Source organism: Mercenaria mercenaria, chromosome 6, assembly GCF_021730395.1.
Source record: "Mercenaria mercenaria strain notata chromosome 6, MADL_Memer_1, whole genome shotgun sequence".
Classification (NCBI taxonomy): domain Eukaryota; kingdom Metazoa; phylum Mollusca; class Bivalvia; order Venerida; family Veneridae; genus Mercenaria; species Mercenaria mercenaria.
In genome coordinates, this window is record NC_069366.1 from 65,961,719 (window position 1) to 66,080,695 (window position 118,977).

General features: G+C 36.0%; 6 protein-coding genes across 9 annotated transcripts; 2 read left to right on the forward strand and 4 right to left on the reverse strand.

Annotated features, from left to right (window-relative positions):
* Positions 1-312: 312 nt before the first annotated feature.
* LOC123548548 (uncharacterized) lies at positions 313-26,117 on the reverse strand. Its single transcript, XM_053546865.1, has 11 exons — positions 25,959-26,117; positions 23,222-23,303; positions 22,732-22,845; positions 22,119-22,165; positions 16,171-16,342; positions 8,224-8,278; positions 7,149-7,281; positions 6,016-6,125; positions 4,149-4,299; positions 1,983-2,050; positions 313-782 (listed from the first exon to the last, which is right to left on the reverse strand). The coding sequence occupies exons 1-11, from the start codon at positions 26,032-26,034 to the stop codon at positions 654-656; spliced, it is 1,137 nt and encodes a 378-aa protein (XP_053402840.1). The 5' UTR covers positions 26,035-26,117; the 3' UTR covers positions 313-653.
* A 155-nt stretch (positions 26,118-26,272) lies between these two features.
* Positions 26,273-62,467, forward strand: LOC123548549 (AN1-type zinc finger protein 1-like). The gene is made up of 8 exons (XM_045335896.2): positions 26,273-26,353; positions 32,207-32,249; positions 44,531-44,570; positions 47,258-47,385; positions 51,851-51,945; positions 52,925-53,118; positions 58,505-58,585; positions 61,512-62,467. The coding sequence occupies exons 1-8, from the start codon at positions 26,296-26,298 to the stop codon at positions 61,677-61,679; spliced, it is 807 nt and encodes a 268-aa protein (XP_045191831.1). The 5' UTR covers positions 26,273-26,295; the 3' UTR covers positions 61,680-62,467.
* Positions 62,468-67,146: 4,679 nt separating this feature from the next.
* Positions 67,147-69,180, reverse strand: LOC123550389 (solute carrier family 49 member 4 homolog). The gene has a single exon (XM_045338819.2). It carries the CDS (start codon positions 69,086-69,088, stop codon positions 67,670-67,672), a length of 1,419 nt encoding a protein of 472 aa, XP_045194754.2. The 5' UTR covers positions 69,089-69,180; the 3' UTR covers positions 67,147-67,669.
* Positions 69,181-75,420: 6,240 nt separating this feature from the next.
* LOC123550388 (solute carrier family 49 member 4 homolog) lies at positions 75,421-76,839 on the reverse strand. The gene has a single exon (XM_045338818.2). The coding sequence runs from the start codon at positions 76,837-76,839 to the stop codon at positions 75,421-75,423; it is 1,419 nt and encodes a 472-aa protein (XP_045194753.2).
* Positions 76,840-78,344: 1,505 nt separating this feature from the next.
* Positions 78,345-88,794, forward strand: LOC123548546 (transmembrane protein 180-like). 3 transcript variants are annotated; one of them, XM_045335888.2, is made up of 5 exons: positions 78,345-78,430; positions 79,203-80,260; positions 82,175-82,329; positions 83,783-83,866; positions 87,829-88,794. In XM_045335888.2, the coding sequence occupies exons 2-5, from the start codon at positions 79,304-79,306 to the stop codon at positions 88,136-88,138; spliced, it is 1,506 nt and encodes a 501-aa protein (XP_045191823.2). In that variant the 5' UTR covers positions 78,345-78,430; positions 79,203-79,303; the 3' UTR covers positions 88,139-88,794. The 3 variants fall into 3 exon arrangements, with proteins under 3 accessions (XP_045191823.2, XP_045191822.2, XP_045191826.2); XM_045335887.2 differs by lacking the exon at positions 78,345-78,430 and adding an exon at positions 78,920-79,032; XM_045335891.2 differs by lacking the exons at positions 78,345-78,430; positions 87,829-88,794 and adding an exon at positions 86,363-87,007 and having other exon boundaries at positions 79,055-80,260.
* A 14,808-nt stretch (positions 88,795-103,602) lies between these two features.
* On the reverse strand, positions 103,603-111,265 carry LOC123548545 (transmembrane protein 180-like). 2 transcript variants are annotated; one of them, XM_045335884.2, is made up of 5 exons: positions 111,064-111,265; positions 108,455-109,425; positions 107,274-107,428; positions 106,023-106,106; positions 103,603-105,267 (listed from the first exon to the last, which is right to left on the reverse strand). In XM_045335884.2, the coding sequence occupies exons 2-5, from the start codon at positions 109,340-109,342 to the stop codon at positions 104,964-104,966; spliced, it is 1,431 nt and encodes a 476-aa protein (XP_045191819.2). In that variant the 5' UTR covers positions 109,343-109,425; positions 111,064-111,265; the 3' UTR covers positions 103,603-104,963. The 2 variants fall into 2 exon arrangements, with proteins under 2 accessions (XP_045191819.2, XP_045191820.2); XM_045335885.2 differs by lacking the exon at positions 111,064-111,265 and adding an exon at positions 110,317-110,458.
* Positions 111,266-118,977: the final 7,712 nt, after the last annotated feature.

Genomic DNA, 118,977 nt, shown 5'->3' on the forward strand with positions numbered 1-118,977 from the left:
CATAAACATCAAATCCTCAACTCAAATTGACTAACAATTATTGAAGATAAATGTTGATGTTTTTGATCAATCAAAAGTTAATAATCACTGGTTGTCCTAACTTAATTTTCAAAAATATATGCAGGGTAGCAGACATGAATAAATACAATATCAACACCATGTGACTAACTATTGTTAAAAAAATGACTGCCGAAGGATTTACAGACACATGTATATCCCTCCTTTTTGACATGAAATAAAAAGTAGTGTAAAATGTCCTTCATATATAAACAAATACATCATAAATAAACAAGGCATGCATCACACAGTATATAATGATCACATTCTTCAACATTTTAATGTAAACATAATATCCAAATGATACAAAAATTAAAAAAGCAGATCTTGATAAAAGTAAAACCAGTGTAGTTCAAATGTATGGTTATATAAAAACAATTCAATATGTTTGTTTCCAGTATGCTACTAAGACTAATGGGAGTGCTAACACTGTCTTACATGTTTGTCATATCAAGAAATATGATAATTAATTCCTTGTCAAAGAACATGGTATTTTTCACTTGTACTGATACTGTTTGATTTAAACAGACATCCTTTATGTAATTCCCACGTAAGTATATATATATATATATAAGGTTTAATGATTATGCTTCACTTTATTTGGACCACTTCCCGTACCCTGGTCTGATTCCTCTAGAGTTTATAACGTCCAGTAGGACACCGTGTTTGAATTCATTCCATTCCCTCTTCAGTTCCTGTTGCATGTACTCCTCCTGAATATCTTCCTGTAAACAGAACAATTCTAGCTAGTATTCATTATTCTAAAATGACATCAGGAATTCTAACTGATCAATCAGACACCTGCCATTTCCTGCTTAGGGGTAATAAAGCACTTTTACAACGTCAGAACATAGTGGCTCATAAGTAAGTATCAAGACAATATCAAAATAATATCATGGTAATATTTCAATTACTTTGTCACTGCAATATTTGTATGTAATATGTACAATCTATATGCCATTGTAGCCTTTATTGTATTAAGCAAGTTGTAACTTTTGTCAATTTTGCTTCCTCGCATATATTTCAACAAGGGAGACATCCAAGACACAAGTTCAACCTATACTACCTTGATGATTTCAACAACTTCCTGAATTATGTGACCTCAACAAAGGCAAGATTTGAATAAGAATATAAACAAGAGCTTTTCATAAAATGCATATGCCTCCTAATGACAGCCTGTTGGAGATAACTTAGTATTTAATTTTGGTATGCCGTGACCTTGACCTTTGACCATCAGAGGTCTACTACTGATTACAGGAAATCATCCTATAAAACAGACAGTAGGCAACAGCAGGTCAAAGTATTCTTCAATTGTTGAATGTACATGTATACTGTTTTCATTCTTGAGGTCACTATGACCTTAACTATAAATCTACTGACCCCATTGAAAGCATTACGAATCATCAACTGACTGCAAAAAAATCATACTATTATCTTTGATGATTGTAGGTAAAATCATTCTTTAGTTATTAAGAAGAAACCATTTTCAGTCTTTGAGGTCACTGTGATCTTGACATTTGGCCCCAAAAATAATAGAGTTCATCTACTGATAATAGGCAATAGTTCTATGAAGCCTTACAAATGTAGACCAAAGCATTCTTTAGTTATGGAGCAGAAACTGTTTTCAGTCTATAGGTCGCTGTGACCTTGACTTTTGACCTACTGACGCCAAAATAGTAGGGTCATCAAATGACCACAGGAAAGCATCTTATGAAGTTTGGTGATTGTAAGCAGTCTAGTTGTTGATCAGAAACTGTTTCCAGTATCACTGAGACTTTGACATTATTTTGCCCTATGCACTGTGAGCGCAAGCATTCTCTAATTTTTTATCCTAAATCAAATAGTCATCGACAACCAACCGACAGACAGACTTGACAATTAGTAAAACAATAAACCCAACTTCTTCCAAAAGGCATAATAAATACCTTAGTAAGGTCACCAAATGTCCTGTTATTTGACTGCTTGAACAGCTGTATTGTAACTTCATCTAAATCTGTGGAGTATAAATAGAAGTTACATGTATGTTTAGTTTAATATGTTGTGTTATTAATGGTTAACTAATATAACAAGAGGGTCATGATGACCCTGAATCGCTCACCTGAGTAATATGAGCCACATGTTTCAAATGGAAAACTGAAGTTAAAATATGAGAAAGTAGGTCACATTCATGGCCACTGAAAGACAGTTTTAAGATTGGTGTGCAAAACTGTCCATGTCATCCAAATTTCAAGGCTGCATCTTAAAAAACAAGAAAGTAGGTCAGTAGGTCAAGGTCATAGTCAAGTGATCCCTAATCACTTGGTTCATCAGATAATTATAATTAAACAGTCTAGGAAATATATAATATAATATATATAATTTTTGAAGTGTTATTTTCCTATATAACTCATAATCATAACAAGTGACCCCAGGGCGGGGACCTCTTTTCACCCCAGGGGCATAATTTGAACTTGTAAGAGATTCACCAGGCAATGTTACATACCAAATATCAAATGCCTAGGCCTTGAACTTTCAGAAAGAAGATCTTTAATTTTTTTCTATATAAGTCTATGTTTAACTTGGTACCCCCAGGGCAGGGCCTCTTTTCACCCTAGGGACATAATTTGAACAACTCTGGTACAGAAACACTAGGAAAGGCAACATACTTAATCAAAAGCCTAGGCCTTGCAGTTTCAGGCATACAAAAAGATTTTTAAAGTTTTTTTCCCTATAGAACTTTAAGTCTATATGTAAAACATGAGACCCCCCGGGGCAGGGCCTCTTTTCACCCCAGAGGTATAATTTGAACAATTTTGGTAGCGGAGTACAAGGCAATGCTACATACAAAATATCAAAGGCCTAGGTCATGTGGTTTTAGACAAGAAGATTTTTAAAGTTTTTTACTATATAAGTCTATGTAAAACTTGTGACCCCCAGGGCGGGGCCTCTTTTCACCCCAGGGGCATAATCTGAACACTTTTGGTAGAGGATCACAAGGCAATGCTACATACAAAATATCAAAGGCCTAGGTCATGTGGTTTTAGACAAGAAGATTTTTAATGTTTTTTTACTATATAATCTATGTAAAAATTGTGACCCCCGGGACAGGGCCTCTTTTCACCCTAGGGGCATAATTTGAACAATTCTGGTAGAGGACCACAAGGCAATGCTACATACAAAATATCAAAGGCCTAGGTCATGTGGTTTTATACAAGAAGATTTTTAAAGTTTTTTTTACTATATACGTCTATGTAAAACTTGTGACCCTCGGGGCTGGACCTCTTTTCACCCCAGGGGCATAATCTGAACAATCCTGATAGAGAACCATAAGATGATGTCACATGCCAAATATCAAGGCTCTATGCCTTGCGGTTTTGGACAAGATGTTTAAAATTTTTCCTTTCAGTTGCCATGGCAACCAGAGTTCTGCATGGAATTAAATTCTTTGAACACTTTTGAAAGGGGACCACCCAAGGATCATTCTTGTGAAGTTTGGTGTAATTCTGCCCAGTGGTTTTCAAGACGAAGATTTTTTTAGAAAATGATGACGGATGGACGATGGATATTGAGCGGTCACAAAAGCTCACCATGAGCCTTTGGCTCAGGTGAGCTAAAAACTGGTTAAACAAATACAAAGAAACATCCTAACATAATTAGACCTTTGTTTGTAGTAAATTTCATATAAGGTAAAAAACCTTCTTACTTTGACATGGACTTGGGGTAGTTGACCTGTAAATACAACTGGTAAATTAAATACTGTATTCTCTCTCTGAGGTTCTGGCATTTTCCAATTTTTCTAGAAAGTTATGTGGGTCTTTAACTACTTTTTGTCTAAAGAAAACCAAACTGTAAGAATATGTTATCACATGGAAACTGTGGAGACTACTTATTGGTCTATTTCCTTAATCAAGAAATTAACTGAACCTCACCAAGTCTGGGTTATGGAGTTTGACAACATGCTTAATAAATTTTGATATTTAAGAAGATTTTCATAATTTTCTTTTCCTTACATTCTTTATAAAAACAAATATAAGGGCCAATATTTGGTATGGTTTACCTGATGTGTAACTCTTTGTTATTTAGAAAATAAGCCCTAGAGAATTTGTTTTTACCTTTTATTTTTTCTGGTCGTATTACACCCAGAGTCATTTCTGTTGCCGTGACAACAGAACATGTGATCTGCTCATTTAGAAGAACACTTAACTCGGCAAAGGATTCCGATGGTCCGAGCCTACCCATGACTACCTGCTTGGTTCTCTTCTCCTGAAAAGGTGAAAACATTCATCATAATATACTAGGTCAAATCTGTCTCTAGTTTTTACTTACCCTGATGCTCTTTGACTTGAGTTACCTCCCTTGATATTCCTTCGATAGAATTATGTTAGGTACTATCTCTACATAATGATCTACATTCAACTTTAAACTATAAAATAAACTCAGTGTTCTACTTTGTTTTAAGTTGCCATGGGAACAAAATGGCTGCCACATTTGTAATTTTTACATTTTCGACCCAATTTGATAAACTTTTTAACTGATTTTGGAAGTCAAAATGGATAGAATAATAATAGAACAACATTGTATTTCCCTCAAAAGACCTTACAGTACTGGAGCTATCAATTTGTGAGCAAAAGTAAAATTAAAATGCTTTGATCCACAAATCACTTACTTCCAACTTACTTACTGATCTTCCATTTGATAATGCAAGCAAATATTCAAATTTAATGAATACATGTTCACCAATGATTGAATACTTCAAAGTCAGGTATTTTTGAGGGACTTGAAGTTTTTAAACTGTAACTGGTTCACATGGTACAATATTTGCTATATATGACCAACTTTGAAACATAGGTGACTATTTTTAAAACAAATGACATTTTCACCAAGACAATTAGAAACTAAAACACTCATGAAAATCACTGATTTTACAGTAAATCATCAGTAAATCTCCATACAAACCTTCTTCCCGCCTGGTACATACATGGCAACATTGATTTGTTTCATTACAATTGCCACTCCTGACTTCACTATAGCAACATAGGGAGCTTTGTATTCCTCACTGGCCAACACTGGAAATAAAGTAGTCTAACTAACTTCTTGCAAATAATTATGTTGAAATGCCTCTTGCCAGTGTTTGTCCATCTTTACCAGTTGATAAGACACTCAATACAGCAAACATGTATGCAAAGTCCGCCAAATTCCAAGTTCCCCTCCCTTTTTTCAGTACAAAAAAGTGCCAGTGAGGAAATACTTTATCCCATGAAAATGCAAATATATGAAATCCATGAAAGCGCAAACATGTGACAGTCACGGAAGTGCAAATATGTGACATCTATGAAAGTGCAAGCATGTGACACCTGTGAAAGTGCAAACATGTGACACCCATGAAAGTGCAAACATATAAAACCCATGAGAGTGCAAACATGTGACACCTATGAGAGTGCAAACATGAGACACACATAAAAGTGCAAACATAATTATGACACCCATGAAAGTGCAAACATGTGAAACCTATGCAAGTGCAAACATGTCAATCATGTTTGAGTACAAATATGTAAAAATATGTATTTTTTTTGTTTTTTTGGGAGGGGGGGGGGGGGGGGTTGACACCGTTTTTCAACAGTATTTCAGTTGTGTAAAGGTGGGCTGCTAACTTACCAGTGTGCCTGGACTCCATACCAGTACAAACCTGTTCTCCAGAAGTAACTGCCAACTTCTCCACATGAATCAGAGAAGGAGGACAAATAATTTCATATACAATATCTTTTATCAAATCATCTCAGAGAACATTCCCCTCACCAGGGGATCAAACTCACAACCCCATAGTCTGTAGATGTGTGCTCTAACTACTGAGCTAAGCAGGGGTGTCAAACATATGAAACCCATGAAAGTGCCAACATGTGAAACCCATTAAGTCCCAACTTGCTTTACCTAGTCTGTCTTTCTACTACTGCAAAACCTACATAAAACAATGTGCATTACCCTTTTGCCATTAGACAGTGTGTGCATAACCTCCACCTGCCGCAGTATGTGACATTCTCCAGTCTTTATAAAACCTATAAATGGTGCCATATAACCCTCACTCACTATCACTGCAATACACACAAAATATCTCAGTAAATCATGGGTAATATCATACTTAAATGTAAGTACACTAAACCTAAAAGTTAAATACTGACTAAAAGTCTGAAACTTCGAATAAAGATTTTATAACGGTAATTCTAATTCGCCTTAACTTTGTTAAACGCAAACTTAAACTGATGAAATTTTACTGAGCTGTCTAACTTTAGAATGGTCAGTCACCCAAATTTTCATGTAGCATTTTCAAAGTTAAAATCTTAGTTTCAGACACTTCAAACAATGATGAATATTGGACACAACTGATAGAGCTCACAGCTAGGTAATACTGTTTCCAACAGTGAGTGTCTAGACTGGAGGCTAGAGAGGTATATAATGACATCTGCTGTTGACCCTGCTGGAAATAAGTAGTTCTGTCCAAACCATGTGGGGACTTTGTTCACTACAAACATTTGATTTGAAACCTTTACTTATTTTTAACAGGCTTTGATTAACCAGTGATGAGATTGCTCAATGATTGTAAAAGAAGATATCCATACACTTTCCCACAAAAATACAATATATCTTGCACAATCTAACAACTTTACTTAAAAAAAAAAAAAACGTTCCAAAAACAGGACAAATCTCAATAGGATATGGTTTGTATCAATGAAGGACATAAATTTTGCCAGGACTGATCTGACTTCTGTTAATTGGGGAATATTCGTAGTTGATTTATTTTTATTAATATTTGTGAATAATGCAACATAAAAATTCAAAATATTTGTGAACATAAATTTGTACCATGTCTTAAAACACCAACATTCATATTTCATGAATTCTTAACATCAGGAATCAGGCTGCTTAACATGTAACTGCAAATAAAGCCTACACAAAAGTTACCTAATATTCAATAATTGTTATATTGTTATTTTCTCACTATAAACTTAAATTCAACCAGCCAGATTGGAAATCCACTGCTAAAAGACTATGTTCAGCAACTGAAATTGGTCGAGTTCCAAAGAACCTTCCATAGACTATATTTACAATATATATACCTGTATTTGGAGGGTAGCTGATCCATTCTATAAGTTCCGCTACCTGTAGGAGTGGTTGCCGAGGCCACAATTTATACTGACCGCAGGACAATAACAGATTTACTTTCTCTGTGTGTTCCCTCTGCTTAATTTGCTATAATAATACAGGTAAACTATATTGAAATGTTATATTGTGGTTTCATATGTGCATACCTAAATAAATTGCTATATATAACAATAAGTATCTGCTAAAATTATCTGATAACTTTAACTGAATGGCTTTGTGCAGGTAATTCTACACATTTACAACATGTCAGTTTGCTTTCACAGGTTCAGCTGTATTTGCACAGCTACTTCTTGTTAATAACTTGCAGTGTTGTATATTATGACAACTCAATCAGTTGTTTACTGTTTTAAAATATAAATCCTACATATACATGTACTTGTTCATATTTGAAATCCCGTCCTCTCTACTGCTCTTTGAAAAATACCTTGTTTATATATACCTACATGTAGTTCATAATCATATACTGAAACAAGAGCTGTCGGAGGACAGCAACGCTCAATTATTAAACAGCCTTGTTAGCTGAATAAAAATAAAAGTTGAAACATTCAATACAAACTTTTAATATAACAAATATCTATAAACTGAATACATTTGTTGGGGATTTAAACCAATCACAAAATTAGATCCTATGAAACAAGTGAAATTCACATTCATTTGATGTTCAAAATTTGAAATTCAAGAATTCCCATATCCCCACAAAGTAACCATTTTGGCCAAAACCATGAAATTTCATGCCCACAAAATTAGATGATTTACAATTTTTGCAACTCAATTTACCTTTGTTTGATCTTCCAACCAGTAATTACATTTAAAGAGGGATTGTGGAAACCATGGCCATATTTTGCTTTAACATTGTGATTCGCACCCAGAAGCTCAGAGCTCGGAATCAGGCTCTTTCCACGTTTTTCAGTCAAAACTTTTTTTGTTGCAAGTTAGGTTGCTTTATATTTAAAATTTATGCATTTTGGGGGAATGTAATTTAATGAATGAATACGGAAAATATAATTACCTCTATAACCGGAAAATCACAGCAGGAATTTTGAAAATTTCACAGTTTTTGTCCTTTGTTACAACACTGTATACTCTGAAAAAGAAGAAATTCACAGTTATCAGCATTTGTCACTGAACACTATACTCTGAAAATAATGGAGAAATACACCAATATAAGCCTTTGTTACCACACAATATACCCTGAAAGCAGTTGAAAATCCTGTTGAGTGCAGAATCTGACGTTTTCCCCTTTTCCCAAGAAAAAAGGGCAGGGTTATAATCATTGAAGCTGTAATTAGCTTACAAACTTGTGAATGGGTTTTAAAGGGTATTTTCTGCATTTTTCGGTCAAACTTTTTTCTACATTTGATTAATTTACCCTGATTTTTCAAACTTCAAAAATACTTAGAAAATTCGGCAATTAAAAAAGGTAGGGTCATGTGCTCAATTTCTTGTTAGACTGATTTGAAAAAAAAAAGATCTCACACATTTTTTTCAAATTAATGGGAGTATATGGGAAAATCACAATTTTGACAACATTTTCGCAAATAGAATTTTTTCAACAATGTACATTTTAACGAAACTTCTCACATTTGTAAATAAACATGACCTACAAAAAAGGGTGAAATAAAATGAAAGGGTTGGTGTTTTTTTAAATTTTTTTATTTTTTCTATGATTAAAGAAATCTGCAATTTAAGCTAATTTCAAACAGTTTTTTGGAAATTTTTTTAACATTTCAATTTTTTTAAAACACTTTTTATCTTAAAAAAGACGGGAACGTTGCCTTGTAAAGAGACTCAGGTTGTCATTAGTTCATAAAAGGGAATTTCTTTCCCTTTATGCAAATCCGACTTTATTCTACATTTTCCCGGATAATGAATTACGCCATTCTTCCGGTAAAAAGTGCAGAATCCCTAACAGCAAATCTATAGAACATTTTTTTGAAGCTATGCTTTACAAACCACAAGTTACATGTAATTCTGAAGCTATGCTTGAACCTTATTAAGGTAGTTCTGCATGTCTGAAACAAATATTTTTCTAAAAGCAGAATTTTATGAAACCCATATCTTTTCAAAGTGTATTTGTATCTGAATTAAACTAACCAATAAAAAGTGGGGTTCTGGGGTTGATTTTTCACAGACCCATCTAAAAAGGCCAAAGGGTAAATTTTCATAATGGGCTTCAAGGGGGAAGAACACTTTTTTTGATGACATTTTCACTATTATATAAAAAGAAGTTCAAAATGGTTTTAATAAAACTTTTGTAGACTTTTATTAAAAGAAAAAGGGCCAAAAAAATGAATTTTTCATGATTTTAAATTTTTCACAATGTCAAATAAAAACAGAAATAAATCAATGCTACTTTATATCAAATACTCTCTGTTGTTAGAATTAACCTGAAGAAAGACAGACTAAGTGTTGACTGTTTAACACGTAATATAAAGGATATAATAGATTCCCAGAAACATTTATGCTTTATTCCAGTTTTTACAAAAAAAATTTTTACACTGTCATTTTCAGTTAATCAAGCTTGGCAAACTACCTAAAAGAAAATTTTTTGAAGCTATGCTTAGGCAATGCTTGAACCTTTTTGAAGTAGGCCTGATAAACCACAAATTAACTCTGAAGCTATGCTTTAACATTATCAAGAGCACATTTTGAAGCTATGCTCACGCCTTTTTTTCTTGTGATGTAACACCATTAATACACATACACTTTATACAATGTCTTCATGTCAGCTCAACACAAGCAAAACATAAGCATGTTTAAAGGTCTTACTTTGAGCTTGGTTCCCTGTCTTCTATTTTACGGAGAGTTCCAAAACACTGACCAGTAGTTAACTGAAATACATGAAAAACTCAAAGCTCCCTGTTGAATATGGCTCATTAACATTTCACTCCATATGAAAAATTCTACTACATTTAAAACTAAAACTTGGTTCACAAGGAAAAAATATTTGCCATATATGACTACTTTGCAAGACATATAGGGCTTACAATAATAATGCTTTAGCAAGTATTTATTTAGTGAACACAGAGAGAAAATAAAGCAAAAATAATGTCTTACAAAAATTTCTGATTTTACAGTAGGGAGAAGCAACAGATTAGTCTATAAGACAACTGTTGCAGTAATTATATATACAATTTACTATTATAAAATATAGACTTTAGTGTAAGTAAAGTTCCAAGACCTGCTTCAATGTTTTTTTTTTTATCACTGTGGAAATATTCAACTAATATCTAAATTTCAGAAATTTTAATTTGATCAAAGTCATTTTTTTATCAAAGACCTAAAATAAAGTTTAAAATTTTTTTCCCAAAAACCACAATAAAGGAGTATTATTGACTTTGGTTTAATGGGAACCACCCAAATGTCCAAACTGGCCCAAAAAAAGCTGGTTCAAATCTCTTTTACATCGAAATAAAAAAAAGTGTATGGAATAAAATTTTTTACATTGTCTGGATATTTTGGTGATACAGCGAAATCCGAGTGTTCTGACCCTATAAGCTGCCTCTTACGATCATGCAAGGCTAAGACAGTGGTTCCAGTTCTTTTCATACACAAACTGTTACAACACCACAAAAAGTAAAACTTTAAAAAAAGGAGAAACTAAAAAATGTTTTTTAAAAAAAGGCCATTCCCCCAATGAAAAGTCTATGGGCAAGAATAAAATGGGGGTCAGGAGCGAAAGTCAAAGAGACATGATGGTTGGCTGAAATGGGGGATCATCTACTTGGATGTCCAGTCCCCCGCTAAATTTCAAGACTCGGGCCTAGGGGTTCTCAAGTCCTGTTCAGGCTCCTGTGCCCTTGACCTTTGATCAAGTGCCTCAAATAAATAGGGGTTTTCTACTCTGCATGTCCAGCTTTCAACATTTGTAGGTCAAGGGGGGTTTTTAATTATTTAAAAAAAATGTTTTTACATGAAGGGGGGGGGGGCCACTGTGCCTTGACCTTTAACGGGACTGACCCCAAAAAAAATTTTGGGGTCATCTCTCTGATGTTAAATATCCATAAAGTTTCCATTCTGGGTCAAGTGGTTCTCAAGTTATTGATCGGAATGGTTTCAATGTTCAGGCCCCCTGTGCCCCTTGCCCTTTAACGGAGGACCCCAAAAACAATAGGGTCATTTACTCTGCATAAAACAATCATCCTATGAAGTTTCAACATTCGGGGTCGAGAGGTTTCGAGTTTTTGTTTGGAAATGGTTTTCCATTTTTCAGGTCTGGGGCCCTTGCCCTTTATAGAGTGACCCTAAAATATTGGGGTTCATCTATCTGCATGATCAATCACCTTGAAGTTTCATCTTCTGGGTAAGTGGTTCTCCAGTTACTGAGGGAAATGGTTTTAAAGCTGGGCCCCTGTACCTTGACCTTTACAGAGTGCCCCAAAAAAGCGTTGGGGTCATCTCTCTTTATGACCAAATCCCCTTTTAATTTCAACATTTGGGTCATGTGGTTCTCAAGTTCTGACGGAAAGGTTTTCAATGTTCGGGCCCCTGTGCCTTTGACCTTTAATGGAGTGCCCCCAAAAATCGATAGAGGTCATCTACTTTGCTGTAAAATATCCTATGAAGTTTCAACATTCTGGGTCAAGTGGTTCTTGTTATTGATCAGAAATGCTTTTCATTGTTCAGGCCCTGTGACCTTGACCTTTGCGGAGTGCCCCCTTTAATCAATAAAGGTCATTTTTTTATGACCAATCACCCTATAAATTTTTCAACATTCTGGTCGGTGGTTCTCTTTTATTGACTGGAAATGTTTTCAAGTTCAGGCCCCTGTGACCTTGACCTTTGAGGGAGGACCCCAAAATCAATAGGGTCTCTACTCTTCTTGACCAATATCTATGAAGTTTCAACATTCTGGGTAAAGGGGTTTCCCTTAGTTATTGTCGGAAATGGTTTTCAAGTTCGGCCACTGTGACCTTCCCCTTTGAGGGTGACCCCAAAATAAGGGTTCATCTACTCCCCATGACCAACATCCTATGAATTTTAACATTCTGGGTCAAGTGGTTCTCTGTTTTGATGGGAAAGGTTTTCATGTTCGGGGCCCCGTGACCTTGACCTTTGAGGGAGTGACCCCAAAACAATAGGGGCGTCTACTCCAGCAGCCCTACAACCCTATGAAGTTTGAAGGTTCTGGGTCAAATGGTTTCCGTTTTTGCTCGGAAATAAAGTGTGCGTACGGACGGACGGCGGCGGACAGGCAAAAAACAATATGTCTCCTGGGGGAGACATAAAAAAGTGTAACAAAATCTTTGAAGGAAAACTAAAGAAACCGGTACTAAAATTTCCTCGGGTTTCATTAAACTAGAGGTGTAGGGTCCTGGGGTGGCCCACATCTGTATTCAGGTGGGTGTGTTATGGGGGAAACTTTACCATGATACCTATTAACCCTGTATTGCCAAATATGAAAAAGGGGAAAGGGTAAATTTAAAATTTTAACATTAAATTGTGATGTTAAAATTCAATCCCTACTGGTATAATGGAAATTTTACAAGATATGAATTTAAACATGAAAAATTTTTCCCAAAAGTGCGAGGTGACAACATCCCAAGGAAAGTAAAAAACTATCAATATTTTTTCAAATTTTCATGTTTTGAATTTAAGGCAAAAAAATTGTGATATAAAAATGGTCTCAGTCATCAGTATAGTTTATCAAACAGCTGAATATGTTACGTTCAAAGCTATCAAATTCCTTTTGAAAAAAAACAACAACAAAAAACAGAATCTATGACAGACTGCCCAATAACACATTGGTAAAGAGTTTGACTCTTGATACAGCAGTTATTTGTCTGAACCCCTGACAGAATGAAATCTGACTTCTGCTTTTACAACCTGATAAAGATTTAAAGCAATTGTTCCAAAACCCCCTTAAAAGGGTGAAAAAACAATGGTCAACAAACCCCTACAAGAAGTAGCACTGGTCTACAAATCCTTACAGGTGGAGTGCTGGTTACACAACCCCTTACAGAATGGAGAAAGGGTTTAAACAAGTCCTTACAGATATGTGAGCACTGGTCTACACAACTCCTTACAGAGGTGTGAGCACTGGTCTACACAATCCCTTACATAGATGTGAGCACTGGTGTACACAGCCCCTTACAGACATGTGAGATGGATAAAAAAACCCCTTTCGAGAGTGACCCCTGGTCTAAAAAAAACCCCCTTACGGGTGTGGCCGGTCTACACAACATCTTACAAAAATGTGAGCGCTGGTCTACAAAATTATTACAGAGATACGAGCACTGGTCTACACATCTCCTTACAGAGATGTCAGCACTGGTGTACACAACTCCTTACAGAGAAGTGAGCACTGGTGTACACAACTCCTTACAGAGAAGTGAGCAGGGTCTACACAACCCTTACAGGTGTGGCCTGGTCTACACAAGTCCTTACAGATTTGAGCCGGGGTTACAAAACCCCTTTAACAGAGATGTGACACTGGTCTACACAACCCCTTACAGAGATGTGAGCACGGGTTTAAAACAAAGTCCTTACAGATATGTGAGCACTGGTCTACACAAATCCTTACAGAGATGTGAGCACTGGTCTACACAACTCAATACAGAGATGTGAGCACTCGTGTACACAACATCTTACAGAGATGTGAGCACTGGTCTACACAACTCCTTACAGATATGTGAGCACTGGTCTACACAACTCCTTACAGAAATGTGAGAACCGGTCTGCAAACTAATTACAGAGATGTGAGCTCTGGTCTAAACAACTCCTTACAGAGATATATTAACACTGGTCTACACAACTCCTTACAGAGATCGAGCACCAGTTACACAAGCTTTACAGTGATGTGAGCAGGGTCACACAACCCCTTCAAAAGGGGGAGAAAGGGCTTCAAACCCCATTAAAAAAGGTGGGACGGGTTTTCACAACCCCTTAAAAAAGGTGTGAGCACAGGTCTTAAAAAACCCTTACAAAAGGTGGGAGATGGTCTACACAACCCCTTAAAAAAGGTGGGAGCACTGGTCTTCACAACCCCTTACAAAAAGCGGGAGCACTGGTCTTCACAACCCCTAACAAAAGGTGGGAGCACTGGTCTACACAACCCCTTACAAAAGGTGGAAGCACTTGTCTTCACAACCCCTTACAAAAGGTGGGAGCACTGGTCTACACAACCCCTTACAAAAGGTGGGAGCATGGTCTTCACAACCCCTTACAAAAAAGTGGGGCAGGGTTTCACCCCCCCAACAAAAGGTGGGAGCAGGGTCTACCAAAACCCCTTTTACAAAAGGTGGAGCACTGTTTCACAACCCCTTAAAAAGGGGGGGACCCTGGTTAAAAACCCCTTAAAAAAGGTGGGAGCACGGTCTTCACAACCCCTTATAAAAGTTGAGAGCACTGGTCTACACAACCACTTACAAAAGGTGGGAGCACTGGTCTTCACAAACCCTTACAAAAAGTGGGAGCACTGGTCTTCACAACCCCTTACAAAAGGTGGGAGCACTGGTCTTCACAACCCCTTACAAAAGGCGGGAGCACTGGTCTTCACAACCCCTTACAAAAGGTGGGAGCACTGGTCTTCAAAACCCCTAAAAAAGGTGGGAGCTCTGGTCTACAAACCCCTTACAAAGGGGGAGACTGGTCTTAAAAAACCCCAAAAAAAAGGGGGAGTTTGGTTACACAACCCTTACAAAAGGTGGGAGCACTGGTCTTCAAAACCCCTTACAAAAAGCGGAAGCACCAGTCTTCAGAACCCCTTATAAAGGGTGGGAGCACTGGTCTTCACAACCCCTTACAAAAGGTGGGAGCACTGGTCTTCACAACCCCTTACAAAAGGTGGAAAGACCTGTCTACACAACCCCTTACAAGAGGTGGGAGCACTGGTCTTCAAAACCCCTTACAAAAGGTGGGAGCACTAGTTTTCACAACCCCTTACAAAAGGTGGGAGAACTGGTCTTCACAACCCTTTACAAATTTTTAAGGTGGGGGGCAATGGTCTTCACAACCCCTTACAAAAGGGTGGGAGAACTGCAGGTTTCACAACATGTTCCCCATGGAACCAGACAAAAACACATTTAAGGTTTCTTAAAACTGATTTTAAAAAAATTTAATTTTAAAATATAAGAAAATATTAGGAAAAAACAAAAAGAGCAGAGCCTACTTGAAAGTGGTCCTTCCATGTTTCATGAAATACAAAACATAATTTCCCTTTAGTATATGGTCGGGGATTTTTCTTTGAAGAATGGGGGAAAGTTCGTACATGTTGAAGTTTTATCATTGTCTGAGGCACTTTGTTGAAATGGCCCAAAAAAGAACAAAAAGAAACAGGAAAAAAAACAGCACAAAAAATGTTTTACTATCCAATTTTTTATATTTAGCAAACACCACTCAAATTTAAGGGCCAAAATCTTAACTTTTTATTTGAAAGAAGTTGCTTTAAATGGGAGGGATTTCTTTTTAAAAAATGGTTTTAGAATAAAAGGAATGAAAACTTTAAAATTTTTACCGAGAAAGTTGAGAAATAAAGGTCCATGATTTTATCAACCTTAAAGAGGTTTTCATTTGGCAAAGTTGGAGACAAACTATGCAATGTTTTTAGTGTTTTTTTTTTGTTTCGTTTTTTGGGGGTTTTTTTTTGCCCGCCTGCTTAGCTCAATAGGGAGAGCGTGGATCCAAGGATTGTGGGCTTATGAGTTCGATCCCTGGGCGAGGCGTATGTTCTCCATGACGATTTGATAAAAGACATTGTGTCTGAAATCATTTGTCCCCACTCTGATTTTTTGGGGAAAGTTGGCCTTACTTGAAGAAAGGTTTTTCGGATAGAATCCAGGAACACTGGGTTTGGTTAAATGCCCCTTTTACATAACTGAAAACTGTTGAAAACGGCATTAACAAAAAACAAAACAAAAAAAGCAAAAAAAAACAAATTTTCTTTAAAATGTAAATGTCCTTACAAACAGAACTGACATGCAAATGGTGAATAATCAACAAAGAGATAACTCTGACTATTCTTAATACCATACTTACAGCTTTCTAGCAAGTCTCCTTAAAGTTTTAAGGTTCTCTTGACGTATCAATGTTGGATCTTCTATTTTCCTCTGTTTATGAAGTAGTGGCATATAGTCTCGTATATTGTGAGTAATTTTATCTATTGGCCATTCTTTCTTTGGTTTCCTTTTGTCTGTCTCCATTGTTTTACCTGCAGTCATTTGATTTACTTCATTTTACAATTATTGATTTCATTTCATTACAAGTAACACAGGTAGGCCTACTTAACATTCAAAACCCCCTGCTAATTCTTACAAAGACAAGCAAAATACCTGAGGCCATAAACTGATGTAGATTGTATTTATGTCCTTAATTTTGTTTGATAAAATTTCCAAAAAAAATACAAAATTATCAACATATGAACTGAAAAATTTCTATCTTCAAGGTGATAAATATATCTGTTTTTAAACCTAATAATCTGAAATTAAAGATACATATGGGATCAAAATGAATGGGCATTTTGTCCATCTTGTCAAATTAAATATATAGGAAGATTTTGTGTGAAAAGGGGTGGTGATAATTTGTCTAGCTGTGATCCAACATTCATGACTAATAAAATGCATAGAACCAGAAGTATGTAACACAAGTATGCATCGCACGTATGTATCACAAGTATGTATCAAGTATATATGTATCACAAGTATGCATCGCACATATGTATCACAAGTATGTAACACAAGTATGTATCACAAGTATGTATCACAAGTATGTAACACAAGTATGTATCACAAGTATGTATCACAAGTATGTATCAAGTATGTGTCACAAGTATGCATCGCACATACGTATCACAAGTATGTATCACAAGTATGTAACACAAGTATGTATCACAAGTATGTATCACAAGTATGTAACACAAGTATGTATCACAAGTATGTATCACAAGTATGTATCAAGTATGTATCACAAGTATGCATTGCAAGTATGTATCACAAGTATGTATCACAAATATGTAACACAAGTATGTATCAAGTATGTAACACAAGTATGTATCAAGTATGTATCACAAGTATGCATCGCACATATGTATCACAAGTATGTATCACAAATATGTAACCCAAGTATTATCACAGTATGTAACAAAGTATGCATTGCACGTATTATCACAAGTATGATCAAAATAGTAACCAATATGTATCCAAGATGTAACACAATATCATTGCCCTATGTATCACAAGTATGATCCAAATATGTAACCCAAAATTTTATCACAAATATGTAAACAAGTATTATCAAGTGGTATCACAAGTATGTTCATTGTTTCAAAAGTAGCATTGCAGTTTTTATCACAAGTATGTAACAAGTATGTAAAATAGAAAAAAAAGGAATCTTCACAGGTCGCTCAACACGACAAAAATTTAAAATGTTGCAGGCCGGTTTAAATTTTAGCCCATTCATGGGGTAGGGGAAAAAAGCAAGCTACCGCCACGCCCTCTAGCCCCCCGGGTTGAGCGAATCAACATTTACACAGCTAAAAGTACAAAAAGCAATTTAGAGACATCCGCAGATGTATTCAAACGGCGATGAACATGGAACCTTCAATGAAGAGCAGCGGTGTAACACAAGTATGTATCAAGTGTGTATCACAAGTATGTAACACAAGTATGTATCAAGTATGTATCACAAGTATGTAACACAAGTATGTATCACAAATATGTATCACAAGTATGTATCAAGTATGTATCACAAGTATGCATCGCACATATGTATCACAAGTATGTATCACAAATATGTAACACAAGTATGTATCAAGTATGTAACACAAGTATGCATTGCACGTATGTATCACAAGTATGCATCGCACATATGTATCACAAGTATGTATCACAAGTACGTAACACAAGTATGTATCACAAATATGTTTCACAAGTATGTATCAAGTATTATCACAAGTATGCATCCAAGTATGTAACACAAGTATGTATCACAAATATGTATACAAGTTGTATCAATATGTAACAATTTTAATGCACAAATTATTTTACAATTTATGGGTTTACAATTTTTGTTTCAAATTTTTGGTGATCACAAGTATGTAACACAAAAAATGTATCAAAATTTTTACACAAGTATTTTAAACCACAAGCATGGTATAAAATTATGTATCACAAGTATTTTATTAAGGGTTGTACAAGTATGATCGAATGTATCTTAAATTAAAAGTATTATCACAAATATTGGGGAACAAAAGTATGTATCAAGTATTGTAACCCATAAGTTGCATTGCACGTTTTTTTTTTTTTTTTTTAAACAAAGATGATCGCACATTGTATCACAAAATATGTATCACAAACATGTATCACAAGTATGTATCAAAATTATGTAACACAAGTATCATTGCCCTATGTATACAAGTAAAGATCGCACATTGTACACAAAATGTATCCCCAAGTATGTAACAAAAATTGTATAAGTGTGAAACACAAGTTGTAAAAACAAGTAGTATCACACAAGTATTTTTCACAAGAGTAACACGTATTATACAAGTATGTAAAATTGAATGTCATATCACAAGTAGATATCAATGTGAAACATAAATAGAAAAAACACTAGTAATATCACAAGCTGAAATATCAAAGACATATTATGACTTACATATCACCATACGTATAGTACTCTATACTTTCTACCTCACAACTTCAATCTAAAAGGAAGGTTAAATTTTGAAAGATAAACTTATGTAAACAGAAGCTATTTACGATGTCAAAATTTATCAAAGACTTATCAAATGCAAAATGTTGTCAAAACCCAACAATATTCCATGAGATATTAACTTATGTTTTTTGAAAGGACAACAACTTCACTTTGCAATATTTGATATGTCTTCTATAAATTCTATGGGCACAAATACTTTTCATCTCATTGCCTGACGTGGATAACTGACATGGATAACTTTTATTTACACTGTCCTGTTCTGCGAGGAACATGGTGGAGATTATCCATTTAACAATGATTTTTGGTGCACCATTTACCTGTTTTAAATCCCAAATGGTGTTTTTGTCACTGACTGTCAAATCAAGGCAGTGCCCCATTGTCTTCCTGTATCATTTTCAATAGTCCCCATTTTTACTTTTTCTGTGTAATTTTGGTGTATGTTAATCTGTACTCAAATTTATACAACATTGGGGGTCACTTCTTGGAACATGATTTTTCCTTTATTTTTCCCTTTTTTTAGATTACCTGATGTTCCTTTACCCAAAAAAAAAAAAAGCCGCTGCGTACCTTGCTGTGTACATACAGCGTATTTTGATGCTACATGATGTGTATGAAATCAAGGTTTTAATAGTACGCAGGATATACACCGCCTACACCCCATAACGTTTTAGTACACTTTTGGGGGATGCAAATGACTTGCGCGTTACTTTCTGCGTACTGCTGTGGACACAAGTACAGATTACCCCCCCCCCCCCCCCCAGGTTTTGTATGCGGGAAAAATATAGAGCATGTACGGGCACATTTTCACTTTTTTCAATGCAAATGAGCCTGCGGTACACCCTGCGGCGTCATGCTGGGTACTCCTGCGGCGTACATGCGTGTACTCTTGCGGCGTACATGCTGTGTCTCCTGCGGCTACGTGTGACCCTGGCCGATTTTCCCGCGGGGGGTAAAAAGCTGTTCTCCTGCTGCATAATGCCCTTGTACTCTTGTGGGGAAAACTGCTTGTATGTAAATTCCTTACCCCACCAACTTTGTATGCAAAGGGTGATCATTTTTGGACGAAAAAAAAACAGAAAAAAAGATAAATGACATGCATCAATTTTAAAATATTTTCCCTTTTCCCAAAAATAAAAGGAGTTGTTTTTTATCAAATAAAATTGTATGCTTTTCTTCATTTACTTTTCAATGAAAAAAATAATTTTTTTTAGCATTATTTGGTAAACATTTTGAAAAAAAGGCGGGGAACTGATCAAGGGGAAACAACTTTAATGCAAATAAATATAATGTTATGATTTATTATAACGTGTGGGGCGTATATGTATTTTTTTGATTAAAATCCCTTGAGAACAATCTAGGACTGGGGAATTATATAAGCATTTATACACTTTTCGTCCGTAAAAATAGCGCACTAAAAAATTTGGATTGATTTTTTTTCTGGGGGGAGCGCAATTAGCCAAAAACGTTTTTTTAAAATATAAGAGCGGCAAATCCGAAGAAAATTTTTTTTAAACTGGTGAGGCCCCTTAATGAGTTAAAAATATCACATTAAAGCCTTTATAAAACATGATAGAATGGGTTTTGTTTAAAAATATTCAAAAAAACAGTGAGAGCTATTAAATTTTTTCATTAGGGGGCTGTTTTAGGCATTTTGGTACCGTAGATCCCCGTATAATGCGCACCCGGTATAATGCGCACCCCCATCTTAGTCCCCAAAATCCTGGGAAAAAAAAAAAAAAAAAAAAAAAAAAAAAAAAAAAAATTTTTTGGGCAATTTTTAGGTGGATGGAAAACGAAAGTAGAGTTTTAAATCGACACCCGGGAATAAAAATTTCCGCGGCGGAGTGCAGCATCGGGCTAAAGGTACTATCGATTTTTGTTTTCTCGAAAAAAAACCAGAAAAAAATTTTTATATTTGTTTTTTACCTTTTTTTTAATTCCCCTATTTGAATAAAAAAAAGCATTTTCAATATTTCGGAAAGGTTTTTCAAAATGACATGAGCTTCTCAATTTAAATGATAACAAAAGGTTTGGGGTGTTTTTTGTCAAGATATAAAGCCAGTAATTTCCGGGAATTAAACGTTCAAACCTGGCAATTTTGTTGTTCACAGTTTGATTCGGTTAAAGATAATTCTCGATCTTTAATTGTAACTAATTTTTTTGATTTTAAAAATTTCTTTTGTCAAAATACTTTTAAATTTTTTATGAAATTAATTTTTTTTTTAAGAAAAAAAAAACAATTTGCTTTTACGGAACGTAACGGCAAACTTAATTTTAGCGGAGCAGTAAAGCGGGGAGTAGTTTCCCCTTTTCCAAAAAGGCGAACATCGGGAAAAACTTGTTTTGAAATTGGAAAAATTTTCTATCCTGGTTTTTAGGCACCCCCGATTTGGGGGTGGGTCCCGGGGGTAAAAAAATCGGCATTATAATGGGTATCACGGTAATTATTTCATGTATTACAAAAGTAATGCAACGAAGTTCAAATAAGGTTTTTTTAAATTTTCCAAGTTAGAAGCTAGGATTAATTTAAAAAGAAAAAGAAAAATTTTTACACTGCATGCAGGGGCAGCTCAGAAATACTAAGAGAACTTCAAAATAAAATTGCAACAGTAAATGGCAAAATTTTTATTGCAAATACGGTAATCTGAACTATTCTATCTATTAAGATAAAAGTTACTCGGGGAAAACAAGTTTTGCTTCCAAAAAAAAAAAAAAAATCTATTCTTTCCCGCATGAAGTGTATTCAGACTTTTTCCTAAAAAAAATTTAAATATAAAACCAAAAGAAAAGAACAAGTCCCTCCCGCGTTATGGTTTTTTTCAGACTTTAACTTATAAAAAAAAAAATAAGTTAAAAGCCAAAAGAAAAATTTTACAAGTCTTTCCCGTGTATATGAAGTGTACTGCACAAATTTCAAAATATCTGCAGTGTACATGCAGTGTACTATTTTCTGGTACAAGTCCCTCCTGCGTACATGCAGTGTACTCCTTAAATTTTCAGAGTCTGTGCTGCGTACTTGAAGTGTACTAGTGACCTCCTGCGTACATGCTGTGTACTCGTCGAAATAGTATGCGGCATGTACGCGGCATGCGGTGTATGTAAAATGTACTCCTCTGGTGTACTACTGTGTTCGCGGCATATACACAGCAAATACGCAGCATGTACGCCACAGAGGCTTGCTTCTGTAAGGGTAAACACAACTTTTATTGGCAAGCACATGTAATTGACGAAATATAATTTAAAAAAAAATATCCTAAGCGTGAAATATTTACCTGTTGCATTGTGTGTTACACTGAGCATCGAAGATTTATGTTGTTCTCTGAAACAAAGAAAAAAAGTGTATGGCCAAAAATTAGAAGAAGGGTATAGGCATAAAGAAAAAGAAAAAAGATATAAGGCCAAAACAGAAATAAGTTGACACTTGTGCTAAGTGTGATCATATCTCGCAAAATGCTGTAGAGCCAAATTAATCATTACAGTTCAAGCTACTATATTGTACTGACCCTTTTCTTATATCGTCCAACAAGTACATTGTATAAAAGGCCAAATCAGAGAAAAATGGTGATGAAGACAAAAATAATCAGAAAACAGAAGTATAAAAAAATGAAAAAATATACCAGTATTATACTTACTTTTTGGTCACATCACATTCCTTGTGCTTAAGCCTCACCCCACTCTTGCTATTTATTCATTTTTGCTAAAAATTGTGTAATACTATGTTCATATTATTGAATTTTATATCTATCGGACATTATAAAGTTTCCTATTCAATATATAAAGAACTTGTACACAGTAACACAAACATCTATACACAAAAGTGCATGTATTTAGTTAAAATGTACAAATGTATCCCACAAGTAAAATGTTCACAGAAACGTTACAAACCTTTGTTCAGAGTGAATGGGAAATCCTAATTTCTTTGGTTTTTGTACAAATATATTTTTATAGTTTTGCATGAAAGCTTCATGTGCCTCCTCTGAAGTCTGTGTGACACCATTTCTGAAAATATATTCCATTACAGAGCATGAGTGGCAAAACTTTGTGGTTAAAATAGATGTATCACGGAGAAACAAATATTATAAAGAACTGTAACAAGAAGGCAAGTAATTTGTGAGTTAGCAACCGTTTCACTTTCCACAGTGTTTACAGCTAAGAACACATTCAGTACGTTGAAGATCTCTATCCTGGCAGCCCTGCAGGATTTACTCAAACTACTGAAAAAAAAAACCACTGGTGTGACAATATAAGAATAGAAGTTATCTGATTAAAAATATTGCAATCAATCATGATTTTTCCTTTCTGATGACAGTCTTTTTGGGTAATGTTTTGTTTTAAGATACTGTTTTAAGAGTATAGAAAAAAATGGTTTTCTTACTGAACATCCTTGAGACCATCTATGCGACAAAGTTCTCTCAACTTTTCATAATCAATGGCTGGGGGCTTTTCTATCTTTGGTACTGAAAATAAAATCATAAAAAACTACATAAGTCAATCTGTGGTTTCCTTTAAAGGAAGACAGAAGTAAACATCCTTGTTTTAATAAGTTAATATCAAATCATGATTAGAAACTGATCACATCTAAATTTAGGTTAATCATGTCCCTGCAAGAGAAAAGCACCATGTGTCATATCATGTGGTTGCATAATAAACTATTTAAGTTTGAATTAATTTAAATCCATTTTGTAATAACTGAGATACAGAAAAAAACCATCACAGCTAATCTAGGAGAGCCAAATGCAAATGGATTCTAAGCATAAAGGGGGAATAATTCATAAAACACTGGTCACCCAGAGTTATGGACTTGCTGTCATGTGATGTGGGTGATGATGTGGAACAACCACTTTAAGTTAGAATTAAATCTGTATGCTGGTAGTAACAACAGAGATATGGTTTTGACTAATGAATTATGATTTTGAGCTTAAATACTGAGCAACTGAATATCACTAATGTGGACAATGGAAGAGACAGAGGCATATAACAATCTCACTAAAGACATCATTTAGGTAGCATGTTTATGTATACATAATGTATATCCCCTCCTGTAAGAGGCCTGAGGAATTCTCCCCAATATGGATATGAAATGGTGACCCTTTGTGCATACTTTTACTATCTAAAACTTGTTCCATGCCAGTTACTATAATCAGTTGTATTACAATCAGATATCTAAAACTTAATAATAACTCATCACTGTAGATAGCTAATGAGTGTACTTAGTTTAACATACATATTCACTCTGGGGCATGTTAATTGTACAGTCTTGTGAGAGTTGGCTGTCTTGCCCCTCATTCACCATGGACAAATTAGTCATTCTCCATTGGATTCCTGCCCAGTATATATAAACTCCAACCCATGAAAGATATTTTGAAAGATTTGCCTCTGTTCATATGAAGTCGACTTACAGTGGAGGCAATTTTAATTTACCGATAAAGGTAACACCAGAGGGGTGGGGGAGGGAGGGAATTTCTATAAGGAACAGTCAGGGGTGTAACTGTTTTAAGTTACTAGTATGTAACCTATTTCAGTTACTTTTTCAAGCAAATTATAACCTGTATAAGTGACCTTTAAAGTCAAATTAGTAGCAAACTACGGTTAATCAAATTCTCTTTTAGTCTGACCATGACCTGATAAGCATAATGGGATAATAATGAGATATTAAGAGTTTTATAACTTTAAAGCTTTTGCGTAAAACTTTATCAGCCTTGCGTAAAAAAATTTACTGCATAGCTGGAAAGATAAAAGTCAAGGATTCAGGAAATAATTGCATTAGTCTCATTCAAAATGAGGAATTAGCACAGGAGGGCTTTGTAATATTTTATGATAACTGAAACAAGTTATCAAACTTTAACCAATAACTCAAATGGGTTATAAACTGCGATAACTTGAAACAGTTACACCCCTGACTGAGGAAGGAGGGGATGTATTTTATTTGATTAGTGATTAGTGGAAGCAGTTCTCAAGCCGAAGGGAGGGTGGGGGGCTGGTATTTTACAGAAGGTAGTGGCTAGGATTACGGTACCGTAATCCTAGCCTCCGATTCTAGGATTATGGAAGTTCTGTATTCCTAGACAACACTGTACGGATAGGCTAGGATTACTGATGTATTTAAGAGGCATCAAATATATGTTTTACGACATGCATGATGTTGATGAATGATGTACTTGTAAACTTACTTATTTCACTTAAAAAATGCAAAAACGAAATACAAAAACGTATACAGTGTTGATTTCGCCCTATTCTATATGCGCTGAAATCTGAAGTGACAGGCAAAATAAAATAAAATTTAAACTGTATAGAATATTTTTAAAATCCTCTTGAGCTATTATTAAGAATATTATTCTTTGTTTGTCTGCCATTTTTTTGTAAATATATATTTAGTTTGGTTTTCAAAGAAAACCGTATGTATACGGGTGTTGATTTTGCCTGTTTTTCGCGGAAAACTCAAGTGACATGCAAAATCAACTCATAAAAAATAATTAAAGTATAGAATATATTTTTTTAATCTAACCAAAGAGCTATAAAAATATTTTATAATACTTAGAACTTTGATCTAACTTTGACCCTCATATTTCTATAATATTTACGCACGTCCACATTAATATATCGTAGTACCCAAATAGGGCAGGCATGAGAAAATGCTATTTTAAGTGAAATAAGTAAGTTTACGACATCATTTATGATTGTCCTAACATACATTTGATGCCTCATAAATACTTCCGTAATCCTAGCCTATCCTCACAAGGTTGTCTAGTAGTCGAACTAGGTTGTCTAGGAATACAGAACTTCCGTAATCTTAGAATCTGAGGCTAGGATTACGGTACTATAATGGTAGCCACTGCCTTCATAGAAAATGGGAGGTGAGTGGATTTATTTGGAAGGTGGTATATTTGAGAATGGGGAGAGGATATTTAGTGGTAACTGGTGTGTGGAAGGGGGAGGGGTAACATGTCTTCGGGAATGGGGCTATTTTCTTAAAAAGAACTGTTTCAACAGGGGTGGGGGATATCTTCTGGAACAGAGATAGATCTATCATCTAGCTCATGTCTTAAAAATAAAACTTATTTTATCATTATTGTACAGATCTACGAGACAATTTTTTATACAGAAATAATTACATTTAAAGGATGTATTTCTAGCATCTGCGCTGTGAAACGGTCTCACTGGTAAGTCCCTTCTTTTGACAAGGGCCATGATTTCTGTTTATCAATTAGTGGAGCACTTGTTCATGCGCCATATTTGTTTACAGTGGTAACGACATCCATATCGAGTTTCGAATTTGAATTAGTCGAACGTTCTTGGATATTTTTAACAACTTTTCAAAATATATATTTAAGCTAAAAATATTTTCTAAATAAGTAGACTTTTGAAACTTGCATATCATTTGCAAATACTGGTATTCGCCTCAAAATGCTAGCAGATTTTTCGGAACAAGAAAAACAACAACAACAACAAATGGCTGAGCTTCCGGGCTTAGGAAAACACTGTAATTTTGAACAATGCAAGCAACTGGGTAATAAATTTAGCAATAAAGATGTTTTTTATATCTCCAATGAGAAATAAATTAAATATGTAAGGTATTTCTGGGAGAAAATGGAACTGATTATTTTTAATGCATGTACCTATTTGGATAGTAACGCTATTTCGGATACTGATTAAAAAGCTAAATCAGAAATAAGACTTTGATTATGTAACTTTCCAAATACAGTCTTCCAGAGTACTCAGAATCCATCTAAAACTCAATAGATATTTTACAGCAGATGACAAGAAATATCTAGGGAAAAATTACAAAATATTTGATTGAAAGTATCTGTATACTCCTTTCTCATGGTACCGCGGCTTCCATGATACCGGTGTAAACAGTTTTCTCGCGAGACTTTTATGTTAGCCCCACCTACCAGATGTTGACATAATTACTGGAGCAAAACGGAAGCCTCTCTTCCGTATCACACATTCTTTTGCGAAAATGCAAGGTTTACTGGAGAGTAGTCTAAATAATGAGACCTCGGGCAGACCGATTTTACATTTTGATATTTTACGTTGTCTACCTAGAGGTCTCAACCAGAAACAATCAAAACTGTGGTGGAAACTGTGGTCAATTGAAATTACGATTTATCTGTAGTCACGATTTTTCTTTAGCCCTAACTGCTTACCTGTTGTTTTAAATCATAAATAGTTAATAAAAAACATAAGAACAGGACATATTTATCAAGAATTTCTGTTGTAAAAAATTTAAACCTCTAACGTTTCAATCGTCTTCATGTAATGGCGGTCGGAGGCGTGACCAATGAAAACGCTTCGTTTACCGGTGATCGGCCATTTTCCAATATGTAGTACACTCGTGTTAAACCTTGGCTTTTTTTAACTCGGTTAGAAATCTCGGTAATATATACATCATTGAAAAGGAAAAATTACAGGCTTTCTATGTATGTATTTCTTTTTTTTATCCGTTGCACTATTATAACATAATTCCCGCCCAACGGATTCCATTGGGTGTTACTTACGCAAAGAAGAGGACAGTGCTACCACATTCTTTACCTTTTCTGGTTTGTACTCGGAGGCGGATATCGACAAGTCAAAATAATATAACGATATTCAACTCTCGAGTACAATTATTTGGACTAACTGGAGAGTTGTTTACCTTTTTAGACAAAACCATTTAAAACATGATTTTCTACCTTTGATCCCCACCCCCTATGTCAAATAATCCTCTATATTTTCTGTAAACAGTGTTTATTATCTTAAATTTTTACCGGAAATATTGTCTGGTAGATTGCTGATGACGTCACTAAACCGGAAGCCATGTTTCTATATTTAGGACATTTCTGAGAAATGAAAGTATGGCAAGCCATTAAGGCAAAGATAATGGAATTACATCAGTATGCAAAATAAAATGATACCCAATTAAGCTCCTGTACAACCTGTGCATTTGATATATGGGTCTGTCATTTAAAAAAGGTTTTAATGTATATTCTCACAAGATAACTTTGCTACTCTTTAATTATGGTAGCTGGTGAAATTCTTGCCAAAATTTTAGACCTAGATAGATATAAGTCTAAAAGAATAGATCTAGATATCACTTGTAAAAGGTTTATCTTTGGTAATATGCAGTCTAAGTGTAAGATTGTTCAGTGTTCTTTTTGTGTTGAAAAAAAACTTTTGAAATTTGTCTGAAATCATAGACTGTAAACTCACCTGAAGTATTGGGAAATATTAATATAATTGTATATTAGGCTTTCCATAGTTGACACTTTTTTATGATTACACCGGTATCATGGGAAACAACTTTGACTAGTCAGATTACAACATGGCATCATACTCAGCGGGAATTAATAAACAATAACCAGATAATGAAAGTTTTTAATTCATTATAAGAATGAGGAAGGATGTAGGAAGCAGCAAAGAAATAAACAATTGAGGTGAATTGTTTTCTTTAGTTTCGTTCGCTTTGTGCACATTAAGTACACCGGTATCATGAGAAACCAGGCTACATGTACACATATATTCAAGGCAGTGGCTACAATTACGATACCATAATCCTAGCCTCCGATTCTAGGATTACGAAAGTTCCATATTCCTAGATAACCCTATGCAGAGGTGTAAAATTCCACTAGCCCGCTCGCATTGGCGAGTTAAAATCTGAACAGGACGAGTGGACCTCGCTGTATACTCAAAGAGCTATAAAAATAAATAGATTGGCAACTTGAAAGGCCTATAGAGCAAATCTCGCCAGGAAAACGTGACAACTGAATGAGATCTTAATTGTTTACCGGAAGTAACGCGTTCTCCACACGCCAAAAATTTTGAATGCGAAAACAATTACTCATCGGTAAATTAATTAGCACCGTATGACCACGCTTCTTTTGATGGTAAGAAACGTGTACTTTGTGTCTAAAGACTATTTCACATTAAACTAATGTTGTTTTAGAAGGTAACATGTATTTTAAATGTAGTTTTAAAGGTACATATTGTAACGCTATGCTCGCCGATGTTTGTTTTTACTAAGATAACGCCGATTCACGCTCTGACACGAGATCACGTGAGATTACAGCCAGTTGCCATTCTGTGTATTTTATACTTCCTAGGTATACTCGACCGGTCAGACGAGAGGTTTATATGCCTAACTTTACCAAAATTCAGAAATTACATCTCCAAAAACGTCAACAAACTTTGAGATGGTTCAGTCACTATCTGGATTGACTGGAATTTACCCGCGAATCATAAAGATATCAAAACGTCATGCCGGTAATTTTCCATTCCACAAGAACGTGCTACCTGTCATAATATCTCATTTACATCGCCGTTACTTTTGTTTATGGACACATACACACAAAAAAAACGCACGTAGTGCATCCATTTTATAACATTTTCGCTTCAATTTTTCAACACCGCTTTGGGAAATAATACAATTTGAATTCTATAAAGTCAATTTTAATAAGATATCGACAGAAATTTAGGCAAAATTCTTTAAAAACGGTCAAATTTTCATATAATAATCATTTGTAAAATTTCAAAACAGCGCGATCTTAATTACTTTCGAAAAGTAAATAAATGATAAATACTCTGGGCATAAAATTCAGACTTTTGACCAGAAAGTACAAAAAACAGAATCAAAAAATCTTAAATGATGAAAAAGTGGAAGCAGTTACAATACATGGAGTAAAACGATTTTTGGCAAACAGATTTCTATTAGTGCGGCAGAATAGGTTACGTGACCTCGTGAACGTAAATAGAAATGCTGTTTAAAAATAAAGAATTATGATGTCGTTGCAGTTTTTAATAAGTTTTAAATGAATCTTTTATACGGGATACAGCACATTCGCTTATAATAACAAATTAAAGTAGAAACTTTTTTATTGATTTAAACTTTTCAGCAATTAAAGAACTGGGGCGGTACGATCAGACAAATGGCGCGAAAACCACAGTGCCACAGTCTTTACATTTTGGAACTTTTTTTAATCATCCACAGTAACATTGAAACAATTCCACACAGGGTGCTTAGGTTTTATGGTTATATGATAGAAATGACAATGTGATCTAAACTGATTTTCATGAGTAAAATGACCAGATTTAAGTTGTTCACACTTCTACCTTAATCTCATAATCTTGCTCAATAATTGCTCAATCATCATCTTAATAATGTTTATTCAATAGATTTTTGTGCCCCCCCCCCCCACCTCCATGAGTCTTAATGGTGTCAGAAGTGTTTGACGGACTCATGCGGTGAGCATGGAGTGTCATTCTGGAGAGCTGGTTAGCTCTGAAAAGTAAAGGGGGAGAAGTGTAGTGATAGTAGGTTTATAGGCCACTTCCAACAGCCTTGCTGTTGGGTTAACCCTTTAGCGACGTGGTTGAGTGTCCGCCTACAGATCTCGAGGTCCGGGGTGCGAGCCCCAGTTTGGACCTTGGTATTTTCTCTCCCAGGGTTTACTTTAATATAGATTTGCTCTTGTCCGTGCGTCCGTCCGAAGTTCGTGACACACCTAGCTCAAAAAGTATTTCATATAAATTGATGAAACCTTGCTTGAGTCTTTATCATGATATGAACTTGTGCACCTCCTATTTTTCGTCTGGCTCTGTCCCCTAATTTTAGAGTTATGGCCCCTGAAATAGTCAAAAATGCACATTTTCACCTTGTGACACGCCTAGCTCAAAAAGTATTTGATATAGATTCATGAAACCTTGCATGAGTCTTTATCATGATATAAACTTGCGCACCTTCTATTTTTCATCTGGGTCCGCCCCCTATTTCTAGAGTTATGGCCCCTGAAATAGTCAAAAATGCACATTTTCACCTTGTGACACTCCTAGCTCAAAAAGTATATGATATAAATTGATGAAACATTGCATGAGTTTTTATCATGATATGGACTTGTGCACCTCCTATTTTTCGTCTGGCTCTGTCCCCTAATTTTAGAGTTATGGCCCCTGAAATAGTAAAAATTGCACATTTTCACCTTGTGACACGCCTAGCTCAAAAAGTATTTGATATAGATTCATGAAACCTTGCATGAGTCTTAATCATGATATGAGCATGCGCACCTCCTATTTTTCATCTGGGTCCGCCCCCTATTTCTAGAGTTATGGCCCCTGAAATAGTCAAAAATGCACATTTTCACAATGTGACACACCTAGCTCAAAAAGTATTTGATATAAATTGATGAAACCTTGCATGAATCTTTATAATGATATGAACTTGCGCACCTCCTATTTTTCATCTGGGTCCGCCCCTTATTTCCAGAGTTATGGCCCCTGAAATAGTAAAAAAATGCACATTTTCACCTAATTATGTGCCTCACTCAAAAAGTATTTAATGTAAATTCATGAAACCCTGCTTGAGTCTTTATCGTAATGTGACCTTGCACACTTGGCATTCTTCTTGAGAATTTTAGCATTTATTACAGAGTTATGGCCCTTGAAATAGCCAAAATAGTGGATTTTTTGTTTGTGATGCTCATAGCTCAAAAAGTATATGGTATAGAATAATGAATCCATTTCATAAATTTTTTTTTTGAGGCTATACCCCATTAAGACTGCAAACATTTGAATTATTTCCCCTTATTTGTGACAAATGTACCAGTGGGGGGGCACACCCTGTGTCCTACAGACACATTCTAGTTATAGATATTATAGCACTAGGCATGCAGGTGTCACTGCAATCATTATATGGGTTGTTAGTCAACTAAAGTGTTAAAATATGTATTGAAGTTCGAAATGAAATATTATATTGCTCGGTATTGACCACTGTTGCCCAGTATAACCTGGGTTTTCCCAGTATTACCCACTGGGCTGGGCAATATGCTTAAAACCTGGGTTTTTGCCAACCCTGCATATAGGGCTTGCGGGTTTTGATTTCGCTATATGCGCAGAGATCTAATTGACAGGCAAAATCAAATCATAAAATTTAAAGTATAGAATATTTTTAAAAATCCTTTTTAGCTATCATTAAGAATATAATTCTATGTTTGTCTGCCAATTAAAAAAAACTAGTATGGTTTTGGAAAGAAAAACGTATGTGTACCGTGTTGATTTCGTTGAAACTGGAATGGCGGATCGATAACACTAAATAATACAGCAGGCAAGAAAAATCGCTACTTTAAGTGAAATAAGTAAGTTTACAACATCATTTATGCATGTCCTAACATATATTTAATGCCTCTTAAATACTTCCGTAATCCTAGCCTATCCTCATAGTACGGAACTTCTGTAATCCTAGAACCTGAGGCTAGGATTATGGTACCGTAAACGTAGCTGCTTCCTATATTCATATGATAATAATTAAGTACCGCAAAAGAAACCACAATATATTATTTCAAATAAGACTTGTTAAACCAAACAATTTAATTGCCTGTTTTGGTTATTTCAGATTTTTTACCTTTTGCTTGTGATGGATGTGGGAATACTTTCTGGTAAGATTGAATTTATGTGACAGTTGTTACTAAGGGTGTAATGATATATATCGAAATTCACTGTATCATGATACATTAGTCTGGCGATATGTGTATCATATTATAGGCCTTTTTCACAATACAGAAACGATACAGTGAAAAGCAGAATCATTGAATGAAAACTTTGTTATAGTAACTAAACAAATGTACCATTTATAACAGTTTCTTTAACTTGAAAGCAAAATTTCAAGTTCTTTCCAAGTGTAGGAACATTGATTTCTTTTTCATTTTGTCACATTAATACTTATGGTACTCGATGTGTATTGCGATACGTACTGTATGGTTGCATCTGTATCCCAATATGTATTGTATCGTGAAACTAGCATATCGTTACACCCCTAGTTGTTACTAAATTTCTCTAATACCACTGGTCCAGATGTTATTTTGATGGTCCTCTGCATCAACTTAGTATTTTAAAAATAAAGATGCCATTGCTATTGCCCAGCATCAGTACCGATGTCTAGGTTTATGAAATCCCATATTTTCTTTACTTCGAAACTTACTATACTTGCTTATAGTGACAACATTTGTTAGTGTGACAAGTTGTGTAACTCTACCTGGAATATTTCCAGAATTATGCCTCTTGTCAACTTTAAGTTTTATATAGTCCATTATCTTCTTCATTAATACATAAGATATTCAACTGAAACTTGCTGTACTTGCTCATACTGACAATATACATTTGTGTGACATCATGTGTAGCTCTACCTGCAATCATTCAGGAGTTGTGCCCCTTTTTAAGTTAGAAAATTTGGTTTAAGTTTTTCAAAGAGTTCAGTACTGTGTTTTCAACCATTGCAGGTACTATTTTAAAACCTCACTAATCTATCAGGTAATAACGCAAGATTATGGCATCTAGTCCCTACGATGGCATATTTCTGCCATGAGATAGCTAGGTAGCTATCTCGATAATTTTTAAACTTTCCAGAAAATGTATGCACTTTTTCTGAAAGCATTTTAGCAATAAATAATATTTTCTAAATAGTTTTATTTATTTCCTGAAAACATTTTAGGGTAAAATTTCGTGTTACTGCTTGGAACTGCCACGAGATGCTTGGTAACTATCAAGATAGTATTTTAAACTTTTCAGCAAAGTTGTGCATTTGTCTGAAAACATCATCGCAATTTTTTTTTTCTCGATATACTTTTTATTTTTAGGAAACTTTAGGCCATTGCAATAAACTTTTTAGAAAAGTTCAAAATATCAAGATAATTTCAGAAAGTATTGAGAAAGCTAATCTAGCTAATAAATGGCAGTTGTTGGAACTTGAAGTTACACAAAAGGTATCGAGAAAATAATGTAAATTATTGCAATAATATTTCCAGGAAACCTTCCCCTATTGAGATAATCTTTTCAGAAAACTTCGCTTTATGGTCAGGCACTGCTATTAATTTTTCCATAGGCTTACATTGTAAGAAATGACTCTGTAGGACCCGCTCAAAACTTTTGTTGACACATGAGGTGCCATTTACCCTGTCAGTTAGCCTTCCAGACACCAAAAAATAACATTTTTACATGGGCATGCCCGATCCATTTTTGAGTCGGCTAAACACTGAAAGCGTTTGACGAATCCTTACTATCGCTCGATTTCTCAGTCTCATTAAATGGCCTCACAACACAGCGAATAGATGTAGTTCCATTAGATTGTCTCTAATTTCAAAGAGTTCATTAATCGGATGAAGTTCAGTTATGTCAATCCCATTTGCTATGACCAATATACGATGTGATCTGTCAAATTTATGAAGTGTAATTGTGCAATACTCGAATAAAGCCATGTATTTTCTTCCGCATAACGATTCTGAGGGATTTGGTAATACATTTGCGCATATGATTATGGTGACTAATTTTATGCCCTTTTGTCACAAAATAGCAATTATGATATTTACAAATTCAAATAATAACTGCATATTAACTTATTAGCCAAAAAATCTATTTGTTACCCTGTCCGTTTCAAAAAATACTCTTTTAAATTAAATCATTGCGCAAATAACAAATTTATTGCGTTGTGCATTTCATGAATTGCGAAGGCTTACCAAGCTTGCGTAACATCCAGCGAAAGACAATATAGTTCCATAACATACTGCTAGTATTTTATTGAGTCGGGTACCTCTGAAAGCATTGGAATGTCTCTTATCAAAGAGTTTACCACATCGGTGAAATTAAATTATGACAGCTTCATTTTAATGGCCAGAATAAGATATGTGCAGTACGTTAATTCTTCCGCGGGACTTCGCGGATGAATCCTAGTTACATTCTGGGCACTTGTCGGCGAACACACGTGACCTGTTTATTACAACACTTCTACGACTTCGCGCTTGAAAATACAGACTTCGGTTCACCGAAAAAATACTACGAAGATCGGCCAGATCAAAATCGCGAGTTGCGAAAAATGCAAACGTCGTTTGTTCTAAATCGTATCCTTTCTGGAATTTTGACTAGTTCGGATAATTTGCTTACGATTCAGGTCACAAAAAAATGAAACCGCCACCCATTCTGCGTTTCATGATGACACATGGGTTGAATTTTGCAGTCAGTAAGCGGATAAATTATCGGGAAAAGAAGCTCCTACTGGTTTGTTTAATTACTACTGATTTTAAAAATGATTTTATTTCTTATTTTTGGAGAAATAAACAAATCGGCAAAACATTAAATTGTATTTTCTTGTAGTTTTTGAAATCGAAAGTAGATCGTCTATGTTAGACTGCTTTGAGGAAACGAAACAATTTTTTTTTTATGAAATGATTTAAATAAGAGGTAATATCACCGTAAACTTCAATGTCAGATACTGCCAATTGCTGCTAAACTGTCTTCGTGTCATCACAATTTGTAATGAAATTTTAACATTCAAGTAACAGACATGATAGATATTATTGTAACAGAAATGATTCTAGAATTTATTTTTATAACACATACATAGAATCTATATCAGACAGTGTTATATTCTAGTCCTGAGGCATGACCTGAAAGTAAAAATATGAACCGAAAGTCATTCATACTTTGGATATTGTAATACTAAAAAGAATCTAGGTTATATTTAGAAAGTGAAACATAAAATTTCCAGTTAGAAATCGCACCAAAGGCTGTATCAAAAGTCTACATTTCAAAATTTTCTTGTGGTGATACCCCAAACCCTACTTGCAGGAGGGGGTATCCTCCCACACCCTCTCCCCATATTGTTTGATACATTTGCCCTTTTACCACCTGCCACAATGCCCATTTCAAAATCTGACGGCAGTTCAAAGCGGGAAGCAACACCCCTCCCCACACCCACCCTGCTACCGACCACGTAAAAATGGCTCAAACATTTTTCAGCCCAGTCTGTCTACATGAATCAAAATGGATAACTGAAAGTGCATGGACTTGGGGACTACTGACATGGTTTTGAAGGGGTTAACAGGTCTGAAATAGAATAAATGATGGTTTTAACTAAAAAAGAACTGTATTTATTAATATCGGTTATCTTTTCCGAAATTGGTAGCTAGTCTGAGTAACTTCCCTTAGTTTCAAATGCGCAATTTTCCTGTCAGTGTAAACATTCATGACACTTTATATTGACACTCAGCAACATTTACATATCTTTAAACGCAAAAGTAAGTATACTTTAAATTCACATCACTTATAATATGATTGAACAATACCTAGCCTGCGACACGGTTATCGCCAGGCCAGTTATCTGTAAAATTATCTGAACAGTTCTTCCGTCCATCCATTACAAATTGTATGTGACAATCCGCGCTATAACTTATGAATTTCAATATATAAATTGTCATTTTCAAATTTTATCATGTGCGAATATATACCAGCCGATAATTGCCTGTTTTGGTAATGCCGGAGGCAAATGTTTACTGGAAAAATATAGGCAGTATATCAGTGTCAGCTGTAAAATTGTAGTTTGTACTTTCAACATTTTTATTTTTGCGAACCACTCTTCAATTTTAGAGAAAAATATTGGGTTTAAATACTTGTATAACGTCAATCAAAGTTTTACTAGGCATCAATTGAATGTCAGTTTCATCTCTTGTAACAAAATCTCTGTTCAGTTGGGAAAAAAAACAACTAAAAACAAACTGAAACTGGTAGACTATACTACCAGTACATCAATCTTTAGCCGACTCTCAGGCTCTTCAGGCCTTTGATTTTTAGCTCATCTGATTTTTTGAAAAAAAATGATGAGTTATTGTCATCACTTGAGCGGTTGTCGGCGTCGGCGTCGGCGTCGGCGTTGCCTGGTTAAGTTTTATGTTTAGGTCAGCTTTTCTCCTAAACTATCAAAGCTATTGCTTTGAAACTTGGAATACTTGTTCACCATCATAAGCTGACCCTGTATAGCAAGAAACATAACTCCATCTTGCTTTTTGCAAGATTTATGGCCCCTTTTGTACTTAGAAAATATCAGATTTCTTGGTTAAGTTTTATGTTTAGGTCAACTTTTCTCCTAAAATATCAAAGCTTTTGCTTTGAAACTTGGAATACTTGTTCACCATCATAAGCAGACCCTGTACATCAAGAAACATAACTCCATCTTGCTTTTTGCAAGAATTATTGCCCCTTTTGGACTTAGAAAATTAGTTTTCTTGGTTAAGTTTTATGTTTAGGTTAGCTTTTATCCTAAACTGTCAAAGCTATTCCTTTAAAACTTGCAACACTTGTTCACCATCATAAGCTGACCCTGTACAGCAAGAAACATAACTCCATCCTGCTTTTTGCAAGATTTATGGCCCCTTTTGGACTTAGAAAATATCAGATTTCTTGGTTAAGTTTTATGTTTAGGTCAACTTTTTCTCTTAAACTATCAAAGCTATTGCTTTAAAACTTGCAACTCTTGTTCACCATCATACGCTGACCCTGTACAGCAAGCAACATAACTCCATCCTGCTTTTTGCAATAATTATTGCCCCTTTTGGACTTAGAAAAATCATTTTCTTGGTTGAATATTATGTTTAAGTCAACTTTTCTCATGAACTATCAAAGCTATTGCTTTAAAACTTGCAACAGTTTTTCACCATCATAAGTGGACACTGTACATCAAGAAACATAACTCTATCCTGCTTTTTGCAAGAGTGATGGCCCTTTTTAGACTTAGAAAATCGTGGGTAGGACAATATTTCTATTATACAAAAAAAATCAGATGAGCGTCAGCACCCGCAAGGCGGTGCTCTTGTTCTATTTCCATTCAAAGACAACCACCCTCAACTGTGCATGGAATTTAGTGATGAATTCCAACAAGTACTTACTTCACTAAATTACTAATTTCAGAGTTAAATATGTAGCCAGGCAGCTATAAAATAGTTCAAAATGCACAGAAAACATTACATTTCAAGATTTTAAGGATATTTTCATGATTCAAGGCAACACATTTTTAACCAGTCAGCTGAAGTCTCATTGAATGCTACGGGTTTCAACCAGTCTGAAGCCGGCAAATAATATATCAAGATAATTTTTTGAAGTATCATGATAGATACCTACACGGGTATGAAACGTTGCCTGCGGCACAAAATGTGCCGCACTGAAATGAAGGCATTGCGCTTCCGACGGCGCACGCATTGCGCAGGATGTTTACAAAAATAACGAGCAAGGTGTGTAAAATTGAATGTTTTTGGTTATTGTCTTTTTACAGTAAAAACTTTTTAGAAATCGGGGAATGCAGCGGGATGTAGTTGTGTCTTGCCGACAAATCCATGCCCAGTTTGTGAAGAAATATGTAATATTGTTATTTTGCGCGTGTTTTTCATTGGATACAGTAATGTGAAAATTACAAAAGCAGTGAATATTCCGAGTCATTTCATATCCTGCTGTAAAAGGAATGATGTATTTCTGTAGTATACTATATAAAGACATGACCTCTAATCGACTGAGATAAAATACATGCCTAGGAAAAGGCATATCCCCTCGTTCTGCCGACTTTTCAGTCCAGTGCCACAGGCATCTCGATGGTGCCGAAGACATCGTGAGAGGCGCAGTCATCTTGAATATTACTCACACTAAAGTTGTGAGTAAATTAATTATTCTCTAATCTCAATTATCAGAACAAAAAACAGATTCAGTATAGGTGTAGACTATGTATTTTGACAGCAAATATCTTTACATTTTTCGCGGAGTAAATGCAACATTTCTATAGCGTGGATTTCCTCTTGTTGTACCCATCAGGCTTTGGCATGGAACGAAACTAACACATACATTTAATAATCGTACAAACGTGTTATTCAAAACTAAAATACTCAGCTTTCCGAAACTATTATTTAAAATTATGATTCTAAATGTATATTATTCATGTTTTTGAATCCAAATGAATAGTGTAATTAATTATTCTAAAGTCGGATCACAATAATTCTTATTTTATAAAGCGATAAAGCTATAACTCTAATATACCCATGGTCCATTAGATAGTTTAGTTCAGCTTCAAATAAGGGAGGGTGGGTGGGTCCTGATGTGTATTGCTGTCAAAATTTTAGCTACACCTATGTAACGCTTAAATACCCCCGAATTACCATGAAAACCCCGTTCTAAATTCCCGCCAAACAAGATCAATATATTACCGTACAGCCTGATAATTTCGAAACGAGAATAATTTCACCTATTGTAGTCAGTAGTACGTGTAATTTGGACCTTCTAACATGTATTGAAGTACAAAAATATCAATAACAATGTTGTTCCTCCAGTTATTATAGTAGTAAGACAAATCTTCTCAATCCGAACTTTGTAATATAAATAGCTATTTTAAGAAGTTTGCAGTATTTTTTCTTCCTGTGTTTGGGAATGGGGCCAGGGAAAATCACGTCATTTTGTATCAAGTTGTGATTACATACGAACGAAGAATATTTGAAACGATACTGTTCCCAAGTTTTGTGTAGAAAAGAACCAATGAAAAAATGTCCAAAATGGGGCTTAACTTGTTCTAATCATTTCTGAAATTCTACAAAAATATTAACGTATTTTACTCACACTTTGTCATTGAACTATGATTTAGGTCTGTGCACTGACTGTACACATAAAGTTTTCGTCTGATCATAAGGTGAAATGATTTTCTTTTTCCTTTTTATATACACTAAATGCATGTACATCCATCTGAAAATATAATATAAACAAGATATTTAACTATGGATAACTTCATTGCTTTTTTTCCACACAAAACTTGGGAACGGTATCGTTTTAAGGGAAGTTTCATGTTTTTACGTTTTTTGTGTCTTTTTTGCGTTCCTTTTCTTCGGAAAGCCCCAAAACAGTGATATTTCGCCATTTTTTTTCGGGGGTTTGGGGGAGGGCGAAATTCAGCTCATCGCTTATCAAAATAGTACGCCCAAACTGTAAAAGAAAAAAAAAAAGAAACAAAACTTGATGCTGAAACAAAAACATCAAAATTGGTTGAAAACTGACAAAAGTTATGACAGTTTTTGTGCTCAAATGCTGGTTTTTAATCCCCCGCCGTGGCGGAGGGATTATAGGAATGGTCTGCGTCCGTCCTTCCGTCCGTCTTTCCATCCGTCCTTCCGTCCGTCCTTCCGTCTGTCCTTCCGTCCGTAACAAAATCGTGTCCGGTCCATATCTCCTAAACCCCTTGAAGGATTTTCATGAAACTTGGGTCAAATGCTCACCTCATCAAGACGATGTGCAGAACCCATGAGTCAGCCTTGTCGGTTCAAGGTCAAGGTCACAACTCGAGGTCAAAGGTTTGAGCCTGCCATTTTGTGTCCGCTCTGTATCTCATAAACCCCTTGAAGGAATTTTATAAAACTTGGGTCAAATGATCACCTTATCAAGACGATGTGCAGAACCCATGGGTCAGCCTTGTCGGCTCAAGGTCAAGGTCACAACTCAAGGTCAAAGGTTTGAGCCTTCCATTTTGTGTCCGCTCTATATCTCCTAAACCCCTTGAAGGAATTTTATCAAACTTGGGTCAAATGATCACCTCATCAAGATGATGTGCAGAACCCATGAGTCAGTCATGCCGCCTCAAGGTCAAGGTCACAACTTTGGGTCAAATGTTTGAGCCTTCCATTTTGTGTCCGCTCTATATCTCCTAAACTCCTTGAAGGATTTTCATCAAACTTGGGTCAAACGATCACCTCATCAAGGCGATGTGCAGAACTTATGAGTCAGCCATGTCGGCTCAAGGTCAAGGTCACAACTGAAGGTCAAAGGTTTGAGCCTTCCATTTCGTGTCCGCTAAACCCCTTAAAGGAATTTTATAAAACTTGGGTAAAATGATTACCTCATCAAAACGATGTGCAGAAATTATGAGTCAACCATGCCAGCTCAAGGTCAAGGTCACAACTAAGGGTTGAAGGTTTGAGCCTTCCATTTTGTGTCCACTCTGTATCTCCTAAACCCCTTGAAGGATTTTCATCAAACTTGGGTCAAAGGATCAGCTCATCAAGAACTCATGAGTCAGCCATGTCAACTCAAGGTCAAGGTCACAACTGAAGGTCAAAGGTTTCAGCTCTGTATCTCCTTAACCCATTGAAGGATTTTCATGAAACTTGGGTCAAATGATCACCTCATCAAGACGTTGTGCAGAATTCATGAGTCAGCCATGTCAGTTCAAGGTCAAGGTCACAGCTAAAATCAAAGGTTTATCCTTTCACTATCCATAGCAGTGGCGGGGGATTTAGCTGTCCTTCAGACTGCCTTGTCATACCTTGCTTTGAACTTAGCATCAATAATTGTTACAAATGTGAATGTTTGGTAATTGAATATTGTTTTTCAGGAGAAAATAATCCTGATTCGATACAAAATGACGTGATTTTCTCAACTGGGAGGCACCTGGTCCCATCCCCCAAAAGAGCAAGAAAAATATTGCAATTTTCTTAAAATAGCTATTAATTTATATTACAAAGTTCGGATTGAGAAGATTTGTCTTACACAATAACTGGAAGAACAACAGTGTTATTGATATTTTTGTACTTAAATACATCTTAGAAGGTCGAAATTACACGTACTACCGACTAAAATAGTATTCAAGATGACTGCGCCTCTCACGATGTCTGCGGCACCATCAAGATGCCTGCGGCACTGGACTGAAAAGCCGGCAGAACGAGGGGATATGCCTTTTCCTTGACATGTATTTTATCTCAGTCGATCAGATGTCATGTCTTTATATAGTATACTACAGAAATACATCATTCCTTTTACAGCAGGATATGAAATGACTCGGAATATTCACTGCTTTTGTAATTTTCACGTTACTGTATCCAATGAAAAACACGCGCAAAATAACAATATTACATATTTCTTCACAAACTGGGCATGGATTTGTCGGCAAGACACAACTACATCCCGCTGAATTCTCCGATTTCTAAAAAGTTTTTACTGTAAAAAGACAATAAACAAAAACATTCAATTTTACACACCTTGCTCGTTATTTTTGTAAACATCCTGCGCAATGTGTGCGCCGTCGGAAGCGCAATGCCTTCATTTCAGTGCGGCACATTTTGTGCCGCAGGCAACGTTTCATACCCGTGAATTACTTAGTTTATCAACAGAATAATTACCGATGATCGTCAACTTTTTTTTTTCGTTTCAAGACGGGTAGGTGGAATATGATTATTGTGTCCATATTTTTAGGACACTTCAAAATATTTTTTTTTCAGGAAATAAGTCTTGAGAAAATGAAAATAACTGATGTTTAATACTTTCCTGACACTTTGGGAAACTACGGCAGGGGTTAGACTGTGTTTATTAGCTCATCTGATTTTTTGAAAAAAAATGATGAGTTATTGTCATCACTTGAGCGGTTGTCGGCGTCGGCGTCGGCGTCTGCGTCTGCGTCGGCGTTGCCTGGTTAAGTTTTATGTTTAGGTCAGCTTTTCTCCTAAACCATCAAAGCTATTGCTTTGAAACTTGGAATACTTGTTCACCATCATAAGCTGACCCTGTATAGCAAGAAACATAACTCCATCTTGCTTTTTGCAAGATTTATGGCCCCTTTTGTACTTAGAAAATATCAGATTTCTTGGTTAAGTTTTATGTTTAGGTCAACTTTTCTCCTAAACTATCAAAGCTATTGCTTTGAAACTTGGAATACTTGTTCACCATCATAAGCAGACCCTGTACATCAAGAACCATAACTCCATCTTGCTTTTTGCAAGAATTATTGCCCCTTTTGGACTTAGAAAATCAGTTTTCTTGGTTAAGTTTTATGTTTAGGTCAGCTTTTATCCTAAACTATCAAAGCTGTTGCTTTAAAACTTGCAACACTTGTTCACCATCATAAGCTGACCCTGTATAGCAAGAAACATAACTCCATCCTGCTTTTTGCAAGATTTATGGCCCCTTTTGGACTTAGAAAATATCAGATTTCTTGGTTAAGTTTTATGTTTAGGTCAACTTTTTCTCTTAAACTATCAAAGCTATTGCTTTGAAACTTGCAACACTTGTTCACCATCATAAGCTGACCCTGTATAGCAAGCAACATAACTCCATCCTGCTTTTTGCAATAATTATTGCCCCTTTTGGACTTAGAAAATCATTTTCTAGGTTGAGTATTATGTTTAAGTCGACTTTCCTCATAAACTATTAAAGCTATTGCTTTAAAACTTGCAATAGTTTTTCACTATCATAAGTGGACACTGTACATCAAGAAACATAATTCTATCCTGCTTTTTGCAAGAATGATGGCCCTTTTTAGACTTAGAAAATCGTGGGTAGGACAAAATTTCTATTACACAAAAAAAATCAGATGAGCGTCAGCACCCGCAAGGCGGTGCTCTTGTTTTTACTATCGATGCAGTTATTATGGAAAGCAACTTGGTGGTGGAGATGACAAATTAGTGAAAGAAAAATGAATGTCTGGTGTGAAAAGGAAATTTAAGAGTAACAAAAACAGATAATCAAAAAGGAAACGTAGTGTACGAGCTATGTGTTAAGTTTGAAATTTGCTTGTACATAATTCTCCTTTCATAAAAACGTGACAGTATTAAACATGTCAATTATTAGGGCGAGTGACTGTCCACTAAGGGCGAGTAGATTTTACTAGCTACTAGTCCTGCAGGGCGAGTGGTGTGAAAAAGAATTTTACGCCCCTGCAAAGTCAGTACAGTTATTGAATTGAAGTTTTTACACTTTTTGGACTTGGAAAATGCAGCTTTGCTTAGAAGTCATGTACCTCTTACATGAATTTGGACAGTAAACCTATTTTTAGATAGAAAATCAGTTTTACTAATTTTAAAAAATCCATCAAAATTGAATGATTTTTGTACGCCTGAAGGGAAGTATTATGTTCTATCCCCGGTGTCCATCCGTCCGTTAGCAATTTCGTGTTTGCTCTGTAACTCTTGAAACCCTTAAATGATTTCAAATAAACTTCACACAAATATTCACAACATCGGAATGACATGCAGAATGCATGTTCTAAATTGTTCTTGATGGCTCACTTAGGGGTCAAAGGTCATATGAGTGTGTTTCATGTCTGCTCTGTAATTCTTGACTCCCTTGAAGGATTTCAAAGAATCTTGACACAAATGTTCATCACATTTAAACGACATGCAGAGCGCATGTTCTGGATGGCTTGCTTCAAGGTCAAGGTCACACTTTGGGGGCGGGGGTCAATAATCATATGAGTGTGTTTTGTGTCCGTTACTCTTGAACTCCTTGAAGGATTGTAAAGAAACTTGGCACAAATGTTCACCAGATTGAGCCGACATGCAGAGTGCATATTCTGGATGTCTTGCTTCAAGGTCAAGGTCACACTCAGGGGTCAAAGGTCATCACACTGTAAATCTTGAACCCTTTTAAGGAGACACAAATGTTCACCACATTGCAACAATGTGCAGAGCACATGTTCTGAATGGCTAGCTACAAGGTCAAGGTTACACTTATGGGTCCAAGGTCATACTTTCGGGGGTATATTGCTCGGCATTGCGGTGCTCTTATTAATACAGTATCTAGTCATGTTGTATAGCAACAACAAGTCCTAAACTTTGTATACCGATGGGTTGGATTAGCGTATTTCACTTTCGGGGTCACCATCAGTTTTATAAGATACATTTGTACTTCAACACATAAATTGGTCTTCCATGGTTAAGGTCACTTCCTGGGTTTGATACCTCACTTGAGGTGTAGAATTCTTCATGTGAGGACGCCATCCAGCTGGCTTACTGAAGGTTGGTGGTTCCAACCAGGTGCCCATCCATGCCTAAACATCAGCTCTTTAAGCAGTATTTTAAAATTATTTGTCTGTTAAGTATTTGAAATGTTAGTTTACCTTATCTGGAAATTTCAAAAATATTTTTTTGCTTTTTTTCAGCTCGGATCATAGAACAAAAGATGCCCACTCCTGTTCACAGGTAAACACTGTGTTTAACACAGTTAATTATTTGCTCTAAAACTCATATAGTCATTCATTTTGTATGATAACTGAAAATTCAGTTTTTTCTACTACATAGGTAAGCTTGGGCTTGTTATAGGTCAGCTCAGTGGTACAATATTCTCTTTGAGTGCAAGAGTTTAGGGATTCAACCCCTGATGGTGTCCTGCCAGAAACTTGAAAAATGGTACTGGTAGCTCTCTTTCTTGGCACTCTGTATTAAAAGTGGTGTCATTCTACACAACTTAAAGGTCCATTACTAAGGGAAAGTGAGTTGGCAATTTTTTTCATAGCCAGTGCATAGACTTCTGCAAGACACTAAATAATGAAGATTGGCAGGTCAAAATTTACAGAAGGTCTTTGGAACTCAAAGAAATGTATGTGTATTATGTTGAAATTTAATGAATCGACAGAATGACCCCCCAGGTCTTTTTAACTTTCTTCATACTTCATAGAAAAATAATTGTACATATACTGCGATTTATTTCAAATTTCTACATACCAACTTTCATTTTCCAATAAAATGAAATAGTTTCTGTGCTTTTTAAAAGAAATTAAAATGTTCACTTTCCTTAGTATTGGACCTTTAAGAGATAGAACTAGATTTGTTTGGTAATTTTGAAAGATACAAGATATATTTTGATTTAATATATTTTTATACGCCGGAAGGGACGTATTATGTTATGGGCCCGGTGTCTGTTAGTCCATCCGTCCGTCCGTTAGCAATTTTGTGTCCGCTCTGTAACTCTTGAACCCCTTGAAGGATTTCGAAGAAACTTGACACAAATGTTCACCACACCGAGACGACATGCAGAGCGCATGTTTTGGATGTCTCATTTCAAGGTCAAGGTCACACTAAGGGCATGGTTCGCACAGGCCATGAGAAGTCCTTGAATTTGACGCCTACTCCTTGAAAACTACTTGAATTTTGCAACAGTCAGAAACTACTTGAAAACTACTGGAATTTAGGAAAAAACGTACAAAAGATGGCAAATAGTCAGTAAATTCATCGGGTGCGAAGGAAAACGTACAAACATTATAAACGGACCAAAATAAACTAAAAAACGACAGAAAAAAAACAGCCGTTACCGCCATAAGGGCCTGCCACGGAGTTGGGGATAGTACGGTACAGTACTGTACTTTACGGGTTTTATGCTCTTTCAAGTAATTTTCACACTATGTAATTTATCCGCGATGCGTTGAAGGTAAATCTTGTGTTACATTGTTTAATTTTGTCCTAAATTGGATTTAAATTGGTTATTTCATGTCTCAGCAACAGTGACATTGCGCCCATTTTAGTCCTTGAAAATGGAGGAAAACTACTTGAAAACTCCTTGAAAACTACTTGAATTTTTTTTAGGAAGGTCTGTATGAACCATGAAGGGGTCAAAGGTCATATGAGTGTGTTTTGTATCCGCTCTGTAACTCTTGAACTGCTTGAAGGATTTCAAAGAAACTTGGCACAAATGTTCACCACACTGAGACGACATGCAGAGCGCTTGTTTTGGATGACTAGCTTCAAGGTCAAGGTCACACTTAGGAGTGAAAGGTCATATATGACTTTGCTGTGTCCGCTCTGTAACTCTTGAACTGCTTGAAGGATTTCAAAGAAACTTGGCACAAATGTTCACCACACTGAGACGACATGCAGAGGGCATGTTTTGGATGACTCTCTTCAAGGTCAAGGTCACACTAAGGGGTCAAAGGTCATATATGACTTTGCTTTGTGTATATTGCTATGCATTGCAATGCTCTTGTTTTAATTTGGCAGATCCCGTTTTGTTCTCTTACAATAATTTTTTTTGAATTACTTCCCTTTTGTGTTACTATAAATAGCTTATTTTGAAACTTTTTTATTATTGGCAGTAGGGAAAAACCGAGACCACTTTTCTGTGGTACAACATGGATGGTACATCCAATTTTTAGATGTATTTTGACATAACTTTACCAGGTAAGAATTTTTTTGTGGACTTAGAAAAAATTTTTTTGGGAATTTCTTCTTTTTCTTGTTCCTGTCCTTTGGGCTTCAACAGTCAAGTTCTTTAAATTTTGCTCCCATCCTCTGATGTAACCCTTCAGGCGTATATTGCCCCACTTGGCAGCGCTCCTGTTGTACAGTGTATTTAAAAGTGTAACTTTCTTTCATTTTCTTTTCATCACTGTCAAAACGTTTTGCCCATGTAATGTTTTTAATTGGTTTAGTGTTTTTGTGCTAATTAATGTATTCTGTAAGTTTCAGATGGAACAAATTTGCAGATTTCAAAAATATGACCTCATGGTTGAAATTTACAATGAAAAAATGCCCAATAAAAATGTGTTTTTTAGTTCAAAAGATATTATAAAGGTTTTAGAACATTCATATCACCACCCGTGGAATTCTGTTGATTGTTAGTACAGTTGAACCTTCCTTAGCAGTCACCTGTATTAAGCAGCCAGTCAACTCCTAATCTGACTTTTTGTTTGAAATTGCAACTTGTCTCAAACAACCACTTGCCTTATGCAGCCAGACTGTGCCACTCTCTTAAGACAGGTTTGACAGTATTTTTTTATATTTAAAGAGAAACCAGGTAAATACATGTTCTTTGTAAATTGTTTGGAATAGGTAAATGAAACAAAACAGTCTCGCAAAAACATTCTATGAACTATTGTATTATTTTATGTTTGCAGCATCTGTTGTCATCCTCAGGTTGTGAATACACAGGGGCGAGGGGTTACACGTGTAGCTTATCAGACTGTGGTAACAGAGAACTTACTGAAATTATATGTGAAAAGTGTCAGCTGTCATTTTGTTTGAGGTGTGTTACAGCAGTAAGTCTATACTTCATTCATGCTTTTGCTTGATGATATTTGACTTCAAAAAAGAACTAATAATTAGAGATGCTGTAAAGGTAGTTCTGCTCTTTTTTTACACTGGAAGTGATTGTTTTACATCAGTTATCCAGATGACTCGATAAAAAACCTGTGTTCGCCATACAGATACGTCAAACATGTGATGAATAAACAACTCTTGCGTTAAATGATGATACTAGTAACAATACAATCATGTGAAAGGCTAAATATTATAACAAAAACTGTTAGCACTTCAAATACTCAGAAACAATGCCATAAAATCAGCCTCAAATCAGGGATTCTCTTTTAGTCATGGGCAAATATCTCAAAGCACATGAACCTTTGCATTTTTAGCTCATCTGATTTTTAAAAAAAAAATGAGTTATTGTCATCACTTGATCGGTGTCGGCGTCGGCGTTGCCTGGTTAAGTTTTATGTTTAGGTCAGCTTTTCTCCTAAACTATCAAAGGTATTGCTTTGAAACTTGCAACACTTGTTCACCATCAATAGCTGACCCTGTACAGCAAGAAACATAACTCTGTCCTGCTTTTTGCAAGAATTATGGCCCCTTTTGGACTTAGAAAATCAGATTTCTTGGTTAAGTTTTATGTTTAGGTCAACTTTTCTCCTAAAATATCAAAGCTATTGCTTTGAAACTTGCAACAGTTGTTCACCATCATAAGCTGACCCTGTACATTAAGAAACATAACTCCATCCTGCTTTTTGCAAGAATTATGGCCCTTTTTAGACTTAGAAAATCATGGGTAGGACAATTTTTCTATTATACAAAAAAATCAGATGAGCTTCAGCACCCGCAAGGCGGTGCTCTTGTATTTGACAATATGATAGATAATATGCATATAAAAACTGAGAATTTTGATTAAACTCTGTATTGTAGGAGTTTCTGTATGCAAAAATATCAAAGTGTGATTTTTCAATAGACTCAAATTGTGAAAACTGTGCTCGGTCAGATCCACATTTTTCAAATGAATTTCAGAAATCAAGAACATCATGATGCTTTGGATAAATCAGGGTCAAATCAAATTATATAGAGATTTTTTTATCCAAACATGCAGAACTACCATTAAGCTTAAAGATACATATAAGGATATAAGACATATAGAAGTTATAAACAGCTTTTTGAACCTACCAGATTTGTTTCTGTGGCTTGTTTAATGAACACTACCCACAAAAATATACTTTTTCTAGTATATAGTTTGGTCATTGTTAGTAGAAAGAAAAAGTCAGGTTAACGTTTTTTGGACTGTGCAGGACATGCCTTTAGAAGTAAAGAACAGCTAATTTCTACCGTTACACCTCATATTTTTAGTGCCTGACTTATGCAGAAAAGAGCTTTAAAATTTCTTTATGTTCTGCATGTTATTGTAAAATTACTAAGTTCTGTGGGTGTAATATTTGTAACATGACTGATTTTTAGCTTGACAGTTTGAAGGATAGGTAGAGCTATTGGACTCGCTCATTTGTCGGCATCTACATCCCTATCCCGCTTTCATTAATTTTTTGTATGTAAGCTGGTATCTCAGTAATCACATGTGGAAATAGATTGGTATTTTACTCCTTATCACTGTGATGAACTGACTAAACAATGCACAGGTTACATAACTCTGGTTTGGTTTTTAGCTCGACTATTCATAGAATAGTAGAGCTATTGGACTCACCCGTGCGTCCGCATCGGCGTCCGCGTCCCGATTTGGTTAAGCTTTTGTATGTGACTGGTATCTCAGTAACCACTTGTGGGAATGGATTGAAACTTCACAAACTTATTCACTGTGATGAACTGACTTATATTGCACAGGTTCCATAACTCTTTTTTGCTTTATTACAAAATTATGCCCCTTTTTCGACTCAGAAATATTTGGTTAAGGTTTTGTATGTAAGCTGGTATCTCAGTACACACTTATGGGAATGGATTGAAACTTCACACACTTGTTCACTGTCATGATCTGACATGCACTAAGCAGGTCCAATAACTCTTTTTTATTTAGTTTCAAAATTATTCCCCTTTTTCCACTTAGCAGTTTTTGGTTAAGTTTTTGTATGTAAGCTGGTATCTCAGTATCCACTAATGGGGATGAATTGAAACTTCACACACTTGTTCGCTGTCATGATCTCACATGCATTGTGCAGGTCTCATAACTCTACTTTGCATTTTTTCAAAGTTATGCCCCTTTTTCGACTTGGCAGTTTTTGGTTAAGTTTTTGTATGTAAGCTGTTATCTCAGTATGCACTAATGGGAAAGGATTGAAACGTCACACAGTTATTCACTGTCATGAACTGACATGCAGTGCAAAGGTTCAATAACTCTTCTTTGCATTTTTACATAATTATGCCCCTTTTTCAACTTAGTTTTTGGTTAAATTCTCATAATGAAACATGGTATCTCAGTACCCACTCATGGGAATGGATTGAAACTTCACACACTTGTCCACTGTCATAAGCTGATAAGCACTGTGAGGTTCCATAAGCCTGTTTTGCATTTTTAGCTCACCTGAGCATGAAGTGCTCAAAGGTGAGCTTTTGTGATCACCCTGTGTCCGTCGTCCGTCTGTCAACAATTTGACTGTTAACACTCTAGAGGTCACAATTTTGGACCAATCTTAATGAAACTTGGTCAGAATGTTACGCTCAGTAAAATCTTGGATGAGTTCAATATTGGGTCATCTGGGGTCAAAAACTAGGTCACCAGGTCAGATCAAAGGAAAAGCTTGTTAACACTCTGGAGGTCACAATTTTGGCCCAGTCTTAATGAAACTTGGTCAGAGTGTTGCCCTTGATAAAATCTTGGACGAGTTTGATATTGGGTCATCTGGGTTCAAAAACTAGGTCACCAGGTCAAATCAAAGGAAAAGCTTGTTAACACTCTAGAGGTCACAATTTTCACGCAATCTTAATGAAACTTGGTCAGAATGTTACCCTCAATAAAATCTGGGACAAGTTCGATATTGGGTCATCTGGGGTTAAAAACTAGGTCACCAGGTCAAATCAAAGGAAAGGCTTGTTAACACTCTAGAGGTCACAATTTTGGCCCAATCTTAATGAAACTTGGTCAGAATGTTACCCTCAATAAAATCTTGGACGAGTTCGATATTGGGTCATCTGGGATCAAAAACTAGGTCACCGGGTCAAATCAAAGGAAAAGCTTGTAAACACTGTAGAGGTCACATTTATGACTATATCTTCATGAAACCTGGTCAGAATGTTAATCTTGATGATCTTAAGGTCCAGTTTGAATCTGGGTCATGTAGGATCAAAAACTAGGTCACCAGGTCAAATCAAAGGAAAAACTAGTTAACGCTGTAGAGGCCACATTTATGACCATATCTTAATGAAACTTGGTCAGAATGTTAATCTTGATGATCTATAGGTCATGTTCAAATCTGGGTCAGGTGGGCTAAAAAACTAGGTCACTAGGTCAAAGCAAAGGAAAAGCTTGTTAACACTCTAGAGGCCACATTTTTGACTGATTGTATCTTCATGAAACTTGGTCAGAATGTTAATCTTGATGAATTTTAGGTCAAGTTCAAATCTGGGTCATGTGGGGTTGAAAACTAGGTCACCGGGTCAAATCAAAGGAAAAGCTTGTTAACACTCCAGAGGCCACATTTATGACTATATCTTCATGAAACTTAATCAGAATGTTAATCTTAATGATCTTTAGTTCAAGTTCGAATCTGGGTCATGTGGGGTCAAAAACTAGGTCACCAGGTCAAATCAAAGGAAAAACTAGTTAACACTTTAGAGGCCACATTTATGACCATATCTTAATGAAACTTGGTCAGAATGTTAATATTGATGATTGTTAGGTCAATAGGTCAGGTGAGCAATACAGGGCCTTCATGGCCCTCTTGTTACAAAATTATGCCCCTCTTTCGATTTTTGTATTCATTCAATTGACAGGCTGTTGAATAGTCGAGCGTTCCTGTCCTCCGACAGGTCTTGTTTTATAAAATTATGCCCCTTTTTCGACTTAGCAGTTTTGGTTAAATTTTTTTATGTAAGCTGGTATCTCAGTACCCACAAGTGGTAATAAATTGAAACTTCACAGACTCATTCACTGTGATCAATTCACGTACAATGTACAGGTACCAATTCTACTTGCATTTGTACAAAATTATGCCCTTTTTTCAACTTCTGTTTTCTTTCCGTGACAGTGCTGTTGAATTGTTGAGGGTAGCTGTCTTCTGACAGCTCTTGTGTTTAATACAGATGCCCAAGAACTCAGCAAATCAGTTTATTTACAAACAAAAGAATATGCTTGATGTCAAAAAACTTGTGCCTCGTTATAGTAAATTCTGATTGATAGACCAGATGAGCTGCAATGATTGATAAAATGTAGTGATTGATAGACCATATGCGTTATGGTGATTGATAGACTACATGAGCTGTGATGATTTTTTTTGTAATTTCAGTCACAGACATGCTCAAGACCACAGCTGTAGTAAACTGATGGAAGAGACAGCAAACACTGTGTCCAAAACTGCTGAACATGTACATCAAATCATTGGTAAGTTTTACCATTTATGGCATCTCTTATAAATGATGTAACCATAACGTGAAAGCAGGTTTTTCCAGATACCATATCAGTATCAAGAATTATTTTTGTGTTTTGTGTCCCCCAAAATTTGCAGTGGTGAGGGGGGCACTTAGAGTTGTCTGTCTGTCTGTCTGTCCGTCCATCTGAATTGGCTGAAATGATTATGACTGTTTATCTGTGCGATATTATGATTCCTATAGAATCATTATTTTGCTGTATAGGAAGTCATTTCAATTTTGATGGAAGGTCACAAACTTATATTATTACAAGCCCATGATTACTGAAGTACAAGTACTTTTGCAAATTGGAATGAAAAAAAAAAACCAGTATTAATACCATGTAGAAAGAAGTACCAATTATCATGCAAACATTTGCATAATAAACACAGTAATATTGATGTCACATTGACATTATTTGGTGCCATACAGGTGCAGAGAAAGAGTGCTACCATTTGATCTGCTATTCTATGGAAGATATATTTTAGAATTGAAAATATTTATTAGAATGGTTTTACACTTCATTCACTCATTCTGATTGAAATAGTCATGCAGAATAATTCCCTAGATGTCTGCACAGTCCTGAAGTCTTGTATGGGGATGTACAGCCTGTTTGAGTGTTTTAATATTATTTAAACACCGTCATGTTGATGTCACATGAACCTTCTTTTGGCACTGTACATGCATCAAGAAATTGTAGTTCCCTGTTTAATCTACATTTTTACATAAAAGACCTATTAGAATTGAAATGATACATAACAGAACCATGTTTTGAAAATTGTAAATACCCTGAATCAGTTATTTGCTGCATAGAATAATTCACTTGGGCAAGGCCCTCCTGAATTTATTCTGCATACGTATAACCTCTTCATGTTTAGATATATAAAAACAATGTTTTGCTCTTTATTATTTCTTAAGTGTTTTTAAATGTTCACATGGTTTTCAATTTCAAGCATCAAAACCAGCTGTAGTAAAGAAATCTCGTATGAGTGCCAAGTCCAGTAAAACAGCAGCTAAAGTGGCTTTGATGAAGATGAAGCTGCATGCAAAAGGTGACACAGGATGCCCTGAAACAGAGAGAGTGTATTTACGCATATATCCACCTTGTCAATGCAAGAAAGATCCCCAGCCTATGTTCTTCTCAAAGGTAAAAAAATCAATATTAGTTGGGTTTTTAGCTCACCTGAGCACTAAATGCTCTGGGTGAGCTATTATGATCACTCACCATCCGGCCACACTTACCTTTAAAAGCATCTCCTCTGAAACCATTTGGTGGAAGTTGATGAAACTTGGTCTGGATGTTCCTTAGGTGGTACCCTTCCAAAGTTGTTCAAAGAATTGAATTTCACACAGAACTCTGGTTGCCAAGGCAACCGAAAGGAAAACTTTAAAAATCTTCTTGTCCAAAAACTACAAGGCTTAGAACCTCAATATTTGGCAGGTGACATCATTTAATGATCCTCTATGAATATTGTTCAAATTATACCCCTGGGATGAAAAGAGGCACTGCCCTGGGGATCCCAAGTTTTACATAGACTTATATAGGAAAAAGCTTTAAAAATCTTCGTCTGAAACCATAAGACCTAGGCCTTTGGAATTTGGTATATACATGTAGCATTGCCTTGTGGTCCTGTACCAAGATTATTCAAATTATGCCCCTGAGTTGTAAAGAGGCCCCACCCAGGGGTTCCCAAGTTTTACATAGACATATAGGAAAAAAACTTCAAAAGTCGTCTTGTCTGAAACCACAAGACCTAGGCCTTTGATATTTGGTATGTAGCATTGCCTTGTGGTCCTCTTCCAAGATTGTTCAAATTATGCACCTGGGGTGAAAAGAGCCCTGCCCTTGGGGTTCCAAGTTTTACGTAGACTTATAAAGGAAAATGTTTTGAAAATCTTCTTGTCTGAAAGTTCAAAGCCTAGGCCTTTGATACTTGGTATGTAGCATTGCCTAGTGGATCTCTAACAGGAGTTCAAATTATGCCCCTGGGGTCACTTCTTATATGAGTTATATAGGAAGAAATACTTCAAAAATTATCAGATCATATTCATAATTAGCTTCTACCTGATGACCACAAGTAATTAGGGGTCAACTGACTGTGACCTTGACCAACTGACCTACTATCTTGTTTTTAGCTCACCTGAGCACAAAGTGCTCAGGGTGAGCTATTGTGATCGCTCACCGTCCAGCATCCGGCATCCATCCACACTTTCCTTTAAACAACATCTCCTCTATGCCAATTTTGATGAAACTTCACAGGGATGTTCCTTGGATGGTCTTTTTCAAAATTGTTAAAAGAATTGAATTCTGGTTGCCATGGCAACCCAAAAAGGAAAAACTTCCAAAATCTTCTCGTCTAAAACCACAGGTGATAGGGCTTTCATATTAGGTATGTAGCATCATCTTGTGGTCTTCTACCAATTTTGTTCAAATTATCTCCCTAGGGTCAAATATGGCCCCGCCCCAGGGGTCACATGGTTTATATAGACTTATATAGGGAAAAACTTTGAAAATCTTTTTATCCAAAACCACAGGGCCTAGGGCTTTTATACTTAGTATGTAGCTTCATCTAATGGTCCTCTACCAAGTTTATTCAAATTATCCCCCTAGGGTCAGATATGGCCCCACCCCGGGGGTCACATGGTTTATTAAATTGGGAAAACTTTTGAAAAACTTCTTGTCTAAAACCACAGGTCCTAGGGCTTTGATATTTGATATGAAGCATCATCTAGTGGTCATCTACCAAGAATGTTCAAATTATCCCCTTGGTGTCACATGGGGGGTCACATGGTTTATATAGACTTATATGGGGAAAAATTTAGAAAATCTTGTCCAAAACCACAGGGCCTATGGCTTTGATATTTGGTTTGTAGCATCATCTAGTGGTCATCTACCAAGAATGTTCAAATTATCCCCCTGGTGTCAAATATGGCTCTGCTCCGGGGGTCACATGGTTTATATAGACTTATATACTATTGAAAATTTTTGATAATCTTCTTGTCCAAAACCACAGGGCTTAAGGCTTTGATATTTGGTTTGTAGCATCATCTAGTGGTCATCTACCAAGAGTGTTCAAATTATCCCCCTGGGGTCAAATATGGCTCTGCTCCGGAGGTCACATGGTTTATATAGACTTATATACTATTAGGGAAAATTTTTGATAATCTTCTTGTCCAAAACCACAGGGCTTAAGGCTTTGATATTTGGTATGTAGCATTATCTAGTGGTCCTCTACCAAGATTGTTCAAATTATCCCCCTGGGGTCAAATATGGCCCTGCTCTGGGGAGCACATGGTTTAAATAGACTTGTTCAAGGGAAAACCTTTAAAAAAATTATTGTCTTAAACCATAAGGCCTAAAAGCTTAGATATATGTCAATATAGGCCACGTCCGGGTGGTCCCTTGTTTTACATAGACTTATATGTTTTTGAAGCAGTGGCAAAGAAATTTGGACCACAAGCATAATGTTTGATACAGATTTCAATATTCATTTTGAATTGTATTAATCATGACCTACTGACCTACTGTCTTGTTTTTTAAGATACAGCATAGAGATTTTGACCAATTTATAACTTTTGATACTGATTTCAATAGTAATCTTAAATATCCTTAACCCTGAACTACTGACCTACTTTCTTGTTTTTGAAGCTACAGCAAAGAAATTTGGACCACCAGTTTAATTTCTAAATAAATTTCAGTAGTTATCTTGAATAATCTTTACCATGGCCTACTCACCTAGTTTTTGTTAGTGAAGCTTAAGCAAAGAAATTTGTTTAATAAGCATGCAAGCAACTAGACTAAGGTGAGCGATATAGGGCAATTATAACCCACTTGTTCTTTTATGGCTCTGCCATTGAAAATGAGGGGGTATGGGGTGTACATAATGTTACCCCTGTCTGTGTATGCTTGCATTTAGATTTAGGAGAAACAATCCCCATAACTCTGATTATATATTTGATTGAGTTAAGCCCCTTTTAGTGGCAAAGCTCTCTAATTCAGTCAACCACTGAGAAAAGTCGAGCGTGCTGTCTTACAGACAGCTCTTGTTTGTGTAAGGACCATATCTTTTGTATGAATTAATAGATATTCATATTAGGCCAGAGAAAATAAATGTTTAGATTCTCATCCGAATTCTGAGAAAAAATGGGGCAGGTGGGCACTTTTTATTTTTTATTTTTTAATTTGGAAATATGGTAGTCTGGAGGTCAATTTGACGAATTATATTTAAAATATCACTGTATTGTGTGTTGCTGTGTCTTTGAAATCTTTCATATGTAAAACCCATTTTGAAATACATATATATATGAAAAAAATAATTTCATGTCATAAACTTTTATTGGTTGCGGGTTTATCCCGCTACCAAAGTTAATGTATTTCTGACAATCATATAGCATCTTTATTTGATTCCAAATTACATTCAAAGGATGTTCATGTGCTTCACAAAGTAGTCCCATTCATGAACAATGCGGATGAATTATCAATGATCAAGCAGTTCTTATTCAACCTCTATCCATTCACACTGACCATTTAGACTATACTAGATCTATCAAAGATAAAGACTTCCAGCTGTCAATTTAGATAAGTTCATGTAAGGTTAATCTTAGACATAAGGCACATTTGTATTTGATTCTTATACATGTATGTTTATAGATTGGCATTTAAACCGGAAAAAAAAATCTAGCAAAACCCGCAACCATCGGACATCTCAAGGCTTTGATTTTATTTATAATGTGATAGTAAATCATTGTGTCTGATGGTTGATTGTATCCTGTACAAATAAGTAAATATACAACAATGGCAAATCAATATTTATCTGTTCAGTGTATTTGCAAATGCAAAATATTTAGTTCTGTCAAAGTACAACGACGACCCGTAAAGAAAACATTCCTGCTGAGCATGTGCTAAAAGCTATATTGATGATGCTATTGGCTAAATTCGAGCTTAAAGTATAAAATACGAGGAATCTAGTAGTTTTACACCTGAAAAAATTCAGATGTTTCTTAATTAGATGCACTTGCACACATAAAATATTTTTGTCCTATTTTCAGATCTATGAAACAAATAGCCAGTTAGTTCAGTATAGGGGCCTACTTTGCACCTGAAAATGGCATGACTCAGACTTCCCCCAAAGGCAAATGTTCCTGTTAAACACAATTGAAATATTGAAATCCAGACCACAGATACTTATTTCTAATAAATAAAAATCAATAACAGTCAAATAAGGATAAGAAAATACATTGGCTTTACCTTTTTCTTAAAGTTTTTGAAAACGAAAGTAGGTTGCCAGAACGTCTGCTAGTCGTGTGAATTGCCGATATTTTAAGATCATTTCTCTTAATTTATTATAATAAGAGGTAATGTCATGGTAAATTTTAATATCATATACTGTCAAATGCTGTTAAATTGTCTTTGCATCACTACAATATGTCAGATTTTTTTCTTTAAACTCGTTTGTGCAAGTGTACCAGTATCCGGACATAAAATTTTGGATATGCGGATTTTGACTAATAAAAAAATTCGAGGAGGGGGGTTTCAGACAGGGGCGGGCGGGGATGAGAATCTAAAAATGAAAAATGTTCACCTCGAGATATATGAATATTGACCGAGGCGCCAGCCGAGGTCTATTTTCATATTTCGAGGGGTGAACATTTTTCATAATGCAATATCTATTTTATTATTCCGAAAACGTATAAGGGTCAAAGCATTTACTGGAAAATCAAAATAATAATGTATTTAACATTAAAAAGTAATTACTTACCAAATAATGAAGACAGAATTAAAGAGTCTTTACTTGTTAGCACTCATAATTTGTGGCAACTTTGCTGTGTAATTAGACTTTTTGATAGATTTAGTCGAGACATTTACATATCGCTAACCCCTATATTCATTGTGATATTTCAACATTGCGTCAATCAGTAACATTCGAAAAACGGTGAGAACTTTCTTTTTTCTAAATGAAACATATAAGTGTGACCATTCATTTTCCTAGTTAGATCATTTCCAAACTTACTGTGGTAGTTTCGATACAATATCTGATGAAAAATGTTTTCGAAATATTTTGCACGTAGCATAAAAAAGAAAATTTTGCCGTGTTCACACATGCAAGAGCACCAGAAAGGGTAATTTAATCCTAACGTACAATTATATAAGTGCCTCGTCTGAAAATTTATCGACTTAGTCTTTTAATCAATGCGAAAGTATCAATCCCTCAACGGGTGATATGAAAAAATAATATCACATGCGCAGAAAAACAAAATAACGCTGTTGCGCATGTGATATGAAATTATGGATCATATCACCTCGCAGAAATTGAAAGTAACGATTTTGCGCATGTGATATAAAATCACTGGGGAATATGATATATTATTCAAGTTAATCTAATGGGAAATTTGCATTGGACATTTATTTGAGGTATAATAATATAACATGTTCACTCATATATATAAAATAAAGCCCTTTCTCCTTGCTCATTTCTCAGGTTATAACTTTTATTTCATGAACATATTTCACATATTATATTTTTATATCATAGACATGGAGTGTAGGTAGAGCAGTTGACAGTGTTGCTGGAAGGCTTGGAATTCAGAATAACAACAATGTTCAGTCAGCAAAGGTAATGAATTTCAAGATAATATATCAACCTTTAGCCTGCTAGTGGCAAGTGATTATGCCTTTGCGACTAGTGCAGATCAAGATCAGCCAGCACATCCGTGCAGGCTGATCACGGTCTGCACTGTTAGCTATCCAGTCATTAAATTTTGAGTGAACATCCCTTTAAATGATAAATGGTTTTGCCCAAATTGAATGATTATATTATAGGTGTACAGTTTGAATGTTTTTCATTGAGAGAGTATTTACTTCTAGGTAGAGAACTTTATATAAACACAGTGTAAAATCAGTTAATTTTGTGGGCATAAAATTTGGAGGTTTTGGCCTACACATTTATTTATTTGGGCTATGAATGCATTGATTTCAACTTTGAAGTAAAATGAATGGAAATGTTCATTTGGATATTAAACCTTTAGTCTGCTGGCAGCAAGTGATTTTGCCTTTGCTACCAGTGCAGACCAAGATCAGCCTGCACAACTGTGCAGATTGATCATGGTCTGCACTGTTCGCTATTCAGTCATTAAATTTTCAGTGAACATATGCCTTTGAATAATAAGTGGTTTTGCCCAAATTGAATGATGGACCAGTCCATTATAGAAATTTAGCAGGGTAAAGGTTAATATTAAATGCCAGTGATTAAATGTTTAAGGATATTGATTCATAGTATTTGTTAATTGTTCCAGTAGAAAACTGATGTTGTCATTTCAAGGAATGTTTCAATGTTTTAACAAGGTCAGTTTTACGTGGAGCATGTGCAGCACAATGTTAATATAAATGTTTTTCTTTATCATTTCCAAAATCTTTAATTTCTTTCATTATACCCCCACAAAACCAAGTTTGGAGGGGTATATAGGTGTGAGCGGTTGGTCGGACGGTCCGTTGGTTTTCATGGTTTCCGGATGATGACTCTTGAAAGGCTTGACCGATTTCAATAATTTTTGGTACACAGGTGTAACATCAGAAAATACAGGTCAAGTTCGAATTTAGGGTCAGTAGATCAAAGGTCAAGGTAACAGTGGCCCTGAACAGTAAAACGGTTTCCAGATGATAACTCATGAAAGGCTTGACCGATTTAAATAATTTTTGGTACACAGGTGTAACATCATAAAATACAGGTCAAGTTCGACTTTGAGGTCTGTAGGTCAAAGGTCAAGGTCACAGTGACTCGGAACAGTTAAATGGTTTCCGGGTGATAACTTGAGAATGCTTGGGCCTAGGATCATAAATTTTGGTACACAGGTGTAATATCATGAAATACAGGTCATGTTCTACTTTGAGGTCAGTAGGTCAAAGGTCAAGGTCACAGTGACTCGGAACAGTTAAACGGTTTCGGGATGATAACTTGAGAATGCTTGGGTCTATGATCATAAATTTTTGTACACAGATGTAACATGTTTGAATACAGGTCAAGTTCAACATTGAGGCTGGTAGGTCAAAGGTCAGGGTCACAATAACACGAAACAGTTAATTGGTTTCCGGATGATAACTTGAGAATGCTTGGGCCTAGGATCATGAAAATTGATAGGGAGGTTGGTTATGACCAGCAGATGACCCTTAATGGTTTTGAGGTCAGTAGGTCAAAGGTCAAGGTCACAGTGACTCGGAACAGTTAAATGGTTTCCGGGTGATAACTTGAGAATGCTTGGGCCTAGGATCATAAATTTTGGTACACAGGTGTAATATCATGAAATACAGGTCATGTTCTACTTTGAGGTCAGTAGGTCAAAGGTCAAGGTCACAGTGACTCGGAACAGTTAAACGGTTTCGGGGTGATAACTTGAGAATGCTTGGGTCTATGATCATAAATTTTTGTACACAGATGTAACATGTTTGAATACAGGTCAAGTTCAACATTGAGGCTGGTAGGTCAAAGGTCAGGGTCACAATAACACGAAACAGTTAATTGGTTTCCGGATGATAACTTGAGAATGCTTGGGCCTAGGATCATGAAAATTGATAGGGAGGTTGGTTATGACCAGCAGATGACCCTTAATGATTTTGAGGTCAGTAGGTCAGAGGTCAAGGTCACAGTGACCCGGAACATTTAAACTGTTTTCGGACAATAACTTCAGAACCCTTGGGACTAGGATCACGAAACTTTATAGGGAGGTTGGTCATGACCAGTAGATGACCTGTATTAATTTTGAGTTCCAAAGGTCAAAGGTCAGAGTGACCCGGAACATTTAAACCTTTTTCGGTAATAACTTGAGAATGCTTAGGCGGAGGATCTTGAAACTTCATAGGGAGGTTGATCGCGACCAGCAGATGACCTCTATTGATTTTGAGGTCAGTAGGTCAAAGATCAAGTAAGTTCAGCTTTGACATTGGCTTAGTTCTGTGACAAGGCCATATTGTGGGGGTATAATTCATCACTCCTGTGACAACTCTAGTTTTTCCAGATACTTCAGTTTCTCCATCAGTTTTCATCATTTTTCCTGAAACTTGGACTTTTCTATTCTTTTTTCAGAAACTGCAATTTTTATAGCTTATTAGGTTTGTATTGATAGATATGCACGCGTTGTGCTGCAGAAATATTGCAAGACTTTAAGTGGGCAATATTATTCTTTGAAAATATGAGTGCATATTTCTCAATGCAATAATTCTTTTATTATATATGTTTCCTTACTTAATATTTTTGTAGAAATGGTATGAATTTGTTCTTTAACATAAGTAAAGTTGAACGAGAAACATAAAAATGATGTTGTAAATGATGTCACACACCCAATATGAAAATATAAAATATATATATATAAAAATATGGACATCTATGGTCATGTTATAGTTAATGAAAATCTGATTTGATAATCTTATTTATCCAGAAACTGCAATTTTTCTCATTTTTCTAGATACTACAATTTCTATATTAAAGTCCCAAAACTGAGATTTTTCTCACATTTTTCCAGAAACTGCAATTTCTCTTACTTTTCCAGAAACTACGATTATTTTCTTCCGAGGATGGAACAATTTTACGAACAGACTGTGCTATAGAGACCTTAGTAAAGGAAGAACTGATATTTAGTGGGTCATCTGTGATTCTGGAATATGTAGAAAACAACTCTGAGAAACTTGATGATATATCTGTATATAAGATATCTTGATGTCCGACCTGACAGTTTACCTGAAAGCAATATATGGATTTAATGATGTCAGATGTGTAATATATTGCCTGTTCTAAGATCGGTTTAAGAGAAAGTGACTCTTCTAAATGTATATTTTTCATTCTGTTTCAAATTTTGTTGTTACTGTGAAATCCATTATTTTCTTGGACATGACATTTCGTGGTTTGAGATATAATTTTGTGGATTTTATATTTTTGAAGATTAAAAGAACGGGCATTTATTTGTTGTTGTGGAACGGTACAACTACTTAATCCATGTAAATTAGTCCCCCATAAAAATAAGTGTTTTTACAGTATACTGATTTAGATAATAGAAGATATATTGATTCTTCATGTGAGGAAGCCATCCAGCTGGCTTACGGAAGGTCAGTGGTTCTACCCAGGTGCCTGCTCGTGATGAAATAATGCACGGAGGGGCACCTGGGGTCTTCCTCCACCATTAAAAGCTGGAAAGTCGCCATATGACCTATCATGTGTCAGTGCGACGTTAAATCCAACAAAAAAAATATATATATTGTTTATGTAAAACAGACCAGGTTCAAAAAACAAACACTATCTTTACAAATGTTTGTGATGTTGAATATGAAAGAACAATTAAATGTTTATTAAATGCAACAACTTACAGATGCACTATTCTTTAATTTTCAAAGGAAAAAATCACCACTGAATCACTGTGAGTACTATGTTTTGCTTGCTCTAGATGAAATATGTGAAAGTAATTTTATAGTGAAATAAATTTCATAGTTCACTTTTAACTACCAGTCAGAATAGTTAGTTCGTGTCAGTCTGATTTTATTATTCGCCTGAAGGGATGTGTTATGTTATGACGCCGATGTTCATCCGTCTATCTGTCCAGACGTCCATCTGTTAGCAATTTCATATCCGCTCTGTAACTCTCGAACCTCTTGAAGGCTTTCAAAGAAACTTAACACAAATGTTCACCACATCAAGACGATGTGCAGAGCATATGTTTCGGATGGCTTGCTTTAAGGTCAAGGTCACAGTTAGGGGTCAAAGGTCATATGACTTTGTTTGGTGTCTGCTCTTGTAATGCTTAAAGGATTTTAAAGAAACGGCACAAATGTTCAACACATCAAGACAACATGCAGAAGGCATGTTTCGGATGGCTTGCTTTAAGGTCAAGGTCACACTTAGGGGTCAAAGGTCATACCTGAACCCCTTGAAGGATTTCGAAGAAACTTGACAATAAATGTTCACCACATCGAGACAACATGCAGAGGGCATGTTCTGGATGACTTGCTTCAAGGTCAAGGTCACACTTAGGAGTCAAAGGTCATATGACTGTGTTTCGTGTCCGCTGTGTAACTCTTGAACTTCATGAAGGAATTTTAAAAAAACTTGGCACAAATGTTCACCACATTGGAATGAGGTGTAGAGTACATGTTCTCAATGGCTTGCTTCAAGGTCAAGGTCACACTTAGGGCGTATATTGCTCCGCATTGCGTTGCTTTTGTTTTTAGCTCACCTGAGCAATGCTCATGGTGAGCTATTGTGATCACGCTGTGTCCATTCTGCATGCGTGGGCCATCCGTCGTCAACAATTGTGTTTAAAAGACATCTCCAAAACCACTGAATGGATTTTGATGAAACTTGGCATGGATGTTCTTTGGATGGTCCTCTACTAAATTTGTTCAAACGGTTCCGCTTGGTTGCACATAGCAGAGCTAAAAATAGAAAAATCTTCAAACGACATCTCCACCTAAACCCATGATTCGATTTTGAAATGATTTCATACAAATGGTCCTTATCAACCTCTACCAAGATTGTTCAAATTATACTGATTCATTAAAAAACAATTTTCTGTTGTAAGGAACAATTAAAAATGTCCCTATTTTAGCCATTCTTTGATCTATCTAAAATAATATGGTTGTAACAAACATGGTTATAGAAATTATCAGATGTAAGGTAATCATTTCTATGTCCCAATGTTGAAAAATACATTGAAACAACTTACAGTAACCCAAAAAAGTCATTTTCAGAAGTTTTATAAAACAGATATTAAAAACAACCTGATTGTTAATATATCTCAACCACATCTAAAAGCAAGTGTAACACCTGATTTGATAATCTTTAAGAATGTTGTTTAAGGTCTTCTGGTATAATTTAGTTACCTATTAGGCCATTGAAAAATATATAATCACCAGTTATAAAGAAAATACATATTTATCTCACTATGAATTGGCTGTCAAATTCAATACTGTCAGATCCTATAGTTATAGCTTGTACCAGTGTCACACCTGGGCAGTGGCATAGGATTTTTAAAATTAGGTGTAATTATTTGATTTCTATTGGATTTCATTTTCCATTATGACCATGGAATGAATTATATTGTATTTATAGTATTAAACTATTAACATTTTACTATAGAAATTTGCCTTTATAAACCGTTAGCATAGACAACATACGATTGCAATATTTCACATGATCAGGATAATTACAAAATAAGCAATAAAAAAGCAGGATAATGAAATAAATTGCAGAACTATGCTTAATATAAATTGTCATAAAACTACGAAGACAATTTGAGAATTACAATGCACATTAAATCAACTAACTATATAAATCTGTTTGCTATATAAATAATGCCTTTAAGGAACATGTTCGCTATATGTTAATAACAAACTCGGGCTATAAAGAACACATTTTCTTGTCCCCTGATGAGTTTGGAGGTTACTGTATTTATATAAAAAGTATGGGGTAAGCAATGATTGCGTATGAAGCAATCTCCATTGCATGATATAGACTTCTTATTGCAACCAAATAGACTAGCCAATTAAATTATGTATGTTTGCCAGATTTTCACTACACAGCTTCGTATCTGCGCAAACGCAGCTATGCGCCTGAATGCTTATTTCTGAAGAAATCAATAGGTCATATGACTCAAGGTCACCATTACCTAGAGACTGAAAATGGTTTCCGCTCAAACTAAAGAATACTTTGACCTTGTTCTGCAGATTTCATAGAGTTGTTACTTATGGGTAGTAGGTGACAGTCACTTTGACTGCTTTAGAATCTATTTCCCTATTAAAAAAACCTGGAATCAACTTCCTTCAAATTTCATAGAAAGATTGAAATTTTACATGCTAAGGTGCTAGATGTTGATGGACTTTTCTGATCTAAATATAAAAAGTACCTGCAAACATTATGCATATGTTATCAGTGGCCGACGTACATGATATTCTGTACCTCAAATTATAACCAGGGTCTAAGGTTATAAACTGGGTTTGGAAACTAGTGTCAAAACAAGTCAAAAGATTTCCTGCAGCGATAAGTTATACAGACTAGAAATTGTTATGGATGTATGTGTGACCACTCACCCTAAAAAGTTACTTATGAATGAATAACATGTTTGTTTTTAGCTCACCTTAGCATGAAGTGCTCAAGATGAGCTTTTGTGATCGCCCTGTGTCGTCGTCCGTTCGTCTAGAGGTCACAATTTTGGCCCAATCTTGATGAAACTTGGTCAGAATGTTACCCTCAATAAAATCTTGGACGAGTTTAATATTAGGTCATCTGGGGTAAAAACTAGGTCCCCAGGTCAAATCAAATGAAAAGCTTCTTAACACTCTAGAGGTCACAATTTTGGTCCAATCTTAATTAAACTTAGTCAGAATGTTACTCTCAATAAAATCTTGATAAGTTCGATATTGGGTCATCTGGGGTAAAAACTAGGTCACCAGGTCAAATCTAAGGAAAAGCTTGTTAACACTCTAGAGGCCACATTTATGACTGTATCTTCATGAAACTTGGTCAGAATGTTAATCTTGATGATCTTTAGGTCAAGATCGAATATGGGTCATGTTGGGTCAAAAACTAGGCCACCAGGTCAAATCAAAGGAAAAGATTGTTAACACTCTAGAGGCCACATTTATGACTGTATCTTTATGAAACTTGGTCAGAATGTTAACCTTGATGATCTTTATGTCAAGTTTAAATCTGGGTCATATGGGGTCAAAAACTAAGTCACCAAGTCGAATCAATTGTAAAGCTTGTTAACACTCTAGAGGCCACATTTATGATAATATCTCTATGAAACTTAGTCAGAATATTAATCTTGATGATCTTTAGGTCAAATTCAAATCTAGATCAAGTGGAATGAGAAACTAGGTCACCAGGACAAATCAAAGCTAAAGATTGTTAACACTCTAGAGGCCACATTTATGACTATATCTTAATGAAACTTGGTCAGAATGTTAACCTTGATGATCTTTAGGTCATATTTAGATCCTGGTCAGGTGGGGTCAAAACGAGGTCACCTGGTCAAATCAAAGGAAAAGCTAATTAACACTCTATCAAAGCTAAAGCTTGTTAACACTCTAGAGGCCACATTTATGACTATATCTTAATGAAACTTGGTCAGAATGTTAATTTTGAAGATCTTTAGGTCAAGTTTCAATCTAGGTCAGGTTGGGTCAAAAACCAGGTCACCAGGTCAAATCAAAGGTAAAGCTTGTTAACACTCTAGAAACCTAATTTTAAGTTTGAAACTCATGGGAATTGATCAGAATGTTTGTCTTGATGACTTCTAGGTCAGGTTCGAATCAGGGTCATGTGGGGTCAAAAACTAGGTTACCAGGTCAAATCAAATGTAAAGCTTGTTTACAAGTTAAATTTATGACTGTATCTTCATGAAACTTGGTCAGAATGGTAATCTTGATGATCTTTAGGCCAAATTGGAATCTTGGTCATGTAGGGTCAAAAACTAGGTCACCAGGTCAAATCAAAGGAAAAGCTAGTGAACACTCTATAGGCCACATTTATGACCATATCTTTATGAAACTTAGTCAGAATGTTAATCTTAATGATCTAAAGGTTAAGTCCCAATCTGGGTCAGGTGGGGTCAAAAACTAGGTCAACAGGTCAAATCAAAGTAAAGCTTGTGAACAATCTAGAAGTCACATTCATGACTGTGTCTTCATGAAACTTGGTCAGAATATTAATCTTGATGATCTTTAGGTCAAGTTCGAATCTGGGTCATGTGGGGTCAAAAACTAGGTCACTAGGTCAAAGTAAAGAAAAAAAAAACTAGTTAACACTCTAGAGGCCACATTTATGACCATATCTAAATGAAACTTGGTCTGAATGCTAATCTTGATGATCTTTAGGTATATAGGTCAGGTGAGCGATACAGGGCCTTCATGGCCCTCTTGTTTTATTATACCATTACGCTTTAATGTAGGATATATTAATCCATTCTACACGATTTACAAGGGGATCTATGACATATGTATTTCTTAATTCTAGTAACTTAAAGTTATTGTTTTGAGCAAAAATAACTATTTTAGCTCAACTGGCCACATTCCTTGACTATTGAAATACTTTACTAGAGCTTTCAAAAATGTGATTCATGCCTTCACCTGTACTGCATTGACAACACAGGACCATAATCCAGGAAATTGAAGAGCAATTAACACAAAACCCGTATACACAACTAAGTATCAATATTGATCATTGCTGAAAATTTGGATAAATTATCACAAACATTTCTCTATATATCACATAGAGTGCCAGTTATATTGCAAAAAAACGGCGTTCCATAAATGCAATAATCCAATCGCATATCGGTAAAAAGTCACGTGAAATCACCCAGTCCCCATGTGCTACACTACTTGTTGAATTCCAATATACCTGCGGCCTGCCTTGTCAATGGCCAGTTTCAACTTTGTGCTTGGAAACAACGAATTTGGGACCAGTGATGGAGAATAGCCTCATATCATAAGCATCTGATTGGTTGATTCAGAGGTGAAGCTTGAAATTGTCCAATGGCAAGGCAGTATCCTGAGGCTGATCTCGAAACTCGGTTTTATAAAGTTGAACTCCCGAGTTTTATAACTTCGGAGCCTACTAAAGAAAAGTAAGTGTCATAAACGATGTACGGTATTGAAGAGCTGATATATACGATACACCAATAACTTTTAATGTTTTATGGTTAGTCATTCACACTGCGCATTAGCTAGAATGTATTTCAACATCACGATTTAAGTCGATGTCCGTCCTCTTGTAGCGCTCCGGAAACACGAATAACATCGGAATGGCTACAACTAAAGATCCTAATACAGTCCAGTTCATCCATTCCGTTCCAATATTTGGCACCGACACTAGGGACAAGAAGATAACTCCGCCCACATTACCAACCAATGTATAAAACCCTCCCGTGACGCCCTCTGCCACAGGATACGATGCTTCAGTGCAGATCTCGTAAATCAAAGGAGTTGTTCCGTTGATAAAAATCCCTAATAATATACAAGATGCGTACAAAGATTTCAGGTCATACATTATCACACTAGTGCACAGCAAGGCAAACCAAATACTACACACCATGGCGCACGTGAAAAGTGATATAAGGAATAGTTTCCGTCTACGGTTAAAAAGGTCAGAAAATTTTGCTATAAAAATACCCAAAAAACAACCTATTAACGTATGCCAAAATCCCATCCACCCAGCGTCGATCTGTGTCACACCGAGAGGTTTAAGAACCACGTCCAGATTGGCTATCCATACACCAATAACTCCTATAGGAATTCCACATGCCAGTACGATCAGCCATAAAGAGCCGTTGCGCAAAATTCTGATCAAAGCTTGTTTATAGTCCGTTCTCTGGATTGACGCTGTTATGCTAGGTGGATGTGGTGGTTTAGATGGGAAATAAGCTATCGTTAAAATGAAAGCCAGTCCGGCAAATGCGCTGTGTGTATACAAAAGATTCAATATGCCTTGTCTCAAACTTCCCATGTTCACAACTTCATTTTTGACAGGATGAATTACATATTTAACAGAACCTGTCACGTTTGTAACTGATGTATTGGTACTGTTCTGCACGTGGTCCTGGTACACTGGATCGGGCACCAGCTGTGGGCCTATAATGAACGATAAGGATACTCCCATGTAGTTGAAAAATGAACCAATGGCTGTTGCTACCGGTCTCTCCGCTGGGGGAAACCACACAGCTGCTACAAGAGGAGGGCCTGAAAACGGCATTGTAGTCGCAATACCTTTGATTAATCCGCATACATATGCCGTTACAGTAGCAGTTACTGGTTCAAGGGAGAAGCAACGAATTACGGAACAAAAAAATAGCATTCCTGTACACAGAATCATTGGAAAACGTAATCCTTTGGTATCCATCATCATGCACATTGGAATTACAAGAAACATGTAGCTAATGATGGATAAGTTCGCAACAAGCGCCACGTTGCCATCGGTCCAACCGAAAACTATTTCCGAGGATTCGGCAACAGGCCCCCACGTATTCCATATGATAGACAGCACACAGCAAGTCATACAAAAGACGGCCAATATCCACCATCGACGACCGTAAACACGTGTTTCTGCAGTCAATGGCCTCTTCTCGTCAACCGTAGTCTCCATTTAGTGCATGTGTTTATATTCCAAAATTATAAAATTGTCAGTTGAATTAGAATATTTCATTTATCATTTAGCCAATTTGAATCGCACACTTACCAAATTATTAACTTATACAGAGTCACGAAGGTATTGTATGGCCAAACACGCTGCAAAACTATAGGTGAACAAAGTCCATATTTGTCACTTTTAACATGTTCCTTATTACGTACGATGCATTTTACAGGGATGTAGGAGGAGATAGGAGAGGGTTAGGCGTTATATAGTCGACCTTGTCCCTGTCCCATCCGTCCGGAATTGTCTTCGTTGAATGACTTTCACATACAATATCATTTTAAAACTTTTAACAGATTTTCGGGATCATAAGACAAATTCTAGATCTTATACCAGGTCACATAACACTGACTTTTCTTTTTCGATAAAATTATTTCCTCTTTTTACCTAGAAATTGTCCAAAGAATTGACATTTTCCTTAATATTTATGTTGCCTATACATGCAGTTGACAGAAACTTCACACAAACCTTAGGATTTTAATTCAAGTTTACACATCAAGTCCCACAAATCTGCTTTATACGGGTGTTGTTCCAATAAATTGTATTTTGACAAAATTATCCCTCCTTTTACAATATCTCTGACATCATTCAAATTTTGAATTGGAGTAAGAAAATTGAAGCACAAGTTCATATACCAGATCCCATAACTCTGATTTTGTATCCTTTCTGCACAAAAAGTTCCAGACTTGAAATTTCCTAAAATATTTCTGAAATCTGTATGCACATTGGACCATAACTCTATCATGAATATTTATGATATTAACTCCCCTTTTGCACTTCAATTTTCACATTTGTTTTAACATTTATGTTCCAAGATTGAAAGGTACAGTGAGAAGTGTATAAAAGCATACAGTGAGTACTATTCATTTCTAGCATTAGCTCGTGGATTGAATTGATGGTAGCTTTTCTTCCCGTGTTTGGATACCAAACACCAACCGGACTTCGAGTTGATCTGTTACACCTGTTAAACGATCTAACTTGAGGGGTTTTTTTAACTTCAGAATAATACACGTCTGCCTTTTAGCGGACCCGTAATAACACTATGCAATTTCCGTGCGGATTACGTATTTACGTTGACACACGATCACAAATGTAGCTCATCGGTCACACTCCGGATAATACCGAAGTAGCATACGGAGATTACGTAAATTGCCAGCTGTAATTACGGGTTCCTTATTTTAATCTGGCGATGCTCGATTACTGCACAGTTTCGGTGTAACATTAAATATTGACCCCGTTGAATATTGACCCATGGGTCCTTTTTCAACGTTGAGAATTGACCCCGCCAACATTTCTACATTAAATTTTGATCAAAAGGTCGTTGAAAACTGATCAGTCGTTACATTTTGATCAGTCAATGGGTCATTTTTAACGGTTAGTTAAATTTAAGATAAACGTCGGAGATCGTCTGTTTGTAGAAGAGAAACACACTGGAAAGCACAAGAAACTATAGCAGGCTTGCTGGATAGCTTCTTTAAAAGTAATTTCACAAGGCCGAGGCGGGCTCAAACTGATCTGACAACTTCCGCGAGGTTGGCGAGATCAACTATATGTTGGACAGGGAACTGTTAACGAAAGTTTACCACAATGATCTTCGACAGGTGGGTGGGGTGGTGTCGGACTTCGACAGGCACATCGAGACTTCCACACAGGAAGTATCTTTTACGATCATAACAATGTATTTATAAGGGATATTTCTGTAAATTATAGTGATATCTCTAACACAAAGATATGTATTTTACGTTATAAAGATACATCTTTATGTTTTAAGTATGGAAGCGTCCTAGTGCCAGTTTGAAATATTTTTTATCTCATAATTAGGAGTAGTCTGTGTTCAATTAGGAGTTACTAAGTCCTAATTACGAGATAGTAGAATATGGATTTAATAACTTCCAATCAATAAGATAAAAATATTACAATATCATCATGTTCTAACCTTTTATCAGTTTTATTTTTGTATAATAACAAACTAAATGCACCGACTATTCTTGTAAATACATGTTTTGAATCTTTGACACAATGGAATTAACTATTATGATAAAACAAGGGCCATAGTTTAAGAGTTGTCTAACTTGATTATCTTAATAGGGTTGATCGCTGGGAAGGCTCGTGTAATGTTTCAATCCAATACTTCAAGCGGTTACTGCGATATGGCCTTGATAGTAACTTGCACGCAAAACCTCAACCAGAACTTTTAAGCCGAACAAGGGCCATAATTTGAATTATATTCAAGTAAGAGTTGTCTTACTTAATTATTTTAATATGGATGATCACTGGAAAGGCTCGTGTAATGTTTCAATCCAATACATCAAGTGCTTACTGAGATATGGCCGTGATAGTAACTTGCAAGCAAAATCTCAACCAGATGTTTTAAGTCGAACAAGGGCCATAATTTGAATTATATTCAATCAAGAGATGTCTAACTTAATTATTTTTAATAGGCTTGGTCACTGGGAAAGCTCTTGTTATGTTTCAATTCAATACATCAAGTGGTTACTGAGATATGACCTTGATAGTAACTTGCACGCAAAACCTTAACCAAGGTGTGCCGCAGACGGCGACGCCAATGCCAGGTCGAGTAGAATAGTTTATGTCTTTAAGCGGTGATAAGTTTTGTGATTACAAATCGGCGACGTTTACCATCCAGCATATGCGATCTCGCTAGAAAAAGGCATGCCAAACAGGTCAGAGTTACATGTGCTGAAAGTTTCGGAATGTGCGCAGTACTATCTCATTTTACCGAGTCTTAAACTGTGAATTGTTTGACTTTATCCACCCATATTATATTAGGCATTCGTAACAATAAGTGTTTTATTTTCGGTCATGTAAAGGTAGTGTAACGTTATATTTAGACCCGTCCGCAGTTTACATAGTTACATAGGGGTCATTTTTACAACGTTGAACATTGACCTCATGAGTCATTTCAACATTACACCACCATTACATAACAGACCCATAAAACATAAACAACCAGATAAATACTGCGACTCGAACCAACGACCCTATATCGATGAGAACTTTTGAATTTAACGTTTTTAACACACTTTATTTCCAGTAATACATGTACAAGTTAAATACATACATCATAGTTTGAACAAGATAAGTAGGAAAGGATAAGAATGAAAGACAAATACTCGTAGTCTTATAGAATTCTTCTCCTTTGCGGACAAAATTATTCGTGCAAATACATGAGCTCTTAGTTGTACCGGGATAAGGAAACACTTTAATTGAATATAATTGTAAAGACGAATGTGATAGAAACTAAATAAATACCATTCATGTGTTTTGACGATAAGACGAAAAATAGAAGAAAGGAGAGAAAGAAGGACTAAGAATCTAACGTTGAAGTATGACCCGACTGCATGTAGTTGATCAGTTTTCAGACATCCCGTCCATACATTACACATATAGTCACCAATTTTTAATTTCCCGCCACGAGTGGAGAGGGTTATAGGAATGGTCTCCGTCCGTCTGTAACATTTCGTGTCCGCTATGTATATCCTAAACAACTTGAAGGATTTTCATGAAACTTGGCTCAAATACCTCATCAAGACGATGTGATGAACTCAAGAGTCAATCATGTCGGCTCAAGGCCAAGGTCACAACTCAAGGTCAAATGTTTGAGCCTTCCATTTTGTGTCCGCTCTGTATCTCCTAAACCCCTTGAAGGATAATTATAAAACTTGGATCAAATAATCACCTCGTTAAGACAATATGCAGAACCCATGAGTCAGCCATGTCGGCTCAAGGTCAAGGTCACAACTCGAAGACAAAGGTTTGAGCCTTCCGTTTTGTGTCCGCTCTATATCTCCTAAAACCCTTGAAGAGGTCACTTCTGTGACAAGGCCTAATTGCGGTGGTATAATTCGTCACTCCTGTGACAGCTCTAGTTTATATTTATAGGGATAAGAATATCTGGAGAATTATTGTTGGTCTTATTTTAGTTTAAAGGCTTGTTTTATTTCTTACGCAAAGTCAATACTTTTGTCAGATTTTAACAATATTTGGTACCATAAATATGCTTATTAATGCCAGTCATGAAACCTACGCTTCTGTCTACACTGTTACCTTGTCTCCTCTTCTACCCAGTCTCCTATGCTACCCTGTCTCTCCTGTTGCTTTGCCTCTCCCGAAACTGTTTCCCCTGGTACTCTGTCTCCCTGTTTAGCTTTACCCTGTTTCCCCTGTTACCCTGTCTCCACGTTAAGCTTTCCCTTGTTACCCCGTCTCCCTGTTAAGCTTTCCCCTGTTACCCTGTCTCCCCATAAAGCTTTCCCCTGTTACCCTGTTTCCCCTGTTACCTTGTCTCCCAGTTAATCTTTCCCCTGTTACCTTGTCTCTCTGTAAAGCTTACCCTGTCTCCTCTGTTAAGCTTTCCCCTGTTACCCTGTCTCCCCATAAAGCTTTACCCTGTTACCCTGGCTCCCCTGTTACCCTGTCTCCTCATAAAGCTTTACCCTGTTACCCTGGCTCCCCTGTTACCTTGTCTCCCAGTTAATCTTTCCCCTGTTACCTTGTCTCTCTGTAAAGCTTACCCTGTCTCCTCTGTTTTCCTGTCTCCCGTTTAGCTTTCCCCTGTTGTGACTTTTTCTCCTTTATTTTCCTGTCTCCCTTCGTACTGTCTCCCTGTTACCGTGACTCCCCTGTTACATTTCCCCTGTTACCCTGGCTATTTTGTTACCTTTACCCTGTTACTCTGTTTTCCCAGTTACCTATATTTCCCCTGTTACCCCAGTTACTCTGTTTTCCCTGTTACCCTGTCTCCCCGTTAAGCTCTCTCCTGTTACTCTGTCTCCACTCTTACCCTGTCTCCCTATCAAGCTTTCCCCTGTTACCCTGTCTCTCCAAGCTTTCCCCTGTTACCCTGTTTCCCCGTTAAGCTTTCCCTTGTTACCCTGTCTCCCCGTTAAGCTCTCTCCTGTTACTCTGTCTCCACTCTTACCCTGTCTCCCTATTAAGCTTATCCCTGTTGCCCTGTCTTTCCAAGCTTTCCCCTGTTACCCTGTTTCCCCGTTAAGATTTCCCTTTTTACCCTGTCTCCCCGATAAGCTCTCCCCTGTTACTCTGTCTCCACTCTTACCCTGTCTCCCTATCAAGCTTTCCCCTGTTGCCCTGTCTCTCCAAGCTTTCCCCTGTTACCCTGTTTCCCCGTTAAGCTTTCCCTTGTTACCCTGTCTCCCCGTTAAGCTCTCCCCTGTTACTCTGTCTCCACTCTTACCCTGTCTCCCTATTAAGCTTATCCCTGTTGCCCTGTCTCTCCAAGCTTTCCCCTGTTACCCTGTTTCCCCGTTAAGCTTTCCCTTGTTACCCTGTCTCCCCGTTAAGCTCTCTACTGTTACTCTGTTTCCCTACTGTTTCCCTGTCTCCCTATTAAGCTTATCCCTGTTGCCCTGTCTCTCCAAACTTTCCCCTTTTACCCTGTTTCCCCGTTAAGCTTTCCCCTGTTACCCTGTTTCCCCGTTAAGCTTTCTCTTGTTACCATGCCTCCCCGTTAAGCTCTCTCCTGTTACTCTGTCTCCACTCTTACCCTGTCTCCCTATTAAGCTTATCCCTGTTGCCCTGTCTCTCCAAGCTTTCCCCTGTTACCCTGTTTCCCCGTGAAGCTTTCCCTTGTTACCCTGTCTCCCCGTTAAGCTTTCTCCTGTAATCATGGCTCTTCTTACCCTGTTGCCCTATCTCCTCTGTTACTCTGTTTCCCCAGTTACCAAACAGCTAGTGTTCCACACATTGAGCTTACTAGGCAGATATAACGTGCAGAATGGATAACATCGATTGCAAGACTGGATCACAATACGAATTTTACATGCTAAGGTGTTGGATGTCGATGGACTTTTCCCATCTATATATAAAAAGTACCTGTAAGCATTATGCATATGTAATCTGTGGCCGACGTACGTGATATTCTGTACCTCAATTGAAAACCAGACTCAGAATAAGACCTTGTCAATGCCAAGTTTCAATTTTGTGCTCGGAAACAACGAAACTGGGACCAGTGACGGAGAGTAGCCTCGTATCTCCAGCATGTGAGGTGAAGCTTAAAATTCACCAATGGCAAGGCAGTATTCTGAGGCTGATCTCGAAACTTGGTTTTATAAACTTGAATAAAAATTTTTTGAGGCTGATCCCAAGACTCGGGTTTTTTAAAGTTGAACTCTGCTACGCGAGTTATTTAACCTCGGACCCAAGAAAAGTGTAGTGTCATAAGTGATGTATGGTATTGAAGAACTGATATACGATACACCATTAACTTTTAATATTTTATGGTTAGTCATTCACACTGCGCATTAACTAGAATGTATTTCAACATCACGATTTAAGTCGATGTCCGTCCTCTTGTAGCGCTCTGGAAACACGAACAACATCGGAATGGCTACAACTAAAGATCCTAATACAGTCCAGTTCATCCATTCTGTTCCAATATTTGGCACTGACACTAGGGACAAGAAGATAACTCCGCCCACATTATCAACCAATGTATAAAACCCTCCCGTGACGCCCTCTGCTACAGGATACGATGCTTCTGCGCAGATCTCGTAAAACAAGGGAGTTGTTCCGTTGATAAAAATCCCTAATAATATACAAGATGCGTACAAAGATTTCAGGTCATACACTATCACACTAGTGCAGAGCAAGGCAAACCAAATACTGCACACCATGGCGCACGTGAAAAGTGATATAAGGAATAGTTTCCGTCTACGGTTGAAAAGGTCAGAAAATTTTGCTATAAAAATACCAGAAAAACAACCTATTAACGTATGCCAAAATCCCATCCACCCAGCGTCGATTTGTGTCACACCGAGAGGTTTAAGAACTACGTCCAGAATGGCTATCCATACACCAATAACTCCTATAGGAATTCCACCTGCCAGTACGATCAGCCATAAAGAGCCGTTGCGCAAAATTTTGATCAAAGCTTGTTTATAGTCCGTTCTCTGGATTGACGCCGTTATGCTAGGTGGATGTGGTGGTTTAGATGGGAAATAAGTTATCGTTAAAATGAAAGCCAGTCCGGCAAATGCGCTGTGTGTATACAAAAGATTCAATATGCCTTGTCTCAAACTTCCCATGTTCACAACTTCATTTTTATCAGGATGAATTTTATGTTCAACGGAATCTGTCACGTTTGTAACTGATGTATTGGTACTGTTCTGCACGTGGTCCTGGTACACTGGATCGGGCACGAGCTGTGGGCCTATAATGAACGATAAGGATACTCCCATGTAGTTGAAAAATGAACCAATTGCTGTTGCTACCGGTCTCTCCGCTGGGGGAAACCACACAGCTGCTACAAGAGGAGGGCCTGAAAACGGCATTGTAGCCGCAATACCTTGGATTAATCCGCATACATATGCCGTTACAGTAGCAGTTACTGGTTCAAGGGAGAAGCAACGAATTACGGAACAAAATACTAGCATTCCTGTACACAGAATCATTGAAAAACGTAATCCCTTGGTATCCATCATCATGCACATTGGAATTACAAGAAACATGTAACTAATGTTGGCTAAGTTCGCAACAAGCGCCACGTTGCCATCGGCCCAGCCGAAAACTATTTCCGAAGATTCGGCAACAGGCCCCCACGTGTTCCATATCATAGACTGCACACAGCAAGTCATACAAAAGACGGTCAATATCCAATATCGTCGGCCGTAAACACGTGTTTCTGCAGTCAATGGCCTCTTCTCGTCTACCGTATTTTCCATTTAGTGCATGTGTTTATATATCAAAATTATAAAATTGTCAGTTGAATTAGAATATTTCATGTATCATTTATCCAATTTGATTCGCATACTCACCAAATTATTAACTTATGTAGAGTCACGAACGTATTGTATGGCCAAACACGCTGCAAAACTACAATGTATCTAGATATATAGGTGAACAAAGTCCAATTGCGTTGGGATTTATTTCTCACTTTTAACATGTTTCTTATTATGTGCGATGCATTTTACACGGATGTTGGACGTGGGAGGGGATGGGAGAGGGTTAGGCCTTGTCCCTGTCCCATCCTTCCGGAATTGTCTTCGTTGAATGACTTTCACATACAATATCATTTTAAAACTTTTAACAGATTTTCGGGATCATAAGACAAATTCTAGATCTTATACCAGGTCACATAACTCTGACTTTTCTTTTTACACATCAATGCCACAAATCTGCCTTATACGAGTGTTGTTCCAATAAATTGTATTTTGACAAAATTATCCCTCCTTTTATAATATCTCTGAAATCATTCAAATTTTGAATTTGATTATGAGAATTGAAGCACAAAGTCATTTACCAGATCCCATAACTCTGATTTTGTATCCTTTCTGCACAAAATGTTCCAGACTAAATGTTTCTGAAATCTATACACACATTGGACCATAACTCTATCATGAATATTTATGATATTAACTCCCCTTTTGCACTTCAATTTTCACATTTGCTTTAACATTTATGTTCCAAGATATAAAAGGATACAGTGGGTACTATTCATTTCTATCATTAGCTCGTGGACAGATAAAGTTTTGGGATTGATGGTAGCTTTTTAGAGTCTATGACCTATTGATAGGAAATATTATTTTTTAATTGAGACCTGTGCTCAGTTCGTATTTAAATACTTGATATATTGGCTTCTGGCTGACAGGGATGGAGGAGCTTGTCCTAACCCCCCAATTAAGTGTCTAAGCTGTCTCGACCAAATTTGGCCACTTACAACAGAATACTCGTGGTGAATTTACAGCATAGTCATAGACTTCCAAACACCAACGACTTCGAGTTGATCTGTTACACCTGTTAAACTATCTAACTTGAGGGGTCTTTTTAACTTCAGAAAAAACATGTCTGCCTTTTAGCGGACCCATAATAACACTATGCAATTTCCGTGCGGATTACGTATTTACGTTGACACACGATCACAAATGTAGCTCATCGGTCACACTCCGGATAATACCGAAGTAGCATACGGAGATTATGTAAATTGACAGCTGTAATTACGGGTCCCTTATTTTAATCTGGCGATGCTCGATTACTGAAATTTAATTCTGACACAGTTCCGGCCGTTCCGACAAATAGACTCATGCGCCAATCCAATCCGAGCTAGTAATGTATGATCTAGGATAAACAGTCGTGCATGATCTAGTATAAACAGTAACATATGATCTAGGATAAACAGTAATGTATAATCTATGATAAACAGTAATGTATTGTCTAGGATAAAATGTATAATGTAAGATGTAGGATAAACAGCGAGGTATGATCTAGGATATACAGTAACGTATGATCGAGGATAAACAGGAACGTATAATCATGGTAAATACTGAAGAGTTTTTTCTTGTTTTTTATATATGATGTGTGATATGATAACATATAATATTATATGTATCATATCACACATAAAAAAACAAGAAAAAAAACTCTTCAGTATTTATCATGAAAATTGATATTACAATGAAATGACTTATCACTAAGTTTTTAACCATATAGTTATTGTTCCTTGTAACTTGTGTTATGGAGGTGAATAGGTAAATTCGAAGTAGGACTATTATCTGTGTTATTGATTGATCTCTAGTACTATAAGGAGTGACCTAAATTTTAATAATTTCATGAAACAATTAAATATCTTACCTGTCAGAAAATGAAAAGAAAAAAAAAAACAATATTAAGGCTTACACATTTTAACGGAAAATCAAAGTTGTGAGCAGATGTTATAGATTTTATTTCAAAATGGTATTCAGGTAAAACTGCAATTAAATGTTGTTGGGCATGTAGCGAAACGTAATATTGTGTAAGAATGTAAATGTATATATAACTTTATATATAGAACCTTAGTTCATCCTAGGATTTGTTAGTATTTACCCGGAAGATTTGCTAGATTGAGATGGCCTTGAAGTATCAGCCAACTGGAATAGGCTGTGTGTAAATCGATATAGTTAATTTAAATCATATTATGAATAAAACAGTTTGAAGTTCTGTTGGTTATTCACATGAATTTTTTATTGTCACGAGTTTGTTAACGGTTGATAGACTATAGCTAGGAATATGGTCAATATGAAATATCTAATCAAAATTATATATATTACAGGTAAATGGAAAAGAAGTGGTGTGCTTCTAGGATAGGATTAAATCGGACGTAATGATATATAACAATAACCAGTTTCAGTTTTATTTATCAACTTGGCCCATATGGGCATTAGCAGTGAATATCAATGCAACAAATTACGTAAAAAGTCGAGCATGAACAAGAAAAAGATAAAGATGTTTCAGTCTTCGCTTCACTCGAGAGTTGTCGCCCTTGGAGCTCTTCATATGGGATTTAGTATGCTGAGTGCAGCGTTTGGTTTCTATTACGTGAAAGTGTTCCTAAATTTCTATCATATAGAGGAAAGTTGGTTTCAAGTGTCTCAGTCAATTCTCCTTGTATGGAATACTGTCAACGACCCATTGATTGCCTACTTTCAGGACAGCACGAATTTTGCGTGTACAAGAACTCGGCGTGAAAGTGTTCTTTATGCAGCACCATTTTTTGCTTTGTCATTTCTGGTTCCATGGTTTCCATGGGGAAAACCTGATTTTCTTCAACCATGGGTTACTGGCGTTCATCTAATTACAACATTATGTTTTTTCGATACCATGTTCACATACGTCGGACTGGCATCATCATGTTTGTTCACTGAAATATCGGCAGACAATGACGAACGCTTGACAATGATACGGTACAATCAGATAGGTAATCTTCTAGGATGTTCCAGTGTTTTTATGTTAGAGTATATATCGAATCAACTAGAAAACTTCAAAGCATTTCAAACTACATGCATAATTCTGGCAGTTATTAGTACCTTGTTACTTCGATATTGTGGCAAGCATGCACATACTGAACTGGAACTTCGGCACGAGAATGACATGCAAAATGGAAAACCAAGAGTCTTAAAGTCGCAAGAATATTCATATTTGACTCTTACTAAGCAAATTTTTTTCACAAAAGATTTTTTAGCGTTTGCAGTTATGAACTTTTTAGCAGGATTTCATAGAGTGTTTCTCTCAAATTTCTTTACTATATTTGGAGATCAGTTAATTTCTAAAGATGTTGTGCCACCGGTAGTGAGAAGCTTGTTTTATGGAGCAAGTTCTACTGCATCAAAGGTGAGATTTACAAGTGTTTTAGCTCTGCATTGCCCTCGTATTTCAATGAAGACTTCAAAATCAGTCAAAAATAGAGAAAATTATGACAATAGATTTGGGCCGTTTTCATGACAAAACCTGTATTAGAGACAGAAAATCAAAATTGAGATAACAAACTGTTCGTGAAGAACATTATTTTACCTGCCAAATACTAGTATGACAATTTGAAGAAGTTATTTCCACTATTACAAGACTTACAATGCTTTTAAGTAAGTCACTGAAGTGTGACGTTACTTTAAGAACGTGATTAAAGCATTATGACGGTGTCGTGCATTGCGTGTATTTTTTCTTTTCATTTATGCGACAAATATACGTACCACTAACTAAACATAGTACACTTGAATGTTTAGAAACAGTTTGAAATAATTTTACTTAAGAAATAATTCATAGCAAAAGAGTGTTAACACTATTTATGCATGATGGGCGGTTATACGTCGGGCGTAATAATTTCACGATGGTGCAGCCCGAGTGAAATTATTTGTACGACGTATTACTGCGCGAATGTAAAAATAGTGTTAAAACACGGTTTTGCTATAAATGTTTTCGATTCTAATATGCCCTTAATCGAAAACAGTAGATAAAATATAGTAGTGTTCTTTCTTGGTCGCAACAAAAACATTGTCGTCGCCGCATGTTAACGTGACATCATTCTAGCGTAAGCGTGTTTTAACAGAGACGAGCATATTAAAAAAAAAGTACAACTCAATATTTTCATGGCCCATGGGTTCCTTGGAATTTCGGTTGCCATGACAACCCAAATAACATTTATTTGTGAAATATGGTAGAAAATGATTTGCCTTAGATGACCGAATTACAATACTCTAGTTTCTAATTTCTGCATGAACAAAAACTAGCCCAATAATATGTTAAAAAATGGCAGATATTTTGTATTAATATTTCCACACATTGAATACTATTAAATATTTCTATTCACAAGGCAATAAAGAACGTATCTTTACTTTTTATATGAAAAGGGTTACTAATGTACATGAAACACAAGACATCCAGGTAACTTCTCAAGATGTCTTAAAGTGGCACCCTCAATTTTCCATTATTTTGAAATTTCAAACTGCCATATCCTTTTCAGAAATGATCCGATTATGTTACTTTTTTCAGCTTAGTGAATGAGAGATTGAGAGGGTTTGCATTAGTGCTGCATGTACTATCAGCTGGACTACCTTTCAATTTAAACCAAATAGTTCAGAAACACGTTCTCTTTCACGATGTGCCAGTTTACATGTAGTTTTCATATCATGTACATCAAATATTTTCTTAGATCGATTGTTTTGACCAGGTGACAGTGCTAGATAAGGTAACAGATGCTGATTATTGACAACCATTAGAGTAGTCGAACACATCATTATTTTACCGCTAGAATTTTCTATTTAGCTTTGATTAAGAACCTATCTGTCTTCTATATTCCACTAGTCCTTATTTCCCATCTCTTTGATAAGGAAACCGGAAGTCCACCGACAAATACATTAAACAAAATCCACTTTATTAGTACCAACCATGCTTGCCGTAAAAACGATACCAATGCATTTGTATTTTTGAGTCATTCAAATTTCTACATTAAAGATATGTTATGTCCATCTTTCGCAAAACTGTTTACATATATCGTCACATATTGACTCAAAGTTAAACGTTACCTAGTAACAGCCGTGAGTTAAAACAAAGTCATTTTAATAACAGTACAAATTCACACAATCTTTAATTGTGTAGTATTTCAAACCTTACATATATTACTCTTTATACGCAAAAAATTACTTATGTTTATTCTATGTTTACGAAAATATTGTTCATAATTTGAAATATGAAATTTGGGCATTATATGTCTTTCAGTATGATAAAATTTCATATTACTCTGGGTTTCAGCTGATTGTGATATTTGGTGCAGGAGTTGTTGGCAGATTTGGCTACTACAAGGTGATACGTTACAGTCAACTCTTCATGATTGCATATGGATTGATATACTATATGACTGGACCAATCAATCACTGGTGTCTCATGTTCTTTATGCTGTTAGACAGGTATGTTTTTTATTTTGGAAAAGGTCTCTTCAGTATTGTCCGCGATTGCTGTATTCGTCTTCATTTGCTTAATCCAAAATCTGTAGATACGAAGATCTTATGGAAGCAGTTACATGTTAGATAGAATATTACTTTGGCCGGTGCTAAAGGGTGGGAGAGGTGTTGCAAATTTTATTACCGCTTATGAGCAGACTTGTTCAAACCGAGTATGCTGTTGTTTTGCTTGACAGGGTTCTATGTTTGCAGAGGATCTTCTTATAAATTTTATTGTTGTATTCAGAGGCCAAATTGTACTATGTAACTGGTGCAGAAAGAGCTGAGGTATTGTAATCCACGATTTCCTCAACGTCAGGGTATGGAAGAACGTTTAAATTAAACATTTTTACGAAAATGGCAGCATTTTATATATGTAGTTATGTTTATTTGATAACTAGATTGAGTATTTATATTCGATAATCAGATGAGTTTTTTTTTGTGTAAAATAATGAGACTCCATTGCTTGGGCTATATGAATGGGGTAGTGCACATGTTGAAGGAAGACATTTCAAAAGAATAGATCAGTATGTCAGTGTTAATATTTGCTGTTACAATAAGCACCGTTTATATCCAGTAACACCAACATGTGTAATTAACAGACCATTCGCGCAAAATATAACACTAGAATATGCAAATAAATGGCGGAAATCGCCGCTGAAGGAACACATGATGTTTAAACTGGTTAAACAGTGTGGAATACGCGCATACGGCTGCGAAGACATTGTGTTTCAGTCGGCAATAAGTAGATGCTGTGGAAAACCATTGGTTTTCAAGGTCGTTCTTGAGAATTGACGACCTGGGAACCTTTTGAAGGTAGATCTTGTGTTTCGTCGGTATTGTTTTGATACAGTTATACACAGTTTATCTCATTTTATAGATAAAATGTTTATGAGATAACAGCGAGATATGTACACGAAGGATCAGCGTAACACCAAAAATGTGATTTTTAGTATTAAAACAGTCAATCTTTTTGGGTCGTTGGCATCAAAAATTGGTAACTTGCGGATGTTGGTGTATACACGGTGATAAGAGTGAAGTGAAACTGAATTATCTTTTATCTAGTGATACATTTTGAAATGATATACGTACATTCACATTGATACCGTACATTCACATTGATACCGTACATTCACCACATTGATATCGTACATTCACATTGATACCGTACATTCACAGTGATACCGTACATTATTTCTGTTATTTTATCTACCGACAATAAATAAATATTGACTTGACTTGACTTGACTTGATACCGTACATTCACAGTGATACCGTTTCTTAATTATTTCTGATTAAAACTTGTTACGGATTTTATGCATTGAAAGACGTAAGTATGCAAACCATTAGTTATCTTCGTTCAGATTTCATTGTGTGCGTAATCAACACATAACATGCTATAACTTTTAACTTTTTACAGTGGAACGTCGAACAGTGTACACACGTTGTATGGTCTGGCTATATCGGACATTGCGGACCAGGATCGTACACGGTATAGGAGAAGGTTTGTATGCTTTGAAAGGAGAAAGCAATGTGTTCTTATGTTCATTTTGTCTGATAGGCATTTCTAAATCATTTCGAGCAGTGAAAGATTTTAAGAAATAGCATTAGAAACATTCCAGTATTAGAAGTTATTTGTTTCCATAGCAGCGTAAATCAAGATGGCAGATTTATTTTACGTTTACATACATATTTTACTTCATACTTTTATTTCCTAACTTTAGAATAGGAAAAAGCTTTACCTTTTCCAAGTAGAAATGCATCTTCATGCTTTATATTTTAAACTTGAATAATAAACTAACGAAATTAGTCTCTTTCAAAGAGTATCAATTAGCTAAGAAGGAAGTGTGTTAACGGCGCTATACTTTAAAAGGGCGGCCTAAACTATTGGGTCATTTCTTTAATTCAAACCGGCATATCTTTTTCAATGGTGGTCCGACTTCAAAATCATTTCAATCGTTATGATCGATTGGGCAACAACACTAATATTCTGTAAGTTGTAGTAGAGATTTCTTCCCTTTTAAATGATGGTATTTTAACTTCTCATGTATCTATAATACTTTTGAGATATACTGTAAAACTCTCTTGAAAGTATTCTTGGGTCACATTTTCTACGACATCATATCTTATCATATCTTCACAGGTAAAATTACTTGCAAGATCAAGTAAAAATATATTTCTCAGAATCATTGGTCATCGGGAGTCTGCCTACAATGTCAATGATTTGTGACGTTTGCAAGTTATTTAGCTTTCATGTTGTTACAAGCTGATGACTGGTAGCAGCTGGACCCTTGATAGTTTTAAACAATAGATATTTTTATTGTGATATAATGCCGATATCTTTACAATACTGAAACTTTTTTCAAATCTATCCGTCAAAGCAAGTAACTTGTAGTAGTTTTATGCAAGATTCGTACTAGCTAATAAGTGTTCTCAATCAAACTAGTTGCAGTTCACGAGGTGATCTGCAATCGCTGTAACTGGTTACTTTTATCTTATCTGTTACTAGGTCAGCAACGAGGTGCTATGTAATTGTTGATTGTTGTAATTGTTCAGCTTCCTTTGTTGCTATGTCAGCGACGGGGACTTCTGCCATAGCAGTTTCTGGTCACTTTCCTCAGTTGCTATGGTATCATGGAGATCTTCTGCAAAAGCTGTCACTGGGCACCTTCCTCTGTTGCTATGCCAGCAAGGAGATCTTCTGCAAATAAAGTCTAGTGACCTTCTGTTGCTATGCCAGCAAGGAGATCTTCTGCAAATAAAGTCTAGTGACCTTCCTCTGTTGCTATGCCAGCAAGGAGATCTTCTGCAAATAAAGTCTAGTGACCTTCTTCTGTTGCTATGCAAGCAAGGGGGCTTTCTGCAAATGTTATCTCTAGTCATCATCTTCTTTTGCTATGCCAGCAGCCAAGTCTTCTGCAAAAGCCTTAGCTATAAAACACCTTCATAAGTTGCTATGCCAGCAACGAGGTCTTCTTAGCTGTATCTAGTCATCTTTCTCATTTTGCTATTGCAGCAACGGTGTATTCTTCGATAACTGGTCACCTTCCTCTGTTGATATTCCATCAAAGAGGCCTTACGGAATACTAATTACCTTCCTCTGTTGCTATGCCATCAGCATCTGTATTTAGTCGCATTTCAGATCTTACCCACATTGGATGCATCTTTTATGATTGTAATTTTATATGGTGTTAATCTAACAGAACGTAATACAATATGTTATTATTCTGACAGAAAATATAGTAACGAAAATGGTGCTGTTTTGGTGACATTACTAGTCATGTCCAGCGATTATGCATTTAGTCTTTAATATTAAAAAAGTCCTATAAGTAGTAACATATTTGTGGTAAAAACTACTGAGATCGTATTGCTTGATGTATTATCATCACATTACCAAAATCATAATCCACTCCAGGACGATTATTGATACTAATGGCCCTGACGATAGCGGAAAAAATTACGTCCGTAAACATAAATGCCGACATATTGTTATAGAATGGCGTTCGGAATTAGTTTTTTTTGTTTTTTTAATAATCGAGAAATAACTTTTTTCAATCAAGAAGTATACTAGAAGCAAAAAAGAATAATATTTTTTGTAAAGGCAGTTGTTTGTATCCAGTTTCAGGTAAAGAAAAATCCAGAAGTTTGAAAACTTGAATATTCGAAAATTATATGTTAAACTATTAACACAGACAGTCGTATGTTACTATTATCACAGACAGTCATATCACATGTTACTATTATCACAGACAGTCATATCACATGTTGCTATTATCACAGACAGTCATATCACATGTAACTATTGTCACAGACAGTCATGATATATGTTATTGTAATCACTGAAAGTAATATCATTTTATATAAGTTTCACAGAAAGTAATATAGTTTCATTACTTTCACATAAAGTAAAAGAAAGCGAAACGATATACAGGTTTCATTAAGCAAAACAGTGTTATCTTGTTAAATGTAACAACTAATAGTGCTGTCAATTATATTGCAGTAACGATGGCTTTTTTTGGACCAGTTGGTAGTTTAATTTTGTCACCTTTTATTTGGCTGATACCAACTAAGTGACCTCCCCGGCCGAGCGATTAAGGTTGCTGACTTCGAATCACTGGACCCTCGACGGCGTGGGTTAGAGTCTCGCTTAAGCATAGAATTCTTCATGTGAGGAAGCCATCAAGTTGGTTTACGGAAAGATTCGTGTTCTAAACAGGTGCTCAACCGCGATGAATAATGTCCAGTGGAGCACCTGGGGTCTTTCTTCACTTTCAAAACGAAAAGTCGCCATATGACCTATAATTGTGTCGGTGTGACGGTAAACCGAATAAACATGGTACAAACTAAATCCCGATGAAGGCATTCAGGGAAGAGGCTAAAATACATGTACATTACAATGTCCTGTACCATTTGTGGAACTCTGTCATAAAGGAAGATGGCAGCCTACCAACTAAAGTTCTAGTATTTGACATGCGGCTGCATGTGTTTCTGATCAGAATTAATTTTAAATAGGGTCAAAATCAGAATGTCATGTATGCATTACAACACTTGTGTCACCAGAATCAATAATTATGGATGACAAGTGTTGCAGTACATATGTTACAATAAATAACGTTTTTTAAATAAACTGCATATAGAAATCGTGTCCAGCATTTACAAAACGTTTATTTTTCCTCGCAGCTTTCTTGACATCGTTATCAATTTTTCCCCAAGTATTTTTTGATGTTGTTGCAATTTGAATTACGACGGGACAGAAAACGTTGATTGGCAATCCAGTTGTGCATTCCCACTAAAAATACGAAGGAAATAAGTCAGAGGTTCTCTCTGGACGTTGTCGAACCTCTGATGGGAGAGAATGTGTCAAGTTATGGCTGAAAAATGTCTAAATTTATTCTTGCCACACTATACAGGTCTGCCTGATAGGTCGTTGAAATGTGTCCAAACCCGCCAAACCTGCAGTTACTGTTTTAACTGATAAATGGCTGAAAACACTTGCTTTACCGTTTCTAATTGATAGGTGGCTGAAATGTGACTAAATTCAATCTTGCTAATTGCAGTTACAATTGTGACTGATATGTGACTATTCTACTGTTGCCACACCGCAGTTACTGTCTTAAATGATAGTGATGGTGCAAAGCCACTGGCCAACCTGTAGTTACCGATAATTGGCTGAAATGTGTCCAAACCGGTCCTTCGCTTCCAAGAGACTGGTGACTGAACTTCTTGATCTCCAGAAGGCAACCCTAGAAATAAGCTGTATATAATTTTTATACTCCAAGTATGTAATTATTAGGAAAAAACCTATTATTGGTATTGTTATTAATAATATTAAGTACATGTATATCGACAGAGTCGTGTAAGGTACCGAATAAACAGATTTTGACCTGTATATCAGTTCAAGTAGACAGAGCATTGTCTCATAAAAGAAATGTATTAAGACATTATTCAATGTGATTTTATTTTCAGGCATCCTGTGACATCTATGGTATATGGATGTAATTCACTAGCTGTGAAACCCGCCATCTCTCTTGCACCAATGTTTGTTGTAAAAGTTCTTAACATGTACGGCTATAAAAAACACAAGAGTCATAAGCTGGATCCAATAGATGTAGCGACTTTAAACAAGACCATGTTTAGTTTTGTTTGCTTAGTGCCACTGATAATTGGATGTATTCAATATTTTGCCTGGTCATTTTACTCAATTAGGGATAGAAGGAATTTAGATATCACATTAATTGTTCCGAAGGATGATGAACTAATTAGTAACAGTATTTAAATTTGATTACATCTTCTCATAAACCACAAAGAACAATAATAGTATACAATGGTTTTATGCAATATTTTCCTGTGTGCTTTTTACCCTTGTTTTTTTTTTTTTTTTTTTTTTTTTGAAAATGGTGTTCCTCAGTTTGAAGGGGCAATAAAGTATTTCACAACCCGTGCCGTTCAAGGTTATAAAATCAAGTTTGGAGACCAGTCTAAGACGGATATTGAAATTCAGTATGAAAAATGTAGACCCAAAAGTTAGGGAAATTCGGAGTTCCTCATTTGTAGCGATGGAAGTGATCAAGTATGAAAATCTGAGACCAGTGTGAAAATGTGTGGTGCCTATATGGGAAGTTTTGAGAAGTTCTTCCGAGTGTACTGAAACATTCCTGTACAAATGCTGTCCAGAGTGAAAATCATAATAACTATCTAAGGAAACATATATTATTTCACAGGTGCAAGTCAAAAGTTTTTAACATACGAAAATATTGCAAAAGTCATTGTCAAGTCTAATGCAAAACACATGAGGAAACGTTTAACATGGTATATTTTGATCAAATGAGAACAAAACAAACTAAAAGAACAAGCTCACCTTAATACTATGTTAGTGGCCTTTTGAAATTACTGACATTATTCCTATAGGATAGAATAAAAACATGCTCCGGATATATGTAGTTTAGGAGTCACTTTTTTATCTCATGGTATCTGAAAGACAGTTTCTATTTTATATAAAGCCAGATATTTTCAATAATATTGATATCTTGTGAATGTGCACCAACCCGATTGTATTTTATTAGCTGCTACTAGTAGAAAATTGTTAGTATTGTTAGGCTGCTATTAGCACTAACAAAAGACAGATTTTGTATGCCACAGTATAGCTGTTAGCGCTAGTAGCACTAACAAAATACAAGGTTTGTATATCATACGGCATCCTTCCATTATGCGCGCAGTTGAACGGTACGTAGGTCTACTGTATTTGGTGCCGACTTTATATTGCGGTTTTACGTGTCTCAATGAGTAATTTAGAGCATTGGCATGGTAGGTCAGAGATCAAGGTTCGAATCTTAGTCATTTTTCATCGCCGTAATTTTTCATGATGTGCGGAGATTTCAAAAAAAATATTTTTGTTTCTTAAAATCATATCAAGGGCTGTAAATAGTATGGTGGCATATTTCTGCCGACCACATATCCACTTTTTTATCTAGACAGTTTTCTATACAAATGTCACATATCCAGTTATTATTTGGCAAGAGGCAAAATTGCGTATTATCCAGATAATAAAGTTAACAGAACAAAACTGCCTGTTAGTGCCTACTTCTGCCATCCAATTATTGACATAACTAGATATAATTAAGTGGTTACTGTGAAAGTTTTCATGATGTCCAGTTAATATTCGTTACAAAATTGGCGATTAACGGTTAGACTTTTCGTCCCCTACACGGAATTGTCACGGTACAGAATATTGAAACGGGCAGAAAATGTATAGGCGGCCGGGTAGCTCAGTCTGCCGAGTTTTGGAACGGTATTCCGGGACCTCTGGTTCGAGTCCAGGTCTGGCTGCACGTTTTCCTTATCCTGTGACATTTGGCGCCCAACATGGGGCCGTGACGGCATTACACTGGTTAGTCTCCGACGTCTGTGATTGCTTGATTTATGAGGTACCTGCTGAAATCCTCGAATTTCATAATGATGGGGAAATAGGCCTATCTCACGGTATAGAACTTGAATATTGAAACGGAGAGAAAGGTGTAGGCGGTCGGGTACCTCAGACGGTAGATTACCAGAACCGTATTCTTAGGCCTCGGGTTCGAGTCTCGGTCTGGCTTTTCTCACCCTTAGACAGAATGAATGGGCCAGGGTGTATCCACCTTATCATCTACCATCACCCCTAATGGTTTATGCCTATCTATAGATAGGATTTGGAATTATAAATTTGCATAATTGTTATGCCCCTTCAAAGAAGTAATAAAATATATTATTTTTATAGTTCTTGTATTTTCATTTGTTCCGTAATGACAGGGAATGATTACGGGATATTGCCAATCATAACTGACTAACTGACAAAAATCAAGGTACAGTATCTAGTTAACGCAAGTGAATAGCCTATGTGGATGGCAGTAGTTGGCACTAACAGGCAGTTTTGTACTGTTGAGATACTTAAGTGAATAACAAGCAGTTTTGTAACTTCCCAGATAACAACTGAAAAGCGTAACTGACATTTTTTACGAGAATTTTCGAGATAAATAAGTGGATATGTGGTTGGCAGAAATATGCCACCATAAAATAGAGCCGCAGAGAGGGCCGTGGAATGCCGTAGAATAGGATGTCCAGACTTTGAATTAAGGCCCTTGGAATTTGGGTTAAACACAACAATAACAACAACAATGGTTTTTACTAAGAAACGTAAACTTTATAATGTGCATGTCGAATACCAAAAAGGAAAAAAGAGAAAAAACATAGTTTCGCGACCATGGCGAGGTAGAGCAAAGATAGAGCAGGGACACACTTCAAGTACGGACACTACAGGACAAAGCATTCCGGGACCATGTGCACAAGAAAGTTTGGGAGGTAAGAAAATGTCACGTGGCCAGTGTGGTCTATCTTTCTTCCGTTCACGTCAAACCCTTTGCGGGAACGTATCCCCAGTAGACGTTTTGCGCGTCAAAAATCAAAAAGAGAAAGAATATACCAGTAGTGATAAAAATTTAGAGTGGAAGAAACTAAATATGACTTTGGTGATATAAATTTTAAAAAAGGTTAAGGTTTACTGTAGGCGTATATCAGCAAAACACAGAAATTTTTGATAAACGAACAACATCGTTACCAATACATTTCCTGACCATTACGTGGTCTGCCGTACTGTCCCGTACTTAAAATATTTTGAAAAAGTTGTCCCCCTTTGAAAATGAATGCCATTTGTAAAGAAATAAAAATAAACAATTGCTGAAAACTGTGTTCCTAGTGAATGTGGCGCTTTATGTACCAGCACTTTATGTACCACTTTGGACACCTTGTGTACAACATATATGGTATATAGTGGATTATCATATTCTTACCTCAAAGACGAAGTTAAGAACCATATCTTATCCATATTATTATATCCCTTATATTCTATTTTATTCAGTATTTTACTTATTTTGATAGTCATTTCATATCAAGATGTTTATATCATTTCATATCAAGATGTTTATATAAAATGAAAAAAAAACATTGATTGTTAATATCACTGAGCTGATTAAATCAAAGTTGTTTTCACAGGTAATTATCACCTATTCACAGTACTACACTTTGAGATACAGTTACTATATAATATTTAGGTGGTACATTAGGTGTCAAAGTGGTACATAAAGTGGCTGGTACATAAGGTGTCGCACCCGTTCCTAGTTTTTTGAAATTTCAACACTCGCACACTATTGCAAATACATCAAAACAAACATGTGTAACAGTTCTTTGAAAATGGTGAGTTTTTAAAGGCGTTTGACGTACTGTCCGAAAGTGGGGCCCCTTTAGGCAGTCCTTTTCCGGAATTCAATGTTTATATCAGTATACTGACACTTGTTTTGTAGTTTTTGTAATGATAGCGTGTATATTACTCTGCAAAACAAGTGTCACTTTTTACACAAAAATCAGGAGTTTCACATTATTGCGGGTAATTATTTTAGGATATTTTATACATACCAGTTTATGTTTCACAATCCTCAAAAAAGCCTTGTCCACTCAATACTTTTGAAAGGACTCATTTCATGGATTTAATTTTTTGTACACAGGTATATATAATCATAAAATGCAGGCCATGCATGTTTGATTTTGCCTTAGGCCCAATAATCTTTGATAGAGTTACGGCCCCTTTTTGACTTAGGTCAGTTCAACAAAAAATGCCTTGTTCGCTCAATTACTTTCAAAAACGGCTCATTTGGGGGCATTCGTCATCTTCTTTGACATCTGTTGTTTAATATTTATTTTAGATTTACCTACACAGTATGACAGAAGGAAGGTTGGCCGACTAGAAGATTGGGACGAATTAAGGAAGCCAATACTTCAGGCTTTCATAAAAGAGCAAGTTTTGATGAAAAATCAGTGTGGACAATGCCAGAAAGAGTGTGCTGAAATGTTCAGATGTGTTGACTGTGTGCAGTGGCAGTCTTTGTGTAAAGACTGTCTACATTTGCGACATGGACATCCACATTTGCACATGTTTGAGATATGGAAGGTAAATATCGTTATACAAGACTATACCTGCTTCTAATCTTTAATACCATAGTCAGTCCTGTTGGTCACTTGTGTTAAAAAAAAAGTTAAACATTAACATTTAAAACATGACTGTAAAAAATTAAAAATCTTCTGTGGTTCGGGATGGCTCGGATCTTTAATGCATGTATTGACATCTGAACAGTTCTTCACAAAATCACTCAAAATTTATTTTGAATAATTTATTTTGATGAATTTTTATCACAATGTGTTCTTCACTTTTAAATTGTTATTAAATTGTTAAATTACCAATCTTGAATTTATTCCAGAACGTATCTTTCATTAGCTACTCTGAGGAGACACCAGTTTGGCACAATTTTCATCGTTGTGATTCGATGTATTTGAAGCCATTAATTGTCATAGATGGTAAAGGTTAGTGCTTTTCAATGACAATATGTGTAGTTGGCTACAATTTTTTTCTCCCCCTCCTCCCCCCCCCCCCCCCCCAACTCAGTGGGGGCATATAGATTTGGTCTGTCTGTGCGTCCATCCGTCTGTCCGAAAATAATTCATGACACGCCAAGCTCAAAAACTATTGGATATTTACTTTATAAAGCCTTGCACATGTCTTTATCATGACATGATCTTGTGCACCTTCTATTTTAATTTGACTACACTCCCTATTTCCAGATTTATTGCCCCTGTAATATTACAAAATGCATATTTTCACCTTGTGACGCAACTAGCTTAAAAAGTATTTGATAAAAATTAATGAAACCTTGCATGAGTCTTTATCATGACTTGAACTTGCGTACTTCCTATTTTTGCTCAGGCTCTGCCTCCTATTTCCAGAGTTATGGCCCTTGAAATTGCCAAAAGTGCATGTTTTCGCCCTGTGTCGCATGTAGCTAAAAATATTCGATATAGATTGATGAAACCTTGTGCATGTTTTTATCATGACATGAACTTGTGCACCTTCTATATTTTGTCTGGCTTCCCCACCTATTTACAGAGTTGTGGCCCCTGAAATAAGTCAAAAATGCACATTACACCTTGCCTTAGCTCAAAAGTTATTTGATAGAAATTGATGTAACCATGAATTAGTCTTTATCATGTTATGAACTTGCACACCTGGTATTATTCTTTTATAAATTTTCCCAACAAATCCCAAGATAATCATCCCGAATATTTTAAAATGTATGAATATTATTATTAAAAGTAATTAAACCATTTCAAATAGAGCCAGACAACACCCAAATTACAATAACAATGAGGAACATTTTTCGGGAAGTGCAAAAATATCATCTACAATTAAGTTTTAGTCCATTTTCATGAATTTTGGAACGCTAATCAATACATTGTATTTTGAAAATACAATAACATTTTTTTTACCTGTTCTATAATGAATTAAGGAAATTATCAAACTTCTGAACCAACATATCTATCTAATTTCATATTTTTCCCCCAACAGTTTAGATACATGTTCATTTTTTCGTGGAAAATTAAGGTAGATTTCTTATACTACATAAGGTATTTGTAGATGCTATTTGAATTATGTTTTATTTCAAACAAAAAGAATCGGCAAGACAATGCATATATATATAGTTTATATCTCTGACATTGGTCAGATATCAACGATTTTTCAACGTTGAAACAACGTCGTAATGTCGACCATTTTTCGACGTTGAAAGATCAACCTTATTTCAACGTTGAAACAACGTTGATTTTTGACAACATCTCTTCGTTGAGAGTTCGACGTTGAATCAACGTTGGATCAACGTTGTTTTATGACCTGACCATATTTCAACCATATTTCAACGTTGAAATGACGTTGTGTACCCGCTGGGTATCCCCTCCCCACCCAATAGAAAAAAAAAAAGCGTCAGGATTTCTTCCCTTTTTTGTGTTATCCTTGTTATTGAAGTAACTGACATGGTTCATTACGTATGCATACTTTTTTATCTTAATATTAGTGATGGGCAAATCGGTTAGATTTGCCAACCGATTAATCGGCATAATCGGTCAAGCCAACCGATTCGATTAATCGGATATAATCGGATAATCGGTTACTCTAGTTGCATATCTATAAGTTCACCTCACAGTGTATGTTTTTATGTCATTTCTTAAGAAATGAACTTCACAGACATCAAATATCCTATTTCTATTGTATCCCTTCATAAACACAAGTAAGTTAACAGCATAAAAATAAAAAATATTTGTGAAGATAGTAAACTTCAAATCAAGTACTCGTCTTAATTTCACCAGGGACTTATCCAGTGATATTGTGTTATTAAATTATTTGGAGCAAAAAAGTATGCACGGTTTATTAATTCTTAGCTAACAACTGGATTTCAGTCCCACAAAATAAAATATTGAAAATACCTTTGCTAATATGCTTGCCTAAGTCTTACGGCATGTTATGCATATTGCCATACTAATGTCAAGAGATTAGGTTGATGGCTTTCCCGGCTTAATTTTGTATATGCCATATATCTTCCAAAATCTGGGTGTTTACAGAAGACCTCACTTTGGAGGAAGTCATTTTTACGTACAGTAGTTTCCCTTGGCGTAATTGCCCCCAAAGAACCGTAAATACCAGAAAGAAAAAGGTCAGAAACAACTAAATTATCCTTTTAGGATGCCAAGTAATTAATCGGTCAGGGAAAAGTTAAGTCGGCGATCGCGCTCATGAATGCAACGCCGACGATTATTTGATTGTCGCCGATTGTCGGACCATCACTACTTAATATCATAATTTTTAATACAATAACATGAATGATGTTATTGTTACTTAGTTCTTAACAAAGAAACAAAATTAAAATTACAATTTTTTTAATCAAATCTGGGAAAATCTTTTTTTCAGAAAATTTTGAGTCTATGAAGGAGAAAAAATGAAAAAAAAAATGCAGTTCCAAAAAATATGACATTGTTATTTTTTGAACAAAGAACAAATTGATATTTTCGCTGCAGTGAAAATAAAATATGAAATTATTTCACTGGTAAAATTAAATAAATACTTCTATTCCAATATTTTCCATATCCAAGTAAGATAACTAATTGATAATTTTACAAAGGAATTTCTATTAAACCACTTCGGAGATCCAAAATCAACTAACTAGTCCTAAACTGATTTCTCCACCATTCTGCATCATGATCCACCCATGAAACAGTTATTATCCAATGATAACACAGAACTGTCTGTCAGTCATTATTACAAAATGTATCATTAGGGTTGCAGTATGCCTCTTGCTGTAAGTACATCAAAGACATTTCCAGTATTTCACAAGTATATGTCACTTTCTTTTATCTTAAATTGGCACCCTAGTTGGTCCAGTCAAGAACTAATTCTATAAATTGTTAATCATTAATTAGTTTCTGAAATATTCTCTTTGATCCTAGGTTACACAGCATGCATAAGAACATGTATTTTAGAATATTAAAAACTCAAGTTTCAAATAAAATATGGTATAAAATATATCTCGGTGACAAAGTCAAGCTCTAGTACTTGCAGCTTTTTTCCTATAAATAGATGCTTACAAGTCTATGCAAATCCATATGACTCCAGGGCAGGGCCAATTTGGCTAAGGGGAAATTGATGTGTCTGGTGGGGGTGGGGGGGAGTGTCATGATTAAGATGATGATGCCAAGATATTTCTTTTTCTTTTAATTTATATTTCCTGGAAAATATAAAGTGCTATGTTAAAAACTTTTATTTCAGTTGTAGCTTATCATTACATATATATATCAGTCAGAAAAATATCGGAACCAAACCTGATCTACTTTCAGATCATATCTACGTTCCCATAAGGGGTTTGGCATAAAAAGGAAGATAGATACAGTAGATACATATTTAAAAGGAAGTGTCTAGGGGTACGGATCCGTACCTTTAGAATGTGATTCTAGTAATGGTACCGATCCGTACCCCCAGACACTTCCTATTTGAAAACCCCTACCCCATTTTACATCTTCAATATTTAGACAAATGCCAGCCAAAATAAAGGGTGAAAAAGTGTTGTTTTTTGCAACAGGATCTCTTTGGTAAAATGTTACATTATTAGCCAAGCAATAATTTTTGGCAAAAATTTTGTTAGAAAGCAATATTCGAAGAAACATTTTTCAAGATGGCGCCGCGGATATCCTGCCTGAAAAAATAACGCTCATACATCATTAAGACTCATCCTTGAAGGAATTGCATTGTAATGATGTCAATTAAACACCTTTAACACAATAAATATGCACCTTTAGATAATTAGAGTATGCTATCAACACTTGTCGATCTTCAAGATATTTTATTGCATTCTTCTCTATCCTGCATGTGATGGTCGTTTCTTTTTTAAAAAGGGGGACAACTTTATGATTATCTAAGATCACTATCAGGGTCATTCGCTAGTCCACTCCAAAATATTATTTTTTGGACTGGGGACAGTATGAAACGGCAGTCTGCGACAAGGATCTGCCTTGTGAAGTCGTATTATTGAGATTAAGTGGTCAAACGACAATGTGGTAGGTAATAGGTTGTTCAGTTTTGGCGTTTGTTTGTTTCCGGTATCCCGACCTACCCTAAATTTTTGACCCGACCCTAAATGTTTTTATAACCTTAACAAAAAGTTGCAAAACTGCACTTTTTATGCTTTAAACATGGCCAGTGATGTTAGAAATCAACTAACTGATGCTCCAAAGGCATAACCCCCCTCATTTGTATTCATTTTTTGACACAAAAATAAATTCTGAAAAGTCTCCCTTATATATAAAAAAAAACTAGAAATGTGTCCATGGGACACAGATGCCCCCACTACATGACATTAGTCAGGGGCCAGAACTCCTACAATACTGAATGAATCCGGATGCGAAACCCCAGGTGCACAACTACACATGCTGGCCAACATTCCTGTAAACTTTGGTGATTCTAGGTCAAATACTTTTGGGGCTATGCGCGACACAACATTAAAATGACCATTTTTTACTAAGTCAGGGGCCATAACTCCTACATGACTCGATGAATCAAGACGCGAAACCCCAGGTGCACAACTACACATGCTGACAAACATGCCTGTAAAGTTTTGTGATTATAGGTCATATACTTTTGGAGCTAGGCACAATACAACATTAAAATGACCAATTTTTACAAAGTCAGGACCATAACTTCTACATGACTGAATGAATCCGGACGCGAAACCCCAGGTGCACAACTACACATGCTGACCAACATTCCTGTAAACTTTGGTGATTCTAGGTCAAATACTTTTGGAGCTATGCGCGACACAACATTAAAATGACGAATTTTTTACTAAGTCAGGGGCCATAACTCCTACATGTCTGGATGAATCCGGACGCGAAACCCCAGGTGCACAACTACACATGCTGACCAACATGCCTGTAAAGTTTTGTGACTCTAGGTCATATACTTTTGGAGCTAGGCACGACACAACATTAAAATGACCAATTTTTACAAAGTCAGGGGCCATAACTTCTACATGACTGAATGAATCCGGACGCGAAACCCCAGGTGCACAACTACACATGCTGACCAATATTCCTGTAAAGTTTTGTGACTCTACGTCAAATACTTTCAGAGCTACGCGCGACACAACATTTTCGGAAAGGCGGACAGACGGACGGACGGAAGGACGGACGGACGGACAAGAGCAAATCTATATGCCCCCCCCCCCTCAAAGTGGGGGCATAAAAAAATAAAAAAGAATTCCGACCCCATACCCTATTTTTTTAGCATGTTACCGGAAACAAAGAATTTTTAGGCCTTATTTTATTATTTACTGGATACCAATAGTTTGTCGCACATCTTGAGCACTGTAGCTCGTGTTATGTTGGATTATATGCGACGTTAAATGAAGCTTACCTTTTACCTTTTCTTAACTACGTGATTACAACCTAGGCCTACATTTTAAGAAAATTTGTTAATTTTACGTTTAAGATAGATCTACACATTTTTTCAAGGGTGAGGAACGGTTTCCGAACCCCTGATCCGGCGACATTTTTATATGCGTACCTTTTTGAAGCTCTGGCTTCGCCCGTGGCATGGACAGAGCCAGTGTGTGTAGTTCGCTAAATTACTCTGTCTAAGAATTACTCACCCTTTCCATCTGATACTCTGGATCTTGTTGTTGATCTCCAAGACTCATGGTTCGTACGACCGAGGGTTCGTAAATTCAAAAATCGCTAGTCCAGTACGGATATTATTTTCTGTTCCGTAATGACGTTCCGTGATGACGTAACATTAAAAATTATGGAGTCTGTCCGCATCCTAATCTGACGACATCAGCGATTCTCTCGAAATATTGGACTATTTTCTATAGGATTTTCCGACGATATTATTTATACATGTATGTTGAGTTTGTGTTCTTCGACTAGAAAATGGAAAACTGACATTTAAAACATGCCAAGCATATTATTTGTCATAAACAAATAATGTGTATCGTTACCAGGGCGAATCACATTTGGGTGGCAGGGGAGTGCAAATTTGCGAATTCCACATTGACGTGTGGGTACCAGTGTTGAAAATATCCATAGAAATCTCGTTTTTGCTTATTTTTCTTTGAAACTACTATGGACCATTGCAGATACTATAGACTACATAAAGACGCCTCTCCGGTCCTATGCACCTGTCGCTTTCCACGCCAGATGTAGTAAAAATCGGCCAAAGCACCCTAATTTTATAGACCAAAAATAGCCTAACCGGGCCTCACTTTGAACTCTGCCAATCATCCATTTCTATTTTTAAATCCAATTTCATAGCATATATGTATAGTACGAACATAGATGCATACCCAGGTGGTGTGGAATGTGTCTGCCAAACACCTCTTTACTTTCCTAATTTTCACTTGAAAAAAATGTGTATGGATGACAGCCGCGCGTCTGGCCGACTTTTTGTTCTGATATTTATGTTTAGCCTCAACCGGAAGTACGGAGCTAGGAACTTCAAAACACCCGCCATGTAGAATCATTAACCGTTCCACATTCCCCAGATATATTAAAGAATTAATAATGATAAATAACCAGTAAGATAGATATGCCTTTATATCTACCCTGTCCTGTTTATACAGAAAATCGACAGGGCCAAAACTACGAAACCGCTCCCCTGCCACCTTGGTGTATTACGCCCGAGATTATACTTATGGAGATGGCAGAGGCTTCCCGATTGGCCGCCTCGGTGAATTTTGATTGATCGGCGTTAAACATACTATGCATGCTTACATACTGTACAGACACGCTGTTAGTGCTACTAGCGCTAACAGCTATACTGTGGCTTTTGTTAGTGCTACTAGCAGCCTGACAATACTAACAATTTTCTGCTAGTAGCAGCTAATAAAGTACAATCGGGTGGACTGTGCAGGCCAGAAACTTGATCTCCATTTCTTTACGAGACTTCGTAACTTTGTCCCATCTTGAGCATTGTCATTTTGAAAATGATACCTTTTTGTGTGGAAAATGTTTAGCATTGTCCGGTCACGAATATTCTTCAAGAATTTCTTTGTACTTCTCTGAATTAATATCACCTAAACTTTTGCTCACGTGCGAAATCCCAAAAATACACCTGAACTTGGTGAGGTCTAAAACCATCACCACATTTTCTCCATATATGCTTTCTTGTTATCCACGGCTATTTGATTTACAGCCGAAAACTGTACTTGTTACATCACTTCCATTTAAGGGTTTGTATGGCCAGGATTGGATGTTTTCTTAAGGTCAAAGGTCCATAAAACATAATTATACATTCGTCATAAAGCATTTTGTGTGTTTTAGAAAAAAAGATAAAATATGACAGAGGGTTAAGAAATTTGTCATGAAATGTACATACATATATCGTCAGGGAGGACAGCTGAATATAGTTTAGGTACAAATGAATGCATAGAGAATACAGTATTATGTACAAAATTAGGTAAACGCTTTAGGCCATGAAACATGTTTATTGAATACATTTCGGTAAATTTAATTTCAATTCAAGTTTAAAAGTTTTTTTTATAACGTTACAGAACGTTTGTTCTCACGTATGTCACTAAAGGTGTAAGATATGTTGTCAAACAACTTTTACACATTGTAGAAAGTAGTTTTAGGTGGTATATAATTTTAACTTGCTATTTGATGTATTGTGTCAGTTTGATTGTTTCCATATTGTAGAAGAATATTTAAATCTTCTGAGGGCAACTGTTGTTCTTCTATCTTAGCAAAACGACGACGGAATTTATAATATTAACAAGCTGGTGGTATACCAAAATAGACTATACTGGCTAAAAGTCCAAATATTTTAACAATCTTTACAGTGACATTCAAAATGACAAATTTTATCGTTTCTGACGCAAACTGTCGCCTTTGCTGATTTTGCGTTTTTCTTTCAAATGTTTTAGGCATAATACAGTCAACTTCTGACAATGCAACCCATATACACTGAAACCTTAAAATAAGGGCCAATACTATAAAGCCTTCTTACGAAAGCCACTGCTCTGTCTTCCTTCCCGTTCGATCATTGTTTCAGTCGCTTACGCATAGCCTGCCTGTTTAAAACCAATCTCTGACTACTACGCCAGGGAGTCGGCTCTTTCGCTCAGTGGTTAGAGCATTGGACTAGCACTCGAGATCCCGCCACAGGCAGTTGGGATTTACCGTAATTAAATGCTATGCTGTTTGATTCGTTACGCCCAAAAAGCCGTAAGATGGGGAAACGAACTTTATCTCTTGCATACTAGAATACATAAGTTGCCGAGTGTCATTAACTGCCTTAGCTGATGTTGCTGTGTTGAATCTTAAAGATCAACACAGCAACATCAATTAAGGCAGCAAAGCGATGACACTCGGCAACTTCCGCGCCACTATGTATTCTAGTATGCTATTTTGGCATCCTTCTGCAATAACAGAAATATCTTTTTTTTTTCCATTAGAGCCTGAGAAGGTAAAAATCGAATACTGTATAACTAATCGTATGGAAAAATGCCAATCAGTACCTTAACTTGCAATACTTGGAATAATATTCTAAATCTATATGATGTAATGGCACAGTGGTTGACAGGTTGGAGGGACTACTTTTATTTACACTGTCCCGTGTCTTTGGAACATGGTGGGGGCAAGAGTGAGGTTGGGTGCGCACCATAAACCGGTTTAAGCTCCCCAGTGGTGTTTTTGCCACTGACCGTTCCAAGGCGGTCTCCACTGTGTTCCTTTGTTTGTTCGTTTTGTCCTCATGTGTTGGCTGTGTGTGCGCGCGCGCGTGTGTGTGTGCGTGCGTGCGTGCGTGCGTACGTGCGTGTGTGTTTGTGGTGTGCACGTTTGCGTGCTGTGGGTTTCGTTTTGGGGAGGCTGCGTTTTTGGTGCGTGGCATTCCCTGTTTGATACTTGTCTTTGTTTTTTTTTTGGACTATAACCCCAAAGCCCGACTAGAGTTCACAGGCCGGGAGATATATTAAATTGGTACTGATTCTATCAATATTAACCAAGACTGGGTAGTGAGGAGATAAATGTCAAACCGGTCCTGGCTCGACTGGAAATAAGTTAAATGTATTGTGAACGCATATAGTTCTGGCCAATACTTTTGGGGAAACTTCGCGTTTTGACCAAAAGTCTTGTGTAAGCATGTCGTTTTAATCAATAACATTTTGCTGGAATGCCGTTTTAACCAAAACTATAGTGCAGCTGTACTGTTCTGACCAAAGTTATTATGCAAGGATGCTGTTTTGATCAAATGTATTGTATATGGGGGCCGTTTTGACCAATATTATTATCATCGTCAAAATATTTATTGTGGTAAACCATAATTTACAATGTATTATTCTGATAATATACATAACACGCTAACTGTAACGCCTTTGCGATGTATCTGTATTTTTCATGTAAAATTTGCTTCTAGGGATTCTCGAAACAGTCTTAAACACACTAGTGCAGTCTGTGTTTTTGTAACGGGTTTGTCGGTAAAATATATGTGGAGAACCCATCCTTACAACTAGAAGGTAAGTAACTGATGCAAAAAATAAAAGTATATCACTTTTAAATAATCTGAAACAATGGATCCACTTTTTTTTATATACGGAAACGCATATTGAACCCCCCCCCCCCCCCTTTATATATATTAAAATTATACAAAAAATAAGGTTCTTTCAGGAATTATATATTAAAATTACAAAGTATACATGTTTTGTGTGATTATATGTATTTATCATATCTAAGTTACACTATTTCCTCTTTGATATCTATTTACAACTTCAACCTTCACCAACTGGACAGTTATTATATACGAGTGATAAATAAATTCAACGTTGTTTCCTCAATTTATATTCTTATGCAATTACATATTTGGTTTTATTTGTGTTAAATGTGTTGTAGATTAATAAATCATCATGTAAAATCGTGTTCTAGGTTATCATGCACATGAAACCTTACACTGACAAAAAGCGGGTGTTCAAAAATTGTTCAGTATTTGCACGGACTTTTTATTGAAAGAGTAAACACGCCTTTGGCTTTGCTAAGAAATAGAGGAATAATAGTTGACCTCACTCATCAATCAAACCGGCAATCAATTACTTGACGGTGAAAGTTTAAAGTGACTGAAATAATTTTGTAGCTATTGAAACTTCATAAATGTTTAGAGATCCAGGTCCCCGCCTGCAAAAAGGGTCATAGTCATACCGAGGACCCTCTCTTCAAGTCTGGGTAACGGGGCCAGTCCATCTGGCTCTGAGAGGGAATTTTCAAGTCATTTTCATATACAATGGGAATTATTTTTGTATATTTCTGTCTGTCACAACATACTGGTTACTATAATTAATGTTTACACAGTTTTTCAGTGTAAGATTTACATAATTAAGTTTAATAATTTTGGCAGCAAACTGCAAAAGGATTGTTGACGGGGTGATTTTTTTTCACCATACAATTTTGAAGGGGGAATGGGTCACAAAAATGGTTACTTTAACTCTAGTCACTGCCTTAATGAAACATCTCAGACGTGTAGAGTGAAGTAAGATACTGCGCTATTTTACCCGTCAGATCTCTATTTGCAAAACAAGTCATTGTCTTACTCGTGGTGTTGGTGTGTGTGAGAGGGGGCGGGGGAGGCGGGGGCTCATTTTGGTACCACGATGGACCCATTATGACAATGTTCTTCCACATCTGAAGTATATGTTCCACGAGTTTTTTTAAAACAAAATATTTGTCCAATTTCTGAAATAAAATATTTCTTTAACAGTAGTACAATTTTTGTGCAATATATATTTATTTGACTGAAATTCCCAAATTTTAAGCTCAAAATATAAAAGTAACATTTTTTTCAATAATTATACTCGCAATATTTATATGATTTTAATTACCAATTTGCATTATATGCCACCGTGTTTATAAATCGTTCTCATGCAAGATTGTGTGAAACAGGTAATAGAAAACGCATTGAAAAATGACATACTTATATATTTTCAATATAAGGAGGTCAGTGTGCGTTTCCGTACTTTTTACATGCATCGTGTAAGTATTTGTGCAAAATGAATGATAGGTCTCAAAGTATTTTAGGCCTTGAAATTTCAATACAAACAGAACATGTATATTTACTTTAGTACTACATTAGGAGTTAAATAAATATTAACCAATGACTTGAAACACATGAACATTTTCTCTTCTTTAAATATTTATTAAATAGCATCCATACAACCAAAGTAAAACGAAGGTAATTAGTTGAAAATCAGTATATACAAGACGTGGAGAACTTCTCGAGAAAAAATGCCAAGAACTGTTAAACATTTTCAATCGTCAACATTTAGAAGACACTTTAACAAAAATAAAAATAACCCGAATCACTTGACACATGCTATAAAGCAAATCTTAACATCTCTGACTGATCCAGTACATTTAAGAATGAAAAATCCAAAATGCTTTTAAGCTAATACTAGTAAGTCAATAATGTATCCATGATTCAACTGAAATGGCAAAACATATGATTCCATTGCAAAGACGTGACCTATAACTTAATTCTACTATGACATATGATTCAATCACATCAACATGATTCGTGATTCAATCACAAATACATGACCTATGGTTCAATAACAAAGACATGACCTATGATTCAATAACTGAGGCATGTCCTATGATTCAATCACAAAAACGCGACCTATAACTCAGTCACAGGGACTTGACCTATTACTCAATCACAAAGACATGAACCAGTCACAGAGATGATGACCTATGATTGAATTGCTAGGACAAGAACTTGAACTCAGTTGCAATGTCACAATACCATTTAATCACAATCACGCGGCCTTTAGAGGATTTAATCTCAATGTCATAACCTATGATTCAATCACAATGTCATAATTTATTATTCAATCCCAATGACATGACCTATGATTCAATCACAAAGGCACTTATGATTTATGGTTCAAACACATAGACGTACTCGTGTTCAGCCTATGGAAGATTCAATAACAATACTATGACCTATGATTCAATTGCCCTATTATGAAATACCAGTATGATTCAATCCCACAGATATGACCTCTAGATTATTATATCGCAATTCTATGATTCAAATGCAATGTTATGACCTATGATTCAGTCGTAATGTAATGACCAATGATTCGCAGTTCATTTTTGACATGGCAAATAGCACAATTTCATGTCTTGATGCCTTTCATGGCAGGATATAACTTGGTTCTTTATGTCGAACATTCACTGGTACTTTTGAGTACATGACATGTAATTTCAGCAGACTTTGTCCCCCGTATCGTGTAGAATGACCATGAGCAAAATTGAATGCACCCAATAACAAACGGGTAAAGACATAAGACGCTGAACATTGCACCGCTTAATCCTGTCTCTTCTACGGCATCAAGTTTTCCATCTTTGAGACGATCATATCCGTACGAGTTTAGAATACTGACAACTAACATTGGAGACAATGATATAGCTGGTTTTACAACTAGAGCATTAATACCGTACACCATTGACGTCACCGGATGTCTGAAATGCAAACAACACATATAAATGAAAAAAAAACAAAGAAAAAAGAAAAAATACAATTTGTTACAAGTTCAACGTTTGTCTTATTACATCAACGTCCTGTTTTGTGAAGTTTGTGAATAGAAACATACGTTTCTCTGAACGAAATATGTTTATTCGAGTTAAAACATCTGCAGGAAGTCGAGGCATTGGTTTGTGACTGTACCAAGTAACCCAAGGGATTTCGCAGATGCTTTAACAGGAAACATACAGAAAGTATTAAACGTGTGACAGGTTAAAATATATGGATACTGTGTCAATATGACTTAACCACGCGTTATTTTACACTTATAGAATGGCTTGTCGGTCAATAATAAAAACTATTACCCGTCGTCTGAAGGACCGAGAGTCAACAGTTTTGTTTTAACCGACAAGCCATTCGGTAAGTTTAGCTTAATATTGTTTTATTGTTCAATGCATATACAATCAACATAAAATTAAATAACGTTTAGAAATGGATTTGGACCAAGAGCAGCCACGTATATATATAAACACGTTTACTTTCCTTGAAAATGACAACGGGAATATAAATAGTTCAACACATTGTTTATAATAATACTTCGCGACAAAAATGGAACCTTCAGTTTGTATCGAAACAAATCATGGCACCGACTTATATATACGACAACTGGCAGCCATTTTAAATGGGAACCAACAGTAGGTAACCAGATTATGCCGAATAATTCAGTGTTTCGCAACTGAGTCCTGACACTTACCTTCTGTTATACCGAGCCATGTCATTGTCGGCAATATCAGAGAGTGGAAGATTGAACAATGAAAATATACTGTCTGCCAAAAAGCTGGAATAAAATATGCAGATCTACAATTAAACTTCTGTAATAATCGACAGTTAAATCGGAACACTCTGTATTGTGAACATCTAAACCAAGTTAAGGTATTCGATCCACAAATAGCCAACATTTCGATGACTGGTGACCCCATGTTTTTTTTTGTGTTTTTTTTTTTAGGGAGCGACGTGGGGGGGGGGGGGGGTATCAAAAAATTAGTAAATAAGATGACCATAATAATATGCACGAATCACTACAGTCGTGTTTTTGACTGCAAAATGATATATCTTACACTGTAATAACTGGATTTCTGTTGAAGTATCATTGAAAACTATAAAGTAAAAAAAAAATCTGTAGCGTAGTTTTGTTATGTAATTTATATTTTCTTTGTCAGTATAGAATACACTTTCAAATGATAACAAAATTATACGAGCTTACCAGGAATCAATATTTGATAATATGTTCTAGAACTGTTATATGACTTTATGGTTAATGTTCTTTAATAAAGTTATTATTATGATAATAAAACTTGCTTATTTGTGGAACGGATGCCTTAAATCATATAAACAGCAACTACAGTAATTAAATATTACATAAAACACCTGCACAAAACGAGACGCCTTATATTACAAACGAGTCTTAAACCAAATAAGAGCATATAATGCCTGTGTAAAACAACCAAATAAGAGCATATAATGCCTGTGTAAAACAACCAAATAAGAGCATATAATGCCTGTGTAAAACAACCAAATAAGAGCATATAATGCCTGTGTAAAACAACCAAATAAGAGCATATAATGCCTGTGTAAAACAACCAAATAAGAGCATATAATGCCTGTGTAAAACAACCAAATAAGAGCATATAATGCCTGTGTAAAACAACCAAATAAGAGCATATAATGCCTGTGTAAAACAACCAAATAAGAGCATATAATGCCTGTGTAAAACAACCAAATAAGAGCATATAATGCCTGTGTAAAACCATTTGTGAACATTTGCACAAAATCAGGTCATCTGAAACAAACGAGACTCCATGTACATGTATATCAAACGCTTCATAACTCTACTAAATAAACGAGAAAAAAAAGATGAAAAGACATATATTCTTTACCAATTAGGGTTACATTTAAAATCAAGTTATATGTTACAAGCTGAAAACCATTCTATATAATGTATTACCTGTTCAACAGCATAAAGAACATCAGACACCAGTGATTGATCGGTCCAGTCATATAGTATATCAATCCATATGCAATCATAAAGATTTGGCTGTAACGTATCACCTTGTAGTAGCCAAATCTGCTCACAATACCAGTACCAAATATCACAATCAACTGCAAAATAAAGAAATCAAGTGTGTTGGTGTAATGAAGGTGTCAATATTTTTTAAAGGGATCCATTATTTTATTGAAAAGGAGTCACTTTTTCTAAAGAATAATGACCGGGGGTCGTTACACCAGCAAAGTCGCAGTTACACTCGGTATGCTTCAGATTTGCTGGGAGAGCATTTTGGTGGTGTTGTTGTTGTTGACTGTATGTGTGTCACTACTTGATCTTTAGTTATTACGAACTGAACTTAAGTTTTTGATTACACTAAGATAATGGACCTGTAGTGACAATCGGCTATTTCCGCGAGATAACGTATCCTTCGTATGCGATTTTGGCACTCTTCCGCCATAACTACATAACCGAAGCATGCCGAAATCACATTCGGAGAATACGTAAACGAACGGAGATTGCCGATTGTCATTACGAGTGGCACTGTTCTTACTACTGCGAAATAAAAAATCCATGTCATTATCTTCTCTACAACCTGTCTACTAGACGTTAATTATTTGTAAGTTGTGTACAGGCATCTTTTTTGAGCTGAACACAAGGCCTCTTAGCTTGTATGAATAGGTCTGTTGCTTTTCCAGGTATAGTTACTGTGATATATTATTAAGTATTTGGTTTGTTAGTGACCTCACAGAAACACGTTTGGTCAGTATAATAAATGGAGGTGTGTGTGTGGTGGGGGTGGGGGGTGGGCATTACCAGAGTCCCCATATTTATCATTCTGACCCCACACATTTCAGCGGAGGGTCACTAAAAACCCAATAACTGATCACTTATTTTTATCTTGACCAGACACAAAAATCTCCTGACCCTTCACAGACATATAGGGGGTCACCCGGAGACCACCTTTAACCAGTGACATTGCTAGACTCTGATGGGAGGTAAAGCCTCGGTGACACATTTTGAATTTTGCAGAACAAAACAATTTCATACTGATGAAATGTGCAATTACTATTAAAGGGAAGCTTGGTTTTATTATGAAAAATATTAAGTTGGAAACATTTTCTATTAAAAATTATGTTTACCTTAGCTCCAGTAGAACTTGCGCCATAAAATAAGCTTCTCACTAAAGGTGGAATGGCTCCTTTCACAATCAGCTGGTCCGCAAATATGGCGAAAAAGTTTGAGAGAAATGTACGATGAAATTCCTGGAAAAAATTCGTTATCACAAACGATATGAAGTCTCTGTTGAACAAAAGCTGCTTTGTAAGAGTGAAATAGGAATGTTCCTGTGATTTCATAACTTTTGGTTTTCCACATTGCACGTCGCTCTCGTGCTGAAGTTCTCTCTCGGTATGTGCGTGCTTCCCACAATACATCATCAACAAACAACTGACAACAGCAACTGCAACACATGTTGCTTGAAAGGCCTGAAAGTTTTCCAGTTGATTTGACATATATTGCAGAAGAAATACACTTGAAGATCCCATGAGACAACCAATCTGATTATATTTAATCATCTTGAGCCGCTCTGTGTTGTCTTTTGTCATTTCCGTAAACAAGCAACAGGCAGCCAATCCAACATATGTAAACATAGTGTCCCAGAAACATAAAGCTGTAATAAGATGAATTCCTGTAACCCATGGTTGCAACGTTTCTGGGTTTCCCCATGGAAACCATGGCACTAGAAATGATAACGCAAAAAATGGAGCTGCATACAGAACACTTTCACGTCGAGTTCTGGAGCAACGAAAATTGGTACTGTCTTGAAAATAAGCAAATAAAGGGTCGTTGATTGCGTTCCATATAAGGAACAGTGTTTGAGAAAGTTGAAACCAGTTTTCCTCTATATGATAGTAGTTCAGAAACACTTTGACATAGTAAAAGCCAAAAGCTGAACCGATAAGACTGCATCCCATAGACAAGGCCGCCACGGCCAGTATTCTCGTCTGCAAAGATGTTCTTGATGTCATGTTTTTACAATCTTTAAATCAACCTAATTCATTCCGTCAACAGCTGGTCTATGTTGCACCTACCCAACAGCATGGCTGGAATCCTGAAAATATATATAGTGTTTATAGAAATATTTGGCACAATTATACCTCGTGAAGTTATGAAATAATTTGTCATAAAGTAAAATAAATGCCCTTCAAACAGTAACTCTTCCGCAGGGTAGGTATAGATGTGTACATTTTAGATAAATATACATGTAGAGACAAAGTAAAACATACATACGATGAGTTCAACGAGCAAAAAAAAACAACAACATATAGGTTAACAAAGTGGGTTTCTAACTTGGAACGGTCATTGGCAAAAACTCCACTCAGAACTCACTCTTAATTCTATTCATGTTCTAAAGTTACAACGTGTACATAAAAGTAATCCCCGCCAGGTGAATCTCTAATTAACATAATATTATCAAAAGCACGATATATAAAGAACAGATATATATATAATACAGAAACTACCGTGCAAATAATCCCTATCGACAATGATATTCAATCCAATCAATAAAGAGAACAGCTGCATACATGCTGGGTAATTATTTTCATAAATTTACTTTAACTTACAGTATGTCACCTGATGATATATAATTTTTTTTGTATAGAAAAGTCCTTCACCTGAGCTAAACAATAACATATGGTGTGTAATATACTATCTCCACTTCCCTTCCCCTACCCCCAGCCCCATTCCCACGCACTATCTTCGTTTAAACGATAAAAAGTGTATTAATATAACTGTACACAATAAGCCTGCATTTTCTTAAATACATAATGTTTACTTCTTGTGAAGCAGTTGGTACGTATATAATAAATTAGAATATATTTAATCAGAAGTTAATACACAATTATATTACATGGTTCTAATTAGTGAATACTCCTGACCCAAGGTCCTGCATTTGTCTTTTTACTAGCGCATATAATATGGAAATAATATATTAACATACCTATATTAACATACGGCGTATTCCGTTGCAAACAAATATACACTGTACATAGTGTATACACCTAGAGGCATATTTTGTAACGCACTTCATGAAATATCATGTTAAGTGAGGCAATATAATACAATTTTAAGGTATGTAAATTTATACTCTATTTAACAGGCATGTTTAAACCAATATATAATCTAGAGAAAAAGAAATCAATATAAACTGTTAATTAAAAATATAGATCTATCTTCTTTTTTACTTTAAACTTTTGTCAACTTAAGAATGTCACCTTATAAAATGTAAATTTTCATGACCTAAGCTAAACAAAAAAATTGGTTGTAATATAATGATTGTATCTGATACCCATGTACGGACCATAAGCTTAGTACGGTGATCCGTTAGAGCCACCATTATTTCACCCCTTTCGCCCTGTAGACAGGTGAGGGCGGCAGGGAGATATTAGATATACAGAACACTGTAATTTACAGGCATGTCTACAATTAGTCATAGGTAAGCTGAGTTTTTCTCATACATTTATCGGCACATCGTATATTAGATGAAAGATTTTATGTATAAACAAAGAATACTGTTATATTATTTAAAATGATGGCATACTTAATGATAGTACAAGCTAATACCAAACTTTAATACATGGTAACAAAGAATTAATTCAATATTAGCGTATACATCTAGCTCTAAGGCCTGATTCAACATTTTGCATTTGCATTTACAAAAGTGTTATGTCGAAATAACATAACATACCTAGTTTTAACTGCTATTTCCACACTTTGTTCCACATATTGCAATACGATTCATAAACTATCCTGTCCAGCGAGGCAATGTTATATACTCTTTAAAAATACAGCAATATCATATCATTCCCGATCAATAGAAAGGAACAGCTGCTGCATGTCTGATAATTATAGCTACGATAATTATACAATTATGTTTCTTTCTTTTAACATTTAGCTTTGACAGCTGAAAGTGTCTAAAGTGTATCACGTTATAAAATGTTAATTTTCATACATGTAAAAAAGTCATTGACCTTAAAGATAAACAATAAACATTATATCCCCATTGATGTTACAGCTCATATTACATTAGGCCTGTCTACAATTATTCATAGGTTATTCCCTTTTCACTATATTCATACATAAACCCTGCACATCGATTTAATAAATACTTTTAAGAAATAATATTATTGATTAAAAATTAATGGTACCATGCTTTAGATATTCTCTATATACACGATCTATATAAATGCACATGCATATTGATTTTTTTCTCTAGTTAATATTAAGTAGTTATATTTAAACAAAAGTTGTCTGTTGACAGCGCGCTTGACTACATTGTATTCGAATTATTGATGCAAGTATGGTGTCAAAATATTACCAGAGATTTTCAGACAAAAGAAGGAAAATAGATGTGCAAATATCAATGCAATATGTGAATTAATATCTAAGAATGTAAAAAAAAAATATCGAAATACTGCGTGATTAGTAGGATCGGTTTATTTACTCTTTGAATGGTGTAGCTAAAAAGTTGTGAGTAGAAAAGTTATGCAGTCTTACCACACATAAAGACCATGTTTGTTAGCAAGTGTTCAGACGTTTCGACGCCATATATTAAACAGTTCAGAGAAACTATGGAATGGTAGGCGAAACTGAACTAATTTCTATGACAAAAAGGGCCATAACTGAGCCAAAATCCTTGTCCTACTTATGTAGTCTTGTCTACATACGGATACTATGATGGTAAACAATGAGTGGTCAAAGTTTCAAAGATGTCAAACAGTTTAGACAAAATATGAAGTGGTACGAAAAACCTAACTGATTTTCAAATCAAATGGGCCAAAATTCAGCCAAATATCTTTGACCTAGTTACATACCCTCGCTTATAGATGGAGGTGTTTCAAAGCCACATGTTAAATAGTTGTGACAAAACGTGGACTTTTACGAAAACTGAACCAATTTCAATAATTTAGCCAAAATACTTGACAGAGTTATGCACTCTTGCCTACATATAGAGACTGTTATGATAAACAAGTCATAAAAGTTTAAAAGCCCTATGTCAAACAGTTTACACAAAATATGAACTGGTACGAAACACTCCGCTAAGATCTGTAAGTTAAAAGGGGTCATAATTCAGACAAAATCATTGATGGAGTTATGTACTCTTGCTTGAAACTGGACATGGTGATAGTACACAAGTGTTTTAAAGCTATATGTCAAAAAGTTTTGTCAAAATGTGGACTGGTACGAAAAGCTTAACTAAGGTGTGACGCCAACGCCGACATCGTGGTGAGTAGACACTAGCTAAAAATGGTACAATTCTTGATATTCATAGACGCTCATAATTCTGTTTTAGTTGGATTTATATAGCGTCCTTTTCATGATAAACACGTTCAAAGGCGCTTTACATAGCACAAAGGCAACCACTCAGGGCGCCAAACTCATCCTGAGAGTGAGACATAGCCCCCAGATCAGAGAGAGAGAAATCCTTTTAGATACAGGCATGTCCGGCTTACTTAGCCTAGAGGTTGCGAATAAACAGTTTGTATTTTTTTAACGTGCACGGTGTATAGCACCGATACACGCGGACCCATCATTCCTGGGAAGAACCAGTAGGCCCCTTCTGGCCTCTTAGTTAGTTGGGAGACACTCAAGAGAATCTCAGAAATTTCCAGTGCCTGGACTAGGATTCGAACCCCGGACCTCTGGATTGACAGTCAAGGGGGCTGAGTGAGTTGGGTTTTACGGTGAGTCGACACAAAATGGTCATATATCGCCGGAGGATTGACAGTCAAGCGTGTTACCACTAGACCACCGGTGCCCCTCCAGACTTCAGACACGGGCGGACACATGCTTTCCGTAGCTTCATAGTACGATTACTGGAGAAGGATTAGAACCAACAGAGGCGAATGGCAATTGATTCAGTGCCAGCGGCCTTATCCACTTGGCCAAAGAGGCTCCTTACCAATTTTAGACGTATTAGGGGTCACAGGAAAGTCTCTTCCGGGTCCAAGAGAGCTTGTGCCTGGTAGAAAGTACAGCTTGCATACTGCATGCACATTTCTAACAAGAAAACCTGGAAGTTCTGCTATACTTTGTGCTTGCACATTGTCGTGCAAAACTTACTGAACCTAGAACACTGAAGTTTATACTTGCATACGTATAAGATTAAATCCCACCACATAAGCTACTACAAGGATGTTAGCAACCGATACATAATTATTTATAAAAGGGAAACAAGCTGCAGGATTCAACGTATCTGAATTTTATCTAACAATACAATCGGAATGCCATACATATATCCACGTTGATTAAACTCTCGTGCACATGTAGGCAAGGCTACCGGCGTAATTAAAGTAAGTTATTTACTAGTTTCTAATTTGTCACATATACAGTCTCAATTTTGTCCACGTGACCTTTGACCAACAGAATTTAAATTGACCAACCCGCAGTCTTCTAACTACAGTGACCTATAACCTCTAGTGTACCAGTAAAATAAAACGTATCGAAAATAAGCGCGTCCCACAAGCGATAATATGTCTCTTTTGTATCACGTACATAAAATCAGGATAGCCGACAGTAGTACAATGGTGCACTGGCTTGTTGTTTTGCCAAAATCATCCAACTACTCATTTAATTTGGTTGAGCCGAGTTTGTCTACTCTTCATTAAGGTTTGGTGGGTGAATGCAGCGAAGAATGCTAAACCGACCGACCGTATCTGTTTCTTACGTGATATGGAAAGAAAACCTTGATAGCCTGTTTAACATGATAATGTTGAGCGCAAATAACCAATCTGCGCTATTTACCAAACGCGCAGCGCATATAACAAATTTTTGTACGTTGGTTATATGCGCAACGATTTACCAATCGTTGCGCAGGATAAATTTAACCTGCCCGATTTACCAAATGCGCAGCGCAAATAACAAATGTAACTTTATATATCAGAAATTTGCATTTCGTGTTTGATAAATCATGCACTTGGTCAATTTATTAATAAATATAGATGTCAAATGCTGAATATCTCGGTACTTAAATTAGTTGTCATAAATTTGTTTCTACATCAGTAAATTCACGGCAGTCGGTCACCAGGTTTCAATACCTCCAATCTTATACAAGATGCAATAAAACCCAAACATGCGTGAAGGTGTGATTTCCTCCAGCTTGCACACGTCGTCCCCTGGTATGTTTTAGGCTATTTTTATAATTTTCTACTTCACCCGAGCACACACTTAGCAAAATATCGTTTTTATTATATTGAAATATCTTGAAATTTCCCAATAATATTCTTTCTACCAACGGGAGCATATCTCTCAACATGTCTAAGATAAAAGATGAAATAAAAAAGTCACAGAATTAAAAGAAAATTCTTACAGATCTTATCTATATTATTATTATTATACTTGTATGTATATAATGTTAAATGTGTGTTATGTAATTGTAAAGCGCAATAGAATATTTTATAATTTTTGCGCTATATAAATGCCATGTATTTGTATTTTTATTATTTTATAGTACAAAATCGATTGAATAAAGAGTAGGCCTTTGATTACAGACTAAAACTATAGAGTTTTTTTACAAATCTAAATGGATCTATAATGTTACACCTGTAACTTGCGTGGCAGGTCGATCCTGCGTTAATAGCAAAGTTTGAAATTACACTGTATTTCAGATATATTTCATTCATAAAACATACTATTTATGTAACTTTCAAATGAATACTGTAGAAAAATTAATAGAAAAAGAGTGAGTTCTGTCATAACGAGAACGAAATATTACATTTTTTATCTGCGCAAGATGTGTGTCTGCGCTAATAATAAATCTGGAAATTACTCTGATAACTTGAATATCTTTTATAAATTATATTAACTTTTACTTTGATTTACGATTACAGACTAAAACTATAGGTTTTTTTTACAAATCAAAATGGATCTATAATGTTACACCTGTAACTTGCGTGGCAGGTCGGTCCTGCGCTAATAGCAAAGTTTGAAATTACACTGTATTTCAGACATATTTCATTCATAAAACATACTGTTTATGTAACTTTCAAATGAATACTGTAGAAAAATGAATAGAAAAAGAGTGATTTCTGTCATAACGAGAACGAAATATTACATTTTTTATCCGCGCAAGATGTGTGTCTGCGCTAATAATAAATCTGGAAATTACTCTGATAACTTGAATGTTTCTCATAAACTATGTTAACTTAAACTCTTGCGTAGATAACAAATGTAATATTTCGTTCTCGTTATGACGAAAACCCCTTTTCTTTCTAATTATTTTCTACTCTGAAAACATTTTTTAAGAAGTTACATAAATAGTATCTTGTAGAATTGAAATATGTTGCAAATATCAACGTCAGTTCAGAAATTGCTATTAGCACAGGAACAACATCCCGCGCAGGCTACGGATGAAACATTATATTCAGATTTTCAAAAGCTACATTTGTAGATTGTAATCGAAAAACGAAGTAAAAGTTAAAATGGTTTATAAAAGATATTCAAGTTATTGGAGTAATTTTCAAACTTCTATTAGCGCAGGACACACATCTTGCACACCTACAAAATGTAAAATTTCGTTCACATTTTGAGGAATTTTATTAGTTATTCATTCTTTTTATCTCACTATAAAACATTAAACAATTATATAAGTATAAAAGATCTGTAAGTTCGTCTTTTAATTCTGCTTATTTTTGTTTTATTTTTAATCTTGGCCATGTCAAGAGATATGCTCACGTCGGTAAAAAGAATTGCGCTTTTTCAATATGATGAAAAGAAAAGCGATATGGTGAAATGTGGTAAGTGTGTGGCAATTCAGTCTGTTATGTAAGTCTCCTTTATGTTCTATATTCAGTATAAAATGACTGCGTGTGATCGAATGAAGTAAAATACTTTAGTTATACAAGAGGACCATGATGGTCCTGAATCGCTCACCTATCCCCACATGACCCAGTGTTGAACTGAGTATGATGTCATTATTTCTATTATTTGACATAGTGACCTAGTTTTTGAGCACATGTGACCTAGATATCATCAAGATAAAAAATTCTGACCAATTTTCATGAAGATCCATTGAAAAATATGGCCTCTAGAGAGGTCACAAGGTTTTTCTATTATTTGACCTAATGGCCTAGTTTTTGAAGGCACGTGACCCACTTTTAAACTTGACCTAGATATCATCAAGGTGAACATTCTCACCAATTTTCATGAAGATCTCGTGAAAAATATAGCCTCTAGAGAGGTCACAAGGTTTTTCTATTTTTCGACCTACTGACCTAGTTTTTGACCGCACATGACCCAGTTACAAACCTGACCTAGATATCATCAAGCTGAACATTCTGACCAATTTTCATGAAGATCCGTTGAGAAATATGGCCTCTAGAGAGGTCACAATTTTTTTTCTATTTTTAGACCTACTGACCTAGTTTTTAACCCCACGTGACCCAGTTTTGAACTTGACTTAGATATCATCAAGATGAACATTCTGACTAATAATCATGAAGATCTCATGAAAAATATGGCCTCTAGAGAGGTCACAAGGTTTTTCTATTTTTAGATCTACTGACCTAGTTTTTAACCCCACGTGACCCAGTTTCGAACTTGACCTAGATATCTTCAAAGTAAACACTCTGACCAATTTTCATGAAGATCCATTGAAAAATATCGCCTCTAGAGAGGTCACAAGGTTTTCCTATTTTTAGACCTACTGACCTAGTTTTTAACCCCACGTGACCCAGTTTCGAACTTGACCTAGATATCATCAAGGTGAACATTCTGACCAATTTTCATGAAGATCCATTGAGAAATATGGCCTCTAGAGAGGTCACAAGGTTTTTCTATTTTTAGATCTACTGACCTAGTTTTTAATCCCACGTGACCCAGTTTCGAACTTGACCTAGATATCATCAAGGTGAACATTCTGACCAATAATCATGAAGATCCATTGAGAAATATGGCCTCTAGGGAGGTCACAAGGTTTTTCTATTTTTAGACCTACTGACCTAGTTTTTGACCCTACGTGACCCAGTTTCGAACTTGACCTAGATATCATCAAGGTAAACATTCTGACCAATATTCATGAAGATCTCATGAAAAATATGGCCTCTAGAGAGGTCACAAGGTTTTTCTATTTTTAGACCTACTGACCTAGTTTTTGACCCTACGTGACCCAGTTTCGAACTTGACCTAGAAATCATCAAGCTGAACATTCTGACCAATATTCATGAAGATCTCATGAAAAATATGGCCTCTAGAGAGGTCACAAGGTTTTTCTATTTTTAGACCTACTGACCTAGTTTTTGATGGCACGTGACCCAGTTTCGAACTTGACCTAGATATCATCAAGGTGAACATTCTGACCAATTTTCATGAAGATCTTATGAAATATATGGCCTCTAGAGAGGTCACAAGGTTTTTCTATTTTTAGACCTACTGACCTAGTTTTTGATGGCACGTGACCCAGTTTCGAACTTGACCTAGATATCATCAAGATGAACATTCTGACCAACTTTCATAAAGATCCCATGAAAAATGTGACCTCTAGAGTGGTCACAAGCAAAAGTTTACGGACGCACGGACGGACGACGGACGACGGACACCGCGCGATCACAAAAGCTCACCTTGTCACTTTGTGACAGGTGAGCTAAAAAAGAATAGAGAGGACGATGTGGCTATCCGAAGGAAATCACACCTTCACGCATGTTTGAGTTTTATTGCATATTGTATTATATTGCAGGTATTGAAACCAGGTGACCGACTCCCATGAATTTAATGATGTTGAAATAAATTTATGACACATTTTTAAAACCAAGATTTGCAATATCAGTCTGTAATTGTTAAACAATATAAAAGTTAGCATGGTTTATGGCAGATATGCATATTATCAGAGTAATTTCCAGATTTTCTATTAGGGCAGGATTGACATCCCGCACAGGCTACGGCGTTTAAAAGTTAAAAAAAGTATAAAAATAAATAAAAAAATACTTGTGTTATTAAATATACTTGGGATATTTTGTATCATTTTAACGTTTTTTAACACCTATGACAAATGACTCTTAATACCGTCGTCATCATGAATTTATAGGCCATAAACTACCAGGGACGTGAGAATCTCATTGAAATTACCGCATAAATACGCTCATTTACTTAAAAAATGTTTTTCTTTTTCTTTACAAATTCACACCTTTACGCGTGCCTGATCACCGTCAGTTTTACAATTTTATGTAAGCCTACAAGTCTAACACTCTAATGATATTCAATTTTATCGGGAGATATCATCCATATGTTAAAATCGCAGACTCATTTACCAAACGCGCAAGACAGTTGCCCTGCGCATATAAGAAATATATAAGGTTGCCCGATTTACAAATCGTTGCGCAGATAACAAATTGGTTATTTGCGCTGCGCGATTTACCAAATGCGCAGATTGGCTATATGCGCGTAACAATAATATGTTATTTTTTATTCAGCGTTTGTTTGTTGGTAGACTGACTAGTGAGGTATGCTTAGAGCCATTTGTATTTTATTTATTACAGGGTTATGTTATGAGGTACTTACGGTTTGGCCACTGGTTTGCACAAATCCAAGTACAGTTTATTACTGTATTTGCAACTCATTTGTATCAAGTAGCTGATTGTGGGTTTATAAAAAGCTATATGTGTGTAAG

Bases quoted from the DNA above. Each gene is read 5' to 3' on its own strand.
- LOC123548549 (XM_045335896.2), top strand. From the start codon at position 26,296: ATGGCTGAGCTTCCGGGCTTAGGAAAACACTGTAATTTTGAACAATGC. The intron at 44,571-47,257 runs GTAAACACTGTG...TTATGTTTGCAG, and splicing joins ATGCCCACTCCTGTTCACAG to CATCTGTTGTCATCCTCAGG. The intron at 58,586-61,511 runs GTAATGAATTTC...TTACTTTTCCAG, and splicing joins ACAATGTTCAGTCAGCAAAG to AAACTACGATTATTTTCTTC.
- LOC123550389 (XM_045338819.2), bottom strand. From the start codon at position 69,088: ATGGAGACTACGGTTGACGAGAAGAGGCCATTGACTGCAGAAACACGT.
- LOC123550388 (XM_045338818.2), bottom strand. From the start codon at position 76,839: ATGGAAAATACGGTAGACGAGAAGAGGCCATTGACTGCAGAAACACGT.
- LOC123548548 (XM_053546865.1), bottom strand. From the start codon at position 26,034: ATGGCCCTTGTCAAAAGAAGGGACTTACCAGTGAGACCGTTTCACAGC. The intron at 8,279-16,170 runs GTAAGTATGGTA...CTTCTTTTTCAG, and splicing joins AGGAGACTTGCTAGAAAGCT to AGTATACAGTGTTGTAACAA. The intron at 2,051-4,148 runs GTAAAAACAAAT...TATACTCCACAG, and splicing joins ACGACCAGAAAAAATAAAAG to ATTTAGATGAAGTTACAATA.
- LOC123548545 (XM_045335884.2), bottom strand. From the start codon at position 109,342: ATGACATCAAGAACATCTTTGCAGACGAGAATACTGGCCGTGGCGGCC. The intron at 106,107-107,273 runs GTAATACATTAT...ATTTTATTCCAG, and splicing joins TTCTTTATGCTGTTGAACAG to CTTTTTGGCAGACAGTATAT. The intron at 105,268-106,022 runs GTAAGTGTCAGG...TTTGCATTTCAG, and splicing joins ATGGCTCGGTATAACAGAAG to ACATCCGGTGACGTCAATGG.
- LOC123548546 (XM_045335888.2), top strand. From the start codon at position 79,304: ATGGGCATTAGCAGTGAATATCAATGCAACAAATTACGTAAAAAGTCG. The intron at 80,261-82,174 runs GTGAGATTTACA...TCTGGGTTTCAG, and splicing joins CAAGTTCTACTGCATCAAAG to CTGATTGTGATATTTGGTGC. The intron at 83,867-87,828 runs GTTTGTATGCTT...TTTTATTTTCAG, and splicing joins CGTACACGGTATAGGAGAAG to GCATCCTGTGACATCTATGG.